Here is a 137,051-nt window from a genome sequence, read left to right on the forward strand (position 1 = left end):
CTAAGGACATCGTTAGTAGGCTTTAGGTCATCGAGGTTCGACGGTGGATCAACGTAACCGTGTAGCAAGGTCGGATGAATCGAGTTTCTTGTTACGTCAGGTCGACGGTTGTGTCAAGGTGAGCAGCTGCTCGAAACACGCACCGCAGCGCGGACACAGGCCAATATGGTCAGTGTTATACTTTATGGATGTTCACCTGGACTGTGTCACCTATGGCAGTATTCGAAGGCACAGTAACAGCTGTTGTATATTTGAACGTTAGTTCTGACCACCTGCATTCCTTCATATTTGATGTGTTCGCCAACAGCTTCTGCACAAAGGCAAGGGTGGGGTCTACGTTTGGCCACTTCGGTCATCAAAAGCTTCCTACGTTCCTGAAACACATTGGTTATCAAAACACAGTTTGCTTTTTCCTTCTACACACATCAAAAAATTTTGAATCACCTCAGTTCCGAGAGTTCCGGAACCTGTACAGAAAATTGGAGTAGAGATCAACTTAAACATCATCATTTCCGTCCTTTTTATTGCTCATGAAAACCACACATTGTATGCTTTACCACCATACAGCGAGACCTTCAGAGGTGGTGGTCCAGATTGCTGTACATACCGGTACCTCTAATACCCAGTAGCACGTTCTCTTGCATTGATACATGCCTGTATTCGTTGTGGCATACTGACCACAAGTTCATCAAGGCACTGTTGGTCCGGATTGTCCCACTCCTCAATGATGATTCGACGTGGATCACTCAGAGTGGTTGGTGGGTCACGTTGTCCATAAACAGCCCTTTTCAATCTATCGCAGGCGTGTTCCATAGGGTTCATGTCTGGAGAACATGCTGGCCAGTCTAGTCGAGCGATGTCGTTATCCTGAAGGAAGTCATTCACAAGATGTACAAGATGGGGGCGCGAATTGTCGTCCATGAAGACGAATGCCTCGCCAATATGCTGCCGATACGGTTGCACTATTGGTCGCAGGAAGCCTTCCTGTATCGTACAGCCCTTACGGCGCCTTCCATGACAACCAGCGGCGTACGTGGGCCTCATATAATGCTACCCCAAAACAACAGGGAACCTCCACCTTGCTGCACTAGCTGGACACTGCGTCTAAGGCGTTCAGCCTGACCTGGTTGCCACAAAACACGACTCCGACAATTGTCTGGTTGAAGGCACATGCGATACTCATCGGTGAAGAGTACGTGATGCCAATCCTGAGCAGTCCATATGGCATGTTGTTGGGTCCATCTGTACCGCGCTGCATGGTGTCGTGGTTGCAAATCGCCATTCGTCGCCATGGACGTCGGGAGTGAAGTTGCGCGTCATGCAACCTATTGCGCACAGTTTGAGTCGTAATACGACGTCCTGTGGCTGGCTGCACGAAAATCATTATTCAACATGATGGCGTTGCTGTCAGGTTCCTCCGAGCCATAGTCCGTAGGTAGCGGTCATCCATCCTTGGGCGGAGTGAGCGAGACATGTCATCGACAGTTCCTGTGTCTCTGTTCCGAACAAGATCGCTTTGGTTCACTCCGAGACACCTGGACACTTTCCTTGTTGAGAGCCCTTCCTGGTAATTATGTGCATCCGATTTTCTACCCTTTTTATAGATTGCTATGATCTGAGCCTTCTTCCAGTCCCGTGGAACTTCCCGCCGCTCCAATGATCTCTGATAGATGACGGATAAGAATGGTGCTATGGTGCTATATTTGTAGCATAGTCAACATAAAATCTTACGGGGATACCGTCTGGGCCAGATGCCTTTATGGCGTCTAAGGATGTTAACTGTTTTACAATCCCAAATACACTAAACACTATGTCAGCCATCCTTACGTTTGTTCGATAATTGAAAGGGGGAATGGTGCTGCAGTCCTCTATCGTAAAGGAGTTTTTTAAAGCTAGGTTTAGAATTTCGGCCTTCTGTTTATCATCATCAGCTACATTACCTCCACTGTCAGCAAGAGAAGGAATTGAATTATCTGTAGCGTTCATAGATCTTACGTACGACCAAAATTTTTTGGGGTTATTCTTAGAATCTGCAGATAAAATATTGCTTTCAAATTCGTTAAAAATAGTCTCTCATTGTCCTTCTGACAGCTACTTTCATTTCGCATAATTTCTGTTTGTCAGCGGGGCAGTGACTACGTTTAAAACGACTGTGCAAAATTCTCTGCTTTCTCAGCACTTCCTAATATGTTTGTTGTACCAAGGTGGATCCTTTCCCTCCCCTATACTTTTGCTAGGCATATACCTCTCTATCACATGGTGGACAATACCTTTAAATTCCGACCAAAGATGCTCAATATCTTTGTGTCCCGCGGTGAATACTTGGAGCTGACTATGAAGATATTCATCATTGATGACACTTTTATTTGCTTTTCCAAACAAGAAAACTGTACGCTGCTAATATGTTCCCGTCTCAAGTTGGTTTTCTAACCAATTGCTCAAGGTTGTATGTTGAGAGCGCTCCTAGAATGACTTCACACGAATCTTTGTCGATATATGTTAAAACAAGCAAATATATTCAAATAAAACCATTTATGAGAATGCAGTCAAATATAATTTCAGTCACATTGACATGAATTACAAAGCATCGAGTAGAGCAAGACTTGAAATACACTGATGGAAAGAAAAATAGTTCACAAAGGAGGTGTGCGACAGAGATGAAAGTTGGTAGGCCTGTTTCTACATTTGAAAGGTGATGTCCATTCAAATTTCGCACCAGCCGCGTAAGGGTGGCTCTAGTAGCGCCTCTATGAGGTTGCGATTCAGCTTTGCTTTACATAAAAGCTCCAACGGCAGTGTGCGTCACCTCCCTTGAGATTGGACGTAGTGGGTTAATGTTAGACAAGAACGCTTTCAAGGTGACAAGGGTGTCATTATCAACACCTCACCGAGTTTGAACGAGGTCGTGTAAAACGGCTACGAGAAGCCGGTTTTTCCTTCTCCGATACTACAGAAAGACTTGGCTGGAATGTAGCCACTGTGCACGATTGCCGGCATCGGTGGTTACGGGAATGTACGGCCGCAAGAAGGTTAGGCTCCAGAGCCCACGCGACAGTACCGAATGAGAAGACCATCGTAGTCAGCGTACGACTCTGGCGCATCCCACTGCTTCTGCAGCAGCAGTCTGAGCAGCCGGTGGTACCGCAGTGGCAGACGGGCTACTTCAAGGACAGCCCCGAGTCAGGCCCCATGTAGCGTGCATTCCGCTGCCGCCAGTCCACCGTCATTTGCTACTTCAGTGGTGTCAAGCGACAGGTCACTGGAGACCAGGACGGAGGTCTGTTGTGTTTTCTGGTGAGAGCTGGTCCTGCCTCCATGTCAGGGAAGGGGAGGCCAGTTGAGGGCCCTCAACCAGCCTGCCTGTGTTCTGGACACACCGGTCCCACACCTAGAGTTATGGTCTGGGGTGCGATGATAGGGTGCGTGAGACAACCACGTTAGTGGTTCTGCTGACTGCAAATTTGTACATCAATCTGATGGTTCGAGTTGTTGTGCTGCCATTCACGATCGGCGTTCCAAGGGGTGTTTCGACGGGATACTTCTGGCCCAAATACCACCGTTGTAATCCAACATGCTCTACAAAGTTGTGGTATTCAACGAACTGTGGATGAAGCCCGACCAACAGGCATTACACGCATTGAGAATGGCTAGCTTCTAGGCGAAATCTAGTTCTGCACAGCAAAATTTAAAAAGGACGACTCGTCGCTGCAGTCTATAATTTACAAGTCAAGATAACAAGTCGTCCATTACTGATCGCAAAAGGTCTGAAATCTTGGATGGTGGATGGAAAAACGCGTTGATCTGAGATTTACAGAGAAGTCTTGCTGTTTTAAACCAAATGTTGCCCACGAAGGGGAGAAAATGTACAGATTCTGCCGGCGTGTTCTCCTCTTTGTCTACTTCCTGATTCCTGGTTTTAACTGGCAACGCCCTGTTAATTTTCTGGATGGAATATCCATTTCTCCTGGACACATTATTTAGATGTCAGAGCTCATTTGACAAACTGTCTGCATCTGAGACTGTGTGAGCTCTATGTACGAATTAGTTAAGCACGCTCATAGTTTGCGACGGGTAATGACAACTTGACGCTTGCAAATACAAATCAATATGAGTGGGTTAGCGATTAACTGAATGCCCCAGACAGTCGTCATTCTTTCGTTTGCTCAATACATCCAAGAAAGGCAGACAACCATCTTTCCCCATCCACATAGTGAACCTAATGTTGTTATGAAGGCAATTAAGGTAGTGGAGGACCCCCTTGAATTCATCTTTTCCATGAGGCCACATTATGACAGTATCGTCCAGATACCTCTAAAATACAGTTGGTTTAAGAGTAGCTGGTTCCTCTCCCACTTCGAAATCTTTCATGGAAAGATTGGTCACTAAGGGAGACAGAGGGCTGCTTTTGGCGACGATGTCAGTCTGTTCAAAATATTCTTGGTTGAAAGTAAATTACACTACTGGCCATTAAAACTCTTACACCAAGAAGAAATGCAGGTGATAAACGGGTATTCATTGGACGAATATATTATACTAGAGCTGACATGTGATTGCATTTTCACGCAAATTGGGTGCATAGATCCTGAGAAATCAGTGCCCAGAACAACCACCTCTGGCCGTAATAACGGCCTTGATAAGCCTGGGCATTGAGTCAAACAGAGCTTGGATGGCTTGTACAGGTACAGCTGCCGATGCAGCTCCAACACGATACCAAAGTTCATCAAGAGTAGTGACTGGCGTATTGTGACGAGCCAGTTGCTCGGCCACCATTTACCAGACGTTTTCAATTGGTGAGAGATCTGGAGAATGTGCTGGCCAGGGCAGCAGTCGCAGATTTTCTGTATCCAGAAAGGCCCGTACAGGACCTGCAACGTGCGGTCGTGCATTATCCTGCTGAAATGTAGGGTTTCGCAGGGATCGAACGAAGGGTAGAGCCACGGGTTCTAACACATCTGAAATGAAACGTCCACTGTTCAAAGTGCCGTCAATGCGAACAAGAGGTGACCGAGACGTGTAACCAATGGCACCCCATATCATCACGCCGGGTGATACGCCAGTATGGCGATGACGAACACATGCTTCTAATGTGCGTTCATCGCGATGTCGCCAAACACGGATGCGACCATCATGATGCTGTAAACAGAACCTAGATTCATCAAAAAAAATGACGTTTTGCCATTCGTGCACCCAGGTTCGTCGTTGAGTACACAATCGCAGGCGCTTCTGTCTGTGATGCAGCGTCAAGGGTAACCGCAGCCATGGTCTCCGAGCTGATAGTCCATGCTGCTGCATACGTCGTCGAACTGTTCGTGCCGATGGTTGTTGTCTTGCGAACGTCCCCATCTGATGACTTAGGGATCGAGACGTGGCTGCACGATCCGTTACAGCCATGCGAATAAGATGGCTGTCATCTCGACTTCTAGTGATACGAGGCCGTTGGGAACCAGCACGGTGTTCCGTATTACCCTCCCGAACCCACCGATTCCATATTCTGCTAACAGTCAGTGGATCTCGACCAACGCGAGCAGGTCGCGATACGAGAAACCGCAATCGCGATAGGCAACAATCCGACCTTTATCAAAGTCGGAAACTTTATGGTACGCATATCTCCTCCTTACACGAGGCATCACAACAACGTTTCACCAGGCAACGCCGGTCAACTGCTGTTTGTGAAGAATTCTGCAAAAAATCGATGTTAGGGATATACGTTTCTAATTTTGTGGGTCTCTTATCTTATCCTTCATATATACGGGAGTCGCCTGTGCTTTCTTCCAATCACCTAAGATTTTGCGCGTACTGCAAAAACGATTTGGGATTCCATCTGGACCTGGAGGTGTATTTGTTTTCAGCTTTTTTATCCATTTCTGTTCTTCAGGGATGCATATTACTATGTCGTTCCTACAGGAGTCCGTGCGATTATTAAACGACAGTACGTTTGTAAGATTTCCCTGCGTGATAGTTACGACAGAACCTAAAGTCTTACTGCCAACTGAGCTCCTCAGTACAATAACTGTCACCACTCCCCAAGGGCTGGTACTTCCATCCATACAGGTGTGCCAAGCTCAACTCTGAAAGTAACCTTTATGTGATGCGTCCCTGCCAACTGGGATAGCTCGATGAAAATTTGAACGTGTATTGAAAGAATTGTTACACTATTGTACAGGAGGTAACTGAAAGAAACACACAGTGAGACAAACGGAAATGGGACATTTATTCAGAGGCAATAATTTACACTGAAATTACCGTGATCTATGATGGTCCTCTGAACATTACAAAAGATGGATGTGGTTCTTAATAGGATGTGTGATCACCACGGCAGTGCATGCTCTGAAATGTGCTTCCATGCTGGCCACAAGGTTGGAGAGGAGTTACTGTGTAGGACACTCAGTTCGTTCACCACTGCGGTTGCCAGCAGGTGGACGGTCGTTGGTGCATGTGTTGCATGTCGTGGAGAAATATGCTGCAGTATGTCCACAAGTTTGGCAGGATTAAACTCGGGGGAATGGACAGGCCTGTCCATTCGCCGTACATCCTGTCCCACCAAGACATCCTCCACGTGTGCTTCTCGCTGCAGTCATGCATTGTCATCCATAAAAATGAAGTCGGGCTGAGTGCATCCCTGAATAACGCCCACGGGGAAGGAGTACAGTGTCACGGCAGCATTTGCAGCTGAGTGTACTGTGTTCATAGATTTGGCGGCCAATAAGCCCACGCAACATTATGCCTCTCTACACCATAAGACCTGGACCACAAAGGCCATCATGTTCGACAATGCTGGACGTACAGCCATACGGGATGATTCAGGTGGCATGTCACATAATTTCTGAGGTGATTCTACATGTGAAAATAAACCGAAAAAGTCATATGAACAGGTGTCGTTAGGAACTGGAGTGGGTTGAAGAGTACACACATCCACACGTGGTTATGAAGACAATTACGACTATCACTTACTGAAATGCTTTGTAGACTATGTGGTGGACAGGATAATGGTGGGACAGATGACTGATCAGTCCTACAAGAGATGCTCAAAGAGTCCCTCACCCATCTCAGGTCATTTGTGAACACATTTGAGGTTGTCTACCCCCCCCCCCCCTCTCTCTCTCTCTCTCTCTCTCTCTCTCTCTCTCTCTCTCTCCATCTCCTCAAGAACATCATCTCATCAGCGTAGTTTCATGTGGGCAACAGCGTTAGTGATGCGGGCAACAAGTTCTCCACATGTATCCACCATCGCACGATACACATCCTCCTATAACCAGCCCAATTATCAGAAGTCCAATGACCCTACATCTGGTGATCTGGCAGGCTGCTTAATGGGTCCATCATGGCAAATCTGCCATTCAGGAAATGTGTTACTCAGAAGCTGCGATACCTGTCTGTTATAGTGAATCAGTGATCCGCCATGTTGCAGGTATATTTGCCATCGTTCAGGTAGGTGTTATATCAGGAAATGTGTGTAAGCTGCGGCTGCCATGCGTTTTTGCAGGAACACGGGACCCAACACCAGACCATCAATCACGCCACACCTGACGTTCACTGAGAACCAAACTAGGAACCTAGTTTTCCTAGAGGCACTGGGTTCTCTATTGCCCATGTATGAAAATTATAGGTATTCATGATTCCATTGCATTTAAATGTAGCTTCATCTAAATAAAGCATTTTGCATTACGTTTCTGCGTGCAGCTAACCATTCACAAAATTGTTGCCTGCTTACTGAGTCAACTGGATGCAGATGTTACACGTGTTGCACATGGAATGGGTAAAATCCCTCAGAACATAATGTATACCACACACGCGTTTGTGGGCTGTCGACCTGATGGCTAATGCGCCATGTATTAATGGTGAGACTCCGTTCTACCATTGCAATAATGTCGTCCGTTTCCTCAACTGACTGGATAGCCTCACGTTCTGATGTTACGTGTACACTGGGTAGTGTTCTCATTTCACATAATTTTTGAAAAACCTTGGAAAATACCCTGACAGGGGTGGGGGGTTCTTCGATCAGGGAAACGTCTCTGGTATTCTGTCACTGCCACACACGGATCGCCTGTATCCTAAAACGTTTCTGCATATTCTGCGTGGGTGAGCGTCTTTGGCATGTTGGTATTCACAGTCACAATGGACTTGCTCAATTAAATGAAACTCCAGCACGACACGCACAGTGCCTTACGACTGCCAACAGTTCCAACCCACGACTGCACACTGTGTACACCTGCAGCTGTTCCCTTGGTGTGTCATCACAGTGCTGCCATCTGTTGAAGAACCCCCACATCTCATGTAGGATGGATCAGTCATCTGCTCCATCATTAACCTGTCCAGCACAGCGACTACACAGCATTGTAGTATGTGATCGTTTATGGATGTGTGTAATCTTCAATCCGCTCCAGTTCCTTAATGATCGATAATCGGACACATGTTCATGGGACATTGCGGTTTATTTTCACTTGTAGAAACACCTTGCAAAGTATGTCACTCCCTCCTGAATCACCCTATATGGCGAGAGGCGGGAACTCATAATCCACCCAAAAACTGTCCACTATTATTCCTCATATCAACCTTGGACTGTTGTGTTACGCACGTAGTATGTATTTCTCCTGAATCTTAATGAAAAGCAAAGTCCTTTTTGCAAACGAACTTTCAGCACCATTGTGAAACACACTGCGCTACGATCTAGGGCATGCGTGTAAAGTCAAATATACGGAAATGGCGTTTTGTGAATGTTACGCTATCTGTGCAACATGGGACAGCTTTAGCAGCATTATTAGGTGGAACGGGGTAACGATAGAACTCCACAGAAAGACGAAAAATTTCGAATTTGAATCGTTGAAAACTATGTTGAATTAAAAAGCGTCTGAAATTCTGTCCATCCCCACAGGAGCTGGAGAAATTCATGGAGAAGTTCAACGACGCTGGGCGTTTCTTGTGCGAGCAGCTGGCGGAAAATAAAGGAGCAGAGGTGGAACTGTACCACCCACTCATGCACACTGCTTTTCGTGCGGCTGTAGCCACTATTTTCAACATCGACGTGGACTGTATTTTACCAGGTCGTTTCCGGCAGGCTGAGGTGGTTGATCTAGCGACTGATTTCGGAAAAACTTTACCGGTAAGTTGATGAAATGAACTGTGACTTACGTTTACATTTTCCATTGTTGGCGGAACTGCAGGAACGCAGTTGTATGATAAACTGTGAGAATGAATTATCCTCAGACTGCAATTAAATGATCTTCAACTTTTTTAACATAATCGGTTTCGAGGCTTCTAGCCTCATCTTCAGGTGTACCTATTCACATAAACCTCACACATAAAACTTTTGGTTTAGTTATCGACAACGTGCTAACAACCGCCTTTTAGGATAAGATGTTAGGAAGTTTAATATAAGGTTTTGACTTCTTTTTTTTCTGACGCATAAACGCTAGGTGCTGCTGGAATGTGACTCACACATTCATACTGAATGGTTGTTTATTTAAGACAAAAACTGTCAACAGCATTAGATGATAACATGTTTAAGTTGCGCAGTATCATGGTACAAATGTTTCTTGCCTGTGGTTACAAGAAATTGTGACATTGTGCGTATTTTTGACTTGAAAATAAGGAATTTAATTAATCTCACAATCTAAAAAGATTTAGGAAGTAGTTAACAAGTAATCAGCAAAAAACGCAGGTGTTTTAAGAGCGTCGTCAGTAAGTAATGCAATACTCTTTCTTTTCTCAGCCAACTTCGGCTGGAAACATGCGGGATTTGTTTTGGAATATTCTCCTTCGGCCGCTATTGTTTTATAAAGTTTCAAATGTTGGCGGCGCTACAGGTAGCCTTAAAAGTGGCGTCTTTAACGGAGATACGTTCCTAGCAGGAAGCTGTCCCTGAGTTTCTCTTGGCGGAAAATCATAGCCGCTTGCACAGTGTGTACGATCTGTCCGTGAACAAAAACACGGAGAGTCGTTGGGCGAAGTGACTATCGTCGTAGCAGCAAGGTCGTGCATACGTGTCCCAGCTCTTAGGTGCTGGCCGGCCACACACAGCTGTCGACGCTCTGACTCGATGTGATCGGCGTTCACAACCAAACACCTCGCTGCGCAGCTGGACGTCTGGCCCGGTAGTGCTGACACACTCGTCCATCTCTTGGGGTACCCAAGTGTGTGTGCCCGCTCTTCTTCACCGCCTAACAGAAGACCTTAAAGAGCAACAAAGAACTATTTGCGCGGAATTTGTCACGATCAGCATCGCAACGCGCAAGCAGTTTTTGTCGAACATCGTCACAGGTGCTGAAACACGAGTGCATCACTACGCACCGCAAATAAAATTGCAAACAATGTAGTGGCGCCACACCATCTTTTCTCCGAAAAAAAACTTCAAGGTATCCATCTTTTTGATATGTAGCTCCTTGTATTGGCCGTGTTTGCAGTTAAAAATTTTTGGATGTGAGGTCCGCCAGTTACGCAAAATACCGTTTTTCTCAGTACCCAAACATGTTTAGACACCACTGTGCCATCATCGGTGGATTTTCGTTTTTAGTTATTGTGCAATGTGAACATTTTATTAAATGGTTATAAAATTATGTGCATTTTTAGTTCAAACAACAGATCGTTTCTTTTTGTAAATACCTTTACATTCGGTGAACATGAATTTTCTAGATCACTTTTGTGTTAATTATTATAGGTAGCTTCTCATCTGCAACCAAACGATGTTGATGAGAAAAGTTTTTTGCTGGGAGTTAACCTATCTTCTAGAATGTAATTTAGTTTTTCGCGCCTATTTTTGTATTTACTTTTGTTTTCGTATGGCAAGCACTTTCATTCTCCGCATCATGCTGAGATGTTGTGATGCATACGTAACTATAACAAGTATTTTCCACAAAATAACATAGTAAAACACTTTTTACTACACCAGAACACAGTGTGATTGTGGTTTGTTATGTGTCCCAGTCCAGTCAGTGTTCATTTGGGCCGGCCGCGGTGGTCTAGCGGTTCTAGGCGCTCAGTCCGGAGCCGCGCGACTGCTACGGTCGCAGGTTCGAATCCTGCCTCGGGCATGGATGTGTGTGATGTCCTTAGGTTAGTTAGGTTTAAGTAGTTCTAAGTTCTAGGGGACTGATGACCATAGATGTTAAGTCCCATAGTGCTCAGAGCCATTTGAACCATTTGTTCATTTGGTCACCAGAGTTCGAAAACCCACTTATGATGGCACAGTGGTGCCGAAACATGTTTGGGTACTGAGAAAAACGGTGTTTTGCGTGATTGGCGGATGGCGGACCTCACATAAAAAAAAAAACGCTTCAAAGCCCCACTCTCAACCTGTAAGGCCAGGTGACGGTCTTCTGGGACAATGAGGGAGGACATCAAACAGAATGACCGCTTCAATCAACTCGAAACTGTATTGCGCTACGCTCAGGAGCTTGAAGAAACGACTTCATTGTGTTCGTCGCTAGAAAAATGTAAACTAACTTCTCGTTCTCCATGACAACCGGAGACCTCACACAAGTCTGTGCAACGGATAGAAGCTCAGTAAACCCCATTGGACTATACGTCCTCAACCACCCTATACAGCTCGGATCTCGCACTTTTCTACTTCAAACTCTTCAGCCCACTGAAGGACGCACTCTGCGGGTAAGGGTACGTCGATGACGGGGAGATTATTCCTGCACCAATACGTCGGCTGCTACGTCGGCCTGTAGAGAGGTACCACGTGGGCATACAGGCCTTTCCAGCGTAAGGCTGTCACATTGAACGGAGTTTATGTTGAAACACAGGGTTACGTAGCCAAAATGTGGGGACTAACATGGTGTACTGGAATCCTCAATAAAATCAACCTGCTTTCAGAAGAAAAGTGTATTAAATTACTTATTGAACGAACCTCGTATATGTGCTCTGGCTTATTGTAAAGATGAGGCCGGAACTGAGCCTTCTAAAATGAAACATAAAATCAAACAATGGAGAATCCCGGATGGAATGTAACAATATTATGAGAGACAGAGTTGCTACTCACCATATAGCGGAGATGCTGAGTCGCAGGACACACACACACACACACACACACACACACACACACACACACACACACACACACACACCACAAACACACACGCACACACACACACACAACTGCTATATCAGGCAAGTTGCACAGTAGGTAGTAGAGGGCCAGCATATGTCAGTATAGGATATAAGAAACAAGTACACAGATTCATAAAAGCAGAGGTCTATTTCATGTCAGCTTCACACTTGTAGTGATCCACAATGCAATGGAAATGTCTCTCAGAGTATATAATGATCTACTCACGGTGAATGCAATAGCTAAACTTTGAACGAAGTCACTCAATAAAACCGGTTCACACATGCAACTAGAGTGTGGCCACAGCTAGTGGCATAACGCCACAATAAAAACTTGGTTGTCCTTTGTTGCGCGGATTTCCTTCCATCACAGGTCCCTCGTAGCACTATTTCGAAGAAAGAGCATTCTGCCACCGTTATCATGGAGTAATTGCTGCTTTGCTAAATTCGATTTCATTGTGTTTTCAGTTTATTACTGAAGAAAGTGAAAACAAAGCTTCTGGAACTGCAAGAACAGCAACCTATGTTTGATTTTCTGCAGCAGTGTGCGTGTGTCTCGGGTGGGGGGGGGGGGGGCACAACATTTACAAAGCTATGACGTCTCCCAGAATCTTGAAAGATTTTTTTTTGGTGAAGAAATAAATATACTTATTATATGTAACCGAAAAAAGCGAGTCGTACAAACTCAGATCAACACAATCTCTACAAACTGCTTTCATTCTCTGATGAATTTCCTTTGGGGTGATGACACCTTCTGCTGTCAACAATTCAGCGACTGCACGTTGCTTAAATCGCATTGACCGACGGTCTGCGCAGGGTTCCATACTTAACACTGTAACAACAGAACCGTTCAATGCTAAGGCGTCCCACCAACTGGAGTTGTAGAGAAGAAGCTGCGGAAGAAGCCAATACCTGCCGTGTACCAATACTCCCAACTGTTGAAGAGTTACAAAGGTGGAGGCATTACTTTTCAGCCAACCCCCGTACAATATGGTTTCCGTCTGTATTCCACTCATTCTAGCAAAAGGATGAACGAAGGTCAGAAGTGAGCATTCAACCCAAAATCCATTAATAAAACGTATATATTGCACTTCATCAACTAAAGGCGGAAAATTGCTTGTGCACCACCTCGTAGTTGAATTCACTAAGCCTCACAGCCCATCTAGCGAGTATGGTGGGCGAATCCTTCAACCCCAACACCCACTTCAACCCAGCATGATCTATCACTACCCGAAATCTTCTCCCATATAAATGACATTTAAAATAAGTGATTCCATAGATTACACTAAGCATATCCGTCTCTGTTGCTGAGTAATTCCTCTCTGCTGCATTCAACTGCCTAGACGCATTTGCTACAGGATGTTCTTTCTCATCAATTTCCTGACTAAGAACACACCCTAATGTTTGATTCGATGCATTGGGGACTGATGACCTTCGCTGTTTAGTCCCCCTTAAACATCCCAACAACCACCACCACCACCATCGATGCATTGCATGCTAGTATAAACTCCTTTTCAAAATCTGGAAACACAAGAACCGGACTTGATGTCAAGACTTCTTTCAGTTTGTCAAACGCTCTCTTACACTCTTCTGTCCACTCAAATTTCACACCCTTCCATAACAGTCGCGTCAACGGCTGTGCTAAATCTGCAAAACCCTTCACGAACTTTCGATAGAAATAGCAAATTCCGATGAATGACTGGACTTCCTTAACTGTTTGCGGTTCCCGAAAATCCCTTACAGCCAGTACCAACCTCGGATTTGTTTGCACTCTGTCAGTACTGGTAATATGAACCAAATATTTTACTCCTTCTAATGCGAAATGACACTTCTCCAGGCTCAATGTCAAACGAGCTGCTCTTAACCTCATACAAACTTCCCTTAACCGCTGTCTGTGTTGCTCCATACTACTTGAAAACATTATGATGTCATCCATATAGACAAGACACTGCCGTGGTTAAAACCCCTCAATACGCTGTCTAGCAACCTCTGAAACGTTGCCGGAGCGTTTTTCAAACCGAATGGCATTCTAATGTACTGATAATGACCTCCAGGAGTAGAGAAAGCAGTTTTTGGACGATCCTCTGGAGCCACCTCTAACTGATGATAACCACTTGTCAAATCCATCGTAGAAAAGTACTGGCACTGTCCTACGTGATCCAAAGTCTCCGATATGTTTGGAATGGGATATGCGTCTGTTACTGTCTTATTATTGAGGTATCGGTAGTCACAACAGAACCTGTATTTCTTAGTTCCATCCGCAGGTTTTTTTAGGGACAACGACAATGCCTGCTCCCTAGCAACTTTTACTATGCTTTATAATACCGTCCGGAAGCTGCTGATCAATGAAATCCTCCACAATCGGCTGCAAATACCTCGGTATTCTGTATGGTTTACGATAAACCGGTGCTTCATTCCCTGTTGGTATCCTATGTTGAACTAATGGAGTTGCTCGCAACGGCCCTTGTGGAAAAAACAAATCCTTAAATTCCCACAATAATTCTTCCATATGCTCTCTTTCTCCTCCTTTCAACTGCTTAATTTTGTAACGCAATGCAGTTCTATCAGCAGTTAGTGGCTGATCGCTTCGCCTACCTCTCGAACACCAGTCTTCATCATCCGGCACCTCCAAATTTGCTACTAAAACTCCTTTCCTCAAATTCGCGTCTACAGCGCTAAAATTATCAACGTTCACGGGAACTATTCGTCCGTCGTTCCCCTCCTGCACGCGTACAACACTACGTCTCACAAAGCAACCCAGTGAACCAAAACTTCGTTATCCGTCAATGGTTCAATAACACATACTGCATCCATGCGTATATTCGACTCCACACTTACCCACGGCGACTTCCCGGTGCCACACACTCATGCGAATTAAGCCTTAATGCTAATGAACGCGGTTCAGTTGCTTTGTTCATTACGTTGAACGCCAGCTCTGCATTGACGACAGTTTCCCCTAGCGGAAATAACATTCCACCAAGTTCCACAGTTCGTTGTCCAAGGTCAATTTTGGCATGATGTTGATACAAGAAATCTACTCCTAGGATCATGTCGTAGCCCTCGCTCACCCATGGTTCTACGTCCATGCATGCAACAAATCGGACTTCCCTATGCGAAAGTCAACTGTCACCGACCCCAAAGGCGTGACCTCCTTACCCCCCATACCACGCAACCTAACTTCCTTCGTCCCACTATATTCTTAGTAGCGGCCCTGTGTCTAACAAAATCTTAAACTTTTTAGTTCCTATGGATCCTACCACTGAACATTCTACCTCTCCATACGTATTCGTAGCATTGAAATAAAACGGGAGCTCATTTAGGTGGGTCTTGGGCCCCCTCTGTCGTTTAATGCTTGTCCTCCTCTCCTATCTCCATTTCTCCATCCTCCACGCTGCTGATTTCCACCCATTCCTCTATTCCTTGGTGACTGGGTACATTTCCTCTGCACATGTCACGTACGACCACACTTATAACATTTTAGACCCACTGCAAATACTATTTGCCTCTCGCGTACTCTTGTTGCCATGCCTACTTCTTCACACTGAATTGCCAGCTGAATGGCCGAATACAAATCTTTCGGAGTCCATTCAAGCACCTTCCTTGGCATATGCGCCGGTAACCCTCTCAAAAATACATCAAGTGCCCTTTGCTCGGCCTCCTGAAACAGAACAACAGAGCACTATTCGCTTCATCGTTCTGACCCAGCTCGTAAGTGTACTCATTAATTTCCCTTATTCTGTCTGCAAATTTCTCCGTCTCCCCCTGTGTCTTTGTCATCGTACTTAACCTCTCCCTAAAGTACCGAGAGCTATTCTGTTTCTTGTACCTTTGTAAAAGCCCTTCCTTTAACTGCTTAAACTGTCCTGCCTTCCTTAAGGCCTCAGAACACCTTACATATGTTTTCGCTTCACTCGTTAATCTGATCTTGGCTACATGTAACAACTGCTCATCAGACCAACCATTCATCGCAGCTGAAGTCTCCAAGTCCTCCACAAACGCACGCACATCCTCAGACGCCTTGCCAGAAAACAGAATAATCAAACTCACGGCGGCTGGATCGATCTCCTGCTCCCTAGGCAACAACGACTGAGCAGATGCCGTTTCCCACTCACTTCTAGGTGTTAATTCATTTCTCAACTGCGTATTGTCTGCTGTCAATTGTGCTACTTTTGCCAACAAAATCCGCACCGCTACTGGTTCCGCCACACCTTGCGTCCTTGACTCTGCCATTGTGTCGCTTTCGTTCCCAGTCACTCGTTTTGTTTTGGGACTAAGTACAAGAATAATCTGACTTCCTACAACTCCATATCATCATACTCAGTAACATCATAAACCAATACAAAGTAATCAAATGCCACGAAAACAACATCTTACTGTCCCAAATACACTAACACTTATTCTGGCAAAATAAATAATATGCATACGCAAAACATCTAAAATGTGGCTTCTGGCAAGCCATTCTCAAAACACCAACAAGAAAGAAAACGTCCAACACTCAAAAGAACAATTTTGACAGCACCCACCACATCTTGTGACTGTACTGGCTGTGGGCTCGAACGTCGTACTGGACAGACAACGTCCGCTATTCTGACACCCAATGTAGTTGGTGCCCGACGCCAAATATGGCATGGAGACACCAAATGTAGTCGATGGGTGCCAGGAGGTGCCATATTAAAACTCGACCGAGATTTTCAAATGATTTATTCGTTTCCACTACAGTGCTTCATTGACCTCGGTCCGCGTCACAGGCCCCGCAATGCTGAGGCCGCTGCCCCAGCGACCTGTGCAACGCAACGCTGTGTCGCGCCGGCCTTGTTCGCCAGCTGTAGAGTTCCGATTACGTCAGGCCGACTCAGCGGCCACCATCCCCGTTGACTCTGTGCTGCTCCGCCGGGAGCCGTAAGCCGGCCCCACTGCTGCTTCTTCCTTGGCTGGCATAGCTGGGAATGCAGCGGCAACGACTACACGCAATCCGACGTCCGAATCTGCGACCCTCGCCACGAAAGTCTCCGGCGTGTGTCGGGAGCCGAAACGAGTGCCCGCAGTAGCGAGCCAAAGAGTGGTCCTCCCTGGCTGGCTGCGGACCTCGCATCAGCCTCAGAGGATCGAACCATCGTGGACTGGGACGCTGTCACCCCATCTGTTGCTGCGTATAGTCCGGTGGAGTGACACGCTCCGCCATCCTGGAGAGCTGCCACACTTGAATGACGCTCGTTAGAAAACAACACCTATGTATACTCAGGTTGCTCTTCTGTTTTGCTAAGACGTCACTTCGCGTCACGTACGCACCACACCCTAGTTGCGCCAGTGGGCCCCTTCTGCCTATAGCTTGCGCCATGCGAACCACTGTGTTTACTCTTTTCAGCGGTTCGACAGCCCTGTGTCCTTGATTCCACTTCACAACCGCTGGTCAACGTAACTTGCTGCAATCCGGCCTGCACCTGGCTGTAGCTTGCACTCAAATTATCGCACAAAACTAACTTTCACTATCCTAAACGGTGGTGCCGATACAATACGGCTTTTTTGTAAGGAATTTGATATAGTTTAATTTTGTACCGGGATATGTTTTCGTCAGAGGCCCAGATTCTCAAGTTATTCCATAAGAAAGTTCAAAAGTGATTTTCAAAAGAATACCCAATCCTGTAGTCATTCCTCCTCGTCCCTCCCCCCACCCCAATTAGGATTTTTTTCTTTGTTTCTCATGGCACTCACTCCTACCACTGTACAAAAATTTGAGACTACACGAATTATTTCCCATATTCGACGTTTTTTGGTCTTCATTGACTGGGCTATTACGCCATTGCCTGAATTAGCTGTTTCGTTAACGTTATTAATTTTAAGTTTCCTTTATGGCTATTGAAAGAAACACTTTTCCAAATGTTATGAGTAAATTAATTACTTTTACAGCTGGATCTCAACTTCTGCACCTACATATATGCTCCGTAAGCCTCCGTACGATGTGTGTACCACTACAAGTAATTTCTTTTCTTCTCCAATTGCAAATAGAGGTAAGGAAAAATGACTGTCTGTGTGTCTCCTTACGAGCCCTATATTCTCTTATCTTATATTCATGGTGCTTACACAAAATGTACGTTGGTGGCAGTAGAAGCGTACTGCAGTCAACTTGAAATGCCGTTTCTCTGCATCTCCACAACAGCGTTCCTCAAACAGGAACGTCGCCTTCCTTCCAGATATTCCCTTTTGAGTTCCCAAAGCATCTCATTAGTTTCGCATTGTTCGTATCCACAGGTAACTAAATCTAGCAGCTTATCTCTCAGTTCCTTCAATGTCTTCGTTTACTCCGACTTGGTGCGGATCGCGGACACTCAAGTGATACTCGAGAATGGGTGATACATTATTGTCATATATGGGTCTCCTTTACAGGTAAATCACAGTTTTCTAAAATTCTCCTAGTAAACCAAAGTCGACCATTTGCCTTCCCTATTATAATCTTTAAATGGCCTTTCCATTTCACATCAGTTTGCAGTGTTACACCCAGATATTTAAACGATGTGGCTGAGTCAACAGCACACTACTAATACTGTATTCGAACACTACAGAAAAAAATCCTAATTGGGGTGGGGGGAGGGACGAGGAGGAATGACAACAGGATTGGGTATTCTTTTGAAAATCACTTTTGAACTTTCTTATGGAATAACTTGCTCATCTGCATTAACTTACATTCTTGTATATTTAGAGTTAGCTGCCATTATCACGCTTAACCCGTATAATCACAGTGGTATCGTAAAAGGAAGGATACACAGACAAAACGATTTATTTGTTAATTGTATGCCCTTAAAATAGACAAAATTATAAGGTAAAAATCACACAAACGTCAATTTCACTATTTTAAGTGGCATTATAAAAGCAGGAGAAAATGAAAACCAAAAAAATTCTACTATGGGAAATAATTCGCATACAGTACAGTGACAGGAGGGAATGGCATGAACAACATACTAAAGATTTAAAGATCCTGAACAGCAGTGAGGGGGGTGGAGGTGAGGGGTGGAACGGGGGTGCGTTTCAAGGTCACTTCTCTACGTTTTTCATGAATAACTCTAAAAACCCGGCCTCTGGGTAAAACGTATTGCAGTACAAAAAGAAAGTACATCAAGTTTCCTACAAAAGGTCCTAGTCATACTTTTAGGGCCAGTACTTTGCGTGCAGATAGCGAGAGAATGCTAAATATCTCGTGCATCATGTTCGTACAGTAGCTTAGGTGGTTTTCTAGGCGAACTTGTAGTTTCCTAACTTGATAGGGCACAAGTGCCACTTATCAAATTGTTCCCTTCTATTTCCTCTAAACCACTGTGGTACGTTGTAAACAATTATTGTGTGTACCTTTTATATAGGGGCTATAGGTTTCCCATTTTATGTTTAAGGATATTATGGAATTGTAATTACAACATGTAGTAACACAGAAATTGATGCCTTCTAATTAACTGTTATGCTGTACATATAACTGATAAGATATGACGCAGGCAACTGTTCTTGGTAGCTGCCATGGCCCATCTAAAATGGGAGGATAGTATTTTATTCACTTCCACATGGCACTTATAGTCAACGCTGAACTTATTTATATTACGATTGGAAAGGTGTATTGCTATGGTATTAATTTTGATTCTGATTACTTCAATATATGTATGACTGGGTCTTCATTACGGGTATGACTTGGCCTTTTTAAAAAGATGATTTTCACTGACAACTGCCTGAATATGGAGAATAAATGCTCTGGAAGTGATAGTATAGTAATAAAATGTGTGTAGCAAGCATGAAAGTTTATTTACAGCATTTAACAACTAATGTAGACGTATCACAACACGGAAAACCTTATAACGTCACTTTCTCTCACAAACATCTCGTGAAATTACCTTCATGTTGGTTGGTTGTTGATTCTGGTGAGAATAGCCCTGTCAGCAAACTGCACAGTACCTCTCTGCTTTCTGTACCTTTGTATTCGCAATGAACCCGACTCCCACTATTCCATTTATTGCTGCTGTTATTACTGCCCTGAATCCATTTGACTGGAAATAATTACGACTTTTCTGTTAAACTTCACCGAATCCTGATATATCTAAATCGATTATTAGCATCCCTACCACAAAAAGACTACTGAAAGTACATTCTCAGACTCATAGGTTGTTATTGTCTTTATTGTACTCAGTCTTTTCTAATGGTAATCTCTCCCTTGGCAGTTCCCTCCTAAGGATAAAAATAGGAGACTGATCTGGTACCTTTTTTTCTGATGAAGAGAACTTCATTATGCTTTCTTCAATTACATGTCTCAGGATACTGGAATGTAATCTAGATCCAGTTAACGTTTCTGTTAAAGGACCCAGGGGCAAAATGTGTAGATACAAAGGCTTACAAATAATATAATTTATCAGTAGTAACTATGAAAAGCTGCAACATAAGTGCATGATTAAAACTGGTAAGTGATGAAGCCAAATTGCTAAACACCGAAAAGTTGAATAATAAGAAAAAAGCAGCGTTTCTGCGTTTCTTATTCCTGCTTGTGGTGCTCCACATTCGTTAGCAGTGGTCATACAGACACTATGTTCTTTACAAAAATTTATTCATGAAGATAATTTCAATGCTTAAAATGGGTGAGAGTGGGAGTAAGAGAAAAATTGAATTATATACAAGAGGGGTTATCGAAAATTTTGAAATAGCTGACTGAATTACATTGCAACGAGTTACTAAACAACAAAACAATACAATGAAGTGTCAAACCGTAAATATACTGCAGTTAATCATAATGGAAATATGTAGGATGATATTTTGACAGGTATATATATCATAAATAGTTACACACTATTTTGTGCAAAATAATTTGTGTGGTAAAGGAGATAATACAAAAGTCAATTAGTTTTTGTGAAGACTTATCCTTTGTTTTGTGCTATTTTCTGCTAGTGGAGAATTAATTAACACTTGTAAATGAAAAGGAAATAGACTAGACTAAAACATAAGAAAATGTAAGTATATTATGAATTTTAGAAACAAGGATGTTGTAGAACTTTTGACTTAATATAGACTTCTTTTAAATTAAAAATTGTTTCTTAGATTTTCCACAAAATACAAAGTGAAAATTAATTACATGATTAATGAGTTTGTAAGATGCAGTTTATGAAAAAGAAAGCTGATATCTAGAACTCCAGGCATCATATCACTACATGAGCAAAAATATATTTCATTACCCTAATATATATATATATATATATATATATATATATATATATATATATATATATATATATATATATATACAGCACTCCCACTAGTTTCAATAAATTTGTACAATCACTTAAAGATGAGTGTGTGATACAAATTTCAATATTTTTATATTTTCAACTGACACAGTGACTTTCAAACTATTACAACGCTTTTACATTTAGTCACACATACAGAAAAATTTACAGAATCTCATGAATCACAAAGATCAACTAAATCTTAGCTGGAAGATTTTTAATAGTTGTGCATTATGTGAAAGTAACTTTGTGGAAGACATTGTAGGTGATATGCAATGTGAATATATTGAAAAAAATGTTAATACTACAAAACAAACAATTATAAGCCTACTGCATAAATGTATTTCACATTACTTGAGTTACCTGTTTCATTGGTGGTTACATGGCTAACTTTTTAAATATCAAATATTTAATCTGAGATACCTCTAACAGAGGTTAAGCCTGCACATTACTTAATTTAAATCAACATCTTGTTGTTACCCACTTTTAACCAAAACAAAAGCTATTTCAGTAGTATAATATAGGGGATGAGTGGCATCTTTATCAAAATACCTTCTACATTGTTATTTCCATAATATTTATTTGTTTTCAGAAGCACATGTTTCCACTATCTATTCTGTATCATTACATAAGTCTTGGGCAAGTGAAATTTGATTTCAATTATGTTTTACGTTAACCACACATGTTATTATGATATTTGTTAATAGTTTGTATTTGTAGTTCATTTTATACTCCCTGTAGTATTGGACATTTCAGACTTTTCATTTGAACACTGAGGCTATCACAACTACAAATCACTCAAAGCTACAATTGTTTGCGCTTTGGAACACTGGTTACCTATAAGTAATATGGTTGGCTAAAGCCATGAGTATTTCATAATACTAAGTCTCTTGTACATTCATTGACAGGCAATTATATACCGTCCATGGACAACAGTCAACTTGACGAGGTGGATGACTGCACAAGGTCGGAAACTGTCAAGATTTAATACTGTTATCAAATACATAATTGATCGTGGTTTTGCCTTAGCCAGCAAAAATGTTGATGGCCTAAAGGCCAATGATAGAACACTCCTCACCTTCCTTCTTAAGGAAGAACATTCAGGCACGAGATTTACTGACAAGGAATTAAGTGATGAAGTGAGTACACTCTTTCCAGAGATTAAATTATCCATAGTTATTATAGGTGTTATATGTGTAAATAAGTTTTCCAGAATGTTATGGCTGTTACAAGTTTGGCTCCTTGATGACATGATTATACACTATTTATCATATAGGGAGCTGAATTAAATATCAAAAATTGTCTTTCATATGCTTTCTATTTTTATTAGTTATGAGATAATAGCACACGAGTGTTGCATGTGCAGTTAATTTAATAATCAAAGAGGAATGTCAACACAATACATTAAATGGTTTTATGTCTAAAATATTCTATGTAGACCATAGCTAATCAGGTTTTAATTATTATTTATAAAATATGATTAGAAAACATCACAGTGATTAAGATAGGAAAAGAATAAAAATCTTTCAGAATCACATTAAAGCAGGTATTTATGTTATAAGCCCATTATGCATCTTATTACCAGTCAGTGCACATAGTATGCTGCAGACAAGAATACATGAATGCGAGCGTTGTGTACGATAGCACATTTCCATGCTGTGTGAATCAAGGCTATGGGCAACGAAAGTTGTCGCGACCAGTCGGTACAGGACACACAACAGTCAATTATTGGTCCCTGAAGCTCATGGCAAAGTCCTGTGTGACCTCTGAGCTAATGTCGAATAGCTTTATTTCAGGCTTAGAACTGAAGCATTTCGCATGAAGACATGAACGCACTCACACTCGCGGCAAGAGAATTCCCCTAGCATTATGAGAGTGTGTTCAGCCATCTGATTGGCCAATCATGATTCTTCATCTTGCCACTCGAATACCACAGCCCAACGACGGAAATACTCTTTTAATGAAAGTGCGATTTTTAGAGTGTTCCATTCTAACACGATAACGAAAAAGCCAGATCACCACCTATATTTTACAATTAACACTCTGTAACGTTCCATAGTGCTTACAGCCATTTGAACCATTTGAATTAACACACTATAGTGGAAGAATGCGTTTTTCGTGATTTAAATTACGACATATTCCACGTAATATTTCAATTGCTAAATTTGAAACTGCAGTGGAAGTTAGTACCTCTGTTTAGTATGTATTCTAACTACTATGACAAGCTGTATGGCTCTCTTTCTTTTGGACTAGAACATCTACGTCTACATCTATACTGTGCAAACCACTGTGATGTATTTCCGGTGTACCAATCATTAGAATTGTTTCCCAATCCATTCAAACTTTTCGCCACTTCCTTTTTCAAAGAAGATAAGATGCCCACATCAGCAACAACAAATCCACTACAAATAGCGTCATTGTTACACAAAAGTTTGAGTCACCAGGAGGCATGCTCTTCCCTGAAGAACTGATACGTAGGTTACTTTCAACAGTGTGGCTTGCTTTGTTTGTGAACTGGTTGCCACGGAATTTCCTTTTATTGAATTTTTTGATGTGTGGCATAGTTCGTATTTATTGTACACTAAAGGATATGTACTTCCACAAATATATATAGCACTTGAGCAACAAACATTCAGTAACACGTGAACAAACTACTTCAGCGAAACAAAAGTAAATGCTAGCAAAGATAATTATTTACAGACACTAGAAACCTGCACTGTTACGAACATATACAACGTATCATACGTATAATGGCTGGAAACAGAAAGTTCACAGTTCTTTTCGAAATAATGCTGGTTTCTGTAACAGATATAAAGGTGGGATGGCGGCATAGATGACTGTAACTTTCAAATTTGGTGTACATAGGTCATTTTTCATTTGAAAACCTATAATGTGCATGTCAATGTAATCAGGAAAGACTATAGAATTTAATATAGTCATAAAAAATTTCAGTTTTTCCATCATTTATAATGCGACAGGACTGTGTAGCTATTGTTAACACTAGATTTGTGCGGCAACAGTGCGCTTAGTTTATTCAGCTGCCGGTACATTGCTCGCTTAAGCTTAACAATAGAATTCCTTTTGCCATTTTGCTATGGTACTGTAGGATTTCAAAGGTCGATCGACGGGAGACTGCTGAATCACATGTTGTGTTTGAGAAAAGTCTTCCGAGTTTGCCGATTTCTTCCTACTGGAACGAGACACGACCGTGGACGAAAAAACAGAACTTATAATGCTCTCACTTTCTATAGGTACGATCTGCTGTGTAACTGAATTCTATAACTTGTGTTTTCTGTTTGATTAGTAATATTACGGGAATTGCTGGTCGTTGTTCCTATAGACAGTTATACTCTGTTAATTAAATGCAGCCCTTGTGCCAATCACACTCGTGCTACTGCGGGATGGGAAAGCTCAACGGGCAAATTACTAGTCACCCCTACAGAAATCGATACAAGCATAATACAATGCCGCGTAATTCCGCACCTGGACTTGATAACCGCTTGGGTTTGGTTAGGAAGTGGGTCCAGAACGTTGTGCTTGTACGTCGCATCCAAGTTAAGCCAGTCTGAATGCGGAATTCCACCAAATTACGAGGATGCTGATGGCGTTTCGCCCGCTCTTCCGGGATGTTCCACAGATTTTCTGAGTACTTCAAGATGGTTGATTTCGTAGGCCAGTCGAGATGTAATAGGGTGAGGGAGTGTTCAGAAAACCAGTCACATATTATCACAACCCAATGACCTTCGCCGTTATTGTCTTTATGTACCTGTGTGAGCAATGGCCTCTGGCGAGGTGACGGACTCCAAATGTTAATTGCATGCCGTTCACGTCGCAATGTTCTCTCGTTAACAGGTTTGGCTACGCCTTAATTCACTGATTTCAGTAATTTCTGTCGGATTTCGAGACGATTTTGATGCAAAAGCTTGGAGCACGCCTTCAGTGCCTCTCAGTCGGGATGTTTTCCGACCTTAATTCTGACGTCGTGTTTCGCGGCGAGGTGTGGTACACCACAGCTTGTAGACACACACGAAAGATCAAAAATCCATCAATTTTATACACCGTATGCCCATGGGCATGGCCAAATACGGTTGCCCCTTTTCACGTCTCTGTCATATCCTTACGTTTATCTATGTTCACATACAACTTCCGCTTGAAACACAAATGTCTCACAGATATGTGAGCCTTATGCTCACATATTTTGGAATGGGATCGTAACTGTATCTCCGTGTGGGTACTATCGAGATGAACCCTGCACTGATTAACGCAAGATAAGAAGGGGAAAAGGGAAACATCTCTACTGACGATTTCTGCATGGAATGTGAAGACATTGAATAAGAAAGGAAAATTAGAGAACGTGAGGGAACAGATGGAGGGACATAATAACAGTCTTGTAAATTTAAGCAGTGTTCGATGGGAAGTGAAGGAGAATTTGAAGCTGGAGAGTATGACAGAATTTACGAAGGTTCGGAAAGCTAGGAAAATGGGGTTGGAGTTTTATACAAGAAACAACTAGACAGTAACAGATGGAGGATTGTTCCATTTAGTGACAAGAAGTCAGCAGTGAAATTAAACAGCAGCCCTATAGGTACATTAATTATTCAACTTTACATGCCACATCATATGCAAACCGAAAGGAAGTGGACATTATGAACAGACTGAGAAAGTCTAGGAAGAAAATTGGAAATAACAACAACTGTGATGATGGGGGAATACTGTAGTGGGAAAGGGAAGAACAAAGAACATAGCTGGGGACTATGATCCGAGGAAGACCAGCGAAAGGGGAAAAAAACTGATGCCTTCAGTGATCTCTGCATTGCTGACAATTCGTTTAAGAGCTATCAACGAAATTTACACACGTGGAAAGTTCCAGGTGATGTTGCTAGATGTGAAATAAACTGTACTGCAATGAACTAAACGTTCATAAAAAGCATTAAGATGGCAAAACGTTTCCAGGAACAGACGCCAATACACCCATTATTTACTCCTAGCGGATATTAGGACAAATTTAAAGCATACTCAGATAAGACAACACACAAAGAAATGGGATGTTGGGATATTAAAGAACGAAAACTTTAAGAAAAAGTGACGAATTTGGAACGTGTAAGGCAAAGTGCAGGAATCACTGAAGAGTGAAATACTTTCAGACGTGCTGTGTTGCAGGGAATAAAAATAGAAAATGGAGAAGTGAAAAAGGACAAGGAACAAGAAAGAGTGGATAAGAAGTGGTGGTATATTGGATAAAAATGGAAGAGCACATGAAATGGAAAAACGACAAGTCGGAAGAAGACTTAAGACAGCACGGAAAATTCAGCCATGAACTACGAAGGTTAACTGATCAGGCTAGAAACGACTGGATGCGGAAACTTCGTGAGGTATTAGGAACATTGGAAAAGAAGGGAAAGTTGCAAGGACTGGACATAACAGTGAAATCTTTTAAAAAAGAGCAGTAAGGGAAATAGGTAAACAAAGAATATTAAATAAACATGAAAATAAGGCAATAAGCAAGTAGAGGAGAAGAGAGTTTCAATGTATTACACATAGGTAACAAAAGTCGTGAGATAACTCCTAAGATCGTATCAGATCGACTTTTGCACAGTGTAGTGCAGCAACTCGACGTGACATCGGCTCAACAAATCGTTGGAAACCCCTGCAGAAATTTCGAGCAATGCTCCTCTATAGCCATACATAATTTCTAAAGTTTTGTCGGTGCAGGATTTTGTGCAAGAGCTGATCTCTCGATTATGTACCATAAATGTTTGAAGGGATTCATGGAGGCTAATATTGGTCCTCAAATCATTTGTTCAAATTTTCCAGAATGTTCTTCGAACCAGTCAGGAACAATTATGGACCAGTGACATTGCACACTTTCATCCATAAAAATCCCATCGTTATTTGGTAACATGAAGTCATCAGATGGTTGCAGATGGTCTCCATGAGGCCCAATATAATCATTTTCAGTCAATGATCGGGTCACTTGGACCAGAGGATCAATCCATACCATGTAAACAAAGCCCACACCGTTATGGAGCCACCGCCAGCATGCACAGTGCCTTGTTGAAAACTCGGGTCCATGGCTTCATGGGGTATGTGCCACATTCGAACCATACCATCAGCTCTTACCAACAGAAATTGGGAGTCATCTGACCAGGTCACAGTTTACCCATCGTGTAGGATCCAAGTGATCCGGACACGAGCCCAGAAGAGGCACTGCAGGACACGTTGTGCTGCTAGCAAATGGGCTCGCGTGTGTCAGATGTTGCCACAGCCTGTTAACGCCAGATTTCGCCACATTGTTCTATGGACACATTCGTTGTACAGTCCACATTGATATTTGCGGTTATGTCAAGCAGAATGCTTGTCTATGAGCACTGACAACTCTACGCAAACACCACTGCCCTTGGTCGTTAAGTGAAGACCGTGTAATGTAATAAAATAAAAATTTTTATTTGGTTTGTGACTATTAGTGCATTGTAATGAAATAAAATATGAGCCGTGACTTATATAAAAAAGAAACACACATTAATGCAATGGCTCAGCATAAAAGAGAAATAACTAATGTAGGAATATTATTAACAGTGTAATATGTTGTTTACTTTAGCCCGATGTGTGGAAGCACTCAGTAAACTAGCTCAGTTCTCAGGGTAGTTACGTAATCGTCGATAATTAATTGTCCTTTTCTTATTTCCCAACACCAGAGAATGTTTGCCAAGTCTGTTCGATGCACACTACTGTAATACGTAACTTCATCGTGGTTTCATCTCGATTCCCCAATATAAGATAACAAGAGTAGCATCTACAACTGAAATCCTATTATGGAACTGGAATCCTGTGACCAGACCTGTTCTGCCTGGGATGTTATCTCGCTGTGTGAAGAAAATCTGTGATTAAAATCGTTAAATTATTAGTAGGTGCGTCCAGTTTCGTGGGATCTGAAATAAAGTTAATTGTCCTAACCGACGGCACATCTCGTAGATGAGCTAAATGAAAAATGTTAAAGATTTTTCTAAGATGGCGCCTAACAATGAAAATTCTTTGTTAAGACCCATGTCTACTTAAGACAGTCTAGGTATCAGACGATCAATTAATTGACCACATACACAAAGTTGTTTTGACAAAATAACCATTATATTTTTCGGTTTTTAAGTACAACTTACATTATCAGCTGGTACAGAAACATGAGCTTTACACAGGAACGTCCTCTTAGGTCCGAATCCAAGCAGGTGAGATAAGCGAATGACAAAGGAAAGATAGCTCAAGAGCTAGCGCAAGAGATAGCGCAAGAGTCCATGGAATAACATGTCCATTGTAGTTCTATCTCTTCGTCTTTGGCGTACTTGTCGATTATTTGTGAAATTTATCTTAATATTTAGTTTACATTTTTTTTAAACCCAAGTCCACCCAGGAGAAACAGTACAATGGCCCCCTCGTATGGCTGGGTCAAAATCCAGACGATTGTACATGCATGTTTATTCAGTTAGTTTCTAAAATTAGTTTGTGCGTGTTATCATTTAAAATGCATATTTTCTCAAAGTGTAAGGGAGAGCAAGTATAATCTTCTTATTTGTGTGAAAGAAGTTTCAGTCCGGAAAAATGTTGACTAACCTCACCGGAAAACGACTTATGTTAACCCCCCCCACCGCCATTCGGGTTCACGGGCATAGGAAAACCGGGAGTCCAAAACCAGCCCAGGGTTTTCGAACTATTATAACATAACATTTATCCAGTGTCTCAATAATACATCACAATCTGAATATTGTTATTGCTTAAGGATATACTAATTGAGTGTTTACCAAGTGCATTAGGTCGGAGAAAAGGTACAATAAAAAAATACAGTGACAGTAGTTACATATTGATACATGTTACATAAATTTCTCATATGTGATAATCGGAGTGGCAGACACACTTTGACTCTTATAACTGGAGCTTGCTGCCACAACACACGCACTCATCACACACAATACACGTCGCCGATAGTTGATTCTCCGCAGTGGCGGCGCCGGTGTAACGAAGATGGTGGCGCGGCGATGCTGCACGAGACGAAGCTGCCTGGCGCCCCCCAGCACGCGCACTGACAGGCGATTGTTGAGCGGCGGTCGTTGGCCCCCTGGTCAGCTGTTTCACCTCTGCTTGCGAGCCGTCTCCGCATCGTGTTCGTTGAATGCGCGTGAACGTGAAATAACCCATACTACCATTATTGTTAACTAATTCCGTAACAGATGTTAACGGCTAGGGGAAAAGAGAGTTATTCCAAGTTCATTCATCCAATATTCATTCACGAGTGTTTGTTTCAATGTTCTGTAACGTATTCAGGGCACGATGTGTTTTCTGTCAAATTCCTTAGAAAATTATACAGTTTATTACTCCGTGACTAGCTAAGTTTGACACTCACAGAATCTCCTGTGAACTTTTTTAGTCACTTTACATAAAGTCCAACTCTGTACCATCGTCCGCAACACGCACGTACGCAGTTGTATAACACACACTGAGTTTTCTACGTTGTCGCTATGGTTGGTGTCCAAAGGTAGATTCACTTTGGTTCACACTTACTACCGAGTTCCCCGCGTAAAGCATTTAGCTTCACACGATATTACCATCCATATTACTTTGCTGCACAGCTATAGTCTTCACACATTAACAATTTAAAACTACTTTTTTATATCAGAACAAAATAAATTACTATGTCAGTCGTCAAACTCGAATTGTAGAGTCTTTTTCTCCTTAAATTGTTAAGTGATGAACAAAATGCACATTGACACAGTCTTGATGCGTTTGCTAGCACTTTTTTTCTTTTCTTATATAGCACACGCTGATGCTTCTACAACTGACATTTTTTCACATATACTGTCTATTGAAACATTATTTATCCTGTTAAAATTGACATTACATTTTCAGTTTGGCAAGTCATGACATTAACATTTTGTCCACATTAGGATTTGATGTTATTTATAAAATTTTGTCATGAACTGTCCTCAACCTTTCGTGCCTAAAGTAGACCTTGGGCCATCTGGACTATCGATCTTCAGGCAGTTACATGTGTGTTATGAGTCATGCCTCATAGATCCACACCCTTAACTATTCTAAATTTTAAGTGAGGAACTGTTTGCCGTAAGACCAGGAACATCTTCATGGATACAATCCATGTTTTCGTACGCTTCATTTCCTGATAGACCTCAACCTTACACTTGGAGTCATGAAGTTACTTGCTCTGCATGAGATGCTCTCTATAGTTCTCAATACTGTCCCCCGGACGCATGCAATTACATGGCTGAAGGCCACTACCGGAAGAAACAAACTGTCATGAGGTCTCAATAGTGTTCTTACGTAATCATAATATGCTTGTTTATATTCACACACCTAGAAGTCAATTATTACTCACTATTTCACATCATTATTTCCCATGTACTCTGTCAAGTTCTTGATCACATAACATTAAATCACATTTTATTTACTAAAATTGGGTACTCACAAAAAATGCACAAGAAATTCTTATATTAGTATACACACAAAACTGACAACTGTCTTTTAATTCTACCTTCAATGCAAGTTATTCGTTGCTACTTCTTATTGTTTAGAAATCAAGTTCATCCTTCAGACTGAAGGTCTTATTACCACCATATCTTATTTTAAAAGTACAAAAATATCAATGATATTGACACATGAACATAAAATTTCTCACTTACTAAAGTAAATTCTGGTCCTAGCACAGTGTCTAATGCAGAGATCAATACACCCATGCTGACATTCAAGCCGAATGGAAGCACGCGAAATTGGTACGTCCTCCCACCAAAAATAAAGGCAGTATATTTCCTGCATTGTTCTGTTAAAGGGACCTGCCAATATGACATTTTCAAATCGATACTTGATAGAAACATTACTCCATGAAACTTCTGTATTTGTTCATCCAGGTTTTCTGGCCTTCTCCTTACTGGTATTATAATTTGGTTGATGTCTCTAGCATCAAGTACCAATCTGATACTCCCATCCGCTTTTCCCACAGCTAGTAAGGCACTGCTATAGGGAGAAAGGGACGGGTCAATGATTCCCCAATCCAATATTTTCTTTATTTGCTTCCACACAGCTTCACGTTTACTCCACGGCACGGAATAAGAAGCATGATAAAACATCTGATGCGGATAAACCTGCATATCACATACGTAGCCCTGAATTATTCCGGGTTTTCCCGAAAATGTGCCAGCGTAATCACTCAATAATTTAGAGAGCTCATGCTGTTGCTCATCGGTTAATATCCTGACTCCTTAATTTTGGATTGGATCTCCTGCCGTATCTGAACGACTTCTTCGTCATATTGCTCATTTGTTTCAGGATACGCCTTTAGTGGTACATTATCGTGAATATTGAGTACAAAGGGTTCTACTTCTATCTTTTCGAACCACCGACAATACCTATTGTACCTTGCCATTGTTTTAATCAATGGTAATTGCAACTCCTTGGTAGGCGTTCGCAGGAAGCACAAGCCCTGAGGGATGTCGATTATAGCACTCCTTTCCCTCAGGATGTCCCATCCCAGGATGCAAGTTGCAGTTAAATTTTTAACAATGAGGAACGTGCATAATATCGTATCATTTCCTATTTCTAATCTTGCCTGCACCTGGGCCTTGACACTTCGTGCCTTTACCCTTTAGCCCTCTCGTAATTTTACAATTTTGAATCGGCAACGTAGGCAGTCTTTTATTGTCGTTAATAACGTTAAAGAAATCCTCAGACAATACTGACAGAGCCGCTCCTGTGTCAATCAAAACCTTAGCAAGTGCACCGTTTACTTTCACGTGTACTGCTGCCTGCACAATCTCTGTTTGCTGCTCAGTATCTTTACGCGGTTCGGTGATTAATTCCTCCCGCAAATCCGGGCTGTTATTATAGCGCAGCATAGCAATCCGATTATTGTTATTTTCGAGTCTGCCTTCGCTACTATTCCTGATGGTCGAGTGCCGAAGGCTTACATCGACCCCCTGCAGTTTGTTGGTTGGTTCTTCTGGGTAACTTGTGCTATTTGCACATTTTCCTGTCTGTTCGCACTATTTTGTGAGATACTTGGTTTATTAACCCATGTTGGAATTGCAGTATTCCCCGGCATGGGAACACCTTCGACACTATTAATCGGGACTCCCTGCTCCGGTCTATTTGACTGCGCCGACCAGTTGGCAGTCACATTCTGACGCCACTGGCCAACTTGTTTCATACTTTTGGGTTGAAAATTACTTCAGTAATTCTCATCGTTTCTCCTTCTTCGAATCATCGTGTCATTTCTATCCTTATGGGTAACAGATGAAATACTTCAGTTGATTGATGAAAGGTGGAAGTACAAACGTGTTCCGGGAAAATCAGGAATACAGAAATACAAGTCGCTGAGGAATGAAATAAATTGGAAGTGCAGGGAAGCTAAGACGAAATGGCTGCAGGAAAAATGTGAAGACATCGAAAAAGATATGATTGTCGGTAGGACAGACTCAGCATACAGGAAAGTCAAAACAACCTTTGGTGACATTAAAAGCAACGGTGGTAACATTAAGAGTGCAACGGGAATTCCACTGTTAAATGCAGAGGAGAGGGCAGATAGGCGGAAAGAATACATTGAAAGCCTCTATGAGGGTGAAGATTTGGCGGATGTGATAGAAGAAGAAACTGGAGTCGATTTAGAAGAGATAGGGGATCCAGTATTAGAATCGGAATTTAAAAGAGCTTTGGAGGACTTACGGTCAAATAAGGCAGAAGGGATAGATAACATTCCATCAGAATTTCTAAAATCATTGGGGGAAGTGGCAACAAAACGACTATTCACGTTGGTGTGTAAAATATATGAGTCTGGCGACATACCATCTGACTTTCGGAAAAGCATCATCCACACAATTCCGAAGACGGCAAGAGCTGACAAGTGCGAGAATTATCGCACAATCAGCTTAACAGCTCATGCATCGAAGCTGCTTACAAGAATAATATACAGAAGAATGGAAAAGAAAATTGAGAATGCACTAGGTGACGATCAGTTTGGCTTTAGGAAAAGTAAAGGGACGAGAAAGGCAATTCTGCCGTTACGGCTAATAATGGAAGCAAGGCTAAAGAAAAATCAAGACACTTTCATAGAATTTGTCGACCTGGAAAAAGCGTTCGACAATATAAAATGGTGCAAGCTGTTCGAGATCCTGAAAAAAGTAGGGGTAAGCTATAGGGAGAGACGGGTCATATACAATATGTACAACAACCAAGAGGGAATAATAAGAGTGGACGATCAAGAACGAAGTGCTGGTATTAAGAAGGGTGTAAGACAAGGCTGTAGCCTTTCGCCCCTACTCTTCAATCTGTACATCGAGGAAGCAATGCTGGAAATAAAAGAAAGGTTCAGGAGTGGACTTAAAATACAAGGTGAAAGGATATCAATGATACGATTCGCTGATGAATTGCTATCCTGAGTGAAAGTGAAGAAGTATTAAATGATCTGCTGAACGGAATGAACAGTCTAATGAGTACACAGTATGGTTTGAGAGTAAATCGGAGAAAGACGAAGGTAATGAGATGTAGTAGAAATGAGAACAGCGAGAAACTTAACATCAGGATTGATGGTCACGACGTCAATGAAGTTAAGGAATTCTGCAACCTAGGGCAGTAAAATAACCAATGACGGACGGAGCAAGGAGGACATCAAAAGCAGACTCGCTATGGCAAAAAAGGCATTTCTGGCCAAGAGAAGTCTACTAATATCAAATATCGGCCTTAATTTGAGGTAGAAATTTCTGAGGATGTACGTCTGGAGTACAGCATTGTACGGTAGTGAAACATGGACTGTGGGAAAACCGGAACAGAAGAGAATCGAAGCATTTGAGATGTGGTGCTATAGACGAATGTTGAAAATTAGGTGGACTGATAAGGTAAGGAATGAGGAGGTTCTACGCAGAATCGGAGAGGAAAGGAATATGTGGAAAACACTGATAAGGAGAAGGGACAGGATGATAGGACATCTGCTAAGACATGAGGGAATGACTTCCATGGTACTAGCGGGAGCTGTAGAGGGCAAAAACTGTAGAGGAAGATAGAGATTGGAATACGTCAAGCAAATAATTGAGGATGTAGGTTGCAAGTGCTACTCTGAGATGAAGAGGTTAGCACAGGAAAGGAATTCGTGGCGGGGCGCATCAAACCAGTCAGTAGACTGATGACAAAAAAAAAAAAAAAATTGGGAGAGCAGTTACCGCTCGACATACCACTTCCTTTGTTCCCATTGCCTCCTTTTTGCCCATTTGCTCTCTCATTACTATTGCCGCCATATTCATGTCCCCAATTATTATTTCGGCTTAGATTTCCATAACCGTTATTTCTAGGTTTGTGGTTACTATTTATCCCCTAGCCGTTACTGCTTTGTTGTCGTGCATCCTATTGTATCAAATCTAGAGAATCCACAACCGTTATGAATGTCTCTAAATCGTTGTCAGGTACGTGTAGCAATTCTCTCCATACTGAGATCGGCAACATAGATTTCAATATCCTAAGCACGTCGCGTGTAGCGATCGGCTCGGACCGTACCTTATTCTGTTATTATACTTTTCAGAGTATTTTCTCAGTGTTCCTTGCTTGAAATTGTAGACCTGTTTCCGCAATCTCTTTTGTATACCAGCCGACCAAAGTTTGGCCAAAAATTGTTGCTCGACCTCACAAAAAGAATGACAGTTCTCTGCAACTTCAGATACCTATATTGCGACATCTCCGGTAATGTATGAGATAACAAACTGTATCTTTTGCCTCTCCTGCCACGATGCAGGTAACACATTCTTAAAACTCTTTATAAATATTACTGGAGGACAGGATGTTTTCTCTTCGGAAAATACCTGAAATTGCCTATGTTTCGGTAATGACTCTTCCTGTTTCAGTTTGGTCAGAGTATGTGGTTCATGGTGAACAATTACCAGGTTATTTTTACCTGTATTCGCTGCAAATGAACTGAAAGTTATACTGTTTGCTAGTGGGTTTGCGCACGCACCTCGATTTGAAGCATAATTTTCGCCCTGCTGTGCGTTACATGAACGACTGCAACAGGTACTAGGTGCGGCACAGTTCATGATTCTATTATCATAGTCATTCCCTGGCTTTTCTGTAATCTCGGGTCTTACGGGTTCGTGGTTCATGGAGGTACCTTGCTGACTCTTGTGTTCAACATGGTCAAGCATTATAAGCTTCACTTCAGCTTCTACCTTTCGCTCAATAGTTATAGAGATTTCTTCGATGCCTTTGGTTAATTGCTTAACTTAGGCATTGAGGGATTCCTGCATCTCTTTGACCTCTGATACCTCTCCGGTAATTCCTGTAAATTTTTCTTCACTTCCGATACTTCAGATTCAACCTTTTCTATCTCGCTGTTAAAATGTTCTAATATGCTTTGATCCCTATCGTCCACAGAACAATTCAGTTTTTGTATCAACGATTGTTCGCATTTGACTAACCGCTCGTCCACCGTGGCTATTAGGCTAGTCTCATTTCCTTCGAAAAACTCATTCTGGCGTTGGATATCCTCCTCGCGCTCTCTTTTCCTCTGCTGTTCCATTGATTCCTGTTCGTTCTTTCTTTGCTGTTACATTATTTCTAATTTCCGGAATATCTGTGCAAGCATATCACTTGGATTTGCAAAGTCGACCTGCGCGCGAACACTTTCGTCTGCTTTCTCGCAGTTCATTTCTCTCGTGGTCTCGACATTCTCTTGTCCGCCCAGCGACTGTACACTCGGTTGAGAAATGTCCATTTGCGATACTACACTATCATGTGGGATCGTAGCTTGTTCATTTTCATTAACTCCCGACCCTCCTGCCACTGATCCAGGAATATTCTCTAATTGGTCACCACTTTTAAATTCTCAACCTCCACACGATTACGTCTAGTATTTGGCCTAACAATGTTGCTAGCTGATACTAATCAGTTCACACAAAAAAATTCAGACAATAACTGCCCAACACTGCCTACACTAATAATCACAACTGAAAAACTAGAAGATAGCTATATGTACATATTGTTTTAACTGCATGTGCCCAGGTGCTACTGAGTAGTTTTAATTAGAAACCTGGTCACATGCATTCGGAGCCTTAGCCTACGGTCTATGTCAGATGTAAGAAACATGTTGGTTTGTGACCATTCATTCAGTTTTCTATCAGCTTGCCGTAGTTCCCGTGCGTATGGTACATGAAACGGAAACGTTTTATGCATTAATTACAATTCACTATTTCTGGTGTACGTATAGGTAATCAATTACAACAATGGAGATAGGTCGTAGGATTTCACTTTCGATTTCGGCCCCACTAGTAAGTGTTCAGTAAATTCAGTTATTGGTGCATATGCACCGAGCTGTTTAAACACAAAAACTATACTGATAAGAATTCTTTAGATATTCAATCATAGATGCTGCAAAACACTTACTATCGGCGCCAAGTGTAATGTAATAAAATAAAAGTTTTTATTTGTTTTTTGACAATTAGTGTAATGTAATGAAATAAAATATGAGCCGAGTCTTATATAAAAAAGAAACACACATTAATGCAATGGCTCAGCATAAAAGAGAAATAACTAATGTAAGAATATTATTAACAGTGTAATATGTTGTTTAATTTAGCCTGATGTGTATAAGCACTCAGTAAACTAGCTCAGTTCTCAGGGTAATTACGTAATCGTCGATAATTAATTGTCCTTTTCTTATTTCCCAACACCAGAGAATATTTGCCAAGTCTGTTCTATGTACACTACGGTAATACATAACTTCATCATGGTTTCGTCTTGATTCCCCAGTATAAGATAACAAGAGTAGCATGTACAAATGAATCCTATAATGGAACTGGAATCCTGTGACCAGACCGTTTTCTGCCTGGGATGTTATCTCGTTGTATAAAGAAAATTTGTAAATAACATTGTTAAATTATTAGTAGTAGATGAGCTATAAGAAAAATGTTAAAGATTTTTCTAAGATGACGCCTAACAATGAAAATTCTTTGTTAAGGCCCATATCTACTTTAGACAGTCCAGGTATCAGACGATCAGCCGGCTGCGGTGGTCTAGCGGTTCTAGGCGCTCAGTCCGGAACCGCGCTACTGCTACGGTCGCAGGTTCGAATCCTGGCTCGGGCATGGATGTGTGTGGTGTCCTTAGGTTAGTTAGGTTTAAGTAGTTCTAAGTTCTAGGGTACTGATGACCACAGATGTTAAGTCCCATAGAGCTCAGAGCCATTTGAACCATTTTGTATCAGGCGATCAATTAATTGACCACATACACAAAATACTTTTGACAGAATAACCGTTATATTTTTCGGGTTTTAAGTACAACTTACATTATCAGCTGGTGCAGCAAGATGAGCTTTACCCGAGAACGTCCTCTTAGGTCCGAATCCAAGCAGATAAGATAAGTGAATGACAAAGGAAAGATAGCTCATGCATAGAAGCGCAAGATTCCATGGAATAACATGTCCATTGTAGTTCTATCTCTTCTTCTTTGTCGTACTTGTCGATTATTTATAAAATTTATCATAATATTTAGTTTACTTTTTTTTTAACCCAAGTCCACCAACGAGAAACAGTACAACCGTCAGCCATTGCATTGTCTGTGGTGAGAGGTAATACCTAAATTTGGTGTTCTCGGTACACTCTTGACACTGTGCATCTCGGAATATTGTATTCCCTAATGATTTCCTAAATGAAGTGTCCCATGTGTTTAGCTCCAACTATTTTCCATGTTCCAAGTCTATTAATTACCACTGTATGTCCATAATCGCATCAGAAACATTTTGACTCGAAATATCCGAGTACAAGTAATGTCTACACCTATGCATTGCCCTTTTGTACCTTGTGTACATGATACTACTGCGATCTGCATATATGCACATGGCTGTATCATTTTTGTCACCTCATTGCATATGGAAGAGCTAGAAACTGCACAGGTGGATAATTTCACTTCTAAGTGGACGTGTTTAACGTGTTTGGAGGTCATTTCGTAAACCACTCCAGTAGATATGAAACTTCCTGGCAGATTAAAACTGTGTGCCCGACCGAGACTCGAACTCGGGACCTTTGCCTTTCGCGGGCAAGTGCTCTACCAACTGAGCTACCGAAGCACGACTCACGCCCGGTACTCACAGCTTTACTTCTGCCAGTACCCCGTCTCCTACCTTCCAAACTTAACAGAAGCTCTCCTGCGAACCTTGCAGAACTAGCACTCCTGAAAGAAAGGATATTGCGGAGACATGGCTTAGCCACAGCCTGGGGGATGTTTCCAGAATGAGATTTTCACTCTGCAGCGGAGTGTGCACTGATATGAAACTTCCTGGCAGATTAAAACTGTGTGCCCGACCGAGACTCGAACTCGGGACCTTTGCCTTTGGTAGAGCACTTGCCCGCGAAAGGCAAAGGTCCCGAGTTCGAGTCTCGGTCGGGCACACAGTTTTAATCTGCCAGGAAGTTTCATATCAGTGCACACTCCGCTGCAGAGTGAAAATCTCATTCTGGCACTCCAGTAGATCTTCCACGATCTGAAAAGAAGCATGACATATATAAAAATTTAGACAAAAAAACTCAGTATCAAGGAAGTCATTATCTTTATTTTTACGCTTCTTCATCCTCTTGTATCTCAATTTAATACTACCATCTTCACAAAGTTGAAAATTCCTACCAGCAGTTAATTTGCTGTATGTGTTTGGCAATGTAAACTGTTTGTGTTATTGAGCTTCTCCAGTACAGCTTTAATTTATATAAATTAATAATTTATTAAGTTTAAAAATTATTGATCTTTTAAATAAGAACGAATATGACTAATGTGTGGGACAAATTTAAATTTGACGAAAATATTTTTATTGAGAGAAATATTAAAACAAAAGAGAAAAAAGTTAAATGTAATATTTTCAAATATTATTTCAAACAATATTCAGTAATAAAACATTTTAGAACTATAAAAAAAGCTTACAGAGAAGAAGAGAGATATGAGGAAACTGATATCGAACCATGGGAAGAAATGTAAAAACCAAAGTGTCTCTTCTGCACAACTGTAAAAAGAAATAACGAATTATCAAGTTGATCAATATTATTCACCATTAAATTATTAACCAATAATATTAAAAAAATTATATCAAAGCTTATATATTAGTTTTAAAACTTTTGCAGTCAGTAACCAAAAAATCTGTATCTAAAGATTTAGAAAACGGAGAGTACAGTGAAAATCAACTAATAAATTTATTCCATTGTTATAATCAAATAGCTAATATAGATTTTACTTTTGCATTAGAATATAGAGAAAATTAATTTTAATATCACTAAGGCACTATATCATAATTTTCTAGAGGTATTCTTTTATCATATTGAAATGAAAATTGTTTCGTAACTTGTTGCTTTATTACATTTTTAGTTCCTACATCCCTTGTTATCTGATTGAGCATAACGGTATCTTTTCTTTCACTTCACTCTCAGTTAATTTTATCATAGATTCACCATTCAACTTTTCAATATTTTAATAATACAAAGTGGAGCTGTTCACCTTCATTGATGTGCTTTTATCATTTCTCTCAAAATAATAATTTTCAGCTCCAGGGGAAGCCCCAGTTGAAACCTGTTTATTATTTCCTAACTCATTCGTACATTTAACCAATATTCATCCTTTTTTCTATAGAGTTTTTACCATCATCAATTTCTACTACTCTGCCTGTATAAAAAAAAGTAACATTTTTCCTAGCTTATTTAACCTATCATACAATCTAAGCTTTGCATTAAATGTGTTGGATGCTGCTATAAAAATATTTATAACTGTATTGTTTTCTGCTAATAATCCCTGTACTTGTGCTTCATCTGTACCATATGCTCATTAATGAAATTTATATATATACTACAATTGCTGCAAAACTCTCATATACTCAGTTATACTCAATTTGGGTCGTTATCCAAATTTTCCTCATAATGAATTTAGATATATCTTAGCAGACAGCTCATTTTACTAGATTTTCTTTTATTTTCTGAGGGCCATATTCAGTATCCAATTTTTCTTTAACTGTTTTGTATACATCTCATTGGTTTCGAAATCATGAGGACTTGTTTCTAATTTTGTTTTTGTAAAATATTTTACATAATTTTTAAACAACATCTTGCTTTCATTTGTACAGTCCCATACCTCATAGACATCTAAAATTTTATACCATTTTTCTACAGTATTCTTCACTTATTGATTACCCAAGATCAGCTAAAACTTTTTGCATCATCATTGTGAATATATTTATTTATTTTCTCTCATACACATTTGACACATGAAGGAAACAACAGTTTTTCATTTGTACCGCCCTTCATTCTCACTGGCAAAAGTGGATGATACAGTCCTGTTGGTGCCAACACTCCACATGAAACCATATCACTTTTTAGAATAATATCGTGGTCTATATATTTTTGTAGGATGTGGCTCAGGATAATAATTGCTGTTGATTAGGACTACACCCATCATCACATCTTACTTTTGTGTTAATACCATCTGCTTTTGCTCTCAATTTTAGTGTCTTAGTTCGACCACCATAAAAAGTATCTCTTGGATTGAAAGGCTCAGCAACTTCAGGTAACAGGTTAAATTTGTCAAGGTTTTTATAGACTGCTGAGTTGATCCAATCACATTCTTTAACTTCTACTAAACCGTACCCAGAATATCGTGCTTCACGATCTCTTATTGAAGTCTTCTGATATAGGCTTTCCATTGTTTCTTCAGGTTTGTTGATAACTGTCTCACCTTTAAAATATTTTTTACCACCACACCAAAAACAGCCATGGTAATGATAAACAGTGCTGGTTTCATTATCAAGGACATCTAGTTTAGCTCCAGCTATAGTTAGTTCACTATCATTAAGAGCATGCTCAATATCATTAGTGTTTAAATTATTTAATCAAGCTATGGATTCCTTATTATAATTTTCTTTCGGTTCTTTATTCATTACAGCAATTCTCTCTTCAGGCAAATATTTATATCTCTACACAGCCACACACAAACTCTGGCAACTGTTAAATAACACAATGGATTTATGTTAGCTATTTCTAGGAACTGTTTCCTTTGTACTAAACAGCTGCTTCTCAACATATCTACATCAGAATTACAATGTTTACTAATTTCTTTCTTCATATTGAAGTCACAATTTTCTTTAGCTTTTGACTATCCCATTTGAGAAGTACTTCTCTTCCTTTTTGTTTTATAATACCAACATAACAATATTCGATAACATGAATTGGCCCTATGTAATTTTTATTTTTGTGTGTATTGAACAAATGTGGGAAGTAACCTTTCTTCATTTCTTGCAAATCAAATAATTTTTGGGAAGCTAAGAACGACCCTTTTCCAAAATTGCTGCTACCTGTAATTTTTATTTCTAAACGCTTTATTTCCAGTAACATCAGTTTAGATCACATGTACATGGTACATGGCTTTATTGTGTATTCAACACAGTACTTCAGAATGAATTGCAAATCATAACATAGTGAGCTTTAAATGTAAATTCTCATGTTTCTCCACCTACAGAATTCATGATTTGTCTTATAAAAATAGTGAGCTGTTATGAGATTTTGACTATGGACAACAGATTCCTGTTGAGCTTCATGATCAAAGCACATGTATCTTTCTGTATAGGTACAAGGAATTCTCTTTGGTATTCCCTTTTCACAACATGTAAACTGTTCTCCTGTAGCTGTTTCATAGCATTCCCATCACTGGAAACATGATAATCTTTGAATTCTCATTGAAGGCTTTTAAATAATTCTGACCTCATATCACTTTTGTCAGTTTAATTATTATCAAATTGTACTCTATCTTCTTTAATAAAACAATAAGCATTACAAATACTGTAATCAATTTCTTTCACATCTTTTCCATCCAGTGCCTTCAATTTATATATGATTGGATCAGAATCAATAACACTTCCAATTTCAAATCTTTCTTTTGACCAATTGGCTCTTTACCCTTCCCAAAATTCCTTTAATTTTACTGTTTCGCACATTACTATCTACTTTAAATTTTGGTATATTATTAGATACCATGACAGCTGGCTTATAATTTTTATTACATTTTGTGTTGGCTTAATTTTTATTGTTGAACCTTTTTGTACTATTTTATTTATTAACTAATTTTGAGACTATATCAGTCCATCCATAATTTCTTTGTAAGACAATTTTTTTGCTTTGAGTGTTCTGTTACAGCTCTCTGCAACAGATGCTTCTATTTCCAAAAAAGTTGAGTAATGGCTAATGTTATACTTTTTCATAAGCCACACTATTACCTGCTTTATCTTTAACTGGAATAGCATATTTTGAAAAGGCATCATTAACAGTTAATAAATATTTATATGTTTTATTTATTTTTTTATATTCCTTTCATTTCTACTACATCAGCTTGTCATAGATCACCTATACACGTTTATGTAATTCTTCACCTACAAAAATTTTATAAAAACTTACTCTTTTTAGCCTTGCATGTTGTGAAGGCCTTCAATCCTGTCTATTCCTTTTAGTTGTTACTCTGTGAGGATTATGTATTTTAGCAAATTTTCTTCACTCCAAAGATGAGATATGTTTATCCATTCATACAGATAAAATTTATTAATTTTCAAACTATTTCACTGAATACAATTAACTTTACATCTACTGTAACAATTGTGACTCTATCTGTTATCTTACAGTTAGAAAATAAGATTTATGTACTGTAACTGATTGATTACTATTATTTACTTCATTTAGCTTGTTGTCAATAACAATAATTCCTTTAAGTCAAAAACTGCATTTAGAACTATGCATTTTTTCTTCATTTCCAATCATAAAAGTAAATTCAATTATTTGTTTGTCACATACTTAATTATTTTCTCTGTTAAACCTAACTAAATCAGATGTAAGAGTTGTATACACATTTTTCATCTTTTCATCAAGAAGTACTATTGTGGTGCTGAATCTGCATAACTTTTCATTAACATGTTTTACAGTGACATAATTCCTGAATTGTGTTAAAATACTTGAATATACAGTTTTGCTAACAAGACTGGCAATTTATTTTTCAAGTACTGTTTAGTAACTCCATCAAACCATTTATTGGATCTTTTAAAGATACTAATCTTCTGCATTTAAAATCAATATAACTTTTAGTTAATTTTAAAAGGCCACATAATTCTTTAAGAAATTTTTTAATTGAACACTATATTTGGATTTGCTTCATTTCCGATATTTTCTCCATTACTCATTCTACCTTCAGGGTGTACCCTATTTCCAAAAATGTCCATTTACAAATTCAGAATTTCACTATCTAACAATAGCTTCAACACAAATATGCATAAATGCCCACATATTATTTCATTAAACTTCTGTATTCTCTCAGTATTGTAGTATAGTTCACTTTTTCACAAATAGTTACCGAGTTCTGGTAGAGTACCAGCAAATGAATGAAATACTAATTTTTCGCCATTATTCTAATAATAGCATATCCAATGAGTACCAACATGATGAGTCCAAATTAAGTACTCCACATTCAATATTTTTTGGTTTATTATATAATTCACCACTCATTAATATAGCACAAAAGTGTTAAATTTTTAATTACATCGCAAGTTTTCCTGTATCAGAATTACTTAGTGCATTAGGATATATATAGGTTATTTTCCGAAAAAATTTTCTTCCAGTTCCTGTCTTCTCAATTTTAATTTGTCTTTTTTATTCTTATAATTCTGCATCACCTTTTTTCTTGTCCATTACAGCTTTGGGAACACCAACTGCTCCACCTGCTAGTTAATCTATAGTAGCAAAATATGGTAATTCAGCCAACTGTAATAGAAAAAACACCTTTGTGTTTTGTTGGTGCTGAATTGTGTTTCTTTTATGGTAGAGATTCAGTAAGCTTCATTACAACAGCTATACCTAATGTTACAAGTAGACTGCTACCAGTTCTTTATCTCTCTTTCATTTTCGTGTACCAGTTAAAAAGTTATCAATACTGTGCAACTGATCATTACTGAGCTAAATTTTAATTTATTTTGGATTAGTTTTGCCATCCGCTAGCAAAATATAGGCAATGCTGAAATTATTCATTCATACAGATAAATTTTTTGTAGGGACTAATGCTTTTATAAACCCCAACTGTTTTCATCCCTACCCATACCCATTTTTATTTTCCATGCATTATTCCTCTAAGTGTTGTTGTTGCTAATTTTTTGCCAAGTGATGCATCTTTAGTGTCCATTGTCTCTTGTGCACCTAACTGAAGTTCATCAGCATGATGCCTAGATTCTAAATCTTTATTATCTCTGCATGCAATATGATACATTTTACAAGCTGTATCTAGTGGACTTCTAACTTTCTCACCAAGTGCTAGTTTTTCTTCTAGTTAAGTAAAATGTCTACAGTACAGGAATCCTTGTAAATGCATCTCTTATAATGGGAAATTATTTAAACCCCAATTGACTCAGTTTTTCCCATTTTTACCACTTTCCAAAATGTATGTGGTAAACGTTAATAAAATATGGAACTCCTTTTGGATTGTTAATCATGAAATCGTTTAATTTATTTGTTAACATTTGCAATATTCCAACATTTTCATTATAATAATTCTTGTTTCCAGCTAATTCTTCACCATGAATTGCTGCAAATCTGTCAACTCAGTCTCTAACATGAATCTTCCAGATATATTCAACCAGTGTTGGTGTGTATTTTTGATTATACCTTCATCTGTTTTCTTGTCTACACATGAGTCTAAACCTGCAGCTAATTTTGGGAAATAGGTATCAACAATTGCTTTTATCAATTTAGTATATTTAATAGGTCTACATGATTTGATTTTATTTGGACAATATAATACTCCTGAATGCTACAAAGTATTTGCATAATTTGATAAATCAACAGCATCAGATCCTGTACTTGTATCTCACATATGAACTGTTTATCAGTTAGAAGATTCATTTGTACCTTATATGACCTATCAAGAACTGCTCACTTATCTTCATCAAATTTTTCTGTTTATTTGCCAACAAATTTTAATCTGATAACAGTTCTTAATCCAAAAACGTGGTCTCACTAAAATAGATTTGTTTAACGTCACCCTCCTCTTTTTTAATAACACTGTGCGATTTCTCCTATCTTTAACATCTTCTTCGTATTTTCTCAATACATATTGTATTTTTGATCCAGTTAGCTTATAGTCATGCTGTGAACTTTCATATTGTTCTGTTGGTGGTATGTCGTCAAATAGATCAAAAAATGGTGATGTTGATGGGGAACCATCTATTTTTCAACCTCTCTTTCAAAACTTTACCTCCATTCCTCTGTTTGTTTCAATACAGGTTGGCCTCATTTTTTTAATGTTTCATACTCTACTCTAGGTTGTTTCATCCATTTTTAAATTCTTCTTTTAATTGTTCTTATCTTCCTACTTTGGCTAGCTTTTTTAACCCCTCCTGTGTCATATTTTACAGACATTTATATCTTATGTTTGTACTTTCCTTCTTTAGGCTTTCTAGTCAAGTCTGTTGTAAAAAAAAAAAAAAAAAAAAAAAAAAGATTTATCTTCAACGTCATCAACTTAAATCGTCACCAAGAAAGGTATATGTAACACAAATATATATCATGTCCTTAACAATATATAAAAACATTGGATTCTTCTTTGCTAATGGTTTTGGTATTTTTGAATATGTCTGAGCTAAATAATAACAGTCTATACCTAGATATCCACCTCTAGTAAAATATTCTCTAATTACATCCTGATTTTTAAGAATGCAGTCATCCAATATAAAAATCTGAATTATGTCCACATTTAAATAGTGGTATACTTTCATCATTATTTTCAATGAAAGTAGCTACTTTTTATTATTTTATCTTCAATTTTCTGCACCTTTTTATAGATTCTGTGTTGCCTCACCTAAACATTTCGAACGTACATACAAGTAATTGATTTGTTCTAATGCATACATTCTGGAGCTAAAATATAGTTGTTAATCATTAATCTTGTTTTCCCACAACCGCTTGGTTCTATTGTTGGTTGTTGAATAGAGTTTGGTAAAAGATTACCATATTTATTTTTTATTTCTTCTCTGGGACTCGTCATAGGATCCCAATCTGTTTTCAATTAATCACGTAAATTTTTATTAATATTAAATGAGTCCCTTATATCAAATGAATGATAAGTCATCTGTCCTCAGAAAAGACTGACTGCACCTATTTGATAAATTTTTCATAACATTGTATTAGTTGGTTTTTATACAACTTTTTAGCCCCAAATACTACATCAAACAGTAACAAATTGTATTCTGATGAAGAAACAATAGAAATTCCTGTAGGTCAACATTGTTTAAAATCTTTAGAGAAATGTATTCATGCAAGTAAGCCAAATGTTTACATTAAAGCAGATTAAATTTTAAAGAGAATTATTATAGAGGGTGGTGTTAAATTACATATGAATATAAAAGATAGTGTAGGAAGTGTACCTGTATTTCGTGGCAACACTATTGAAGCTAATGAAAAACTGTTGCTAATGATGAGTCAACATTTATTACTTATGAATTAATTAATGTAAGTTTTAATTTAGCTGATGGAATTTTTGTACAACATGCTGATCCTTTTCATTAAGAAATCAGTATAATTGCTTCATTCAAGCCTACTGCTGAATTTGATGAACCACTAATTATGAATTACAATATCCTGCATACATCCCAAGTTTTGATCATACTTAGGATTCAGAAATAACTGTAAGTAATGGAAATGAAAATTTGTTGACTTCAATGCTTCTAATGTAAGAGTCAGTTTAGAAATGGCTTAATAAATTTTTAACATTATTAAATAATGAAAAAATATAGATCTAACAATTTCGCTCAATCTCCGTGAATCATGAGACTAAAAATAACCCACATCTTTGCAACAAGACCACAAGATTAATGTGAACGCTGGAAGTGGTTGGGTTCATCCTAATCATATTCAGCATTACATTAGCTTAAGTATTACTGCAAGTTTATTCAACATATGGTGTAAAATCCAATAAATGTTGACAACCATGTGTCAAAGCTGTCATGGTTATCACCATAAAGAAAGGAAATAATGCAACATCCATTTATTTCTTCATCTGTTCTTATGTGTTTGATGTCATCTCTAGCCAATGAGTTGGCAATGAAGGGTCATATACAGAATGAATGTGTTAACTATTCAAAAAACAACAATGAAACTGTATGCCAGGTTCAATTGTAAAATTCCGAATGATGAATTTGCCTATAGAGGCATGTATGGAAAGAAAAGCTTAATATATGATGCTGAGCATAGATATTTGAGTGAAAATTTTTTATCTTAATGAAACCTTAATCTATTTAAATAGAGGCTCTAATGAAGAACTTCAATAACACAAACAGTCCTAATTTGTTTAAAAATATTAGTGAGTTACAAGTAAATATTTTATATTGCATTACTGCATCAGAATTTTCAAAAACTATTTAGCGTGGAAAAGTTTGTTCAGAGCTTGATAATATCTCTAAAATTACTTTGCCTAGCCGGTACTTGAAATTAATTAGTGATGGAGGTTTTCAAATTTTTTAAAATGAAAATATTAAACTGAGACACATGGAAATTAAGAAACCTAAAAAAAGTTCATGGTATTGAGTTTTTAATTTCATTTTTCAGATTTATATACACACACACACACACACACACACACACATATATATATATATATATATATATATATATATATATATATATATATATATATATGTGTGTATATCTGTTTTAATTTTGAGAAAAACATTAGTGAAATTAAACCCAAGCGCACTGAATAAGTCCACTTAGTAGTAATTTCAGACTGTTTTTTGAATATGAAAGCGAACAGAATGAGGAATACAGAGGTCCTGTGATACTGAAAAGGATATTGGAGAAAATAATTCAGGATCTTACAAAAAGGAAATATTGGACTCTTAGAACACTATCTAGTGCACTGAAAGCATTACATACCGGTTCAGTAGCTAGATTTTGAAGGTATTAAACAGAATTTATCACACAGGAATTTGGCCTCAGTATCTGCTTAGAACCATTCAAGTACTCTGCCTAAAAAGTGCAACATAAAAGAATGTAAACATTGTAGGACAGTTATTTTTATCAGTCATGTTACAAAGGCGAGAGTCATACTAAAGGGGACTGAAATGGAAATGGAGGAAAATACTGGGGAAAATCAATTTGGGTTTGGAGAGGGTATGCCAGCAAGAGATGCTATAGGTTGCTGAGTATGACAGAATAAAGAATGAATCGATATGAACAACAAGGTGTATATGTGATTAAATTACTGGGAACAGGCATTCGATAAAGTCAACTTGAGTATACTGCTGGGAATGTTAAATGATGATATAGACTGGAAAGATAAAAGTGCAATTAAGAAGATATACACCATAACACAAGTTGATGGTAGGAAATGAAGAGATAGAAGAGATCAAGATTGGAGGAGGTGCAATGCAAGAATGCTCTCTGTCACCAAAGCTGTTCACCATGTATTGAGAACTTACATGTCGTCTGAAAGAACAGACACTGTTGACGATTCATAGCAGAACAAAATACTTTGAAAATAATTCACTACGTCTCAGTTCTTGGACATCAGCTGTACTAGGTGTAGGTTTACTACCCAACATTAAAATTTGTGCCAGACTAGGACTCAAACCTGAAGTTCTGATTATTTTGAGTGGTTACCTGACCACTTTAGTTATCTCTGCACACTCTCTGGACTGACTCAAACTTCTATATGTCACTCTGTCTACATCTTTGTAGTCCACTAAATTAATCACTTAATGCTTGCAACATTGCTTGGATTATCACAACAGGGAAAATGAGACAAGGAGGAATTGAGACTGGTGTTGTTACCATCATGTGCCTGCCTGGGCTTCTGATACTTACATACTTACACGAATGTCTGAAAGAACATGTACTGTTGACGATCCACAGCTTGCAACGTAACCTGGCTTTCAGAGCTAAATTTTTCATAAAATTTGATTTGAGGTGTAAGAAATTTTTCATACTATCCATGTTTTCGCACCTGAGAAAGCCATGACACCTGAATGTAAGGAGTACTTCATGTCAAAATGTCGATGTACAAAACCTAAACTTTGCTAATTATGATGACTTGCTCAATAACTGCTTTGTAGTAGACTAGGGCTAGTTTTAATGTATTTCAATTCATAAAACACTGTACAGACATTAGGTGGGTGGCCTTGCATGTGGGTAACGCCATGTGCAAAGAGCATGAATAAAGGTGGAGATAGGAAACAATGGTGAGTGTTTAGATGTGCATGAGAGTGTCACTATGGTAGATGCATGTGTGTGAACAGGACTGAGATCCATTCTCGCAAATGTGTTAAGTACACCTTTTTTAATGTGAGTGTCATCAAAACAGGTGATTGTTGGGTTGGATGAAAGTAAACTAGACTCCGTAACACAAACACATGGAGTGAAAAATTTTCTGACCACCTTCATGGCAATGTGGTGTGAGCCTAACCAGGATGCAATGTTGACAAAATGTATAAAGACACACAGGTAACAGTGGTTACCAGTATGCAGACATGAAAGCAATATCTCTACAATGGAGTCTCAACTTGTGACGACATAAGGCAAGCCAGAAAACTGTTGTTTAATAACTTTCTGATAGGTTCAGAAAATCGTCAGTCAGCAATTTCAGTTTTTGCTCACATTAGAAAACTGTGGCAAAAAATGGATCAAAAGGCTCACAGCACTATGGGACTTCATGTCTGAGGTGATCAGTCCCCTAGAACTTACAACTACTTAAACGTAACTAACGTAAGGACATCAAACACATCCATGCCCAAGGCAGGGTTCGAACCTGCGACCATAGCGGTAGTGAGGTTCCAGACTGTAGCACCTAGAACAGCTCGGCCACTCCGACCAGCGAACACTATAGCAAGTCAATGATATTTTCCTAAAGCAAATTCAGTTCAAATATCAGTACTGATAACCAAATGAATTATTAGCACAGTATGAAGACAAGATCTCATCATTTTAAACACCATTATATAACGATTTTGTATGCTCCTTCAGAGTAGCCCTGTTAGTGAAAAGACAGTGTGGTCGGTTTTTATAGGTCAGTTGTTCAAAACGTTATCCTTCATTTAACCAAAAACTTATCGAAACGAGTTATTGAAGTTAAAATCAGTTCAATACATTCTTGGTCACTGCACATAACAATAACATGGCACCAGTAACAAATACATTAAGAATAATAAAAGTTCAGTTTAATTTTCCATCTTTCATCTGAGTACACAATGAAATAATATTTCATTCACGGAAGTAACTTCTCAGTAGAACAGCAGGTGAGTAAAGCCTTCTAAAATTTGCTAAAATTAGTTTCAAGTTTGAATTTCAGTACGTTCATGTTTCCTCCAGAAATGTAGAACAAAATTTATTTATTCAGAGCTGGAGACCAATATTAGGAGAAATAGTTAATGTTTTATGGGGGATAATTCATGGAAAATTATTATAACTCTTGTCGGTTCTGGCTGAGATTATCTGCTGCTGTGATCACTGACTGCATGGATGAAGCTACGATACTGTCAAAGGGATGGTCCTATTTGTTAAAGAGGACCTCAAAAGGCTTATGTTTCCATTCCATTTCTCTGAAGCTGCCATATTTATTTATGTTTTAATTTTATGTACAAAATTTGCTTTTGGGGGTCTTCATGTAAACAGCATTTGGTCTATAAAAAATTAAGCAAGAAAAGCTTTCCTTAAAGAAGTATGACATTTATTCTCAGTATTGTATCTATGAGAAATACCGAAATACACAATTAAATGTTTCTTTATTTGGCAGTAGATAACTTCACTTTATTGCCAAATGAACTAAATTTCTGATGTAGTGTATTGCCTCGTTGCTATGAAAATATAACTCAGAACTCTGTCTTCTAATACGAAGTCCACTAATGCAGAGGAGAAGAATCTTAAAGTTGGGTTGAATATATTAAAATGTTAAACGGGTTTAATTCTCTTTTGACAATAGCCATCATTCTGATACTACTATCCTGTCATTAAATGTACGATTCATTTGAAAACAAGTCAGAATTCCACCAGCATGTAAAAGTATCCCCAGTTCCTCACTACAGTCTAAAATTTTATTATAGAATGTTTCATTTCATTACAATTCTTCAGTTTTCTTTCATGACGAAGAACTTTCTTTGAAATTATTATTTCAACATCCAACTTGAAAGCAAAACAATGAAATTTAGTTATGTAAAAAAGGAATAAACAAAGAATTAAATATAGTTTTGGGATCCTAAATTTCATTCATTCATTAATTTCAACTAAAATTCTAACGTATGAGATCTTATACATGTGTTTGTATTTATCCATGATGTTATGGTTATACAGTCTTTGATGGTAGCAAACTCCTTTACATTTTACAACATACTTTGTCATTCATATTACGTTTATTTTCTTTTAGAAACAAATGAAGTATAGAGTGTTCGATAATCATACATCTCTTGTGCTCTCCACAAACCCTTCCTGACTGTTATGTATAAAAAAAACTGGCTTTCACAACTGAGTACCGCCTGGGTGACCAAACTGAGCGATGTTTTGGCATTTCAGCTACTAATGATAGAATTTTTTCCATTCTTTTAAAGAGATGCAACCATCACCATTTGAGCGATTTTTCGTTCATTAACGCGATTTTTGCGCAACACAATGATTTTAATATCATGTTATCTGTAATGATGTTTACCACTCCACTGCCTTGTGAAACACTGGAACACTGCAACCCCAAAGTTCTACCAGTCGCCTAATAACGACCTCAGTGCTAGTATTCAGTTGCTACAGTTCAATAATTAGGCTATTATAGCAATGTGTATATATTTTTTACTTACCATAACGCCAATGGTCCATTCAGAATTGGTTTTCCTCTTCTTTCTTGGTACAAACTTATCCATAATTAGAAACTGTCACAACAGCACACAGCACAAAAACAATAAATACCAGCAATAACATTAAATTCACTTGCATGTAAGATCCAAACTGCTTAACTAAACAGCAGCTGAGCTAAAGTAAGGCCAACAATGTACAGTAGTTGGTCTTGGATGAAGTCACAGCCTATAATGTACTGTCACAACACGTTCTGATTCAAAAGTTGTTACCATTTGACATCTGGAGCGACACTAGCGCTTCAAGCAGTGCGAATCAAGATAGTCACATACATCATAAGGTTAATATTTTTTGTAGATATTTGCTGCTTAATTAACATAACATCTATTACATTTTTCCATACCATGCATTCTTTATTTTCCAAAAGACACGAAATGTAATCAAGTAAATGTGAAAACAGTCGAACAACACTGATTTAATGATATAAGCTATAACTTATTTATGAAGTAATTCTTTTGAATATGTGTATTTGCAGTTTATCTGCTGGAAGCAGAAGAAGTAAACATATATCTCATGTATGTCAAGCAAGGCACTCTCCTTGACACTTAAATGTGTTAATGTGGTCTAGTGTTTTGCCCATTCATACACTTCAATTGACGTTCTAATAAAAGAATTTTTTTGCTTCAAGAGCAAATTTGTTGAAGATTCTTACCGTTTTTAAATAAATCAAGTGTTATATTCCTTGCAGGTTTCCTATTTTCCACATGCACTGATTTGGTTGCAAGGATGGTGATCAAAACTCCACATCGTTGTGTATATAGCTGATGTCTTTCAGCAGAAGGCCATGTCTTTGGAGTTCATGAGCAATTTCGAGGACACAGAAGATAGTGTGACTGCATGGCCAATGATCGTGTTCACTGCAGATGCGCTCAAATTGCCCAAACTCTTACGGGAATCGGTAGATTGACTGCCGCGAGTAATGAGTATGGTGGGCAGGGGCACTACCAATGTATTGTGTGGGCAGAAAGTTGAAAGTGTGGGTCCCACAGGGCGCGTCAGAGATAAGTCCCTGCAGTCCCGCTATTGTCTGTGTTCTCGGTGGCTCAGTCGGATAGAGCGTCTGAGATGTAAGCAGGAGGTCCCCGGTTCGAGTCCCAGTCGGTGTACACATATTTCAAACGTCGCCGTTGATATTTATCAACGCCTGTAAGCAGCGAAAGGTCTAGATTTCATAATAACTTGATTCTCTGAGAGCTGCAAGATCACCAACATTATCTGTACAGATACCAACTTCATAGAGATTAACCATATATTTTGTGCATTATCCAGGTTTGATATCTGCTGTAGCTACATGTACCAAACAATTTTATTAGTGATAAGATAAAGTGGGAATACTGTTTGTAGTATTTCGCGAATGGGCTCAACTGGGAGAAATGGCCGAATTACATAGTTGAAGCAAATAAAAAGGCCGCAGTATTGTTCACGGCACCTGAAAAAGTCACCAAACGCATGGGTGAAGCAGTAATGTGTGACTGCAGTTCTAGCCAAGTTAAAAAAAATAGTAAATTCAGTTATTCGCTAAATCTCATTTATTCTAACAACAAACATGGCCCATAGATGAGATTAGGGGTAAGGAGAGCCAGTTGTATTGGACATTACAGAGACAGAAATTAAATAAATTTCATTTACATGGTAGATGAAAGAGATGTCAAAGTAACAACTCACAAGCAATGCGATCTGGGTTCGTTGTTAAGGGTTCCACTCCTCAACCCTATTTCAGTCCAATAACAAATAATAATATCAATAAAAGGTAAATTGTTGTTCCATTGATGGCCACTGCAGTCTGCATCAAATTGTTCAAACTTAATTCACCAGCGCGAATTGCTTGACATCAGCTTTGTGAGGTAAAGATTTGCTACTCGATAGCGACAACTTAAAATTTGTGCTAGACTAGGATTTGAACTGGATTTCCCATTTATTTCTGCAGTCGCCTGACTGCTCTTTCCATATTTACCTCATTTTATTGATTTTTTTGCGCCTTCTTACTCCCCATCAGACCTATTCTTAGCTCAGCTTGGCTTCATTGCCGTTAATTTTCGTCCCTGATCTGCAAACCAAAAGGTGAAGGTCCGGAAATTGATATAAAATAAAACTGTGACTTTGGGTGTCCAGGAAAGCAGGTTGATACTGATCAATCAAAGAAGAAGGCTTATGTGTTGTCTGGTTGTCTGCAGGTGTAAAGCAGTTTACCTTGTGTTCCTGAGTCGTAGGCTTTATATATATATATTTATATATATATATATATATATATATATATATATGTGTGTGTGTGTGTGTGTGTGTGTGTGTGTGTGTGTGTGTGTGTGTGTGTGTGTGTCTGTGTGTGTGTGTGTGTGTGTGTGTGTGTGTGTGTGTGTGTTTTATAATTAAAATGAAGTGAAGGAGGAAAAGAAATTCCTTTCAAGCAGAGAGAATGTCTTGTGACTTCCATTCTCTTCATGACTGCTTTGTGATGTTTTGCTTTTGCACCCTTCAAAAAAAATGGTAGAATAACTGCTATAAACTTCTGCTGCCATATATGTTACATTCAGAATCCGGGTTTTGATGATTACATTTAGGAGGGTTGTTCGTCAGTGACATCATACATGAACACCATTGTACCAGGACTGTCCCAGTCTACCTACTATTTACTTCTCTGTGGAGATAAAATACGAATTTGGAACTCGACCAGGGACAAAACTAGTCTTCAAGAATGGAACCATTGTGGATATTGTGACAGTGCATGACACCCTCTAATTTGCCTGGAACGTATAAGAAGGTGCAAAACATAATAACTATACTTGGCTAATTGGACATTTTGTGCAGTTTGTCATAGTGCACGAATTACCTATTCTAGAGAACTTTGCATTCTATATTACTGGATGGTACCACAGTCTTCAAAACCATACCTGATTTAAGACTCGGTTTCAAAACTTCTTAAAGTTTTCAGAATCTTAAACGACACACCTAGAATAAGTGACATGAGTCATCTAATGTGTGTGGCATTAGTGGTTTGAGTTTTGAGTGTTTCATTAATTTAAACTAGTAAATAATTGGTTATTATGATACAAAACCTTACACTAATGATAATCTGTAAATAAACGCTTAAAATGTAATGTTTTCTTACAGCATGCATGTAAAACAAACGAAATTTCCTCACATAATATACACGACAAAGAACACAATATAAAACAAAATTTAGTTAGATTTCAGATTTTCGTGGTTGACCCCATAAATATCCCAATTTATATTGGGCATATTTCAGTACATTGGTAAGCTTGGCAAAGAGAATTAATTGTGTACTAATGACTGCAGCTTGATTATATTGTTTTTCAAGTGGAGATTGATATCATCATCTTTCAACAAAAGTAGACCTAATAATCTTCTCACAAAATTCTTCTCATGTCGAAAACTGTATCCACATCACAACTGCACCTCTTCCCTGAGCCCTTTGGGATCACCAGATGAATGAGTTCCTCGTCCTCGAATGTCATGAATGATAGTCAGAATGGCTTTTTAACACTGACCACGTGCCTTTTCATAGTTTTAAGAGAGTCTAATGGTGAGTTTGTATTGGGAATTCGAGAATCTCATTTTGAAGGTCCACATGTCTTTGTGATAGCATCGAATTTTAGTAAAACATATTTTAAATATATTTTCTTTCCCAGTAAGTGGGAAAATCTGTATTATTGCTAGATTCTTTAGGCTCTCTGGGTGAAAGAACCATGTAGAATATCATACCTCAGAATAAGGGACCTGTTAATCTGATGATCCCAAAGAGCTTGATGACAAAGGTTGTCATGATATATATATATGTCTTACAATGTTGGAAGAACTATGTGAGATGGTTTTCGAATATAGTTCTGTTGAATGATTATGGTGTCAACCTCTACTTGAGAAACAATGTAATCAAGCTGCAGTCACTAGTACAGAATAGTTACCTTTGCCAAGACTTACAAGTGTATTGAAATATGCCTGATACACGTCTGGATACTTACAGTGTCAATTATGACAATCTGAAATCCTGCTGTACTTGTTTTGTATTGTGTTCTGTCAAGTATACTTTAAGGAGAAATTTCGTTCATTTTATGTGTATGGTGTAAGAAAAAGTTATGTTGTAAGCATTTATCTACAGCTTACCATTACTGTAATGATTTTATATCACAATAATGAATTACTTATTATTTTCAATTATTTAAATACACACACGTGAAACGGTAAACTAAAAAACATAAAAAAAGTTAATCTAAAATACAAAATAACAGTATAAAACACAAAACAAATATCAGAAAAATAGACAGCTAGACTAACGGTAAAAATTTAGGTATTTTAATTAGGGTTGTTGAAAATACTTTGACAGCATATGTTAGAAAGTTTACTTTTCAAAAAAGGTATTTCAGAAATCAGCTTTATAGAAAGCTTCTTCAGTTTATGTTGTAACAAAAGTTTTGATTTTTCAAAATTAATTAATAGTGGTCTAGTATTTTGCGAAATTTCAACGAGTGTACAGTGTTCAAGAATGTTGATTATGTATTAGCTCTTATATGAGAAACATTTTTATATACAAACATTTTGAAGATATTCCCTCCAAACCTTATATGCTAAATTACATTTTTTGGCATGTTTTACCACTTAAAAGTGAAACTGGGCACAAAAGAAAAAACAGTTTTAAACATGGCTGCCTGTCAGCAACTCTATACAAGTTTCAATACAAGAATCAAACAGCCAACCGGCTGCAAATAACTGTTTGGTATTCTGACCTAAGTTTTCACACCTCTAAGGATGTCTTCATTGGACTGAAATTTTAAGAAACTGTAAAATTAAATTTCGGGAGGGTAATGTTCAAAGTTTAGAGTAGATAGGCTCAAGTCAAAAATTAAAATGAAACATGTTCCAGGCTTTGGCATGTATGTGTTACTAGGAAATTTTCTTAATATTCCATTCTGATGAAGACATCCTTAGAGGTGTTGGAACCTAGGTCAATCTACCAAACATTTATTTGCAACTTGCAGAATAATTGAACTGAACAACGTTTCTTTTGCTATATGGTGGACAACTTGAATTGTTCCTTGATTTCACAAAGTGTAGAAGTAGTGCATAAAAGAGTTATATTTCCTGAAATTGTTCTCAAAAAATGATGTGCATTGTAATGGAGGACATTAGCACGATCAGTTCTAGAGCAGATGGAAACAGCTCAAAGGAAATCAGAGACATCCTGCTAGGATCACAGTTATGTATCACACAGATGGAAGTGTAGCAGTATGAGTCGAAATCCACTTCTTTATGTGCAAATTTCATTGACTTCATCACAAAATTGGCCAGTTTTGAGAGACATTCTATTATTTGCTATATGTATGTCAACAGTCTCTATTTATAAATCCTATGGGGAAATCCAATGTTAAGTGTGCAGCATAAAATATATAGTGAGACTGTAATCCATAGATGGTTTAGTATCCTCACCAGCAGACATTATGATGGAAGGTGGCGAGCTTCCCACAGACTGTCTTGTGCAGGAAGTTTTCGTTTTGTCTCATGGAGTTCTGTTCCCAATTGTTTCTGCACCACCATTGGCACATGAATTGTCTGTGCTGGTGCTAAAGGTTTGTTTTGTGGTTGCTGTCAAGTGTCGTTTGCTGAGTGGCTAATTGCATTTGATTCTTCAAAATATATGTTTTGTGGTATGAGGATAGAACTGACGTGGAAATTGTGTTATGTATGTGAAAATAGGTTATTTGGGTAGTATGTTTAACAATCTCAACACAAAGTTCAGAGTTATTGTACAATATTGGTTGTGAAAGCATAAGACTGCACCTGGAGAGGAACTTTAAACTTCTTTAGCTATAAAATTCCTTTATTTAGAAACAGTATTCATTGACTTCAGCGTGAAATTGACTTGAGAATTCAATGTCTTGTTATAGGCAAGTAGACTACATCCATTCAGGAATTCTATGGATACGTCTGAGCTATGTATGCACCATAAAAGATGTAGAGAAGCATGATCCCTTAGATGAAAACGTTCTGTGGATTGACTCCTGTCACGTGTCATTCGGTGACAGTAAGTATCTACATCTGATGTACGAGTTCTATGGTAGAAAAATAAATATTGCAGAGAAATTTTTCCTATGAGCTCCAATAATTACCACACCTGGCTGCAGACACAAGGTGTCCAGCAAGGTGCATGCTCCATAAAATGCCGTCAGTCAAATGATTGCTATGCATTTATGGAGGCACACCATTTTCTCCAGTGATGGTAGTGTGAGGGCAGTGTCACCTTCTGTTACATGCCTAATGTTATGGGAACCCTACGTCTACTAGATGGCGGCAGGTTCTGCTGCTGGTAGCAGTTCATCTTTTTCGTATGCAATTTGATGTACAAGTAGGGTACTGAGCACTACTATCAGAACATGTGTCATACTTTCCCACCAGATGTATTTACCGTGTTTTTGATGGTTATGATTCGGCTTGTACCTAAATATAAGAGTGTATCATTTTCAAATACGTTTGATATATTTTATATATATAGACAGAAGTGTCAGTAGAACATTTTTACCAAGGCCAGGAATCAAACTCGGGTCTCCTGCTTATTAGGCAAGTGCAGCCTTGGTACAAGTTTTCACTCGCCACTTCAGTCTATATAAATAAAATCATTTCTGTACAAAACCAATAAAATGGCTGAAATTGTGTCATTTCATTTGTATAATTACAGAGGGCGTTCAAAAAGTTTTGCACAGTCGCCTCTAATTTTTTTTATTTTTTGTAGGAGGAGAATGAAATTTTTTGTGAACATACTTGGAACATTTAGCTACACATTGAGCCTACTCAATGTAGCCTCCATCAGTTGTGACACATCTGGCCCAACGTTCTTTCCATGATGTAAATACACTTTGGTAAAATTCTGAGTATTGACTTTTACACCGTCGCTTGACACAGGAAATGAGGTCTTTCTATCAAATGTTTTATCTTGCAGGTAGGCCTTTAGACGACCAAAGAGGTAAAAATCAGATGGAGCCAAGTCCGGACTATAGGGAGGATAAGGAAAAATTTCGTCCTGCGTCATTAGGGCTGCATGGGGTTTGGCGTTGTCATTGTGTAGTCTGATGAGCTGACACTGATGCTGTGGTCTGTGGGTCTTGATGGCACGTCGTAGCTTGTCCAGTGACAAACACTAATGGTCCCGGTTAATTGTAGTGCCAGGTTCCAGAAAGTCAATGGAAATGTCGCCACTCTGATCCCAAAAGAAGGAGGCCATCACCTTTCGGCCTGCTGTTCGTGAAAGTCTTGGTTCCTTTTTCTGAGGGGAACCTGGATGACGCCACTCCATGGGTTGGGTTTTGCTCTCAGGTTCGGACAAAAACAACCATGTTTCATCCTGGTTAACGATGCCGTCAAAACACTGTTTCCACTCTTCAGTAAAGGTCTTCATGAGATCCTCGCACACATTCTTCCTCATCGATTTCATTTCTCTTGTCAATAATCTAGGCATCCAACGCGCACAGAAATTTCTGTACCCTAGTGACTATACCAGTGATTACACACTACCCAATGACAAACGAGTCATTTCAGCAAGCTGTTGTGTCGTCACACATCTGTCATTTTGGATGATTTGATCAATGATCTCCTTATTCACATCACTCACTGCCGTCGATGGTTTACCGCATTGTGGATTTTCCAGTAGAGAGAAATCACCTTGTTTAAACCTCTGCAACCACAGCTAGATACTGCTGCAATTCACTGTGTCTCCCCATAAACAGGGAGCAATTTACCGTGAATCGATGTGGCAGAGTCATCCCTGCTCTTGAAGGGGAACTCTATCACCAACCGTTGTCGCAACCTGACATCTACTTTACGGTCCATTAGGGCTCACCTGTAAATCAAAGAAAATACTCTTATATACCAATTTATAGCTAAATATTCCAAGTATGTTCCCAAAAAATTTAATTCTCCTCCTGCAAAAAATAAAAAAATAGAGACGACTGTGCAATCTTTTTGAACGCGCTTTGTACCTGCGGCTGAGTTTCAGGTTAGCTATTCCAGAACATGGAGAGCCTCAGCAGTTCTGTTCATATCCAAGGGGAAATTTCAAGTAGCCAGGGACAGCAGTGATAATTTGGATCACGGAGGGAGGCATGCCAGGGCAAACTGTGCCAAGGTGGTGTAGTGTCCAACCTACCTGCCTGCTAGGCAGGAGAACCAAGCTCGATTAGCGGCCTTGGTACAAGTTTTGACGTGCCGCTTCAATCTATGTATATGAACCCATGTCTGTACGAGATCAGTAAAGTCTCTGAAATTGTGTCATTTGATACATTTGAAATGTGTTTGGAAATAAGAACAACTAATGCATGTCAAAGTTTCATGTGCACTATGAATAAATCAAGTCACTGCTCGTCTTAATAGCTGTCAGACATCCTGCACATTCATTTCTCGTGGTGAATGTTGGAAGCATGGTACTTAAGCACACACGGCACAAGTCCTACTACCCACAGGTCGAGTGTATGTCCCCCCCCCCCCCCTCACCATCGAGTTTTAAACTGCCCCTGCAGAGCGTTTGTATGGGCTATAGATCGTTTTGAATGTCCCACTATTTTACAGTGTGTGTTAAAGCACGTTCATGATGCTTGTATTTCCAGCTTCACGCTCCATTTTGACTTAGGTCATATTGGACGTTGACTGTAGCTCCATCACAAACAGCATGCTAGTGTTGGGAATCGTAACTACTATTTCGTGTCTCACATTGGACATGTTATGTAGTCTAATCAGCAGTATCTGTCACGCTGTTCGATCTTATTCAATTATACTGCTGGTGGCAGCGGTGAGGCAGTTGGCGACTCACTCTCATCTACTCGGCACACATGGAAGAGATCAATGCAGCATGCCATGAGTGAACTTTGCGGCACGGGTACTCAGGAAGTGGCAGTGGTGTGGGTGTGTGGTGCGCCACTCTCGCCAGTCTTGTGTTAAATAAAGACTTGATTGTTCTTACTACACAATATGGTAGTGAGAACCATACTGTTTTAAAGTAATCTCCAAGAACAAGTTGTTTAAACTGTGGAGCCAGAAAGACAGTGAGTGGGGAACACTCTCAAGTTCTGTGAGTGACCTGACTACTATAAGTAGCTGTACATGTCGGAGTGATTAGTAGCTCGGGGAGAACATGTTAAATAGGTCATCAGACCGGCTACTTGGCTTTGTCCTAGCATCTTGGGTTCTGATATCGTGGTGGAGCTGCATTGCATCGATATCCCGGCGGGGGAGGGGGGAGGAAGGGGGTGTTCTGTGCTTAGCACGAGTGATCTAATTCCACAGTGATATCAGGGGTAAACCCAGCAGCCATTAACTACTTACCGCAACATGACATTGCTCCATCTTGGATTCTTTAATTTCTTGTCAATCTGTACTTACGATGACAGCCCTACTTCCACAGTGACATCATAGGGGTGGGGAAAACTCTTGCTGTTTTGTATTTACCACTAAAATCTGAGTTTCCTTCCATTTTTTAAAGGACAGTTGGCCTTTGTCAGAAATTCGACAACACTGCATAACTTTCTTGATGATGTCATGGTGTGGTTGGGGGGGGGGGGGGGTTGGAGGGAGTCTGGCAACAATGTCTCTGTACCTGAACTTGCCTTGTCTGTTTACTGTAAGTGTTCCACAGATTCAGTCAGCTTGCAATAAGGGCAATGAGCGTTGGGCTGCAGATTAATTTTATGGAGTCTTTCTGCAGTCGGGACAATGTCGTATGAAATCACACTTACTCTGGTAGATAGGATGGAGTTGGAGATGTTCCAAATAAGTTTCCAGTTTTTTTGTAATACTCTGTCACAATGTGCTTTTGTGAATGCTATCCTGTGAGTAATTCTAAGGTCTTCTTGGTAGCAATTTGCTTCGTTTCAGGATGAATGCAGGTACATCCCACAAATTATTTGCATGTCTTACGTAGCTCTGCGTTTGAATGGCCAGCATTGTAGGGTGTGACACTGACCAGAGGCCCCAGAGTTTCAAATGGATGTTGCAATATCCCAGGGGCGTAGATATGGGGTGGGTGGGGGAGCGGACGAGGGCTGCAACCCACCCAGACCTAGAAAGAGGATTTTTTAACGTACTCGTGTGAATTTTTAAAAATATTTTAAGTCGCTTACGCTGAAGTTTGACGATTGTATGAATATGAGATTAAACTTCGCCACTGGAACACTTACAGTGAATGTTAGACAGCGAAGGTTAGCAGCAGCTAGAAGCAGCACGATGACTGTATGTTGTCGATGTTAAGGTGAACTTCGGCTCCCTACTTGCTATCGGTACATATCGGTACTTTGTGTCGACTGTCTTAAGTTTACGACTGCTGCCAACTCCAGTGATATAACTACTGTATGACCATAGTAGCGCGACTAACCCGCGTGGTGAATGTCAACTGAAAAATAAATAGCGTAACGAGTGTCTTTGAACCTGAACAATTACATGACTTGGTTTCTTATAACCATGTTACTTCCGAATGTAATTTATATATAGCTGCTGATTTTCTACCCACTTTTGCCTAAAGTAGCATCACTTTATAGCAGACAGATAACATTCCCCCCTCTTACTTCTCTCTTCAAAATGGAGACAAAATTCTGCTTACTGCGTTCTCCAGATGGCACACTACATACAAGTCAAAGCTTAACTTAGCACCGACAACTTACATCGACTTGTGTCGATATCTATTGAGCGCAACTACGGCGCCTGAGAACAATAAAGCTTGAAATAAAAGAAACATGGCTTAAAGAAGATATTAATTACCAAAAACTTTAACGCCTTTCATCCGTTAGGTTTTAGAATGTTTCAGAACTTCTTCCGTAGCGATGTAACAACAGTATACCCATAGGCATCCACAACAGGAGCCTTCTGGTCTGGTGTCAGAGTTCTCACTCATGTAATGAGTGGATAACCATTAATTCCCTGTTATATAGTAAGCGTTATCTTCCAGATACTCATTTTAGTTCTTTTAGCATGTCATGTCCCGAAACTGACGAACTCATTTACGTGGAAACTGGAATTTTAGTCTCCCGGCCCGGCTCCCTCAAACCCCGCCTCCTCCCACAATGGAAAAATTTCTCTGGACGCCCGTGAGTATACCTGATACATATGTTGGAGATATTTCTAATGGTGTACCAAAACCCAGTGGCTGTGTCATAGCATCACTGGCCAATCGCCGAGCACGCCTTTACACGAGAGATAAATAACAGATAGAATATGTGGAATTTTCAAAACGTTTCATCGCAATTGCAGCAAGAAAGGACTTGCAGTACTTAGCTGTTCACCTAAAGCCAACAGCAGTACTGCCTGTTCAGTGGGATGTTGCAATTGGGGGGAGGGGAGTGCGGGGGCAGGAGAAAGTCTCCCACTGTGCTGGAAACATTTGCTACTCGCGGTACGATCTGACCATTTGGTGTGCTGGAATTTACGCAAGGAAGTAACAATGTTTCGTGAAAATGCATTGCAGCCTGTGGTACTCATTTTTAGTTACGAATATGAAATTAATTTAATGACATAGCTCAAGGTGAACCAGTTAACCAGTGTAGTAGCACTAGTGTCAACTGCTATATATATTGGCAAGCAAGGTGGCATGCGACCCGAGAACTTCTGACATCTGTCGACCAAATCCGAGCAGTATTAGGCGTCACTGCCAAGAAAAGCACTATATACACACATCAAAAAAAGTTTTGCATCACCCCAGTTCTCAGGACTCCTGAAGATAGACGTTGACTGTGGTAATCACAGACACAATCCCTTTGACTGTTCAGAGATGTTAGTAAACCCGCCCAAAGATGCAAACACCCATGCATGAGCAGTGCGTATTAGGCGGAGGGGGTCTGACAACCGATCCGTTCCAGTCATTTCACCAGGAAGGAGGTACACGGCTTGTGCTGTCTGAGTTCAACCATGCCTAGACGGTCAGCACCGATCGCGTCCGCATTGTTACTTTGTGCCACGAAGGGCTCTCAACAAGGGAAGCGTCCTGGTGTCTCGGAGTGAACCAAAGCCATGTTGTTCGGACATGGAGAAGATACAGAGAGACAGGAACTGTCGATGACATGCCTCACTCAGGCCGCCCAAGGATGGATAACCGCTGCCTACGGATTATGGCTCGGAGGAACCCTGACAGCAACGCCACCACGTTAAATAATGTTTTTCGTGCAGCCACAGGACGTCGTGTTACTACTCAAACTGAGTGCAATGGGCGGCTTGATGCGTAACTTCACTCCCGACGTCCATGGCGAGGTCCATCTTTGCAACGATGACGCCATGCAACGCGGCACAGATGGGCCCAACAACATGCCGAAGGACTGCTCATTATTGGCATCACGTTCTCTTCACAGATGAGTGTCGGATATGCCTTCTACCAGACAATCGTCGGACACGTGTTTGGCGGCAACCTGGTCAAGATGGAGGCTCCCTGCTGTTTTGGGCTGGCCGACGTACGCCACTGATCGTCATGGAAGGCACCGTAACGGCTGTACGATGCGTGAATGTCATTCTCCGACAGACAGTGCAACCATATCGGTAGCATAATGGCGAGGCATTCGTCTTCATGGACGACAATTCGCGCCTCCATCGTGCTCATTTTGTGGATGACGTCCTTCAGGATAACGACATCGCTCGACTAGACTGGCGAGCATGTTCTCCAGACATGAACCCTATCGAACATTCCTGTGATAGATTGAACAGGGCTGTTTACGGACGACTGACCTACCAACCACTCTGACGGATCTAGAGGCATGCATCAATGCAGGAGGACGTGCTACTGGGTATTAGAGGTACCGTTGGGTACAGCAATCTGGACACCACCTCCGAAGGTCTCGCTGTATGGTGGTACAACATGCAATGTGTGGTTTTCATGAGCAATAAAAAGGACGGAAACGATTTTTATGTTGATCTCTATTCCAATTTTTTGGACAGGTTCCGGAACTTTCGGAACAGAGGTGATGCAAAACTTTTTTTGATGTGTGTAGCAGGGTCACCTTACACGAATTCAGTGGCTCTAGCCTGCAAAGTAAGAAACTGCAAGGTTACTGGATGCAAATATTTACGTATGACGTGAGTTAATTGCATGGATCCAGGCTACATACACTCCTGGAAATGGAAAAAAGAACACATTGACACCGGTGTGTCAGACCCACCATACTTGCTCCGGACACTGCGAGAGGGCTGTACAAGCAATGATCACACGCACGGCACAGCGGACACCCCAGGAACCGCGGTGTTGGCCGTCGAATGGCGCTAGCTGCGCAGCATTTGTGCACCGCCGCCGTCAGTGTCAGCCAGTTTGCCGTGGCATACGGAGCTCCATCACAGTCTTTAACACTGGTAGCATGCCGCGACAGCGTGGACGTGAACCGTATGTGCAGTTGACGGACTTTGAGCGGGGGCGTATAGTGGGAATGCGGGAGGCCGGGTGGACGTACCGCCGAATTGCTCAACACGTGGGGCGTGAGGTCTCCACAGTACATCGATGTTGTCGCCAGTGGTCGGCGGAAGGTGCACGTGCCCGTCGACCTGGGACCGGACCGCAGCGACGCACGGATGCACGCCAAGACCGTAGGATCCTACGCAGTGCCGTAGGGGACCGCACCGCCACTTCCCAGCAAATTAGGGACACTGTTGCTCCTGGGGTATCGGCGAGGACCATTCGCAACCGTCTCCATGAAGCTGGGCTACGGTCCCGCACACCGATAGGCCGTCTTCCGCTCACGCCCCAACATCGTGCAGCCCGCCTCCAGTGGTGTCGCGACAGGCGTGAATGGAGGGACGAATGGAGACGTGTCGTCTTCAGCGATGAGAGTCGCTTCTGCCTTGGTGCCAATGATGGTCGTATGCGTGTTTGGCGCCGTGCAGGTGAGCGCCACAATCAGGACTGCATACGACCGAGGCACACAGGGCCAACACCCGGCATCATGGTGTGGGGAGCGATCTCCTACACTGGCCGTACACCACTGGTGATCGTCGAGGGGACACTGAATAGTGCACGGTACATCCAAACCGTCATCGAACCCATCGTTCTACCATTCCCAGACCGGCAAGGGAACTTGCTGTTCCAACAGGACAATGCACGTCCGCATGTATCCCGTGCCACCCAACGTGCTCTAGAAGGTGTAAGTCAACTACCCTGGCCAGCAAGATCTCCGGATCTGTCCCCCATTGAGCATGTTTGGGACTGGATGAAGCGTCGTCTCACGCGGTCTGCACGTCCAGCACGAACGCTGGTCCAACTGAGGCGCCAGGTGGAAATGGCATGGCAAGCCGTTCCACAGGACTACATCCAGCATCTCTACGATCGTCTCCATGGGAGAATAGCAGCCTGCATTGCTGCGAAAGGTGGATATACACTGTACTAGTGCCGACATTGTGCATGCTCTGTTGCCTGTGTCTATGTGCCTGTGGTTCTGTCAGTGTGATCATGTGATGTATCTGACCCCAGGAATGTGTCAATAAAGTTTCCCCTTCCTGGGACAATGAATTCACGGTGTTCTTATTTCAATTTCCAGGAGTGTATATGTGGAACAAGAGGATATGATAAATTACTTGTCCACGACTTTCACTTACATACGGAAGTTTTTGTTTTTAAATTAAAAAAAATGACTACGAGTTACCTGCGAACAGTGCTGTGACAAACACATTTTAATTTAAACTCAAAAAACTTCGGAATGTAAGTGTAAGTCATAGAAACATGACTCACCCGATCCCAATTAGGCTATTCAGCTTACCCTATGTAGCTGATTTCATTCTTTTCAGATTACGCATTAAAGAACACCTATTCTAAAAACTCACCTAACCTAGAATACTTTCATTCTTTTATTTTTAGTCTAGTTAACAAAGACCAAAAACTCAGGACTGGGAAAAAAATTCGTGAAGTCGGAAATTTTTGTACAGTGGTAACGGTGGCTGTCATGAACAACATACTAAATATCCTAATCGGTGGGGTGCGGAAATTGGTTTGCGTAAAAGTCAGTTCTTTTCTTTAACGTTTTTCTTGAATGTCTCGAAAACTGTAGCATCTAGCTAAAATGATTATCAGAAAAAAATTACTCGAAATTAAATTTCCTACATCTTCAACTTTTATAGTCCTGTCTTCCTCAGTTGCGTTCCTACAACGGTGGTTCTCTTTATTTATCTCTCTCTGTGTTACAGGGGATGGAAAAATCGCAATTGTTGAAAGTTGTGTTTATTGGTCTAACATTAAAGTTTAATGTTAAATAACTTGGGTTAAGAACAAATATTAAATGTGTGCAGCACATCTAAGTGCAGTAAAACTGTGTTAAGGGAAAAATCCTGTTCTGTTATAGAGGTGTAACAGGGTAGTAAGGGGGTGGGATGGAGGTTTATAAAAAGCAACCACAGTGTTTTTCCCAAAGTTATACCGACACTTCTGCAACTCACCTTACGAATCACTAGCGATACAGAGCACAGACAGTGTATGTTTATTTTTCAAAAAGTGTGTCAACAGTGCATTGAAAACAGATATGGGCTGCTAACAACACAAACACAAGAAAAGCACGTTGACATATTCTACGAAAATCTCTGCACTCTGTTCTGGAAACGTCGACTTTCTTCATCACGAGCACTCCTTGCTTTTCAGTTTACAGACAGACGCTATGTCCCCACTATTTCCTGTCCAGTTATCTTATGTGAGTAGACAAAATACTTTCACTGAGCTCGTGTTTATGTTGTGAAGTTACTTCTAGTTTATTAAGTGAGTACTTATTTGCAGCTGTAAACTGAGCTTTTAAGTAAAATATGTCCCCATAAACAGTAGCTGAGAGGTACTTAACTTCGAGGTGTGATATCAACGTCCTATGTAGTGTTGGTGAGCAAGGGAGGATTAATGAATGACCAGGACGTTTCTGCACTGCTGTCACCGTTAATTGACGTACTGGTAGGCAGCATAAATCTCTTCCATTCACCAACTGCTGGCACTTGTGTGTTACATTTGATACACTCAAGCTTCAGAAAACCATTGATAATGGAGACAATGAAACTGACATTGGTGAATAAATATTGACAGCAGTTGTACTTGAGGCAGGCTTTTCAATGGGGTAGACAGCTGGCAGCTCCATCTGTTGAGTTTTCTTACATGATAGGCTCATTTCACAAACGTCAGTACAAACTAAACGTACTGAAAATAACCCCACCATATAAACATGAGCTCAGTGATTTTGTATACAGTCATGATAGACGGGAAATGCTGGGAAGGCGTAATCTGTTAACAGAAAAGTGGGGGAGGTTGCCTTTCCCTGAAAAACACTACAGCTGACGTACAGGAAGATTAGTATCGTAGAATAGTGTGCTGAGATTTATGCAGATTCCGTGTATGTGCTTTACATGTGTTAGTACTATTAGTAAATCATATTTCAATTCCATGTATCGCCAATCACATTTGTGGAACAAACTCCCTGTGCATGTCCGTACACTGATTCATAAGATGAGTTGTGGTAGGGTAAGTATAACACCCTGTACTTGCTTTTTGTGAAATAGTGTGGTCGAGAGGATGGGGAGTTGCCTGCTCGCTCTTAGTTAAGCAGATCTATGGAGGAGGGAAGTGCGTGACTACAATCTGAGGACCCACTTTCTCTCGAGCTTCTTACCTCCAGCCCCACCTTTCCACTCTGTTATTCCTCCAATACACAATTTCCCCTAATATGCCTCTACTGCACTTAGATGTGGTACAAATATTTAATATATGTTATTAATACACGTTATTTAACAACATACGTTAATTTCATACAGTTCACACAATATTTTTAAAACTCTGCGGTTATTCTATCCCCTACAATGCTGAAATTATTAGGTGTAGAGAAAAAACTGAATAAAGCCATTTTTGTAGAAAATTTAATGTAGGTTCGTTCATACAGGGAACATTTTCGGTGGATGCCGCGGTTTTAGAGACGTTCAAGAAAAACCTTAAAAGTGACCTATACTCGCTCGACTCTGAACTTCCCACGCTCACACCCAGCCCATCAGGATTTTTAGTATGTTGCTCATGACACTCCCATTACCACTGTAAAAAAAATTGCGACCACGCAAATTACTCCCCTAATTTTCCTTCATTGACTGGACTGTTTAAAATACAGCATTTAGGATTATTTTATCCCTACAACAACGCAATATTTCAACACTGATAATTTCACATGTTTATTGACCCTTTTTTGACTATCATGGAGCCAGAAGCTCAAAAAAGACCTATGCAGCCTTCAATTACATCATTTTTCAAAGTGAAGTAGCAAAGCTGGATTCAGTCTGAGGTAGTCAGTTCAGAAGATAAGTGTGACTGTGTCAACGTTTCTCCATTTTCAACTCCAGCGGTGAGAAATGACATTTCTTCGTTTGTTGATAGAAATAATCAAAGTAGTGCTAATCGACAAACAAAATATGGATAATCATGGTTAGAAAGAATGCGTTTGAAGTGGACTGCCCCATAACATGCACTTTACAGACGCTAAATACTAGTGATTACCAGAGCGGTTTACATCAACATAAAAAGTGTCGCAATTATTCTACTACAGTGCTCTAATTTCCATTCATTTGTATCAGAATTTTCTCTACGTGTAACTTGTGATCCAAATCTAAATGTTGAAACAGATTAAGTTGTTTCGATGTTATTAAATATATCCCTAGTTGAAATCTTCCTGTTGTTGTCTCGAGCCACATTGACTTTGCCTTATTGCTTTATAGGGCTAGATGAATTACGTGACATTTTTGAAGACTAAGCTCTGCCCTAGAAGAAATAGTATATTTTGAATGAATTCGTCTGAGTTGTTGCATTTCTTCCTTTTGTGTTTATAATAACACGTTGTTTATATTAGCATGACTTACTTTTTGATGTTAAATACTTGCAGACCTGTTAAAGCCGAGTGCAAATCCCAAAGGAAGAGTTCCACATCAGAAGCATATAAGGTTGCTACTGAACTGACTGTCTGACCTGTATGGACCTAGTTAACTGGCCAATAATTACTGATCCTTGAAAAGGTTCCACACATACGTTTCCGAATAATCTGGAAAAATCCGTCAGCAACCACATATTGTCACAGACATCAAAAATGTTTTGCATCACCTCTGTTCCCAGAATTCCTGAACCTGTACAGAAAATTGGAATAGAGATTTACGTAAACATCATTTCCGCCCTTTTTATTGCTCATGAAAACCACACATTGCATGTTGTACCATCATACAGCGAGACCTTCAGAAGTGGTGTCCAGATTGCTGTACCCACCGGTACCTCTAATACCCATTAGCACGTGCTCTTGCATTGATGGATGACTGTATTTGTTGTGGCCTACTATCCACAGGTTCATGAAGGCACAGTTGGTCCACATCGTCCCATTCCTCAACGGCGATTCGGCGTAGATCCCTCAAAGTGGTTGGTGAGTCACGTCGTCTATAAAGAGCCCTTTTCAATTTCCCCCAGGCATGTTCGATAGGGTTCATGTCTGGAGAACATGCTGGCCAGTCTTGTCGAGCAATGTCGTTATCCTGAACGAAGCCATTCACAAAATGTGCACGATGGGGGCGCGAATTGTCGTGTGTGAAGACGAATGCCTCGTCATTATGCTGCCGATATGGTTGCACTATCAGTCAGAGGATGGTATTCACGTATCGTACAGCCGTTATGGCGCCTTCCATGACCACCACCGGTGTACGAAGGCGCCGCATAATGCCATCCCAAAACAGCAGGGAACCTCCACCTTGCTGCACTTGTAAGTAGGCTGTTTAGGTTTTTTTATTGGTAACGCCACCTCTGCGTGAAAATCACTGGCTGTGCTGTGTGCAGTCTGTGTCTAGTTTGCATTGTTGTCTGCCATTGTAGTGTTGGGCAGTGGCAGCTGGATGTGAACAGCGCGTAGCGTTGCGCAGTTGGAGGTGAGCCGCCAGCAGTGGTGGATGTGGGGAGAGAGATGGCGGAGTTTTGAAATTTGTCATGAACTGCTATATTTATATATGATGATATCAAGGTAAATACATTGTTTGTTCTCTATTAATATCTTTCATTTGCTAACTATCCCTATCAGTAGTTAGTGCCTTCCATAGTTTGAATCTTTTATTTAGCTGGCAGTAGTGGCGCTCGCTGTATTGCAGTAGCTTGAGCAGCGAAGATTTTTGTGAGGTAAGTGATTTGTGAAAGGTATACTTTAATGTTAGTCAGGGCCATTCTTTTGTAGGGAATTTTGAAAGTCAGATTGCGTTGCGCTAAAAAATATTGTGTGTCAGGTTAAGCACAGTCATGTATAATTGTTCAAAGGGGACGTTTCACACTCGCTGGACAGTGTGTGTAACTAGTTCAGCCTGACCAGGTTGCCTCCAAACACGTGTCCGACGATTGTCTGGTTGAAGGCATGTGCGACTCTCATCGGTGACGAGAACGCGGTGCCAATCCTGAGCCGTCCATTCGGCGTGTTGTTGGAGCCATCTGTTCCGTGCTGCATGGTGTCGTGGTCGAAAATCGCCATTCGTCGCCATGGACGTATGGAGTGAAGTTGCGCATCATGCAGCCTATTGCGCACAGTGTGACTCGTAACACGACGTTCTGTCGTTGCACGAAAAGAATTATTCAACATGGCGGCGTTGCTGTCAGGGTTCCTCCGAGCCATAATCGGTATGTAGTTGTCATCCATCCTTGTGCGGCCTGAGCGAGGCGAGTCATCCATAGTTCCTGTCTCTCTGTATCTCCTCCATGTCCGAACAACATCGCTTTGGTTCACTCGGAGGCGCCTGGACACTTAATTTGTTGAGAGCCCTTCGTGGTACAAAGTAACAATACGGACGCAATCGAACTGCGGTTCTGACCGTCTAGGCATGGTTGAACTCAGACAGCACGAGCCGTGTACCTCCTTCCTGGTGGAACGACTAGAACCGATCCGCTGTCGGACCCCCTCCGTCTAATAGGCACTGCTCTTGCATGGGGTTTACATCATTGTGGCCGGCCGTTGTGGCCTAGCGGTTCTAAGCGCTTTAGTCTGGAACCGCGCGACCGCTACAGTCGTAGGTTCGAATCCTGCTTCGGGCATAGGTGTGTGTGATGTCCTTAGGTTAGTCAGGTTTAAGTAGTTCTGAGTTCTAGGGGACCGATGACTTCAGATGTTAAGTCCCATAGCGCTCAGAGACACTTGAACCATTTGAACATCTTTGGGCGGGATTAGTGACGTCTCTGAACAGTCAAAGGGAGTGTGTCTGAGATACAATATCCACAGTCAACGTCTATCTTCAGGAGTTCTGGAAACTGGAGTGATGCAAAACTTTTTTTGATGTGTGTAGTTCTGAGTAAAAATTCGTGACTGATGTGTGAAATGCTTTATTAAAATCTAAAAACATTAATGCTAGCTACCATTTGACATATCCACGTTAAATTAATAATATATCTACATTCGCAAGGCGTATCAAGCATTCATAGTCCTATTTGGGCACTAATCTGATATGGCCCAATTCAATATTTTTCAAGACTGGGTTTAATCTGGTGTTCATTGTGCATGAGATTATTTTAAAGTAGCCACTAGGAAGTGTCATTAGGCTAAAATCTTGCGACCTCTCACTTTTTGACGTTTTAGGAATAATTATCTCCATCTACATCTACACAGGTACTCCGTAACCCACCGTACGGTGAATGGCGGAGGCTACCCTGTACCACTACTAGTCATTTCCTTTCCTGCTGCACTCGCAAATAGAGGAGGGAAAAACGACTGCCTTGTATGCCTCCATATAGCACTAATTTTTCGTATTTTGTCGTCGTGGTCCTTAAGCGCGACGTATGTTGGTGGTAGTAGAATTCTTCGGCAATTCTCTAAATTTTCTCAATAGTTCTTGTCGAAGTGAACGTCACCTACCCTCCAGGGATTCCCATTGAGTTCCAGAGGCATCTCCGTAAAACTTTGCGTTGTTCGAATCTACTGGTAACGAATCTGGCAGCCCGCCTCTGAACTGCTTCGATTTCTTCTTTCAATCCGACATGGTATGGATCCCAAACATTCGAGCAGAGCTCAAGACTAGGTTGTCACGGAGTCCTGTATGGGGTCTCCTTTACAGGTGAACCCCTCTTTCCTAAAATTCTCCAAATAAACCGAAGTCGGCCATTCCCCTTCCCTACCACAGTTCTCACATACTCGTCCCACCTCATTTCACTTTGCAGTGTTACGCCCAGATATTTGAACGGCTTGACTGTGTCAAGCAGGGCACTAGTGATATTGTATCAGAACGTTACAGGTTTGTTCTTCCTATTTATCAGCATTGAATTGCATTTTCCACACGTAGGGCTAGCTGCCATTCATCACACCAACCGGAAATTTTGCCTAAGTCATGTTGTACCTTCCTACAGTCACTCAACTTCGACACCTTACCGCACGCTATGGCATCATCAGAAAACACCCTGTCAACCAAATCATTTATGTATATAGAGAACAGTGGCGGTCCCATCACACTTCCCAGGGGCAGTCATGACGATGTGTTGTGGCTTGGCAAGACAGCCAACCCACTATGAAAGGAGGCCGAAAGGCACGCGTTTAAGCTCACGCAGGCTGGCGTGAGGTCTGGAACAGGACACGGAATGAGACTAGTAAAAAACGTACGTAGCTTCTGGAATACTTAACTTTAATCCATAATTGGTGAACATCGCTCTTGACTGTACATGTTTTACAGCATCAATAGTAACTGATAATGGCGCCTTGCTAGGTCGTAGCAAATGACGTAGCTGAAGGCTATGCTAACTATCGTCTCGGCAAATGAGAGCGTATTTTGTCAGTGAACCATCGCTAGCAAAGTCGGCTGTACAACTGGGCCGAGTGCTAGGAAGTCTCTCTAGACCTGCAGTGGGGCGGCGCTCGGTCTGCAATCACTGATAGTGGCGACACGCGGGTCCGACGTATACTACCGGACCGCGGCCGATTTAAAGGCTACCACCTAGCAAGTGTGGTGTCTGGCGGTGACACCACACGATGCCCTTGTCTCTGATGAACACTTGCCGTCGAGGGCAACACACTGGGATCTGTTATTTAAGAGGTCTTCGAGCCACTCACTTACCTGTGAACTTGTTCCATATTCTCGTACCTTCATTAACAGCCTGCACTGGGGCACCGTGTAAAATGCTCTCCGGAAATGTAGAAATATGGAATCTGACTGTTGAACTTCATCCGTAATTGTCAGTACATCATGTGAGAAAAAGGAAAAATTGAGTTTCGCACGAGCGATGCTTTCTAAAATCGTGCTGAATCGTGCATATAAGCTTCTCAGTCTCAAGAAAGTTTATTATATTCTTACTGATAATATGTTCAAGGATTCCGCAGAAAACAGAAGTTAGGAATACTGGTTTGTGATTTTGCGAGTCCGTTCTTTTACCCTTCTTTTACTGGAGTCGTTTGCTTTTCTTTCCAGACGCTTGGGACTTTGCGCTGGGTGACAGATTCGCGATTAATGCAAGCCAGGTAAAGGCCAGGGCCGTAGAGTACTCTTTGTAATATCGAACTCAGATTTCATTCGAACCTGGTGGTTTCCAACATTTCAATTGTTTCTCTATGCCAGGTATGCTTATTATCGTGTTATCCACATGGGAATCTGTCCGATGGTCAAATGACGGTGTGTTTGTACGATTCTCCTGTGTGCACGATTTCTTGAATGTGAAATTAAAAATTTCGGCTTTCGTTTTGCTATCTTCAACTGCCACACCAGACTGATCAACAAGGGACTGAATGGAACCTTAGACCCACTGAGCGAGTTTACGTACGACCGGTATTTTCTCGGGTTCTCTGCCACATCTTTTGCTACGGTGCGACGGTGGTAGTTGTTGTATGCTTTGCACAGAGATCTTTTCACAGACGCACGAATCTCTACTAACCTTCGCTTGTCATTTATACGTTCCCATTTGAACCGAGAGGTAAACAGCCTCTGCTTCCTGAGCATCCGCCGAATTTCCTTATTAAACCATGGTAGGTCTTTTCCATCCTTTAACCACTTACTGAGCAGATAACTCTATAGACTACGATTTACAGTCTGCTTTAACTTTGCCCATAGTTCATTTACATTCACCTGACTGGAACTAAGTGATGCTAATTCACTGTCTAAGTGACATGTTAATAAGTGCTTATCTGCTCTATCTAGCAGAAACACTCTCCTAGCCTTCTTGAGTGATTTATTAACTTTCGTAACATAGTTGCTGTAATAATATCATGATAAGAAAAATTGGAAAATTGTGGCAAGTTCCTATGCGACCAAACTGCTGAGTTCATCGGTCCCCAGGCTTACGCATTACTTAACCTAACTTGCGCTGAGGACAATACACATCCATGCCCGAGGAATGACTCGAACCTCCGTCGGCGGGAGCCGCACGAACCGTGACAAGACGCCGAAGACAGCGCGGCTAGCCCGCGCGGTGACATCGTGATAGCTGATTCCCGTTTCTATACTGATACTGTCGATAAGGTCGGGCATATTTGTAGCTACAAGGTGTAAGATATTTCCATTGTGTGGCTTACCTCCCTTCTGTAAATGTGGATGCGAGGGGCTTGTCTGTTAGTTCACTGTATATTTCTCTCATCGGTATGCCAGTTATGTCACACCCACATAAAATTCTAGTGGAAGGACATCTACGCCAGTTGGTTTTCCTCGCAGCGCTTCTTTGGTTACAGTTTTCATTTCCCCACGAGATACATTCTCGAAGAATTCTGTATCATTGCAAGATTAACTGTGATGGGGATATTTGACAGAAATTCCTTACCGACCTCCAAGTCAATATGTTGTTCTGTGTACGGTTCGGTATAATACTTCATGCGTAACGTTTGATCGTAATTTGTATACCATATCATCATCGTCTTCCAGATTGTTAATTAGTTCCTGACGATGTGTAATAAGGAAATGCCTTGCTGCACAATGTCATCCATATTTCGTTTCCTTATTCGCCTAAATATCTCCGAGGTGAAGCAGTTATATTCGATTTCATACGTTTTATATCTGATACGTGATTAGTCAGATCAGATGGGTTGCAATCAGGTCGTGCAAGCAGGAGTAGTAGTATTAAGACGTGCTTTCTTTGTGATTCAACGCACTGAACCCACCATAGAATCCGTTCTTTGTATCTTGACTGAAATGGGAGACATTTGGCCGCCATTTCTTCAATCTCCTGTTTTAGTCCGTTGTCATGCACTAGTGAGATGTTAAATCGCCAAGTGCCTCATCCGAGAAAGGTCGTTTGCTTCACGTGTCTAAATGTTACGAAGTAGGCGACATGACCCGAAAAGTTCAGAGGCCAATACTCACAATCTATTAAATGACACAAAAACCCTGCAAATGCGTAGATTTAGTTTCGTCTGCTCACGAAAAGTCTATTAACAAAGTGAAGCTTTCATCCTCATCTGTGTTTTCTTTTCGCAGGCAATGACACTAGGCATTTCTAGCATCGAGACGACTTCTTGCGCGACGGGCTACGTGCTGTGTGCGCTGGGACTCTACCCGGAATGGCAGGACTTGGCACAGCGCGAGCTGGACGACTGTTTCGGAACTGGGGGCGACTACCTACGACCTGTCACCACTGCAGACCTTTCCCAGCTGAAAGTCATCGACGCCATTATGAAGGTATTTATGGATTTAATTTCCTTGATTTTAACGATTCTTTCCTTTTTAATTTTATAGTTAATTTCAGGGATAGTTTCCTACTAGTTCTGGAGAATATATTTTACTGTTGATTTTACCAAATCTCAACCATACAAAATTAAGCAGTTTCTTCACTTATCGTCACAAAATACAACAACTTGTTCTTATCTTATAATTCAGATAAACAAAAAATGAAATTATTAATGATGTCGTGATTTTATTAAATGACAGAGCATTTAATAATTACTCACACTTCATAACTTCAAGGAGAATGCCATGACTGTAGCCTGTATCATAAATTAACTATTCTACAGTATATAAATAATTAAAATGACACAACCATAAATGATGTTTCACTTTGAGAATACTGTATGATGGGAAAATCTCTCGGCTTCAAAGCATGTGTGCAACTACCGAGCTCGCCACAGTTTGCAGAGACCTTCTCCCATGAGAAGAGAATAATCTTTGGAAGGCGCAGAGAGAGTGTAGTGCGATCTCAGTCTCGGTCTGAGGCAGTTGTGTAATATCCTGCCCGCACGTCCAATGTAGGGTGCCTGGGAAGCAGTTTTCTCGGATCGCCAAACAACAGTTCAAGCAAATCGTATTAATGCAGTTCATTACAGTAAGTTGATTTGACGATACTTAACTTTCCGCATTCACAAAGGTATGTCGCAATCAAATGACAACATGAAATTAATCAAAGCCTTTGGTATGTACAAGTTCAATGCAAGCAAAACAATTCAGTTCATACGTCACTTACGTCACTCCTGTAGCGTTTGTATGGCGGGTCGTCTTCTACTCCGGAAGCAGCTACGCTGGCGCGGAGCTTACGTTCTCCTCGGGTAGATGCCGCTCCTGTCGTGGTGACGTCCTAGTCAGCGTACTATTGTCTGACGTCGCCTCGCAGCCCTCTCTGCTCTTCCGTTCTTCATCGTCGCGCCGGCGCTTGTCGTTACACCGGAGCATTCCTCGCCGCCCCCGCCACCCCCCCCCCCCCCCCCCGCCACCCCCCTCCTTCGCTGGACTGGAAGCTGTGGCTTCCAGCGGACATGAAGCTTCCGGCCGTACCACGCCATGCAGCCTTCGCACTGGCAGAGACGTCCCCCAGAAAAAAACCAGAAGGGTGCGCGTCCACCTCCTGAGGTCAATAACCAGATGTGGAAGGCGTCGGCTGCTGCGCTGTGGGTGGGTCCAGCTCCGTCGGTAGGACGAGATGAGGCGGAGCAGGCGAAGGCTCCGTCTCCGTGGGATCGTCCAGAGGTGTCGTGATGACACCCTTTGGCGGCTGCTGTGGCCGCGCTGTCCTCGGGATCCGCGTATTTGGGGGAAGAGACACAGAAGGATCAACGTGCACGAGACAGTGGCGAAGTTGATTGTGATGCCGGCGCTGCATTCCGTCTGGACCTGAAATGAGATACATGCGAGCTCCAAGTCGATGGACGATCTCGCCTCGCGCCCACCGTCTGCTGCCGATAAAAAACCTGTAAGACACAACATCATGCGGTGCGAAGCGATACTTACGGCCTTCCTTCGGCGCCGGATGCTGAGGAGGGTGCAGCAGGTGGAGCAGTGCCCGATGGCGGCGGCCTTGAAGCAGTACCGCCAGCGACGGTCCATCTCGTCGGTGCGAACGACAGGAGGCGAGAAACAGTTGCAATGCTTGATCCCTGGTGTGTGCGGAGCGAAGTTCGGCCATCTGCCACATGAAGGTTCTGACAAAACGGTCCGCCTCGCCGTTTGACTGGAGTCAGAACTGTGCACTGGTTAGATGCTGTACGCCATTGCGTTCACAGAATGTTTCAGATTAATTTGACGTGAACTGAGGGCCGTTGTCTGACACTATGACTTCAGGTAAGCCATCGAGGCAAAAAATAAAGGACAGCACATGAATTGTGCTACGTGAAGTTGTCGACTTCACTGGCACAGCAAAAGGAAACTTGCTATATGAGTCAACCACAATCAACCAACGAGTGTTCCAAACAGGTCCCGCAAAGTCTCTGCGCACACGTTGCCGTGGTGATGCGACTTAGGCCAAGGAGAGAATGTCTGTCGAAGAGTGGACTCATTTTCCGCACATGCGTGACACTGTGACATCATCTGTTCTATTTGGGTGTCCATACCCTCTCAAGTACAGTGTCGACAGGCTAGCTGTTTCGGTCGAACAATCCCCCAGTGTCCTCGATGAAGTAACTGCAACACTTCTTTTTGGAAAGCTTTAGGGATGAGCACACATGACTGTCCACTTTCATTTTGAACAAGAATCACACCCGTCTGTATAGCGAAGCTATGCCGACGTTCAAAGCATCGGTGCACAACAGAGTTTTTTATGCTATGCAGGCAACGAGGCCAAGATGTGCGAATGTATGCTAGCAAAATGTTCAAACCTGAATCAGTTTCCGTGGCCTGTTCAATTTTCCTATAGTTCAGTGGAAAAGATTGAAGCAATTCGGAATTCTGAGCATCGATGTTACAACAAGCAGCAGAAGTGTCAAAGTCTGTATCAGGGCCAATCTGAAGATGTGACAGTCCGTCCGCATTATGATGTTGAGCTGTCGTACCTGTACTGAGACAACAACAAAGCCCATCTTTGCAGTTTTTATGCAGTTCGTGCGGGAACCGGTTCGTCGGACGAAACAAGACTCTAGTAGCTTGTGATCAGTTACTAAGTAGAATTTTCTGCCATACAAATAGTGGTGGAATCTGGTGACACCATACACAATAGCCGATGCCTCTTTCTGAATTTGTGAATGGTTACACTGAGCTCTGGACAACACTTTTGATGCGAAAGCAATAGACCTATCTTTATCGCCAATTCTGTGCGAAAGCACAGCACCGATTCCGTAAGAGGAGGCGTCAACTTACAATACAACTGGTTTGTCAGGATCATATTGAACTAAGCATCGATCACAGAGTAATGCATCTTTCAGTTTTTGGAAAGCTACTTGGCACTCATCAGTCCTCACAAAGGGGACATTCTTGCAGCGCAAGCGATGCAATAGAGCTGCGATTTCTGCACCTCTAGGTAGGAACCGAATATAACAGTTCATTTTTCCCTAAGACTGACTGCAATTCTGGGACATTTCGAGGAAATGGCAAATCTCGTATGGCTAACAAATGCGACTGAAGAGGATGGACACCTTGACTGTTTATGACATGACCAAGATACTGCAACTCAGGTTTACTCTTTAGTCCTGCATCAGATAACACACGAAACAAAGTACGCAAATTTGCGATATAATCTTCAGGTGTACAACCTGCTAAGACAATATCGTCCAAATAGTTTGAACAGTTTGGCACTTGAGCAGTCAGCTGTTCCAAATACCATTGGAAAATGGCGGGTGCGGAAGCATTGTCAAAAGGCAAACGCAAACATTTAAACAAGCCCAAATGAGTATTCACTACAAACACTTTGAGATTATTCATCGAGTGGTATTTGAAGATACAGGTCGCGCAAATCAATTTTTGAAGCTTGTACTGGCGCAGTAGCTCCTCGATCTTGCAGTTCTTTAAGTTCAGCAGCGACTTCGTCCCGTAATGCCACTGGAACAGTTCTGATCCAGCAAAATTTCGGCTGAGCATTGTATTTCAGAGTAATATGTGCAACAAAATTGTTAGCTTTGCCTAAACCTTCAGAAAAGAGTTCCAGGAATTCTTTCAGCAAGCTTTTGCATGGAATGCAGACACTGACAAATGTGTTGTTCTCAATGTTAAAGCCAAACAAATCAAATGAATCAAAACGAAATATGTTTTCACAATCGTGTGATTGTAGCACAGTAAGAATCACTGTTAATGTACGCGAGCGATACGTGGCAGGCAGAGTACATTTTCCAAGAACGGGAATGTCTTGTCCATAATAAGCCATCAGTTACGTGCTGGTTTTAGACAGGCATGGGGATCCCACATTTCATATGTGTGACGATTCATCAGTGAAACAGAGGCACCCACGTCCAATTGAAAATTTATACGTTTCCTACAAAGAAGCAAAAGAACAAGAAGTTTATTGGACTGGTGTAGCACTGAAGCAACTGCTTGCTTGCTAGTTTTGCTAATGCCCATTGCAGAATTTGAACATACTTCGTTAATGTCACGGACCTTGTGACTAGATTTTTGGGAGTGGGCCGAATTTTTATGGTTGTTCCATTTCAAACATACGGACTGTACATGTCCTTTCTTGCCACAAGCATAACACTGAGCTTGTCGGGAGGAGCAGTCTTGGTACTTCTACCATGAATAATACCGAGGGCATGACTCATTCTGTTCGCCTGTGTAGCTGCCTGTTTAGCGCGCTGCTTACGTGGCGTGGAGAGTTGTTTACGCGGCGTGGCGAGCTGCCACTGCCAAACGGGCTGGTCACAAACAGGGGGCTCAACCCGACAAATTGATGGCATCCCAAATTTATCGGCCGACAGAGCACCTGAATCGCACTGATCTAGTATTTGCCCTACTTGCTCAAATGGTGGATCGGACTGTTTCAGAATCTGTTCTCTGAGTTTTACATGAGTTACACTGTACATGATGGCATCATGCAACGTAACATCTGAATATAAAGGACCACATGCAAATTTGAATTTGTACTTCCTCGTCATTCCCTGAAAATCTGTTAATCACTCATGATAAGCTTGTTCTGACCGTTTTTTGCTATTAAAAAATTGATACCTTGCTGCTACCACATTCACTTGTTGGTCGTAATAGTTAGTTGGCGAATCTACAACCTGATCATACGAAAGTTCACTTGGAGTGGCGTTAGGGAGTAACTTCTGTAAGAGGCAGAACACTGCACTTCCTACTGTAGACAAGAAATAGGGGTGTTTCACAGTACCTCGTACATTGTGAGCAATTACGTGGGCTTCAGACTGTTGTTTTCACTCTAGCCATTCCTTGCCTTGTCATGAAACTGGAGAAAAGGCGGTATAGTTATAGGTGTTGCTTGTTCCATCGGGCACGCAGCGTTGGCCAGTAGCTTCTGCACTGTGTTTAGCAATGTAGATATTTGCTGGGTGCTGAGTCTGGAACTGAAACATCTGCATTAGCTGAGCTGCATTGCCCCTTTCGCTGCTGCAGTCACGTGCTCCCCGCATTCCGCGTTGTGCGCGATTTTGTCATCACTGCACTGCTCGCCTGTGCAGACACATGGTGTTCCCACTGCTTTGACACACTTATCATTCGATTTCACAAAAACTATTTGGCCCAAAAATTAGATTTTTACGCATCTTCTTGACTGATACCTTCCCCCCATAAGTGACTTAATTTAGTTTCGATGTTCAACCCAGTTATTGTGCAACATTAAATGTAGTAAACCATTGCACGAAATTTTGAAGAGTTTGCAGAGGTAGAAGTCCATAGCGTATACTTTCCGTGTGGTCGATTTTAGTTGCCACAATGTTGAGAATGAAATGTGGACAGGGTACCTAAATTTCATATAAAATTTACTGTATAAAAATCTCATTTAATTTAAGTACCACATAGGTGTCGTATGTAATATTGAGAAATATTCCGTCTTTCGCGACTGTAATAAAAGTTTTATTAACACCTGGCGCGTTTGGCTTTATTTTAAAGCACTTGAATCAGTCAATGGAAGTGGGGGGAGGGGGGGCAGGTATCAGTCAAGAAGATGTGTAAAAATCTAATTTTTGGGCCAAATAGTTTTTGTGGAATCGAATGACAAGTGTGTCAAAGCAGCCGGAACACCATGTGTCTTCACAGGCGAGCAGTGCAGTGACAAAATCGCGCACAGCGCGGAATGCGGGGAGCACGTCTCTGTAGCAGCGAATGGGTTAATGCGGCCGTGGTGGCTTTACTTCATGAACTGCGCGCTCCGCCCTACACGTAAGCTTGCGAACTATGCTATACTATGGCGCTGCTTCTATTGGCGCGTGCGTCGTGTGCAACTGGCAACGCAGCAATCTCCCGCGTCTAGGCGGGCATGCGCGAGCCGCCAAGATAAAAGAATTCAACTATAGTGACCCCGAATCCGTCGTTAAAAGCGCAGTTCTTCGCATTTGCGCCTTATTTCGTGGCGAGAATGTGGCCGCGACGTAGCACACTGACCGATACGCCACTCCGGAATAGCATTGACAAAAGGATTGCAGTGCATAAAGTGAAGTGTCTTCAGATTGCACAAAGAATGCCGAAAACCCAGTGCATCGATGACTCAAGACTCTTCCCTACCAACATCATCCAACCTCCGGTACATCACTTACGACTTAAGATTCCACACTCACACCATGGGTACAGTTCCACTTTTAATAGTGTTACTGGTGTACAACGATCCCAGATTGTTTCTAGGAACGTTTTCGCGTCATCAGAACCCTTCCCCGTCGTGTCTGCAGTATGAAACAGAGTAAAACATACATTTGGCACAAATTGCGTGCCTGCTAGGTCTTCTGCGGCGCGAAATGCAAACGTCAAGTCGTTTACCATTTGGTCACAGCAAACCAGACTTCACGCACAATTGTCAGCCACCTTGCCTGCCGCAAGACACAATGGCCTGTGCTTTATGCCCAAAGCTTAGTACTCGCCTCAAATTGCCACCTTCTATTGTTGTCAACCCCCCTTGCTGTTTGGGATGATTGAAAATGTTTTTATGACAACAGGAGTCCCCTATGATGATGATGATAGATATTGCCATCTAGATGGTCAAGTGGGAGTAATCAGTAATGCCATACTGTCACCACCTCAAATTAACAAGTACGGCGCAACAAAGTTTGCTTTCTTTCAGTGCCTTTTAAGTATCCCTGGAAAATAAGCACAGGAAGCTAGGGGAAAGCTGGGTAAAGTGGCCACCCTAAGAAAAACGTTTTGTTTGATTTACCTTATTTGACATACAAGCATGTAGAATATATCTTATTAAGCTATGTACATTCTAGAACCATAAAAATGTTGTGCTATTACACAGTACCTTGTTCTGTAGTAGAGAAGTGGGCTTAAATGAATGTCTGCAAAATGGCCACTTTGCCCAGCAGGTAGGGCAAAGTGGCCACAGGTGGATAAAAAGTAAAAAAGACTCAAAGAACAAGGTTAGGACACTGAATAGGAAGGAATTGCGAAATTTTACATTTACAGAATGAAATTTATTTAAATTTGAGAAAAAATATTCATACTTGTTAACGTTTTACCAAATTATACAAAACGTTAATAGTTTTAATTTCCAAGTTACAGTGCATCATTTGTCATGAGATCAAAGTCAAATTAGGGTCATAAGTCACTTATCTCTACAATATTCACACACGAACACGTCGTCATCTTCATCACATCCGGCACATTCTTCGTGAGCCCACACCTTGCAATCAGAGCATGTAATGCAACCTTCTTGTCTTTAGATTTAGAAAAAGCCTCATTACAATAAAAAGCGTCAGTGTCCTTATCTTTCTCTATTTTTCAAAAAGATGCTCTTTGCACTTTACTCCTAGCTTTCCTATTTGCACTTTTGCTTTGTTATTAGGCCTTTTTATTTCAACAGCTGGTTTGGAAGTGTTAGTCATTTCTTCTGTTTCTACATGATGTCAGCAGCTCGTGGTCTTCCAGTAGCGCTCTCGCTTCCTGTGCACGGGGTCCCGGGTTCGATTCCCGGCGGGGTCAGGGATTTTCTCTCCCTCGTGATGACTGGGTGTTGTGTGATCTTCATTATCATTTCATCGTCATTGACTCGCAAGTCGCCGAAGTGGCGTCAATTAAAAAGGACTTGCAATATGGCGGCGGAACTTCCCCACGTGGGGCCTCCTAGCCAACAATTGCATACAATCGTTTCATTTTTTTTTTTTTTTACAGGGTTTGTTCTTCTTTTCTTGATCTGCTTTTTCTTTTCCGCCTTATCTTCTAACAGCTCGGTTTTGTAAGGTCTAGAGGTTATTATCGTTGCCTGACCCCTTCTTTGCCCCTTCTTTGTTGTTGCTGCTGGCCTAGTCTTAACTTGGGCTTACTGCAAAAGATGTTGACTGTGTTACCTTCTCATTTGCGTCAGCCATGAAAGTGCCCACATCATTGTTATCGCCACTCACTTCTCCTTCCTGCACAGCTTCACTTTCATTAGTGGGACTATCAACTGCTTCTTCGCTGTTTGCTGCTACAACATCAAATTCATCTTCTTCAATTTGCATAGGCCTATTAACTACGTCTTTAACACCTTCAGTTCCTTTGTTTGTCTCATTTACTGTGTCCCTTCTATTATCATTTAAGTTTTCTCCACAGATTATGCCTATGTCCGATATGCACGCCTCTGCAGCAAGGAAATCTGTATCTGAAAATATAGACGAGTCCAAAGGGACAATCCCGCATTTACGAAATCCATTTATCGCTGTAGACAGTACTGCTGCCAGCAGAAATGCCTCTCCAAGAAGCTTACTAATTTGGAATTGTGTTATTACCCTTCCTGGGTTCTTTCGGAGAAACTTATCACAAACTCTGGCATAGAATGTTTTGAAAGGTGCCATAAATGATACATCTAGAGGTTGTAGTTTGTGGCTACAATGTGGTGGCAAACACACTACAGTTGTATGATTTTCTCTGGCATTTTCTATGAAGTCTGTATTTTTTGTGTGGGTGGCGTGTCCATCCAGAATAAGTAGGACTGGATCGTCAGCCGTATGTTTTATGTAATTCAAGAAATTATCAACCATTTCTTGAAAATATCCATCTGCATCCATCCTCTGTGATGGCACGCAAATGCGGTTCCTGGAGGAGCACCATCTTGAAGTTTAACTTTCATTCTTTGACTGGGAAACATCACAAACGGTGGAATAAATGTCCCCCCCTGCAGACATGCATATGGCTACTGTTGAAAGCAAATCTTTTTCTGCTGACGTAATACCACCAAATTCGCGTCTGTCTTTACAAGAGAAGACTTTGAAATTTCTAGACTGAACTGTCATTAGACCAGTTTCGTCAACATTGTAGATTTTATGAGCAGGGTAAAAGTGTTGTTCTTGCACTCCCTGGAGAACGTTGAAAAATCTTTGTACATTAGCTTTATTAAAGCCCTGAGCCCTGGCCATTGAAGTGGATTCTGTTTTCCTAAGGCCTATGTTTGAATGTCTTTTCCGAAACTGTGCCACCCAGTCCTTGCCTGCCATCTTTTTTTTTTTTTTTATTAAATGGGTGTGGTAGATCATTCCGCTCAGCAAGTTGAAACGCCAAGTGTGGTAAATCAGTTACTGATATGCCATAATATATTCGTTCCATGTTAAAAATATGGCTAACAAGTTCTTCTTGCTTTTTGTTGAAAACACATATAAAGTTTCCAAGAATCTTCTTATTTTCAATAGCATCACGGTTTTTCTCCTGGAATCTTCGTTTAAGTGTGTTTCTTGTAACATTGAACTGTTTGGCTGCTGTTGCAAAGGGCATCTTTTCTTTTCTTACAGCTTCCAGTGCCTGTTGCATAGCCTGGGAATCCCACGATTGTTGCAGTGATTTTCTCAAACAATTTGATGGCGTCTTAGCACATTCCTGTAATAATAGAACATAAGTATCAAAAATCGGTTAATATACTAATGCTTTAGTGTACCTACGTATTTTCAGACAGACTATTTTCTTATTATCAATCGGTTGTTTTAAAACAGATAGCCTAAGCAAGTTACTGAGGTTACGTTCGGGCAAAGTGGCCACTTGGCCGCTTTTCCCTGCCAGACGACTGACCACTTCGCCCGACTGGACGAAATTACCCTGATTGTTGTCTGAAAACGACAATAAGTAACTACCAAATACATAAATATATTGTTCCCAAGGTTAAAATATAACGTTTTACCAGCACTATAGCAATTAAATGTCGCAATACATACATTGTAAATATACGCAATTGAATTGATCATTTACTTTCCATCAGACGTATAGAAAACGCAAAATATGTCACTGCAGACGAATGCGCCCATCTATCTCCACGAGACTCGCCGGCAGTACCAAGGAAGTCTCTTCGAATAGTTTTGAGTGTTCTCTACTAGGTTGCAGCACTCTCGAAGGGAATTAAGCAAGTGGCTACTTTACCCGCCCTTGCCACTATAGCCGTCCATACGCTATATACGATCAACACCTGCACAACACCACTCCATCACACTTCTGGCGACATCTCCGTGCTGCTTTCGATTGTGACCCGATGCTGGACGCGGTACTATGAACACAATGGATGCTTAAACTTCTGCTGTAACTACAACTAGCGATGTTTACACATGGGTATGAAACTTTCGACAAACAAATCATGCTAGCCAATGGTACGTTCGCTGCCATCCGTCACCATCGATTAATAAACAACCAGGACGATGGCACAGCAGGCAGTGCACAGCCATTAACATCTTGAATGCCATCCACTGCCAGCTGAGCCAGCTCAACGCGGCCTGAGAATGACGTCACACCTCACTGTCTGGCTCCAACACACTGCAGCATGAACATCTTGCCCCCACCATGGGATAAAGACATGCCTGACGACAGCATCTTCACAACTGTCATTCTGCTGGTTTATACCAGCACCAGGCAGACAGCTTGAAAATGTAGAAAACAATATGAGTTCCCAAACGCGTTCAGTGGGCTGAAATAGGCATTCAGCCGGCTTAACACAACACAGTCGCCCATCACCCTAGCATGTCCCATAGGCTCACGTCACTTCCATATCACCTGTGGACAGACGCTTCTTCTTTCAAGACCTAACTACAAAACAATTCTTCCTTGGGGATACAGGCTCTGATATCAGCTCTTGGTACTACCACAGAACGCCCGCTTTTGAGGCGTTGTTGACTGTTACTCTACACTCGGCAGGTGACTCGGAAATCCCCATCCACGGCACCACCTTGCCCACTATTCAGCCCACACCGTATTTACAGAGCACCTGGACATTTTATGCCATAGGTGTGTGGGCCTGTTAGTAGCATGGACTTCCTACACCATCACAAACTTTCGCCCAATACAGTGCACACAGCGTCAAAACAATTAACGCCCATTGTCTTCGAATGAGGAGAGCCTGTTTTTAGGTCATTATTACAAAGTATGCTACTCCAAACCAGCAATGGGCTTTTGTTGTTGTAAAGCAAGTTTTCCATAAACAATTAGTACCGTTGTTATCTCTCTGCTACAGCTATTCAATTGAAGACTGTTAACAAAAAAATGTTCATATGGCTCTGAGCACTATGGGACTTAACATCTGAGGTAATCAGTCCCCTAGAACTTAGAAATGCTTAAACCTAACTAACCTAACGACATCACATACATCCATGCCCGAGGCAGGATTCGAACCTGCGACCGTAGCGGTCGCGCGGTTCCAGATTGAAGCGCCCAGAACCGCTCGGCCACAACGGCCGGCCTGTTAATAGAAGTGGAGCACTTTGCAGAGCCTGCTGGTTATTTCTATCGTTATTTTTGTGGTTTCATTTAAGATAAGTATCACTGTCGTTTTCTGGCGGCTGCTTAATTTAATACTGTGATATTGTTTGGTACTTATGAAGGCGAAAATAGGTTATTACATTTTGTCTCCCAGTGCATGAAAACTTGCTGTCCTCGTTTGAGAACAGTGGCCTTTTCCGTGCTAAATGTTATTCGGTATTCTAAGATTTCTTTGCCATGGCTCGCCATGGTTTTAAAACTGTTGAAGAGGCAGTAGAATACTTGTTTTCTGAAGAAATAGAAGCAGAGATAGTAGCTCTGCCTCCACATGTAGATGAGCAGATTGATGACGAAAATACTGAAGATGACTAGTCACAAGCAAATACGTATGTGAGCGATATTGTAGGTACTACCGAAATTTTACGTGAGACATTCCTCATGTTTCTTCTAAAAGAGACCGTAAAGAGGAAATTAAGTGCTGTGATTAGGTTCCGAAATAATTTCCTGGTTTAGGGATAAAATCTCATTGTCTGTTAGATGAACTGAAAGAAAATATGTATGGTTTCACTTCCATAAAGGTTTTAGAAGAAGTTGTAACATCAGTATAAAGTAAAGTGAAAAATACGATAAGGAATGTAAAAATAAAATATATTTTTCAGTTTTACCAGAGGAAATTCGTGTTTGTTGGGTTCTTGATCTTTACTGGCTATCATAAATTGTCCAGTGAAAGAGATTATTGGTCTGAGGAAGATCATCTCGGTGTTCAGATGGTGAAAGAAGCGAAGAGTCGTAACAGGTATCTTGGATTGAAATCTGTAATACGTTTCAACGATAATGAAAATGCCAATGTAAACAAGAGTGACAAATCTTTCAAAACAAAACCATTAGCAGGGGCTCTGGTAAAAAATTATCAGACGTGGGGAGTCTTTCGGGCAAATCTGGCAGTTGATGAAATGTTTGTGAGATACTGTGGACGTCACCCATAAAGTAGTTTATCAGACTGAAACCTATACGCTTTCGATACAAACTTCCGGCCTTATATGGTCTTGATGGCTACTGATACGCTTTCTTACTGTTTTGCTGGAATGACCAGAATGATGTCAATGCAAATCTGTCACTGGGTTCCAAAGCAGCTTTGCAAATGCTGTCCTTTGTTGAAGAGCCGAACAGTTACAAAGTATTTTTGACAAATACTTTACTAGTCATGACGTGCCGAACCAACTGAAGGAACAGGGATTCCGTGAAACTAAAAGAGAGAGCAGAACAAGGAAGTGCCTCCTACCACCACATGATGTCAAGAAAAATGAAGAAAGGGGGCATTTTGAGTTCACATTTGACAGAAGAATGTTCTGGTCATAAAATGGAATGACAACAAGTGCGTTACACTAGCAACTAATTTTGACACTGTGCTTCCTGCTGTCAAAGTTCAACGTTGTAACTCATCCCACAAAGAAAGTGTCAGTGGTCCATAACCACGTGCATTGAATATATACAAACATTTCATGGGAGGCGTCTACATAATAGAGAAACATACTATTGAAGGATGGTAAATATAACTGTTGTGAAGGAATACCTTACATTCAAGAGCTGCAGTGAAGGAACTTCTCTTTCAGTGAAAGAAGTCAGACGACAGATTACGAGAACGTATCTGGAGAAACGTCATCAAATGAGATCAGCTAAGGGAAGACCAACAAAACTCATCTCACCTTCAGCAGTAACGTACCAGATATACAGTATGACCAGGAGGTACAGAAGAGTGAAAAGTAAAGACGATGCCAGTACGAGAAATGCAAAGAAAAGCCGAGAAGATATTGTGGGAAGTATAATGTTATACTCTGCATGGAATGCTTTCGGAAATATCACATTACGCCTTAATGGAATTTCAGTTTTGGAGAATTTTTAGGAAAAAACGTTTGTAAATGTTACTTATTATAAAATATACACATATCACCAAAAGTTTTGCATCACCTCGGTTCCGAGAGTTCCGGAACCTGTATAGAAAATTATAGATCAACATAAAAATCATTTCCACCATTTTTACTGCTTACGAAAACCACACATTGCATGTTGTATCACCATACAGCAAGACCCTCGGATGTGGTGGTCCAGATTGCTGCACACACCGGTACCTCTAATACCGGAGAGCACGTCCTCTTGCGTTTATGCATGCCTGTATTCGTCGTGGCATACTATCTACAAGTTCATCAAGGCACTGCTGGTCCAGATTGTCCCACTTCTCGATGGCGATTTGGCATGGGTCCCTCAGAATGGTTAGTGGGTCACGTCGTCCATAAACAGCCCTTTTCAATCTATCCCAGGCATGTGCGTTAGGGTTCACGTCTGGAGAACATGCTGGCCACTCTAGATGAGCGATGTCGTTATCCTGAACGAAGCCATTCACAAAATGTGGACGATAGGGGCGCGAATTGTCGTCCATGAAGACGAAAGCCTCGCCATTATACTGCCGATGTGGTTGCACTACGATCGGAGGATGGTATTCACATATCGTACAGCCGTTATGGCGCCTTCCATGACCACCAGCTTCGTACGTCGGCCCACATAATGCCACTCCAAAACAACAGGGAACCTCCACCATGCTGCATTCGCTGGACAGTGTGTCTAAGGCGTTCAGCTGACCAGGTTTGCTTCCAAACACGTGTCCGACGATCGTCTGGTTGAAGGCATATGCGACTCTCATCTGTGAAGAGAACGTGATGCCAATCCTGAGCGGCCCATTCGCTATGTTGTTGGGCCCATCTGAACCGCGCTGCATGGTGCCATGGTTGCAAAGATGGACCTCGCCCGCGGACGTCGGGAGTGAAGTTGCGCGTCATGCAGTCTACTGCGTACAGTTTGAGTCGTAACACGACGTCCTGTGGCTACACGAAAAGCATTATTCAACATGTTGACGTTGCTGTCAGGGATCCTCCGAGCCATAATCCGTAGGTAGCGGTCATCCACTGCAGTAGTAGCCCCTGGGTGGCCTGACCGAGGCATGTCCTCGACAGTTCCTGTCTCTGTATATCTCTTCCACGTCAGAACATCGCTTTGGTTCACCCTGAGACCCCTGGACACTTCCCTCGTTGAAAGCCCTTCCTGGCACAAAGTAACATTGCGGAGGCGATCGAACCGCGGTATTGACCGTCTAGCCACAGTTGAACTACAGGGAACACAAACTGTGTACCTCCTTCCTGGTGAAATGACTGGAACTATACAATTGCAGTCTTTCTCGGTATTCCACTGATCAATTCTTCTCGGGTTATCAGCCGAGTGGGGGCGTCGTCTTGTCGCAACGTTTCAATGAGTTTCATACCCAATGGCGAAGATGATGATTGGTACGAGACTCATTGAAATGTTGCGACAAGACGATGCCACCACTCGGCTGATAACCCGAGAAGAATTCATCATGACTGGATCTGGTTGGCTGTCGGATCCCCTCCATCTAATAGGGACTGCTCACGCATGGTTGTTTACATCTTTGGGGGCGGGGGGGGGGGGTTAGTGACATGTCTGAACAGTGAAAGGGACTGTATCTGTGATACAATACCCACAGTCAACATCTATCGTCAGGAGTTCTGGGAAACGTGCTGATGTAAAACTTTTTTTGATGTGTTTATAATAGTTCTGAAATGTTATTTTAAGTTTATAATTACCGATACCTATATCCCTTGTCATTTTTCGTAGTAAGGAGTGCAATGACAAAACAACTGCCAAGGGCCCAGCGTCCTAGCATGAGGACGGCCAAAACGTTTCGCAAGTAGGCAACAAGTGAACAAAATTTCTTCATATTTCCATAAATTAGGTTTCCAGAACACAGTTTCCGAAAAATGCAGAATATGTATTAATTATAAATAAGCTGAGCGCTAATGGGTTACTGCACCACATTACCGGGCCTTGGATTCGAAGATGATTCTCTAATACTACAACCAATACGCCTTGGTCTGCCAGATGCGTTTCTGCTCGTAAGTCTATGACAGAAATAGTCTGTTAGTGCATCTCCACTCAAAGACAGAACATTGACTGCTTTGAGGAAAATGATTACTTCACAACGAAAATTCCTACCTCTGCCACTGCATCAATATGTCGGGAGCCGAACATGTGACAGCAAACACACATATACAGAAGTCGTTTCACAATGGCCAGCCACAACAAACAGGACGCCACCCCGCATGGCATGTCGCAGCCACAGCCCAGACTTCATAGGCATTCTGCCGTACTACACACAAACGCCAGAAGTCAAGAGTCATGAGGTGCCCCCCTCCTCCTCGCCACCTGCCTCCACAGCGGGTCAGCTCGAAATTTGCCACAAGCGGCAATTTTTTCCTTCTTTAAGTTGCATTATGACTATTAGGGCCTGCCATCTTATTACTTTATGTTGGCCGTAGTGCTCCACACAAACCTCTTAGCCCGTACCCATGGCCACCACCACACAGCAAAATTGCGCTAGCAGTTGTGGCCACGGGCACTGTTGCCCGTGCAGCATCACGTGGAGGTGACACTACGTGGAGTCCTTTCGACTGCACTTTGGTGTCATCTTTTATTCACTTACAGCCATTACACTCATTTTTTGCAGAAAAAACAGGAATTTTGAAGTAGGAAATTGTAAATTTGTGGTATAATTGAAGAAGAGAACAAAGGAAGACAGGAAAGAATAGATACCCCTTCACCAACACCACCAGAGGAAAGGGACTTGGCATTGAAATACAAGTCCAGTTTTCGCATGTGGTCCTGCTCATTCTAGCAATTATCCACATGAAAATCCCTCTTCAGGAAAACTCGATTTGTTCAGTCCATGCAGATCTACTCTACATCAGAGCTGTTTGTTAGAGTGCTATATCAGCTGATGTGTGTTAGGTTACATAGCAACTACTACTATTAGGTTGGTTAGTAAACAAATACTGCATGGTTTTGGAACAATATACTGCCTCAGTGTAATTTTTTTAAGTTATATACTGTTCCTACATAGCTGTAGGAGAAATAACAAACCACGACTAACGTATTATTATTCTTGCAAAAACTTTTATGTAGAATAAAACTAGACTTTTCTGAGTAGTGGACCCATTAATTTTGTATATTTAGGTAATATGCCTGCTCTGTTTCTGTTGTGTCTTTCACTGCTTGATTTTGATTTCTTATTTTATATAAAACTTATATTACATACATGTTATTACATTTACAAAAAAGTGTCCATTTATGTAATTACTTAAGGGGACATTTATGTCCTATGCCGCCAGTGTTAAATTATCGAATTTTGTGATGTATTATCTTGGAAACGTTTTAAGGTGTATTCAATCAACGAAAATTGTAAGTTGGTGAACTTACAATTTTCGATGATTGAATACACCTCTCTAGATACACAGAACTAAAATTATTACTACTATTGTATTGTGGGGCATATTATCTTTTTTTCAAACACTCAATTTGTTGACAGTATTTTGTAAATAAATGAACATAAAAACAAAACAGTTAAGGATATTTTAATTATTCTAGTTGCATATGTGTTGAATCTCACACTTGGCATGCTGTGAAAATTTCATGTCTCTATCATCAGGTCTTTTTTAGAAAACGGGACATTTATTGCAAAAAATGTAGTTAAGAGATATTGAGGTTTAAAACTTTTTTATTACAAATCCTTATACAGACTTACATTTCTGTGACTTTTATGCACTAGAATTGCCCTGGCCCATAGTCGGTGTCTTCTTCAGTGTCACAAAAGCCCAGTGCTTGCCTCTTCCATTTCTTTCTTGCTTCTTTTGTCATTTGCTGAGCAGTTAACTCTGCTTCACATACACGAAGCTCATCCAGTTCCCACAGTCCTTCAGCTGTGTTCTGTCCAAATATTACCCCTGACTTCTCCAGAACCTTAAGTCTTCCGTAGTTCCCACCATTAAAAGTTATTACAGCATCAGACACTGCTAATTTAGAGTCATGAAGTCAACAAATACAGTTTTAGGCACACGGGACCACGCAACATTATTGAAGGACTCATTCACACTCTGGGTCCCATGTAAACACTTATTTAGTAGCTCAGTATTTTCCATATCTCTATAAATAGGTTTGATTCCCATAATATCATTACATTTACCACTGTCACCCGTTTCTAAAGTTACTTTCCTTTTCGATGCACTAGGGGGCGTGGTCACTTCAGAAACATTATCGTGGTTTCCATCACCGCCAGGACAATTGTTTTAAAGTTCTTCAGAGGAAAATGAAGGTCTCACATATCTGTTACCCGCAAATTTGCGTTTCTTGAAGTTACTTTTACACTTAGTCATTTTATTTACGTACAAAAATCAATAGAAGTTAGCTTACTACAAAAAAGACCGATAATCACACTACTTTCAACGAAAGCTAGCATCAGAAACAAAGGACTGATTTGTTTATTCGTAATGCCAACTTCTGAAACGTAGCAGTAAGCACAAAACTAAGCAATTCCCAGCCTTGTATACTGTGTGGTTTCCAAGATATGACTGCTCAACTGTGGCAGTATATATGTAGCTGTGAAATTTGACAGTCACACATCAACATTCAAAAGGTCTCACAATTGTTTAGGTACAGGTTTAACACGGATTCTAGAACAATAGCTATCAATTGACTGTTCTAATTGCTCTATTTTTCATTAGATCTATTCATAATAAGATACAAATTGCAATTTTTTATTAATGCGCACATGAGTAGTAGTGCATTTTTAACATGTTTTACGTTACGTATAGTACGACAGTGTTGTCACTGGCACTCATACCATCGTCAGTACTGGATCTACTCGAGCTATCTATGTTGGCCTGTCTTCGTCTTCTGCGACTTCTGTATTGCTGAATCTGTTTGTATAAGTCATGTTCTGCTTTTGAGATGTTGGCATTGCATTCAATTGCCTCTATCTACCTGAATTCCTCAGTGGACAGTGTAGAGAGCTGTTTCAGCTATATGTTCTATATTATTACGTAAGTGCCTGTATCTAAGGCATTTCAAAAGGAAGCGTTCTGGGGAACCAATTTCCACACATGTGCAACGATCGCTTTCTGAAGGCGACATGTGCTGCGAATGCGTGGGATAAGGGCCATATCCAGCCTCATAATAAGACATGGCTCGGCTGAGGTTGACATGGTGCAACCGTAATATTTTGGTTTTCTCGCATTCCTCAGAGGAGTACACACTTCACATCGCAGCAGGGTGGTGTTATCATCAATGATGACAAGTCACAACTGCGTCAGTTGGAAGTAACATTTCTTGGTCACTTATGTTGTTTCCTTGAGATTCTCAATTTTTATCCCAGACATCTCTCACATGTTGCCGAGACTGATTTCTCTTACAGATGCCTTGTCAGCAGTGTAAGACGAAAATCGACTAGACAGCCTAGATGTCTGAGGCATTCGGTAAAGCAGACAACAATTTGGCACGAGACATCTCTCTCTCTCTCTCTCTCTCTCTCTCTCTCTCTCTCTCTCTTCTCTCTCTCTCTCTCTCTCTCTCTCTCTCTCTCTCTCTCTCTCTCTCTCTCTTCTCAAGGACTCCAAGTTTTTTCGTGGTGTACACGGCTGTCAGTTTCTAGAAGACATCGAAGGACCTTTGGTTACAATTTACACTGACCACAGGCTATCAGAAATGCCTCTGAGGATGCCAGCCCTCAGCGGTGCAGATTACGAACTTAAGGCAGCTGCGTAATAGAAAGACTCCATTATCATGGACCTTCTCAACGATATTGCTACAAAGTTACAGATCGAACATTGCAGTCTGCCTTCCACTAATAAGGCACTGTTGTGTGATGTTTCTCAAGACAGACCACAGCCCATAGTTTGCTCATCATGCACCAAGGTGTGTTTGACAGACTACACAACCTTAGAGACCTGGGCTTCAAAGCATCACTGTGATTAGTGACAGCCAGTTTAGTGTGGCTGACATCAAGCCTGACTGATGTCACAAGGCGCAGAATTGCCGTACATGCCAACTTTAGACAGTATTGGCCATAGTCAACCACTACTCAGATAATTCCTAATTTCCAAGACAAGATTCTGTTATGTGCAATTGGAAATTGTTGGACCGCTTACAGGTCCTGGGGGATTCCGTTACCTACTTTCAGTTATCAGTAGAATGTCTCATTGGGTTGAAGCAACTCCCCTACATGGCATCACCCCTCACCCCCAAATCAGGTGCATGGACCTTTTTGGAGACCTGTATCATTCATCTTAGCATGCCTTAGTTGCTCATGAATGATCAATGCCGCCAGTTATAGTCATGTCCATTCAACGTCCTGTGCTGTCAGCACAGGATTACACACACATGGACAGCAGCATATTATCTGCAGAGCAATGGCATCATAAAGAGGTGGCACAGGACCATGAAGACACCCCTAATGTGCCACACTGGCTCGTGGACTGAAGCGCTGCCCTGGATTCTCCTCAGTATCTGCACCTCATATAAAGAAGACTTTAGTGCCTGCCTAGCAAAGCTAGTGCATTGGGAACCACTAGTCCTACCATTTGAATTTGCACACATATTACCACTGGCCATCAACAGGACTTACAGCACTCCCACAACGCACCTGTCAGCACATTCAGATGATACACTTGCTACCTCTAGCTCACCACACAACCTCCAAGGTATTGATACACAAAGAGCTCTCTATGGGTGAATTCATCACAGTGAGGGATGACATGATTCTGGCAGCCCTGCAGCTGGTATACACTGGGCCACATTGGGTATTCCAGTCTACATTGTGTACTCCAATGCTGGCCTCATACATTTTTTATATTGTTTTGCGGCAAGTTCATGACAGTCTCGCTCTCCCACATCAAGCCAATCTGGGTCCTGCAAGATTCTCACGTCACATCCCCAAGATGACATTTTGGTCAAGACTGCCGTCAACCGAAACACGTAGCAGCCTCCTACCTCAATAGGAGAATTGTGACTCAATGGCCAATCTCCTGCTAATCTATCATCACCACCATCACTTTTGGCTTTGCTGTCCAGGTCATGCTACAGCTGCCCATGACATCCGCAGCAACACCTGGCGCTGTACCTGTGGTGTCACCGCCAGGCACCACACTTGCTGGGTGGTAGATTAAATCGGCCGCGGTCCATTTAGTACATGTCGGACCCGCGTGTCGCCACTGGGTGATCGCAGACCTAGTGCCACCACAAGGCAGGTCTCGTGATACGAACAAGCACTCGCCCCAGTTGTACGGACGACCTAGCTAGCGACTAGATGTACGAAGCCTTTCTCTCTCATTAGCCGAGAGACAGAATAGCCTTCAGCTAAGTTAATGGCTACGAACTAGCAAGGCTCCATTAGCCTTACAGTGATTGTAATTAAAGTCTCCTGTGTATAGTCAAGAGCGATGTACCACAATGATTGATTAAAGATAAGTATTAATCCAGATACGTACTTTTCTTCATAGCATTAATTACGTAGCCTGTTCCAGTACTTCACGCCCGTCTGCGTTAGTCTAGCGTGCATTTTCAGCCATCTCGATCTACAAGGTGTTGGCCCAGCTGCCGACACATCAGTACCATGTCTACAATCTATGCATCAGTTACAACAACCAATCGAGAAATGGTCCAAACATGTCTCTCAAGTGCCAGCCACGAGACGACTGGTCAGGTGCACCTGAGCCTTCACCTCCTCACATACCACTGTATTCAGTATTGTACTGGAACAACAACATATAAAAGACACAGCCCCATGACAAATGGTCCCGCCGTGAAAGAAGCTGCCTCTATTCGGAAGCAATGTTCCACCTGAATACTTTACTACATTGAAACTCCAAAGACACTGGTATAGGCATGCATATTGAAATACAGAGATACGTAAAGAGGGAGAATACGGCGCCGTAGTCGGTAACCCCTGTTTAATACAACAAGTGTTTCGCGCAGTTGTTAGGTCGGTTACTGCTGCTACAATGGCAGGTTATCAAGATTTAAGTGAGTTTGAATGTGGTGTTATAGTCGGCACACGAGCGATGGAATACAGCATCTCCGAGATAGAGGTGAAGTGGTGATTTTCCCCTACGACCATTTCACGAGTGTATCGTGAATAACAGGAATCCAGTAAAACGTTAAATATCCGATATCGCTGTACCCGGGAAAGGACTGAAGAGAGTCGGTCAACGTGACAGAAGTGCAACCCTTCCACAAATTGCTGCAGATTTCAATGCTGGACCATCACCAAGTATCAGCGTGCGAACCATTCGACGAAACATCAACGATACGCATTCTCGGAGCCAAAGGCTCACTCGTGTACTTTTGATGACTGCATGACACAAAGCTTTACGCATCGCCTGGGCCTGTCAGCATCTACATTGGACTGTTGCCGATTGAAAACATGTTGCCTGGTCGGACGAGTCTCACTTCAAATTGTATCGAGCGGATGGATGTATACGGATATGAAGAAAGCCTGATGAATCCATGGACCCTACATGTCAGCAGGCGACTGCTCAAGCTGGTGGAGGCTCTATAATGGTGTGTGGCGTGTGCTGTTGGTATGGGACCCCTGGTACATCTAGATACGACTCTGACAGGTGGCACATACGTAAGCATCCTCTCTGATCACCTGCGTCCATTCATGTCCCTTGTGCATTCCGCCGGACTTGGGCAATTCCAGCAGGACAATGCGACACCCCACACGTCCGCAATTGCTACAGAGTGGCTCCAGGAATACTCTTCTGAGTTTAGACATTTCCGCTGGCATGAACATTACTGAGCGTATCTGGGACGCCTTGCAGCGTGCTGTCCAGAAAAGATCTCCACCCTCCGTACTCTTACAGATTTATGGACAGCCCTGCAGGATTCATGGTATCAGTTCCCTCCAGCATTACTTCAGACATTATTCGAGTCCATGCCACGTCGTGCTGCTGCAGTTCTGCGTCCTTACGGGGGCCCTACACGATATTAGCCAGGTATACCAGTTTCTTTGGCTCTTCACTGTATATTACGTATATGAATTCAGTGATTGGCTTCTGGTAAGAAAAATTCGGCATTTAAATTTTGAAACGTGAAGCTGTTCGGACGGATTTTCATCTGATTAAACATTTGCTTCTCTAGAAGAAATCTCAGAGAAGAAACGATATCCACTGTCGCTGTATCTGTAGGGGAAGACTTAGACATTACCATGTAAAATGAGATTGAAATCTCTGTGGAATTTGACATGGACGCAGAAAAACTATAATGAGAGCCGCATACTGAGAAAGAACAGGGATCAAACCCCTCATACTCCATCCCGACTTGTTTAACCTTACGCACAGTAGTACAATGTAAGATTTTTGCATGTGCAAAATTTTTTGTACACTGCTGCCACGTCTGTAACAGGACGTAGTAATTGCAAGATTTTCGATCGATGCCTGAAGATCAATTTTATTTTGTATCTTTTTACCTGGTCATTTGCCTTACCCAACTCAGAGCCACGGAACTGCAAAAAAAAAAAAAAAACTTTTTTTGCTACAATTCACAGACTTCAGAAATGCTGAAGTTTTCTGAAAAATATTCACTGATATTTTGAGAATTTCTATTAACTTCCGATACATACCAGAGAGTATACATCTACAACACGACCTTGACATATCAGTCATGTATCGTCAACTGAAGCTTAAGCTTCATCAATTAAAAAGTTAATGCCAACAAGAAACCAATAGGCATAGGCCTAGAAATGCAGTGTCGAACCTAACTGTCTGTGCTGCAGAAGAAATTATGACACCTGCTGGAGGGTGTTGCAGCAGCGGTAAGTGTGCCGAGAGTCACAGCTTTATGTGGCTTACGTGGAAGGTACTGGTCAAGTTAACAACTTAGCATACACATACACAAAAGTATGAAATTTGGCAATGGTCGACAATCTCGATCAATGGAATTTTTAAGGAATTTACTAAATAACATTATAGAATAAAAACATCTAAATTCATTACAAATATAGTAAAAGTTGTGGAAATTCTTTATAAAGGCACCTGTACATCAGGTGACAACTTGCTTGTCTAACTTTACAAATATGTTTTTTAAAGATAAGAGTAAATCACATTTAAGGAATTTCAATCCACTTTAGTTTTCCTGTTCTTCGTTGTTACCTTATGGTGATTCGTTCTTGAGGTCACTTCAGTTATTGGGTGATCGTTGTAGCCATTGCTCCTGAAGACCTTGTGTAGTTGGCTCTGCTAATGGGTCAGGTTAACGGATTTTGATATTTGTTGTTGCATGATGCGCCGACATCTGCATAATAGAGACGTTGTGTGCTGACTGATGTTGGCTGATGGCGTGCGAGTAAAAATCCATGTGCGGAGGTTTTCTGTAGACACTGTAGCCAATGCATCGAATTTGTTTGCTACATGCAGGAACATCGAGGAAGGGTAAGGCAGCAGGATCTTCTTCTACTTACTTTGTAAACCCGAGTTTTTAGGATTCCCTCCGAATCAGATTAAAGGAAGGCGTCAAAGCAATCCGTAATTGTGTTCCTAGGCTTGTTACCCATAGATACGGAAATTCTCGCAGACGCAAATTAGAATTCCTGTGGGGAATACGATCTCTCTGCGGAACATTAGGACCTACTGAGAAAATTTAGAAAAACAGTATTTGCGACAAATTGCAGGGCAATACTTGTACGTCTTGTGTAAGGCCACAAACTTAAAAAAAGAGAAATCACGACTCATATTGGAGCTTATTCACCGCCGTTTATCTCTAGTTCCGTTTTCGGTATTGAAACACGAAAGAAAATGATTAGCAATGATCCTAAGTAGCCACCACCAAGGTCTTGCGGAGTATGTACATAGACATAGATGGCAAGTAGAAACTGCCTCACGTTAAACAAAGGCAGTAATTTTTTGGACGATTTCTTGCGATTTTCGAGACAGTTTTGACGATAATGTGTCCTCCAAAAGCTAGCAGTGAATTTAGGAAATTAATAAATATAAACAGACGTATTGAGAAAATAACACTGGACCAGAAAGTACACTCTAAGAAGAATAAGAAAAAATGACGCACCATGAAGGAATTATCTGAATGTGGTGAAAACCGGAAGGTTTGATGTGCATTTACAGTCAAACAAATTACTGCAATTTCACAAAAATTGGACTAATTATGGCCAGGGTCCTCGAACTAGCAAGATATTTTGATGATCTAAGATGGTAGTTGGACAGAATAAGGCACAACATCCCGCAGGAGGACATTCAACAACTCTATCAATCAACAGCAAGCTGAATAACTGCTTCCTTAAGGACCAGAAGTGGATCAACGTATTATTTACTTGCTCAGTTTGTGAAGTTCTTTTTCTTGAATAAATCATCCAGTTTTTATGAAATTGTAATCATTTGTTTTTCTGTGCATGTGCATGACACGTACCGATTTCCATTCCATTCGGGAAGTTCCTTGGTAGTGCATCATTTTTTCTTGCCTAATAGTGCACCTGAGACAGGCAACCAAAATTAAATGTTGCATCGCGGGTGCAGTTGATGTAAGATGGATTGCCTATCTTAGACTGCACGAAATAATTTCAGAGCCAGTTTTACTTAGCTCACCCTGTATAAATGCATCTAGTAAAATGTTGTTGAGGGGAGGTCACGATACCGACGACCGCCTGCACAGCCTTTGATCGGTACCTGCTGTACGTGTCCTCTGTTGTGCTGGCAGGAGACTGGGCGGCTGTTCACGACGGTGCCCTGCATGCCGTACCTGGTGGCTGAGGACACACCGCTGGCAGGCGGCCGCCACGTCGCGCCCCAGGGCAGCACGGCGCTCATAGCCTACTACCTGATGCACCGCCACCCCGAGCTCTTCTCCCAGCCGGACAAGTTCGACCCCGGCCGTTTCCTGGAGGGCGGCAGCGCCACGTTCAGGAAACCCTACAGCTACATCCCTTTTGGCATGGGCGCTCGCAAGTGTATTGGCAGCCGATATGCAGTACTGCAGATGAAAGTCATCCTAGCGACGGTTCTGCGGCGCTACAGAATACTTCCCGGAACGAGCAGGGAGGAACTGGAAGAGAGTGTGATCTCATTATCATCTCACCCAATAACAGGCTTCAGAGTTACTTGTATCCCACGAGAAAACTTGCCCTCCAATTCAGTGTAAGAGAGGACTGTATTACTTTTTTTTATGCAGCCCACCAAGGATTCCAATCCTGCGCCAACCTTGTCAGAGTGTTACTTGCAACCTACATCCTCAATTATTAGCTGGATGTATTCCACTCACTGTCTTCCTCTACAGTTTCTATGGCCTACAAATTATTTTCAACATTCATCTCTAGCACCACATGCCAAATGATTTGATTCTCTTCTGTTTGAGTTTTCTCACAATCCATGTTTCACTACCACACGACGCTATCCCCCAGACGTACACTCTCAGAAATTTCTTCCTCAAATTAAGACCTGTGTTTGATACTAGTAGACTCGTCTGGTCCAGGTATGTCTTTTATGCCACTGCTAGTGTGCTTCTTCAGCTCATGCTCCGTCCATTCTCGGTTATTTTGCTCCCTAGGGAGCAGAATTCCCTAACTTCATCTACTTCATCATCACCAATCTCGACGTTAAGTTTCTCGCTGTTCTCATTTCTGCTTCTTCCCATTGCTTTCGTCTTTCTTCTGTTTGCTCTCAGTCCATATTCTGAAATTATTAGACTGTTCATTCCAGTCAACAGATCCTATAATTCTTCTTCACTTTCACTGAGAATAACGATGTCATCAGGAAATCTTAACACCAGTATCCTTTTACCTTGAATTATTTAGTACATTCTTGAACATTTATTTTATTTCCATCATTGCCCTCGAACCTTTCTTTTATTTCCATCATCGCCCTTGAACCTTTCTTTTGTTTCCATCATTGCCCTTTCTATGTAAAGTTGAACACACATTTAATACTAGCACTTTATTCTTGGTCTTCCAGTCTTATAGTTCCCTCTTGGCTCTTGTTCAATGTGTATATTACCCTTCTTTCGCTGTAGCTTACCCCCATTTTCCTCAGAATTTCGAAAACCTTGCTCCTTTTCACGTTGTCTAACGCTTTTTCCAGGTCGACAAATCCTATAAAAGTGTTTTGATTTTTCAGTGCTTTGGTTTCCATTACGAGCCGCAACATCCGAACTGCCTATCTGGTGCCTTTAGCTTTCCTGAAGACAAACTGATAGTCGTCTAACAGATCCTCAATTTTATTTTCCATTATTTTGTATATTATTCTTGTCAGCAACTTCGATGCCTTAGATGTTGAGCTGATTGTGCAATAATTCTCATACCAGCCGGTTGTTTCAGTCTTTGGAATGGAGTGGATGATATTCTTCGAAAAGTCAGATGATATACTGCGAGACTGATACATTCTACACATCAACGCGAATAATCGTTTTGTTGTAAATTACCCCAGTGATTTTAGAAATTATGAAAGAATATTATCCACCGTTTCTTGTCTTATTCGATCTTAAGTCTTCCAAAGATCTTTTAAATTCTGATTCTAATACTTGATCTCCTATCTGTTCTACATTGACTCCAGTTTTTTCTTCTGCCACCTAAGACACGTCTTCACCCTCATACAGGCATTCAGTGTACTCTTTCCACCTATCTGCTCTCTGACTTGCATTCAGCAGTGGAACTCCCACTGCACTCTCAGTATTACCATATTTGCTTTTAATTTCTCCAATAGCCGTTCTGACTTTTCTGTATGGTGAGACAGTCCTTCCAAAAGTCATTTCTTTTTCGATTTCTTCACATTTTTCAAGCAGCCATTTCTCCTTAGTTCTCCTGATGGCACTAACTATTTCATTCCTAAGTAACTAGTATTTCAGGATTCTTGAATATCCCTGAACATTTTTGTACTTCCTCCTTGCATTGATCAAATGAAGTATTTCTTCCATTACCCCTGATTACTCGCAGTTACCTTCTTTGTACCTATGTTTTTCTTTACAGCTTCTGTGATTGCTGTTTTGAGAGATTTCCGTTTCTTCTCAACTGAACTGTCTAGTGCCTACTGAGCTATTTCTTATCGCCATATCTGTACACCAGCGACTTCAAGCCTGTCTATTCGTTCCTTAGTACTTCCTTATCCCACTTCTTTGTGCCTTGATTCTTCCTGACTAGTCTCTTAATTTTTAGACTACTCTTCATCACTATTAAACTGGGTACGTCTACAATCGAGCATCTGATTTTGGAATCTATGCCTCACCGCGATGCAATATAACTTAGCTCTTTCCATATCTCCCAGCCTCTTCCAAGTATATCTCCTCCTCTTGTGATTCTTGAACAGAGTATTCGCTATTATTAGCAGAAAGTTATTGTAGAGCTCAGTTCATCTTTCTCCGCTCTCATTCTTATTGCCATGTCCATATTCTGCAATAATAGTTTCTTCTACTCCTTCCCCTACAACCGCAGTCCAAACCCCCATGCTTATTACATTTCCATCTCCATCTAATTACTGAATTACCTTTTTAGTATCCTCATGCCCTTTGTCTCTTCATCTTCAGCTCGCGAATTCGAGATGTATACCTGAAATACCGTTGTTAGTCCGATGATACTAGGCCTCTCACTGAACTGTTCACAGTAACTCTCGCTCTTTCCTACCTTCCTATTCACAACGAATCCTACTCCAATTATACCATTTTCTGCTACTGTTGACATTACTCTATATACTCATCTGACCAGACGTCCTTGTCTTTTTTCCATTTCACTTCACTAATCCCAACTATATGTAGATTGAAACGTCGCATTTACCTTTACAGATTTTCTAGCTTCCAAAAAGCGTTCAAACTTCTGATATTCCATGCCTCAACTAACAGACCACTATCCTTTCGTTTCAGGGTCACCTCTCTCTTGGCAGTTCCATCCCTGAGATCCGAATGTGGGCCTAGTCCAGAATCCTTAGCCAATGGAGAGATCATTATAACACTTTTTCAATCACAGGTCACATGTCCAGTGCATACATATTATGTGCCTTTAATGCAATGGTTTCCATTAGCTTCTGTATTCTCATGCCGTTGATCATTGCTGATTCTTCCGCCTTTGGGGACAATTTACCACCCCAAGGATAAGAGAGTGCCCTGAACCTCTGTCCACTGCTCTGTCCTCTTTGACAAGACCGTTGGAAGAGTGAGGATCACTCCTTATGCTGGAAGATATCAGCCATCGTTGCTGATGACTTATATTCAAAATTTAAGTGGCGCTGCAGTTCGAACCTGGGACCGAGGACGTTTTGATTACCAGTCAAGGACACTACTTCCTAGACCACAGGTGTTGGAAAATTGTGTAGCTGCAAAATTTCAGCCATCCTTTAAGTTTTCACAATGGACGTCAGTGGAACAGAAGGGAAGGTGACATCACCTTCAGTGGATGGTATGTTCATACTAGATAGAATATTACCACTTGGTCACTTCACTTAGCCTGACGTAGAATGGTGAAAGTGAGATTATGAGATATCACCTGTGATAGAACAAAATGGAATATATTACCAGAATTAGGGAAACTTGTTCAAACAACTTATGGTTCTTCGCCATTGCATATTATACCCTGAAAAGAGCTGCATTCCCATAACACAGTGTATACAGCAAGGTGACCAACTCTCCTATATTTCCTGGGATTTCCTATACTATAGCAGTTTTTTAATCCCTTCCGGTCTCTTTATTAACTACCTGTTTCACCTATATATTTCATCACTGACCATTGTTATAAATGTTAATCCTGGTACCTGCTATCGACATTTTAAATTACCCAGCGGACAGATCTGGAATAGTTTTCATATAATTATCGGTAGTATTGACAACATAGGCTTTTTTCTGTTCATGCTTCTGTGGAAAGAAGATATTTTGTCTGAAGGGAATATGAGGAGTGGAGAAAGAATGACAAGCTATATGTCTAGAAGACTCATGACAGGGGGGAGTATTTACTTGTTTCTCAGCCAGTACTGGTAACTGTGGATGCTCTCGCCTCTTACTCATCAGCACCAATTGTGTACATAACACATGGAAGTAACAAGGAATCACCGAAGTGGCTTACAGATACATTCATGTTCACACCCACATTTTACATTATTTGTTTCTCAATTGACTCACACAGCACAACATGTCACAAAGGTTTGAAACAGCCAGTACTGGTCGATTGTACAGGAAGAGTTCTGCAGTTTCTGTAAATATGTGCTTGTGGGGTAAAAGACCTGCCAGGTTAGCCGTTGGCACTAATGTGCTTCATCCTGGACTCAGGTAGGTGCACAGGCTTGGATCGAATCAGCCTGGCGGATTCACGATGAGGGCTGGTGTACCGGCCAGCCTGGATGTGGTTTTTAGGCGGTTTTCGACATCCCACTAAGTGAATATCGGGCTGGTCCCTCCTGCCTCAGTTACATGGCTCGCAGACATTTGAAAACGTTTGCACTACTTCATGGCTTACACAATACACAGCGAGTTGGGGTACTGAAATTCTGTCACGGAGGAGGGGGGGGGGGGGATGGGGTGGCGATAGGAAGGGCATCTGGCCTCCCTCTGACACTAATATCACTAATTCCATCGCAACAAGGCTGACCCTGCATTGAAGTGGGACAAAGCTCCAAAGCAACTAATGTACTTGTAGGGTAAACCTAACGTATATATGCAAATTTGGTAAATATTATTGTGGTTACTTTTGTGTGATTCATGCTGTGGAAAAATAATTTTTTTTTTTTTTTTGGATGAGATTCGATTCATTTTTCATTCCATAGACCCAAAAATGAGGGAATTCTCTTTGCATAGGTTTTGGCACACTGTTCTTGAATTAACAAGACAAATGAGTCTTATCACATGCTTTAGCAGCCTAAAAATTTTCTCTTGGTTTGTGGAATTATCCCAAAATACGATACCATATCATATAACAGGGTAAAAGTAAGGAAATTACGCTAGTTTGTTATATATTTATGTCTCCGTCATCACCTATTCCAAGAAAGAGGGACGCAGCTGAAATTTACTATGACTAAATCTCCCTTAAACATCCCTTAAAACGATGTTGCTCATCTTCCTTAAAACCATGGTCAAATATTGATCACCACAGTGTACAGAAAACCGACACATGCATGCGCACGCACGCACACACACACACACACACACAGAGAGAGAGAGAGAGAGAGAGAGAGAGAGAGAGAGAAGAACTAACGCCAATCACACAATAAAGATGAACAATGTCAGAAGTTATCGGTACTGAACGTTAATAACTAACAAGTGAGCAAGTAGCATTAACTCTGTCCCTCTGTTTGGAGCCCTATTGTCTCCCTCATAAAAACAAGAAAGGACTCCCCCTTAGTTCAACGCCAACCACACAGTTAAGATGAATAATGTCAGAAGTTATCGATACTCATTGTTAATTACTAGCAAGTGAGCAAGTAGCATTAACTACGTCCCTCTGTTTGGAGCCCTGTTGTCTCCCTCTAGATGTATAGGCTATGTAGTTCTTTCTCAACCCCTCACATTCCTTCCACACTCTGTTGTTTGGAACCCTGCTCTCCCTGTCCTCAAATGACGGAGGGACAGAGTTAATGACATTTACTCACATGTAGCAATAAATATTTGCCATCGATAACTGCTGACGATGGTTATCATTGATTGTGTGGTGACACTAGTAGTTTGCTTTGAATGTATAGTTTGTCTTTCTACATTTGACACATTATGGTTCTTGCTAGATGTAGCCCTACCCACAGTGAGTTTAAATTTCCTAGCATGGTGCTCTCCCATTGTAATTGTACCTTGAAAATAATATGTCAATCTGTACAGATATCAGTGGTTATCGAACTATAACAGTCCTTCTTAGGTTTATAACACTAAATTTCACATCACCGTATCAATATTCCCACTTTGCCTCATCTCTTGTTAAAGCTGGAACAGATAAGAAATGGGTTACCTCAAGATAGTTACAAACATTTTAGTAAACATGATTATTTCATTTTAACTTATATGTTGTCGAAAAAGGTATAAGTATGAAAAAACACTGCAGCTCCTAATTACAGCGCGTAAAAGAAGAGAGGAAGTGTGTGAAGGAGACAAGATCCCTTTCTAAGCAAACCATTATCATTTGTTCCACAGACTACGTTTAAGTTTTACGACATTGTGTCACTCCACTCCACTGGCAAATTTATTTGGGAAAAAAGGTGGTATCCTACAACCCCCTTGAACGGCGTAAACACAGTTTATCGCCTAACTTGGTGGCTTCATTCAACATGTAGTGATTACTGTCTGTAACACACACACCCGTTTCTTACTAACATGTACTGACACTAACAAATCAATCATCTGTTTACAAAACATTGTACAGAATTTCATGCTACATGTATGTAAGGTCAAGATAACAAACGATAGTTTTACTTTTATTTACATGGTTACTCTCTTTCGCTCACTTTAGATCTGCATTGCTATACATTCAGTCTCTATCATCTCAATTCACTATAAATGTTCATAACACGTATTAGTGTCCACGTCACTCATTCTCTTTATGTTCCTTGACGCTTTACATTATTTGAAATTCTGCGATAGTACTACTTCCGCTGCAGTCAGCTAAACAACCAAGTTTGTGGTACATGATTAGGAATGTCGCCAGGCACTTACGTATGGCGGAACAGTGAGTTGAGTGTAGCTGCACAGTGCACAATGTGTTCCTGTGTGGCCCGTGCAAGATGATACCACAACGAAGAGCCCGTTGGCACCTAGAATTACGCACCATAGACCACAAGTGGTCAGCTGCTCACTGGATGTAGTTCATGTTAGCACTCGACCCTGTCCATGATAAAATCTTTACTTTCACGACCACACCACGACGGATACACATTCACAAATCGGTTTCTCACACTTTTCACTCTAGTTCCCATATAGTAATAATAATTAATTAGTGCATCTGTAAAGTTGATTACTAAACATATCACATGTAAAGTCTGCCAGAAAGATCCAGTTCCACTCATCCACTTTGACCCATGATGTCATCAGTATAGTGGAAACGTCTACGTCCAGCATATACAAAATGGCGACGATATCATCACTACATACACATGCAAACAAACACGAACGAAAATAAAAACGACACAAGAACATCTCACTCCAACGATAAATAGGAGGTTTATGGCCTCAGCAAGCTAAATGTATGACAACACAAAACACTTTGCCATCAAAAAATAAATAAATAAGTAAAATAAAAACCTTCAACTTAACAACGAAACGCTACAGCTACAAAACCAGCAGCTATTGTACAATTCAGTCGACTTTATATCTCAAATCAATCTCACAATACCAAAAAAAGCACACCCATAATTCTAAAAAGGGGAATTGGCCATTTTCCTTGACTTATATAGCTCAAACGAATCCTTCAATTCCAAAAAACCAACACCTATAACTCCAAAAAGTGGGACCGGACGTTTCCCTTGATCACTTCCTCGAGTGAGACATAACACTAAATTAAGTGCAGTCTCTTTTTGTATGGCCAGGGGCAGGCAAACTTAACGTACTGTACATATAACACATACATGACATACAGAAAAAGGTGTAGGGATCAAAACCACTGTTCACCTTGGCGATAGTGTATGTTCAGGTAGTGTATACAGGGAGAAAAAATGTGTGCGCAGCTGTTGAATAGTATGACTCACTTGTCAGAGTGTATAAAGGTGTATACATAGCTACATATGTGTACAGTACCAAGTTTGTGTGTGTGTGTGTGTGTGTGTGTGTGTGTGTGTGTGTGTGTGTGTGTGCGTTTTGTGCACACCATGCGTGTGAAAAATGTCGTTTTTTTCACGTCATTTGTGCTAGATACATCGTTTTCTGCACACCATATGTGCGAGTGCACGACATTTGTGCAAGTTAAACTGTTTTCTGAACACCATGTGTGTATTATCTGTACAGTAGGTTAAGTTTCACTGCTGCTGTCCATATCAAAAGAGATCACATTTAGTATAGTACTATGTCTCACAGGAAGAGCTGTAAGCAAATTTTCCATATCAAAGTGTAGCTACAATCAACTGTGCCATGAGTATTCTAACAATGTCAAGTGTAGTTAAAATGCATGACTCTTCCACCTGTGTCATGAGTATTCTGCGCTATTGGAAGAATAAATCTGTTTGTAAGCTTTGGAAGCAGTATGAAAATGTAACCATAGTGACATAGTGTATATATACATATATATTCCCATAAATTGTCAAGCTCCTTTTTTATAGATTGTATACAGTTTTTGTTTTGTACTTTCTTTTTCTGTGTATTATGTAAAAAAAATGTAAGCATATAATTTTCCTATGCCAAAAATTATGCGAAATATTTCACCAATTTTTGTAAGAAGGTATAGGATGTGCAATTATTTACTTTCATCATATTGTTTTCTGTGTTCAGAACAAATATATTATTAAGAAAAACAAATAAAATAATGCAATATGAGTGTGGGACATCTTTTTGTAAGATAAAAAGCATTTCTGCCATTTATTTTAATGAGCAAATAAATATATTTCTTAAACTCTAGTCATTCGTTTTCTTTCATTGTGCCTTGCCATATATATATATATATATATATATATATATATATATATATATATATATATATATATAATTGCTTACAATATGCAGTTACATTTGCATAGCAGTTCTTTTATTATAGTCAGAGACATCTGCATAAAGTGTTCAATTGTTTTTACAACAGATAGACAAATCTGCATTCTACATTTCCTTAGATCAGGAGAGATGCATTAATTCTAATAATGTATTTTCTTCCATTCAACCCTGTTATATATGCAACTGTTTACAACATGCATTTACATCTACATTTTGTGTGTCCTTTCTTCAAGCAGATACAGCTGCATAAAGTGTTCAGATTTGTTTACAGTGTTCAGAGACATCTACACTGCAAGTGTCCTTTTATAAGGATGGGTTCATTAAAACTACTGAAATATGAGCACATATGCTTAAATGTCAAACAGATGGGAAGAGTAGGACTTAGTGATAACTTTATGGAGGGAGTCGGAGGTGAGATGCTGGCAGTGTTGGTAGCAGTCTGGACATGCTGTGCTCCTGCAGCCAATGCCATACTTGTGGACACAGGTTGGTTGTCGGAAGGGGCGGAAATATCAGAATGGGGGTGACAGCACAGGGGTGTCAATAAAGACACATCCAAACTTAGAGTATCAGTGACCATACACTGTTGAATGAATAGTAGCTTATAGTAGGACTAAGACAGTTTCTCAGGTCTTTAAGTAACCTTTTTTAGCCAGAAATAGAACGTGACAGAACTAACAGTCATACAACGGTCATAAAAAATTTACTGCAATCAGGAGCACAATAGTAGGGGCTGAAAATAGTGGCTCTTATTCTTTCGAACCGACCGAAATGAATCGTCAGCTGAGTAAGATGTGTGGTCTGAAGGTCATGAGCAGACAGATTTTACGCTGTTGGTGCATGCAATTTCCTGAAGCTGTCTCCACGATTATGGATCTCAGCAACCATTTCCAGCGAATATGACTTTTCTACTTGCTTCCGAGTGTCACTAAGCACGTGCTGTTCAAGAGAGTGTGTGCCAGGTGGGTGCCTAAACATCTGATACCCGAACATAAGAAGAATCGCTTTGGAGCAGACGATGGGTTCCTCAAAACTTTTGTCATGGTCAGTGAGACAAGGGTTGCTTACTTTACCCCGGAAATTGAGCAGGAGTCCATGCATTGGTGACAGAATGAATCTCAGCTACCTGCATTTGTGTGGAAAGTGATGTGTACGTTGTTCTGCAAGAGGAAGGGCATTCTTTTGATTGGCCTCCTGTCCAGGGAGTAAATAGTAAATGCTGACTGGTTCTGTGAAACGTGTTTGAAATATCGACAGGCCATTCCAAACAACAGGAGTAGAATCCTTGGTGAAAGTGTCGTTTTGATCTGTGAGAATGATCACACACATATGGTGTAGTAACCAATAGTATTGGGACAAAGAGGGTACTAGGCCACTCTGCATTGTTGCCAGATGTATCCAAGATGGCGGCGATGACTTCATCCAAGATGGCGACATGTAAGCATGGCAACATCGCATGACATCATCCAAGGTGGCGGCCATGACATCATTCAAGATGGCGTGAAGCTTGAATTTTGGCAGAAAAGTGCCACACCCCCTCGCTCAGAAAAATGGCGCCAAGTTCAAATTCCAATACGATAATGCACCACACGTCTCTTATCTCTACTAAGCAAAGAAAATGGTGCACAGATATCTCACTTGTGCTACCTACACTAAGTCACCCGATCACCACTTCCTCCTAGGAACTGGTGCCACATTTGAATTCCAACAGCATAATGCACCACACCCCTGTTATCTGTACTAAACAAAGAAAATCGCTGGAACATACCTCACTTTGGCTCCACTTACCAAAGTCAACCGACTGCCACTTCCTGCTGCGAACTGGCGCCAAGTTTGAATTTTTGCATTAAACAAAGCTCACTTGGGGTTTCGCTACCAACCTAAGAAAAATGCGGGAAGATAGGTTGCTTGTACTAGCCAAAGTCATCCGACTGTCACCTCCTCCTACGAACTGGCGCCAAATTTGAATTCCAACAGGATAATCCATCACACCACTGTTAACTCTACTAAGCAAAGAAAATCACGAGAAATGCACCACACCCCTGTTATGTGTACTAAACAAAGAAAATCGCTGGAACATACCTCACTTGGGCTACCTCCACTAACCAAAGTCATCCAACCGCCACCTCTTCCTATGACCTGGCACAAATTTTTAATTTTGGCGCTAAACAAAGTTCCATATATCTACCAAGCAAGAAAATGATGCGAAAGAAAAGACACTTGTACTAAGCTTAGTCGCCAGACCGCCACTTCCTCCTAAGGATTCGTGGGAAAAGGACTTGGACATAACTCTTTATTTAAACAATTCCATGCAGATGTGTTCACCACAAGGTCAGGACTTCAACTCAGATAGTACACATCGCCACCACCAGAGAGCACTCTCATCTGTGTTGTATTCCAATATGGCGACACCCAGTGTATTCACAAAGAGCTCCACACCAAATGACTTAGTACACATCGCAACCACCAGAGGGCGTGACGTCAGGTGAAGACGCAAGTACCATTATTCAATATGGCAGCATACAGTGTGTTCACCATGAGGCCTAGTACATATTGACACCACCAGAGTGCACCACTGTGGACTTGGAATGAATTTTCGCGACTGCCACACTGATCTGGACAAGGAAGAAAATAGTTAAAGTCTCCACCACGATCCTCAACCGGCCGCCACGTCCCCTTACCGATTGGAACATTTTATTTAGATACGGACTATATTTATCACACTGATACAAAACACATGCTTGGGGTCACACCACGCAGCCCACAAATCTGTAAACTACTCCTAAATAACACTCTCCAGACACGTTAACTACTCCTAATTTACCCAAATAATTTAAGTACACACATTCATACTCCTAAATAATGCAGCACAGTGATCCGTAGACACGCTCAGTACTCATAAACTGTCTAAATAAGGCATAGCACAGCCTACAGACCCGCTCAGAAAATAATGCAACAGACATGCAACCAATGTATGCAGACACCACCCCCTGTCCACTAGAGCGCATAGCGGGCTACCGACAGCCCCACCAAGTGATGTGGATGTCAGCTGTCACACCACACACAGCTGCCCACAGGCATGATGTGCATACTTCCCTTTTCATACTTGACACTAGAGAAAGTCCTGTCACAATATGTGTTCACCTAGATGCCGATGATGACACGATCAGATGGGAGCAAAGACTTACGTACAGAGCACAGGCCCTACAAGCCAGGCCACATGCCCATGTGGTCGTCACAGCCGATGCAGGTGAAATTTGCGTCTATACAGTTTTCGTTATACCGACATCACAGAATTTCAAGGTGCAGCCCCAATATTCGAGACACCTCTGGACAGCACACGTCTTTACTGCGGATGGCAGAATAGCACAGGCTGCTTCCATCTAACTGAATATACGTCCCAGTGTGGCTCTCGCCTCATCACGAAATGTCTGCGTAGCAACTCGCCATCTAATAACGTTCCCAATGTTACTCTTACGTCACATGGCTTTGTAAAAAAATAAGGGTCAATTGTATAGCCTCCCAGAAATAGTTAACGCAGTCTTCCTCCTATATGTCTCAGCTTGTGTGCATGGAAATTCTAACCCTAACAGAACCTGTCTACCAAAATAACATCCAATTCACTCGTCCCAGCGCACCTAACATGATACCCTTCCAGCTTTCAACATACGCAAACACTATGTATAGGCTCCTATATCCCAGTCCAAAGGATGTCAATCAATCGAGCATTATTATTCGCTCAAATCGAATTCACCCGCCGAATTACTGATACCTCCGATATCAAAGCACTGTCCGCCTTTTTTCCTTCTGCAGACCAGACTTCCAGCAGTTATTTTGCACTGATTTCCAGACTGCACTGACAATTAAATCATACAAATTACCATACATACCATCAAATATGCAAATACTCTTCCTATAGGACACACAGTCATACCCTCTAGTCAGGCCATAACAAACCATAATAACTTTACAATGCAATATATACACATTATACACATCGTAAGCCACATTAAACTTACAGTACAATATATACACATTTTACGCAAACAGTGCAGTTATCTTTTATATCTGTGCAGCACCTGAAAAAATTATACTATGGCTACACTCACACAGGCTATATGTCACCATCCCCACAAGTCCTAGTGAAGCACCGTCAGCCTTTTCTTTCTTTCTACAGACGTGACATTCAGCGCCATACAAAATCATTCCTTTTACATCAGAGCACCCTCAGCAGATCGAAGTCGATGTCTGAACTCTTCTACAAATTCGAGATCACTTCCCCTCGGCACAAACGTGTTACTGTTTCTGCTCCGAACGTGCTCGCTTTTCTACAGGCATCTCCAGACTGTGTGATTACAAGAACACACTTATTTTCACATTGTTCACGATAATATTATCCTTCTACTATATCAAGCAGTAGGCAGCATCCTATCGCTCGCCAGCGCAACATAATTCCCAAGATATAGAATAGAAATTATTTCTCTACAAACCCAAAACTTTACCAAAGTGCAGCATGTTGTAAACCAATCAGTAACGTGAAACAAACATAGGAAAAATGATATTTCCACTCTCTAATAACCATGTCGGTGATCTAACACATTCCAAATCATCCCTATAATTTACAAGCCAACTAAAGTCTTTCCCACGTCTAGAGAACAGCAAACCTATCTTCGCCATACCACATGCACACACCACAATCGATCTTCTCTCAACTAAATAAAGGCGCAAAATGTGCAGAAAGCAGTCAACCGAACAATTTACATGGGAGGGAATAACAATCCAGCGCAAACGCACTTCCATACACAATCTTCTCAAATTTCCACTTGATCACTAAACCCGCGCAACACATACTAAGTATTAGTCCGCTATTCGGTCCTCTAGAGGACAGTAATGTTAACTTAACATACATTTCTACACTTTAACAGGCCTCTACATTCGGAGAGCTGATGCCATTAACGGGAAACGTGAAACATTCCCACTACAGGTCATTCATACAAGGAATTATTCCAGAAAACCGGTCACATATATCTTTTATCATTATACTTACAGGTAAATGTTATGATCACGGTCTCAATTGAGAAGCATTTGACAATGACCTAAGTATCGCAAATATACCCCGCTATCGACTGCGGTTCTGGTAATACAAATATTACTACCTTTCTTATAACTTGACGTACTCTTCCCTTTGCTATCACAGTACTCCAAATCAAGTCCACACCACCTTACGACTGGACACAGTCATTTCCGTTCCACAAAGACATAAACCTGATGCTCAAATGCGAACATATCTCTCATGCCCTAGTAGTAAGTATAATACTTCATTAATAGATGATTGCCTATGATACGAAAAATCAACGATGGTTGTGCATGTCTCTTACATTTCTGCTTGCGAGTGCTACCACTATGTCTTAGAAAGAGAGACATAAACCACCAGATGTTAAAAAAGCAACCGATCGCAACAACTACTGCATGTTACTGTCACAAGCGGTGCACACAAGTATCCATATTAAAAAGCTATACCCCCTGTACGAATCTAGATACGACAGTACCTCTGTATGAGATCATTTTTTCCGAACAAATACCGTGACGGTGATCCTAGGAGTGTGTAAGCCCACGATGCAGCCTCGGGGTAAAATTACCACATTTTGAAAGTGATTCTGCTAAGGAACGTAGTATGTAAGCGGTATTTGACACTCTCTCAAACTGATAATTATATACTATTTCTAGCCCATCCTGTCTCAATACCATGTCATAGGTTCTGCTATATATCCACTGAGTTATAGGTTGATTGAGAAGGAATGCAAACAGTAGTAGTAGTAGATGATGTGTCAATTGAGGTCGTAACTTTTTAAGATCTCTAGTCTTACGCTATCCGCTAGAAATGGTGTCCATCAGTTGGAATAAGGTCTTTCCATTCAAGCACATACCTGCATCCGATCACATCCACAAGTGAATCGTATTTCTCACACTCCCATATCTCAAAAGGACCGTGTTTTGATCATTCGACGGAAATGTGCGCAATGTGCTACGTCACCAAACTACGTATAAGTACAACAGATCCGCGTCCATTCAAATCAATCAGCCCAACATGCTATCATCCTTATTCTCTACCCACAACATAAAAAATTACGAACTGTAGAACTTCCACTAACTTCATCCCATATATAAGTCACCTAGACACCGATGCTGACGCAATGACGCAAAGCTGTGGCGACGCTCCAGCGTTGAGAAAGATATTTCGCAGTGCTCCCCCAGAATACCGCAGCGTGCAGCCACCCATGCATTCCCAACCTTTTGCAAGTCCATCACCTCAAACTGCTACTGCTACTGCCGCCTATTGAATATACAGGAACGGCAGACGCCACTTTAAACTTTCATCACCTTTGCTCTAGTCGAATGATTGTATCCCACAAACTACATGAAGTAGCTAGAGACGCTCCCTCTGGTGCTGGTTCAAACTCTGTTTTCTAACACGCCTTTGTACAATGTCAAAGATTTCCTTTTTTCTGCCACGACTTCGAGACATGGGCAAGATTCTAAACTGGCATTTAGAAGTTCTTATCCACGGCCTCTTGCAGGAAACCAGACCTTGAACGGTGTAAATCATATTGTTATGGCGGATAGCATAACACTGGATCATATTAAATAAAAGACATTTACAACATAAGCAAACTGCAACAGTTTTACGGCGTTGGCGTAGGTCACCAAACTACAGCCCGAAGTTGATTCAGGAACTGTACGTTTGGGCTCGTCTCTCACACTGACCGAATAGCTGACGACTTTGCGTTCCTGTTCAACTGATTCCTCATATTGCACTCATGTACACGGTCACTGTTTTGCTGCTAGCAACCCTCCAGAAGTTGCCACCCATCCACCAAAACTTGTTCACCAACTCAAACAAGCGACATCAGTCAATTATTATGTGGTAATCAGTGCACAGATGGGATAGAAAAGACACTATCGATGTACTCTAATAATAAACATCACATTTGATAGCGCAAAGAATTTTACAATAACTTCAACACCAGCCAATCATGTTATATCAAGATCCCCCAATTTCAATATCATAGCTAATCCAGCCACTCTCCACTTTGCGAGTATCATTGTTTAACAGACCTCTTCCTAAGATTTCGACAGTCTATAAGTTGTCCTACTCCTTTGTCCACATGGTGACCTCAGGAACTACAGGAGATTCAAATTTATAGTCCGAGGTCGTTAATAAGTACGAACAGTTTGGTACTTAACTCATATCGATGGCTGCGTTGTTGTCTTCGAGAAGTCTAGAGATGATTCCACTGTGAAGTTCCCGTGGTTTTCTTTGTGTTTGGATGGAACTAACTGGTTTGTAGGGCGACGTGGTATTTTGATTTTTAGAGAGCAAGCATTACATAGTTTTGCACATCACTGTTTAATGCATTTATTCACATTTAACATTCTACACTAATACGAAATAAGACATTGTTTTCCACCACATCTGTATCACCACCTTCTCCAACCCACGCTCCAGATCAAAAGACCGCCAACCACCTCTTCCAAAGATCCACCTCCTTCCCGCATGACTAAAGATAACAGTCTCTTGGTTGTTAAACTCGCAGTCAAAGGCTATATTTACCAAAAACACGTAAAGAAATTACTGACATACATGATTTTACATTCTGTTATAATACCCCCCCCCCCCAAACACACACACACACACACAAGTCCATGCATGCCATGCATGGGATTGTGTGTCAATATGGAATAAAATATATCTAATACACACATCATAATAAAATTTCCAGTTCTGAAAGTTAGTAATAAAATTAGTTTCCCAAGTGATCTTAGTTATATATATATACTTTCCATGATATACAATTTGTAGGTTACATTGGCTGTATTGAGTAATAAGTGTAATGAACTTATAGCTAACAACAAAATATGGCACCTTATATTTCATTGATCATGGTAGCTGCAGAACTGTGTTAAGATGGGTACATAATTATATAATATATGTATAAACTCAAGTTTACTTCAATACTGACTTAATGCATCTTAGTTAAACTCACTCTTCTGATAGCAGAAAACATTGTCAGCAGTTTCTTTAGAATATATTAAGTGAACTGTGGAATGAAGGCATCTCTCACAATCTTTTAATATAAGTGTTTCAATAAAATACCTTATGGCATGGCTTGTGCCCAAAACAACCATTAAATCTAAAGAAATCATTATTCTAAAATAAACAGGTTCTTTTAACCACATACATAAAATAGACATAGTTCAAAATGATGCAATACTTATACACAACGTTAAATGATTGTCTCTTAGGGAAAATTCATATATACATGACGAATGTAATCACATGGTGAATACAGTGCACATTCAATTATGTATGATCAGCACTGTATTTTCAGAGTCAGATTGGTTTACATATTTATAATTTAATGTTTCCTTTATAATAAGGTAGCTGGGACGTTCCTTGTATGATTGTGTCTCTATCATTGCAGTATCCTCACATTGTACACTCGACAGCAAAAAAAGTGGGTCACCCCTGAATTCCAACGTGTAGGCTGCACCTGAATGTATGCAACCAACATAGCATATCTGTGTTGCTCATCGTTGCAACCCTCCACAGTACAGTCGTTGTAAGATACACAATTGGTACCGCTAGAGACTACTAGGGAACAGCTGGCCGCAGTGGTCTAGCGGTTCTAGGTGCTCAGTCCGAAACCGCGCAACTGCTATGATCACAGGTTCGAATCCTGCCTCGGGCATGGATGTGTGTGATGTCCTTAGGTGAGTTAGGTTTAAATAGTTCTAGGGGACTGATGACCACAGATGTTAAGTCCCATAGTGCTCAGAGCCATTTTACTAGTCTTTATGACAGTCCGCCCAGATGTAAAGTAACACCATGATAGTACAGAAGAGATCAGAGAGTCCTTAAAGTTTGTAAACTAAACTTAATTACAATAAGTGACATTTCAAACGTTATGGGACAACTAATTTTGTCACACAAATCGTTTAGTAATCCTTACGCACAATTAAATATTTGAGACAGTACATGGATTTAAAAAGTTGTTTGGCAACTGGAAACAAGTTCTTTGCTGTCTGAAAGGTTCACCCAACACATGCTGAACGTCGTTCAACGTTCATCCGGGAGTGGTTTCGCATCAACTTTAATACTAAGAAGTTAAAAGAAAACGTGATTAAAAGCAGCAAGCACTCTACGGAAATGCCAACATTAACAGCGAATCACAGGTAATATCATTGTTCACATTACTCATCATCAGTTACTTGTAAACAAAGTTGTACTTTAAATGACATGACCAATGTCTTCGTTATGGATCTGGATGCAAACCCAGAACGTAAAGCTATTGTTAACCAAGCAAAGCTTTGTACCTTATCGAGACTCGATCACTAGGCAGAATGAAAAGTCAAATATTGGCGTTTGCACCAGTATCAGTTATCAATTCTCAACTTGAACGTAAATGACAATAATGTTTGTATGAAACCAGGAACCCTAACATGACAATTACCTTCTTGGTAATTAACCTCGAAAGACTTTGTAAATTGTTGCATTGTCAAGGAACAAAGGATGCACATGTTTAAAATTGAAATGCAATACTGTAAAGCTGGTGACAAGGATGCGAACCCAGCACCTAATCGGATTGTTGAATAAGTATGTAAAATCAGAATGTAGATATCTCAGTTTGTCACTAGTAGTTAGGTTGGAACCTTAAATGACGACTGAAGTTGTATTGCCTGACCGGGATTCGAACCCAGCGCCTACCGCTATAGCTTCATCACAGCTAGTAGCGTAACGGTAAGCGTCGCGCACTGTTGATAAGACGTCGCGTGTTCTATTACATTTGCTACTACATTTTTTTAAAACGCAGTTCTGCTGTCTGCTGAAGTTAACAATTTAATGGAACTTTGAACATAATTCTCTTCACTTCTCAACCCAAAATAGTCGCATGTGGAAAAAAGGCTAACTTCTGCGTCATTTTGTTCTTTTCAGGTTTAATAGACGGCCAGGCAGCAGATGCATCTTGAAGCTTTTGTATTATGTATGGGGAGAGTGCATCGTGCCATAATAGTCAGAAAAGTATTTTCTACATTAGCTGTCGTCTGGTAGTGGCATTATATTCTTCTTCAAACCTTGTTTGTCAGCTTTAACTCAGAACAAGTTTTCTACATGCATGTAATCAATAAACTGCATGTGCATTGTCAGACTGATATAGATAATATCAGAGAATTCGCATATATCGTTGATGATTAATTTCTCTATCATGTTTAGTATTGTTTTAACAACACTAAAAGAAACCTTACGAAAACTGTGCACTGTATTGTAAGAAATGAAATAAAACTACCCACGATAACCTTACGACGAAAATGTGTCTTAACAAAACTGAGTATCTGTACACAAGTGTGCCTATATCTGGACGAATTAGTAAAATGCTACTCACTTAGATTTCAACTGGGTCTGTTTTTAAATGGTATGCTGTGTCATACTCAACAGGTATGCAAATGTGGCATTTCATAAATAATGTTTCGTATTCCTAGAAACCCAAAATTTGCTTGTCAGCAGCGGAAAGAGGCGTTACCTGTTGTGCAGCATTGCAAGTTTTTCACCATTGCACTTTGAGCTGAAAGTATTTTCTTGCGATTTGTTATCAATTTATTTCCTTCATACTTATCACCCTGGCATGGGAGTCTTAAGTGAAGAACATTATTGGATTTCGTATCGTTGACGGTCGATTCGAATTTCTTCAGAGACGCTTGTATTGTATAGCTGCTGGCAGTACGAAAGCCGAGATCTACGACCATTAACACAACTTACTGAGTCGAGCTGCCAAGAGGATTTCATGTGTAAAGGTTTTCTTCTAATTTTGTTACAAATTTTTTTCTGGGAATTCGCAGCCCCATGAAATAATACACAAAAAAGCTCCCACGCGCTGCCCCTACCACGGTTAGAACTGACGATTTTCTTAAGCGTTGGAACACGAGACACGGGCTGTACCACGGGGCTACGGACACACTGCTGCCAGCACGCCACTCTCATCATGGTATTGGTCGCTCAGCCTCATAACGCATCGTGAAAGATATTAAAAGTTGTCGCTTATGTGAAGAATAGCATTTCTTTGGCCAAAAAATTGAAATTTCTGTCTCAGTGGCTCAGTTTACGTGAGTATTATATACCGCGAGTCATTCAAATGGAATGGGAATATCAAGTTAATTTAGCGAGTCAGTTCAGTACCATACGCGGAAGTGATTGCACTGTCACAGTGTTGCCAAATGTTTGTGACGATGTTGCCAATTCTCAGCTGTGCTAGGAACAGCTCTGTAGCGTTATAGGAGGAGAATCCTGTGCTCGTGTCATAGGAGGATACGGAGAGGAGGAGCGGGGTTTGGTTAATATGCAGCGTTTTCTCCTACCAGCTGTGTCAAACATTCAGGTGTGTAATCTTCCATCACGATTACAGTTTCCCACGAAATATATACGAATAAAACACTTACCTTGTTACTTTGTTACAAAAGATTATTTCAGTACAATAAAAAGTCTTTGGAAATCAACTTTTCGAACCTGTCACGAAAACTAAGATAACCAACACTTTGCACCTCGAAATCGAATGCATCTATGTGCAATCTTGTGATCATAGAAGTAGAATTTCATGAATTGCACGAGAATGTAGAAAAATGTTGGTGCGAATGGAAGCTGTAAGCAACACAGTTACCTAATTATTCTGTACCACGTAATAATCAATTCATTTGATAATTCAGAAGAGAAGAAACTAAAAATTATGCCCACTAAGACAGAAACTAAAGTGCAGATGCGGGCACTGTGCAAATATGCGCTTTTTCATCTTCAGATCTATACAAATAATGTATACTAACCAGCGTATTCATTCTTGTTTAGTCTTCTTATGATGAACTGGATCCACACCCATGAGTCTGATTTTTTCTTTGTATCTGTTTAGTTGTGGATTCACTGTTGCCTTGAAGTCCACACAAAGTCTCAATTTTCCCAAAGGTTCGGGCAAAATTACCTAGGGTGATGCCCAGAGAGAAGCCTGCACACCTTGTTATTCCAAATCGTGTAATGTTTTTCGGACCTCATCACGCAATGCGTGGGGAACATTGCGCGCTCTGAAAAATTTCGGTTGCGCGTTTACTTTCAGTTCCAAATGTGCTTTATAGTTCTCAGTGCAACCAAGGCCTGGTGCAAAAATGTCTGCAAATTCTTCACATAGACGAGACACACTGTCTGAAGGCACTGTCTGGTTCAGTGATAGGACCTGATTTACTATAGACAAGTTAAACAACTGAAATAAATCTAAACCAAACAAGTTCACTGCAGAAGAAGAACGGAGGACGTAAAAGACACAAGTTTTGTTTGTCCTTTGTATGTTGCAAGAAGGCTGCACTGTCCTAACACAGGGATCTTTTGGCCTGAATAGCTAGTTAACTTAATATTTGCGGCACGCAACGGAGGTGTGCCCAGCAGTTTGTAAGTGTCTTGATTGATCAGTGAAACTGCAGCCCCGGTATCGAGCTGGAATGGTGTCACTTTGCCGTTAATGTCCAAGTCTACAAAAAGTTTATTGTCCTGCTGACGACAACAGCGACTGTCTCGTGCAACGTGAACTGACACTGGTACATAATCACTTGCGACTTGACGGGATTTCCGGCGATGTCGATCCACACTATTTGTGGGACAAACACAGCCACTGTTAGAGAGAGTGGCACTGGGCAGAGTGGAATGAACTACATGAATTTCCATGGGCGAAGTTTCACGAGCCTGAGTATCCTTGGTTCGAATTCGGCGCGAAGCAAAGGGCCTGGAATGGTTGTGAGTTTCCGATCTGAGCTTTTTCTGGCAAACACTCTGAACATGTCCTTTTTTATTACAGAAAAAGCAAATAGCCTGGCATGACGGGCAATTCTCACACGAATGTCTAGTAGCACACCGTGGGCATGATTTTAGCACTGCATTTGCTTGCCTGCGCGGCTGCGCGGATGGGCGTGAGGGCTGTTTACTGTTCCGTATAGCGCGCCGGGCGGGCCGGTTAATGTGACACACGGCTGGTGAAGTTTCAAACGATTCCTGAGCAAAGTCAAGTGTGTCCTGTCGATTCAATATGTCCATCACTTGTTGAAGGGAGGGATTGACTAGTTTCAAAATCTGTTCCCGTATACAAACATCAGAAATGTTCTGTGCAATTGCATCACGTACCATAGTATCTGAATAAGTGAGTCCACATTGACACTCAAAAGCACAATCCCTAGTAAGGCCTTGCAAAGTTGCAGCCCACTCCCTATTAGTCTGACCTGCTGTTCGTTTTGTACGAAAGAAGGTATACCTTTTCGCAACTACATTGACTGATTCTTTGAAATATGCATCTAATGCAGACAAAATTTCTTCGTAGGACAGAGTTGCTACGTCGCGTCGGGGAAATAATTTGACTATCACTCGGTACGTTTGCACCCTGACGGATGCTAACAAAAAAGGCTGCCGCTCGTTACCTTGAATTCTGTAGGCGGCGAGATGGAATCCAAATTGGCGTGACCACTCTGTCCAGCTTTCCAGTGCAGCATCAAAAGGTCGAAAAGTTGGTGCAACAGCGTGTTGTGGCTGCGTTAGCGGTGGAGCGGCGGCCGCCGCATCGTTTTGCATTGCACGTTGACCCTGGACGAGCTGTCCAAGGACATCCAGTAAGGCCTGCGTCTGCTGATTCTGTAAGCGATAAAATTCGGACAGTACATCTGGAGATTGTGGCGAAGCCATTACACAAGTAAATCAGGGCAATATCGATAAGAATGCGGGTTTGCCTCGTCGCCAATGTTTAGGTTGGCAGGAGAGCCAACACCGTGTTACTAGAGGAGGCCAAAAGGCATGCGTTTTAGCTCACACAGGCTGGCGTGAGGTCTGGAACAGGACAAGGAAATTAGAATTTAGAAAAACGGACGTAGCTGATGGAATACTTAACTTTAATCCGTTAATGAAGAACGTTGGTCTGGACGGTACATGATTCAATATCAATAGTAACTGATAATGGCACCTTGCTAGGTCGTAGCAAATAACTTAGCTGAAGGCTATACTAAACTATCGTCTCGGCAAATGAGAGAACCATCGCTAGCAAAGTCGGTTGTACAACTGGGCGAGTGCTAGGAAGTCTCTCTAGACCTGCCGTGTGGCGGCGCTCGATCTGCAATCACTGATAGTGGCGACACGCGGCTCCGACGTATACGAACGGACCGCGGCCAATTTAAAGGCTACCACCTAGCAAGTGTGGTGTCTGGCGGTGACACCACAGTATCCTTCCATCTACTATCTTTGCGTGTTATTGTTTGGTGTTCAAAAAGCAAAATATTATGCCTGCTCCCACGAGGTATTAAAATTAGGTCGCAAAAAGGCTAACGAATTATAATCAAAATACAGTGAGACGCCAATTTGTCTGTCGTCATGGGGTTAAGTGGACAGAAATAATTGGATGTTATTGTCGTCTTTTCTTATTGAGATTTTCATATTACCCTGACACAAGATACCGAGATAAATGTGTATATTCTCTGTGACGAAACATCCCACATTCCATTCATCCTTATCCATTGACCGATGACCACGCTGTCTGGTCTCCTTCCCGAAACCAACCAACCAACCAACCTTATCCATTCGTTACGTGCATCGTCGGCAATGAGTGATAGGAAGCTGTTGTGGAGTGACGAATAACAATAACAATGGTAGTAATAACAAATCAGTAATTAAGGATGTTTACTGTATTACAGACGATTAACAAAATAACCAAGAATGGCTGAGTGTTTAATTGGCGCACTGAGTAGGTGTTCTTACCAATTTGTTACTGAATTCTGTTCTAGTTGTTTGCAGAGAGAAAACAAAGAACCCTGTAGCCATACATATCGTTAGTACAACGAGATATTACCTATCAACTATCCTTGCTTTACATCACGAGACGAACATGACGTCACTGAGCTGATATTTGAAATACATTTCTGTTTTCTCTCTCTGTGTCTCTCTCTCTCTCTCTCTTTATTTTTGTTTTTATTTTTTGAGGAAAGCATCGAGAAGCGCGATAATAAGCAAATAGGCATATAATCTGATTACAGTTTTTTTTCTGGATACATAATGCAAAAATACAACTTTTAAGTGTGTTATTGCGTAATTCCAGTTATTGACAATCTATTCGGGAGCTTGCTCGCATTCAGTGGGGTGAAACCTATCACAGAAGCAAGCAAAACACAAATATTTCTTGCATCATGCGCAACACATAAACGAAATCTCGCTGCACTGACGTGTTGTCCGATATATCGCACGGAAAACATATCTGATTCATGTTGCTAAATACAGCTCTATCAGATATCAATTTGGAAGCGTACCAAGTGTATAAAAGTGTATCTTGAAATATCCAGAAAGGCCCATAGAGGTATTCGACTGAAACATAGCCATGACCAAAATTGTAATTGGGGTCGACAGCATCGTCGTCTACCACCTTGACAACTCGAACGGTGATAGTGCTCGGCCGGTTACTTACGTTTACTGGTATCAAAGCTACAGCATGGAAACACAAAAATGTTAATAACCCGAAGATCATTAGTTTTGGAACCCATAGAAAATAAAGCAGTCATCAGTCGCAAGAGTGGTTTGAACACCACAGTGCTTTAATAGGCACGGTGTTGTTGGAGGTGGTATGCTGTTGCTTTCGTACGACCTTTGAGTTGACTTACCTAGCCAGTTAATAGGGGAACCTACAGTTTTATGTGGCTTTCGGACCACGGTGCAACTCGGCATTTTTCACATCAACAAACACTGCCCCAGGGCAAATACGTGTAAAACGGCACACAAAAATCGTGGGACTGGTGAGGGATCGAACCTGAGACCTTCGTAGCCATAGTCTTGCTCTTTATCACTTTGTCACCATGCAGCCGACACTGGGGTTTCTGCTTGCCATTAAAATTAAGGATGCCTCGTTTGAGCCTGCGTTGGCACTTGCGTGTCCCTTAGGAGACCTTACCTTTGGGATTACCCTCGTATATGTGTGTGTAAACGCCTTCCAATGCCCACTCAAGGAAGACAAGGATACCTAGTCTAGCTTCAACATTACAAATACGCATCTGTTTGTGGATGAACGCAGACTTAGGTTGATAATCATTTTGAATATTTATCGGTACTGTACCCATTGGTGTGAAACTCGTTTTCTACCAATGATTCCCACAGCTACAGGAACACTACTTCAATACCTCTTACACAAAATACTTACGCAGTGCTATCAGACGAAAAGATCAACCTGACACAAACTGTGGGAAGTTTGTTTTACAACCTTCGTACCTGGATAAAGAGCTTTTCCTACTTGAGATATCTGTGAACGTTGCTGCATAAGACGATTTAAGAAGAAACTAAATTCCTTCAGCTACGCCAATGTTCAAAGAAATCGTGTTAACGGCACTAAATCGTGGTTTGTAAATCGTTTACCAGCCGTACTCTGCCGCATTTCGCTGGTTCGAAGGCAAAAAGCTTACTGACAAATTTCACAGAAGGAAAAGGGGGACGAAATGTCTCCCACTCTAAGGTCATGTTGTTTTACTTAAATGATTACAAAATCGGGTAAAACGAACAATGAGGTTGTCAGTATAAGCGCATTACTGTTGTCAATATGATGCACCGCCCAGGGCCTGTAATGATAAAGGGCCCGTTTAGGTCAGGCATATTGTACACAGAAGTGGAAGAGAGAGCACCACTAAATTCTACAATCCGTATGCATTGCATACACACAAAAATTACTGTTACAGTGTACTTATGGAGCCCATTGAGTGAATTGCATAATTTCCGGTGAGAAAGAGCTCTGGCAAACAGTCTTCGCTACATTAGGTTACTTAAACTGGCGTCACTTTGAGCTAGAATTTATGGTCAGCGACTAAGTGTAAGGACAGTGAGTCGGATGCGGGTTTTGCAACTGTAAAATACTTTCCTTACATTAAGGAAGCGAATATTAAATTTGAACTAATATTGCAAAAATTTTGGACTTAGCTTAAAATGAAAATCTTTCTGTTTATTGCAAAGGAAAACAATTGATTTTCTAAAACATTCTGTGTCATACACAACTTGAAACAGGTCACGTCGACCAAATCGTATGGAAGAACCGACAGTGACGTATATTGGAAGGCAGTAAGATCCCTTGGCTTTTGGTTTGGTAGTATTCGACAGCCATTTGTAGGCGCAAGTAAATGAAGAAAGGCAGCGCGTTTTCGATATCAAGTAACGTCTTCATCAATTACTTTAGTTTTAATGTGATCTACGAGTAATTGCTGATGTTTGATATTAACATGAAAAGGATTCCGTAGACAGGGAAAGAACTTGTTCTTGGTCAACTACTTCTATAATCACCAAAAGGACTTAAATGATCTTCAAGCACATGTGTTCCAGCAGCGGTATGAAGAAAATGATAGTAATAATGACGGTGATAATCGAATTATCCGTTAACTTCACAATTCACAGTGGATTTTCTCGAACTAAGAAATTTACTGAATTAGTGAAAATTTCAAAATGGCTTCAAAGCCGGCCGGAGTGGCCGAGCGGTTAAAGGCGCTACAGTCTGGAACCGCACAACCGCTACGGTCGCAGGTTCGAATCCTGCCTCGGGCATGGATGTGAGTGATGTCCTTAGGTTAGTTAGGTTTAAGTAGTTCTAAGTTCTAGGGGACTTATGACCACAGCAGTTGAGTCCCATAGTGCTCAGAGCCATGGCTTCAAATCGAGGCTATGACGCCTAGAAGAGTCTTTACACCCTGCTGACATGAGAATAGCATAATCTCCACGTCAGAAGCTTGCTGCTACTTAACCATTTAATAGACACGTGTTTTTTTTTCCACCGTGACTAGTTTAATAAGCTAAGCACATCATCCATTACAGCACACTCCTGGGGCTGGGAAATATGGCCACAATGGTCTGGTGGAACGAACTATCACAAGTGCAATGCGTGGGTGCAGGCATTTACTTTTAAGAGGCACAAACAGATTTACTTTACCTCTGGTAACCTCAAGAGAAAGCTGTTATAATCCAGAATCCGCATTAAACATCACGTTCCTTCATTCCAAACTGGGCAGAGCCGGTTTACGTTGGAAAATGACATAGGTGAGGGTCAGGGTAAACAGAAATACTGTCACCAGTAAACTTACTTACATTTTATTTTATTTGATGAACTGATAGCCGTCTAAAGGAACAGGGCTGTTATTTAACTTGTACTTGATTGAACTAGAGACGTTGAAAAATTTGGTGCTGGACTGTGATTCGAATTCGTATCTCCTCTTTCGAGGATCTGAATCTCTCGGAACAGTATGGTTCAATCCTTTCATTCCTTTTCCCAAGACTGCTGTCTTCTCTAGGTCTCCTCCAAAGGTAAATATGTGGGTCGAATCCTGATCCAGTACAAAAATATTCATAGTTTCATTTCAAGCCCTATCACGTGCACACCGGCCTGCTAGTGAAAATTAACGTGTATTTTTAATGTCTGTTCATGTAGCCAACAATTTCTGGACAAACACGCACACATCTTACTGTTGGTGAGTAAGCAATTGATACTTAAGCATTATTCGTGGACAATAAAGAAGAACGATAGGAGTACGGTTCGATTGTCGCTCAGGCACAAAAATTTGTGTCCTTATTTTAGATTAAACACCTAGCAGCTAGCAAGAAAAACCGATACGTAACATTTGATTTTACTTAGTTAACAATCCGATTACGTCTTGGGTTCGTATCTCCGTTGCAGAACTGCACATCATGCGCTTCACCTTTAAATTCATACACACTTCGTTACTTCTGAGTTGAGGTATATCAGACATCTTTCATGATTAGTTAACAGGGATGAAAGGGTCTTGATAGGAGTCCCGGTTTATTACAAAAACTGTCATCTTTTATTTTCAAGTTTACATTTGGTTACTGATATAGGAGAAAATTTCGATACTTCATGACTCTTCATGGATAGTTAGCAATATGATATGATTAGATTAGATTAGATTAATACTTGTTCCATAGATCATGAATACGACATTTCGTAATGATGTGGAACTAGTCATTTTAATGAAAGATTTCTTTACATACCAGTATTCAATTTCTTTACAACAATTTTTTACCCTCTCTCTCATTCTTTTTTATTTTTATCTATCTATCTCTCTCTGTCTCTCACTCACTCACTCACACACACACACACACACACACACACATTCTCTTTTTATTTTTATTTGTTTGTTGTGCTCGCCTATCGGTGAGGTTCGAAAACGTCCGTGAATGAGTTTCTTAGTTTTGAGTACAGTTACGAAAGAAATATAAAAACAACTATGAGCGTTACTGATTTATGATGCTTAGTAGCAGTCAGTTCTGAGTATTATTAGTAACTAAGCTCCAGTCCCTAAACCTAGTTACAGAAATGCGAATCAGACGCATTACGTATTCCAGGCCGTAGCAGCCGCGTCTTTGAGGCGCCAGCTATGGTCACTTCCCAGCCCGCTGTAGGATCACATCGGTTCGTCTTTTTCCTACTGGTAATGTAACTGAGACTTGGCAACAACGCAAGGTATGTTTGGCAACTCTGTGATCGAGGAGTTACTTCCTGGTGTGCACGGAATTAAGCCTCAAAGTTCTCTTGATTTCTCGTGCCATTTCCATTGAATCACCTGAGTTGTTATCGCTTGAGGTGCACCAGAAGATTGTAAATTTACGGTTTTCAACCTAGCAAAGTCATTGAACGTGCCAATAGCAACTAATCTAGTCCTGTAAATAGCGGTTTACGAGTTCTAGTCACTATTGGCCTCGTAAGAGGAAGGCGCAAACCGTATCTATCCGCTAGCTCTGTGTTGACGTGCTGACCTGTAGAAACGTGACTGTTACGGTTCGCGGTTCCAGCCTCGCTGAATGTAACGTTTTTATCCCTTCTGTGTAAAAGCTGCAAGCAGTCAGAACAAACATCGATAAGCAAATCGTAAGAAAATACTTTCAGCTCAAAGTGCAATGGTGAAAAACTCAACATGCTGCACAACAGGTAACGCCTCTTTCCGCTGCAAATTTTGGGTTTCTAGGAATACGGAACTTTATTTATGAAATCCCACGTTTGCATACCTGTTGAGTATGACATAGCAAACCATTTAAACGCAGACCCAATAGAAATCTAAGGGAGTAGTATTTTACTAATTCGTGCAGATAGAGGCACGCTTGTGCACAGATACTCAGTTTTGTTAAAAAAGATTTTCGTCCTAAGGTTATCGTAGGTAGTTTTATTTCATTTCTTACAATACAGTGCACAGTTTTCGTAAGGTTTCTTTTAGTGCTGTTAAAGCAATACTAAACATGATAGAGAAATTAATCATCAACGATATATGCGAATTCTCTGATGTTATCTATAACAGTCTGACAATGCACATGCAGTTTATTGATTACATGCATGTAGAAAACTTGTTGTGAGTTAAAGCTGTCAAACAAGGTTTGAAGAAGAATAAAATGCAACTACCAGACGACAGCTAATGTAGAAAATACTTTTCCGACTATTTTCGCACGATGCGCTTTCCCCATACACAATACAAAAGCTTCGAGCGCATCTGCTGCCTGGCCGTCTATTAAACCTGAAAAGCACCTCTGGAAGTGAACTTCGGCATTCCACAGTGCTGTGAGATAATGCATATGGCCAGATCTAGACTTCTGAGAGACAGACAGTTACAGCATTTCTTTTGCACTGCACGATGGTTTCAACAAACAGATAGCGCAATAGAGTAACTCAAATGGAAAGGAAGACTTCCTATTTAAATTTCTGCATCCTACACTGTTGGCAGTTCTGTGTAGGTGGCAGTTACGTTACTTTATTTCGGTGATTACAAAATAGAGTCGAATGTATGCACTGGGTAGCCAAGGCAGCTAGTTCATGGCGATTCGGTCAACCAAGTAAATGAACGTCCTGAACATCCTGCAAACCACTACAGGGAGCCTGTGTGTCAGAATTCTCATCTTGTGTGTCGCAACGGCGTGATGATAGGGCAATGAGTCGTAGAGAAGAGGGATTGGTGGTCTCTTCGACTGATGATAGTTTCATATGATGATGGTCTCGGTTCGATTCAAACTTGTGACGATGTTTTTTGATAGGGAGAGGCAGATTCCATTCTCTTCTGGCTACGCTAAGTGAAGAAGGTATAATGGCATTGTGGTCTGAAAATCACATTAAACATGATATTCCTTCTCTACCAAGTAGACGTTAGGTGGAACCACAATAAAGCAAGGAGTGGCGACATTTAGAAACTCTATAACCAGCAACCTTTCTTATACTAGTTATTTATTTGTAGTGACGAAACAGACCCTGTGTATGGTCACAGGACACTTATTCCGTCTTTTATTTGAGCTTCTGCATGTCGATAAAATTGGTTCTGAACTGGCAATGCAACTCTGACCGCCCTTAACGCGGAATTTGATTCCTTCGTGACGATACAGCTCGACTACAACTTGTTTGTTCAAAACTGCAGATTCCTCAACATCTCCACATATTGCGCATGAATTGGTTGGAATCCTGGCCCAGCACTAAACTTTTCACTATGTACTATCAAGCTCTAGCATGAGAACACCTATCTGCTGGTGGATAACAATTTTTATTTTTAATGCATTTTCATTCGTTGTCAACACTAACGATATCTGACGTTTTTGACTCCCAGTGAGACACAGAACTATTTGCGAGATCACTGTAAGTTCAAGGATGTTATTCCAAGCTGCTGGTGGAGAAAAATTCGGTAGCTGACGTCTCTTTGTGTGTAGTCAACAACGATATGTGTGGGGTTCGATTCCTAGTCAGCACTGAACTATTTGTCATATTATTTCTAGTTTAAACATGCTCACATGTCGCTGCTGGTGTAACAAACCCATACTTAACGTTCCTTTTCTGTAGAATATAACAGCGATATGTGCCGGGTTGGAGTCCTGGGAAGGAAAAAATTAATGTTTCGTCGCATCATTTCAGTTAATACATCTAGCTACTGCCGAGAAAATCTGATATGTCAAACTTGATTGTGCTTCGATAACAATCCGATTAGGTTCTGGGTTTGCATTCCTGTCCAACACAAAGCATTACCTCACTGCATTTCAAGTAAGTTACTTCTGAAGAAGCAGTATTTAACATCTCTCGTAGTTCGTTAACAGGGACAATAGATGCTGGGTAGGAATTCGCGACCGTTAAAAATGTTTACGTTATGTGATTTAAAGTTGATATTTGCTAACTGATACTGTCTAAAATCGAGGTATATCACTCTCTTTATGCCTAGTCAGGAATGACTGTTAATTTCCGTCAGTCACGAAACCTTAGTTTGCATGACCTGGGTTTGAATCCATACGCAGAATGAGTCGGTTCGTCGTGTCATTTGAAGTTCATACATATTCTCAACTAGCTGCTCGTGAATAACGTAAATTTTAATGACATTTTGTGTTAAATAACAAGTATGGTATGTTACTTTGAAGAGTAAATCATGAATACGACGAACTTACTACGTGCATTACCTATCTGACGTAATAATGAGAGTGCTAACATTTCAGGTATGTCAGTTATTGCAATAAATGCGAGCTTACAAGCCTTAAGGACAGTCTTATCTGTGACGAGGTGTTCCCTGATATTTTTAGTATCGTGGTATTACTTTACATTCTGAGTTATTGCGATACAGAGCAGTGTTTTCTAGTGGTGACTTGTTGGAACCATTTTCAATAGTCAAACGACTGTATGAAGGAGCGATTAGAGGACCTGCTAGACAGCTGCATTATGTGGGTTGCATGGGAATTAGGCGAAATGCAATCCAGGTCGTTCGGATACTTTTGAGCATGACTGTACTTCGTTAACTGTCCAATTAGGTGGTGGGTTCACATCCCTGTCACAAGCTTTATATGAAGGTATTTCAATTTTAAACATGAGCATACCTTGTTCCTTGTGAATTACACCATATTAAACGTTGCTGGGGGTAGTTCCCAGGACGGTAACTGTTATGACAGGATTCCCAGTTCAGTACAAACGTTTTCGTCATTTATTTTCAGGATCTGAATTGATAACTGATACTGGTGCAAACGTCTGTACTTCACGTCTCTTTATGCCTGGTGATCCAGTCTCAATAAGGCACAAACAAAGCTTAGCTTAGTTAGCAACGGCTATAGGTGCTGGGTTTGAATCCAGGTCCAGAACGACGACGTTGGTCATGTCATTTAAAGTTCAAATTTGTGTACACGTAGCTGTTGATGTGTTACAAGAACAATGATATTACTGGTGATTCGCTGTTAATGTTGAGATTTCCTTAGAGTGCTTGTTGCCGTTAATCGCGTTTTTCTACTGGTTCGTCCAATATCCAGTTTCCAGAGCCACTCGCCGTTGAGCGACCTTCAGCACGTGGATGGAAAACCTTTTAGAGAACGAAAAACTTTTTCCAATTCCGTACAGCTTTGTAACTCCATATATTGTCTCAAGTATTTAATTTTGACTAAGGATTACTGTACGATATATGTAAAATAATCCGTTTTCTCAGAACTTTTGGAATGTCACTTGTTGTAATTAAGGTTAGTTTATGAGTGTTATGGGGTGTCTCATCGCTAAGAACGTGTTTTCTAATATGTTTTGTATGAAGATATTAGTTGACACTTAGACTGACTGCCATGAAGACCTTTGGTCTCTTAGTAGTCTCTTGCGGTACCCATTGTGTGTAGTCAAGCGACTGTACCCCATGGGGTTTTGGTGTTTAGAGGACCTGCAACACAGCTACGTTATGTTGGTTGTATTCGGCAGTGACCCACTTTTTTTGCTGTCAAGTGTACATCTATGTCAGCTTTATAGGTCAAATTATGACAAACTCTACACTTACATTGTGTAAGATTGTTAGTATTTGTACCTTAACTTTACATCATTATTAACCAGTGTTCCGTTTTGATTTACTCTCCTGTGCTCAAATAGCATACTGCCATGTATAGAAATTATTTCAAATTGTGTAACAGAGCATGGGATAAATTCCTAACAGCTCTTCATTCACTTTAACATTAAATTATCTAAGCTATTACAAAATATTCTCCCACAATATAAACCTCAAAATTAGTATCACATAACCTTCAATCCATCACAAGAGTTTCAAATGTAACACATCAACAACTGTCTCCATAATGCTCTAAACCTCAATACATTCTTAATGCACATTATTAAATTTCATGACTACCCACTATATTTTTAACACACAACAACATACCCGGTCTTTCAAAGCACACTCTCATAATCTGACAAGTACCTCCAATTTGCTTTATCCATTAAATAATGTTCCATCAGACATAGCTTACAAATGACAAGGTTTTGTCTTCTTACACACAATCATTATTTGTATCTTATTACATTAAAAGTGTGCACATCATTAACTTTGGTTTCTGTTAAGAGGCATTACTATGAAACTGTAGAATGGTTTGTAGTCTGACACACTGATCTCATACCAAATTTAATGAATGGGTATATTAGAGAACAAAGAGAAATTAGTACACACATAATTCACATTAACACAAAATCTACTTCATACTTTTAGCTGACATAGTAACACACTTTGACAGGAAGTTTTGCTTGGATGATAAAACAATAAAGTGATATAGCTGGGCCAGTCAACTAGTTCTTTACAAGCAGCATTTTACTTGTTAATGACTATTTTATGGGTCATGTTTGTAGAGTTTTAACTCTGTAACATTGCGCAGTCCAAATAACTTCATGGATTTTGGGTAGATTAGCCTATAGGCATTGGGGTGCGGGTTTCCCTTGATTTCAAAGGGGCCTATATAGATGTCAAAAAATTTCTTTATTTATGAACTTATCAATTTACATTTTTCCTGTGTTTTTACTAAAACTAGATATCCTGTCCTGAACTGTACTCCTTTACATCTTGCATCATGTCACCATTTTCTTACCTCTCCTTGTCTTTTCATAGTGTTCCTAACAGCTGCCTCTCTTTCCTGGGGTGTCATAGTTTGACAAGGTGGGAAATCAACATTCTCAGAAATCAAATTTGCAGGTCGTCTATTAAACATTACTTCATAAGGTGAAAAACCAGTGGATGAATGCTGTAGGCTGTTCATTATATCCTCGAAGTCAGTAACATTTTCACTCCAATTAACATGATCTTTACTATAATATGTTCTGCAAAGCCTTCCAATTTCCCTCATGTACCTTTCTGCTGGGTTACTTGACAGGTGACAAACTGAAATCAAAATATGTTTTATTCCTGTATCTTCAATAAAATTTTTCCATAATGTAGATGTAAACTGTGACCCATTATCAGACATGATGGCCTGAGATATACCAACATTTGTGAAATAATGATTAGTCAGCTTGATGATAATTTGTTTACTGGTTGCTCTCTTTAATGGATACAATTTTATAAATTTAGAGAAAACATCAACTATAACGAAGATGTAACTGTACCCTCTTCTTAATCTTGGTAGTGGTCCATATAGATCAATTGCTGTCAATTCAAGGTTTTTATTTGGAAAAATGTTTTGCATCAATCCTTTAGATGTTTGGTTACTCACTTTTACTCTCTGACAACGATCACAGGTTTCAAGTTTTTCTTCGCTCTCCTACAGATATTATAGAAGTATACATTTTCCTGTATCTTCTGTATACATTTTGTTGCTCCACAGTGTCCGAAGTTTACGTGTATGTAACTGATTAATGTGTCAATACATTGCTCAGACCAGCATAGTTTCCAATTGTCTAAGTCAGGTCTAGGTCTCCTAAACAAAATCTCTTTTTGTACTTTATAATACTGATCTACCTTTTCTCCTCCCTTTTTCCCTATATAACTTTTAACCATCTTCAAATTTTCATCATGGTTTTGGTTTCTACGAATATCATTACAGATTTTTAGTATTCCGGCTTCATCTTTTACACCCTTTAAGTACATAAGATTGAACTCTTTCTCCTCTTTTCCATAAGCATTTTCAACATCTGCACCTACTGGTAGTCTGGAAAGGGCAGCTGCAATGATATTATGTTTACCCTGAATAAATTTGATCTCATAGTCAAACTGTTGAAGGAATAAAACCTACCTTGCTATACGGTCATGATAGAGTCTGCACTCCTGAATGTAAGATAGAGTTTTATGGTCAGAGAAGACAATTACCTTGTGCCCTAACAGATAACTTTTTAACTTATTGAATGCCCAGTGGATGGCAAGTAGTTCCTTCTCTGTGACTGTATATGATTTTTCATACTTTTGTAAAGCATGGCTAGGAAAACCAATAGAATGGTGTTCTAATTTTCCTTCTACATCTATGTTTTGAAACGAGTGTGCCCCTAAACCTGTCTCACTACTATCTGCCATTATACAGAATGGTAACGACGTAACAGGTCTATACAACATCTGACTTTGGAACAGTTGTTGTTTTATTTCCACGAATGCATCCTGACATTCTTGTGTCCAATTCCAAACAGTATTCTTTTTTAGTAAGTTACATAAGCAGTTTGCA

The 137,051-nt window shown here is 40.9% G+C and overlaps 1 protein-coding gene across 1 annotated transcript; it reads left to right on the forward strand.

Moving 5' to 3' along the window:
• Positions 1-57,654: 57,654 nt before the first annotated feature.
• Positions 57,655-102,124, forward strand: LOC124620299 (cytochrome P450 4c3-like). The gene is made up of 3 exons (XM_047146971.1): positions 57,655-57,783; positions 76,559-76,759; positions 101,684-102,124. The coding sequence occupies exons 1-3, from the start codon at positions 57,655-57,657 to the stop codon at positions 102,122-102,124; spliced, it is 771 nt and encodes a 256-aa protein (XP_047002927.1).
• The last annotated feature ends 34,927 nt before the right edge of the window (positions 102,125-137,051 follow it).

Source organism: Schistocerca americana, chromosome 6 (genome assembly GCF_021461395.2).
Source record: "Schistocerca americana isolate TAMUIC-IGC-003095 chromosome 6, iqSchAmer2.1, whole genome shotgun sequence".
Lineage (NCBI taxonomy): Eukaryota > Metazoa > Arthropoda > Insecta > Orthoptera > Acrididae > Schistocerca > Schistocerca americana.

Bases quoted from the DNA above. Each gene is read 5' to 3' on its own strand.
- LOC124620299 (XM_047146971.1), top strand. From the start codon at position 57,655: ATGATGGAAGGTGGCGAGCTTCCCACAGACTGTCTTGTGCAGGAAGTT. The intron at 57,784-76,558 runs GTTTGTTTTGTG...TTCTTTTCGCAG, and splicing joins TGTCTGTGCTGGTGCTAAAG to GCAATGACACTAGGCATTTC. The intron at 76,760-101,683 runs GTATTTATGGAT...TTGTGCTGGCAG, and splicing joins TCATCGACGCCATTATGAAG to GAGACTGGGCGGCTGTTCAC.